The 144179-nt window shown below is 42.3% G+C and overlaps 2 protein-coding genes and 1 pseudogene across 2 annotated transcripts in view; 2 read left to right on the forward strand and 1 right to left on the reverse strand.

Annotated features, from left to right (window-relative positions):
* The first annotated feature begins 2116 nt into the window (after positions 1 to 2116).
* On the forward strand, positions 2117 to 57449 carry LOC120878839 (annotated as a pseudogene).
* Positions 57450 to 57953: 504 nt separating this feature from the next.
* Positions 57954 to 113422, reverse strand: ATP6V0D2 (ATPase H+ transporting V0 subunit d2). The gene is made up of 8 exons (XM_040261135.1): positions 113121 to 113422; positions 98794 to 98965; positions 72376 to 72554; positions 71102 to 71181; positions 69218 to 69295; positions 61853 to 62029; positions 60623 to 60700; positions 57954 to 58890 (listed from the first exon to the last, which is right to left on the reverse strand). The coding sequence occupies exons 1-8, from the start codon at positions 113248 to 113250 to the stop codon at positions 58729 to 58731; spliced, it is 1056 nt and encodes a 351-aa protein (XP_040117069.1). The 5' UTR covers positions 113251 to 113422; the 3' UTR covers positions 57954 to 58728.
* A 28919-nt stretch (positions 113423 to 142341) lies between these two features.
* Positions 142342 to 144179, forward strand: part of PSKH2 (protein serine kinase H2) — a 10179-nt gene continuing 8341 nt past the window's right edge. The window contains 5 exon segments of the mRNA XM_040261704.1: positions 142342 to 142511; positions 143104 to 143144; positions 143147 to 143460; positions 143462 to 143658; positions 143660 to 143765. Coding sequence (XP_040117638.1) covers positions 142342 to 142511; positions 143104 to 143144; positions 143147 to 143460; positions 143462 to 143658; positions 143660 to 143765 — 828 coding nt within the window.

A 144179-nucleotide genomic window follows, 5' to 3' on the forward strand; every position in this document is an offset into this window, starting at 1 on the left:
ATCAATGGAATTCCATCACCTCCACTAGCTTTGTTCGTAGTGATGCTTCCCAACGCCCACCTGACTTCACATTCCAGGATGTCCGGCTCTAGGTGAGTGGGAGTGATCACACCTTCATGATTATTTGGGTCATGAAGATCTTTTTTGTACAGTTCTTCTGTGTATTCTTGCCTCTTCTTAGCATCTTCTGCTTCTGTTAGGTCCATACAATTTCTGTCCTTTACTGAGCCCATCTTTGCATGAAATTTTCCCTTGGTATCTCTAATTTTCTTGAAGAGATCACTAGTCTTTCCCATTCTATTGTTTTCCTCTGTTTCTTTGCACTGATCACTGAGGAAGGCTTTCTTATCTCTCCTGGCTATTCTTTGGAACTCTGCATTCAAGATGGTATATCTTTCCTTTTCTCCTTTGGTTTTCACTTCTCTTCTTTTTAGATATCTCATTTAAGTACTCTGCTAAGTCACTTCAGTCATGTCCAACTCTGTGCAACCCCATAGATGGCAGCCCACCAGGCTCCCCCATCCCTAGGATTCTCCAGGCAAGAACACTGGAGTGGGGTGCCATTTCCTTCTCCAATGCATGAAGGTGAAAAGTGAAAGGGAAGTCGCTCAGTCGTGTCCGACTCTTCGTGACTCCATGGACCGCAGCCTACCAGGGTCCTCTGTTCATGGGATTTTCCAGGCAAGAGTACTGGAGTGGGGTGCCATCGCCTTCTCCACATTTAAGTACAATCATGCGATATTTGTCTCTCTGTGTGTGATTATTCACATACTGTAATTCTATTTTAAGGTGAATGTTCTGGTCTCCTCCGCTCACTTCTAGGTCCTTCTCTCCAGGACAGAGGGGGAGATATGCTTTCATTTGGGTTGTGAACCTGCTCATGTTTACTGAGATCTGTACAGTATTGTTACTGGACTTTCTGGTGAATCAGATGCAATCTGCCAAAAAACAGCCATTTACTTGCAACCAAAGCAAAAACCTAAACAATTTTATTTTCATTTACTGTAAAAGGATAATTTAGAAATAATTTTTTTCCAGGGCAGGGAGTGTCCTTCAAGCTTAAGAGATTTTAGAGGTGCTCAGGATTACACTTTGCACTGTGGAGTGAACATATTTAAGAGCTATTAAGGCTCAGGCCTTGCTCAGACGTTAAAGATCTTTGTTCTTTCTGTCCAGGGGATCAGGCCTCCTCCTCCAGGAAAGCTGGCCTCATCTTTCTGCACGTGACCCAGGCCACCAGAATGGTGGCTGGTTAGGGGACAGGCTTATGTCACAGGGTCTTTCACTCCCTCACGTTGTTAATTTGTTTCTGTAAAACGAATGAAAGGTAGATACTTGGTCTCTTGAAAGCTTGATGGAAAGAATGGGAGGAAGAGGGAGTAGAGTGAGAGGATAGTAAGTGAGCCAACTCCTCAGTGTTCATGGGCGGAAGTCAACAGACACTGTCTTAAGTTAAAATATTTATGAGTAAAAGTTTCTCTATTGTTTAGAGTTGTGGAAAGAAAGAATTAATCACTCAGCCATGTCTGACTCTTTGTGACCCCATGGACTGTAGCCCACCAGGCTCCTCTGTCCATGGGATTCTCCAGGCAAGAATACTGGAGTGGGTTGCCATGCCCTTCTTCAAGGGATCTTCCCAGCCCAGGCATTGAACCTGGGTCTCCTGCATAGCAGGCAGATTCTTTACCATCTGAGCCAACACGGACGAACAGTGGAAGCAACCACCAAGAAGAACCAGAACGGTAAACACTCCTAAATGGTTGTTCCCAGAGGAAAAATCTGGGAATATGTTTGGGAAGGGGTGAAGTAGAGTAGGAAATCTTTGCTTCTTGCTGTAGTACCTATCTTACCAAAATTTTTTTCCATCTGAATGTATTATTTTGATGATAATTTTTTAAAAAGTCAAACTAAAACCCTTTCAAGTAATCTGACATTATTTTACCTGGATGCATCACATGTATTTTGTTAATGATTGAACACAGTCTCTATTTAACAAAGATGGAACAAGAAGGGCAACACTCTTTTATTTCAGAGAACCCTTGAACATCATTTCTACCAATATAGGCAGGAAAAGTCATCAGCTGTCATTTATGCAGAATTTAAAAATTCAGTTACAATGGATAAAGCAAGGAAGATACAGCTCAAGAGAGTATTTGGATGTTGCTGGGCATGAGGTTTCTAATTGCTGATATAACTGGAGCAGATGCTTTTGTGGCCCTCAAAGGGGTGTTGAAGTCCTCGTGCATCAATCTGGGGCTCTCCCTGAGCATCCAGGTTGATTGGGCCCTGTGGTCCTTTATGACCCCTCTCCACTCAGCAGAGGTAGGTGTGACGTTCCCATGCAGTGGAGCTCGCTACTGTTTTCTCAAGAGGTGTTTTGGCAATATGATCTCTTTCCTGAATCTCTGGACCACCTTTCTGGGCCCAGGGCTCACTGCCAGGCAGGCTCTGCTCCTTGCCTAGTACAGCATCCAGCCTTTTTATCCCAGCTGCTCTGCTCCAAAGCTGCCAAAGAAATGTCTGGCGCTGGGAATTCTGAGTTCTTGTGGTGTGAGAGAGGTGACTTGGCTTCAGATAGCCAGCATGTTGCTGAAAATGGCCACGCTCGGCCTTGTTTCCCTAAGTGCAGTAGTGTTGCTGGTAAAAGCGAGGAAGGAGAAGCTAGAATTACTTCAGAACTCTTTCAGTGCTGAGTTTCTAGAAGCCTCCCAGTTGACGGAAGCCATCTTCCAAGGATATTTTGCATATTCAGGTGGGGGATGCTCTATGTATCCAGCAGGTACCAGCAATACCTGGAGAAAAGCAAATCTCAACCCAGGACTTGTTGCATGCAATCTGAAGTGCACATCTTTTATTATATTTTGTGTCTTATTTAAATTAAGTAATTTTTTCTTCTTTATTATTTTCCAAATCAGATCAGAATATGCCAGCTCTGCATTAATCACCAACTCTTAATTTTTTCTGGTTATTCCAAAGTACTTATTTTCTTGAATAACTTCTCTTTTTCAGCTTTCTTTTCTGGGACAACAGATAGGGGACTCACGTGCCAATCTAGTTTTTATTCTATTAATGGATGAATTCGGAGAGTGTGGAAATAGTCCTCTTTCATGAAACTGTGAATCTAAGAATAATCCAATGCCAGACTATGCTTGTGTTATGGGTGGGTGTGACACATTCAGGCTTTTAAGTATTTTTTTTTAAAATAGAATCATAGATTTCCTTGATTGGTCTAAGGTCAGATTAAGTACTCTTCCCTTTAATGTTAAGATACAAGTTTTCTCTACATTTTCAAAGTCAGCCTCTCCCCTTGACCTCCACCTGTGCGCTTTCCCTCTCACCTCCTCAACTTCAACCTTTTTATTGGTGTTTTTCTTGGACATTTAAACGTGAAGCAGACTCCCTACTACCGAAAAAAGTTTTCCTGAATTTTAGGGCCCCCTGTGGTCACTGATGTGTCCATCATCTATTAACTCTCTTGCCAGCAGGCATTTTTTTGAAACACTGACGATTTTCAAAGCGCTGTGTTAGTGCCTTAAGATGAGTAAGATGTATTCTTTCCACCAAAGAGGTTTGCAGCCATAGAAGAGGCTCTCCCTAGGTTGTGGCCTGACTTCCGTCACTTCCTAGCTGTGGCAAGTGTCTTTAACTCTCTGCACTTCACCCTCCTCCACCTGAAAAATAGGCAATATCACTTAAAGTCACCATAATTCTGTGATTTATGAATAAGTAATAATATGATAGTATGTAGTAACTGGCTGTAAGGGAACAATACAATTACAGTGGAAATTCAGTGGAAGGTAAAACCACCTTCTGCTGTCTCATCAAGTGGAAAAGGTAGCAATTTTAATGGAATCCCCCCGAAAAATTCCAGCATACAGAAATCTGAGTGAAGCTGTGGAGACCAGAAGGTTGCAGATGTGTGTAAGACATGGCACACAGTCTTAAATAACTGCCAAATTGTTTCCACTTCACCAGCTTGCTAATCAATAGAGTTGTTAGGTCAAGCACTGAGAGTGAGGTAGAGCAAGATGGCATAGGATTGGAGAAGGATGATGGAGAATGTCAACTTTTAGGAGTTGGATGGAGAAAGAGGATTTGATAAAGAAGCCAGAGGAAGTCTAGAGAAAGAAATTCACCAAGTTTCCAAAGGAGAGAGTAATCCACATAGTGAAACGCCTCAGAAGTTGAAGAGTGTGAGAAGTGATCAAAAGCGATTTTACTAACCAAGAGTTCATTGGTGAATTCTGAGCATGAGAGGAAAGTCACTCAGCATTGAATTTAATATTGAGATATTGAGAAAATAAAACTATGAGAGATCAGTGTTTTATAATTAAATGGGCCACTGCCATTTGAGAGGATAATGAGCAAAGCTTTCTTTTCCTCTCTCTCAGTCTCTCACATTGTCTCTTTCTCTTTTAAGAACAGAAATCTTTGGCTTCTATTTGTGCCAATTCCATCTTGTTTCTTTGCCAATGGTGTTTCATTGCTAGACGACTCTGCTGTAAACAAATTAACAAAATTTGCTAACCTATCAACTATTACAGAACTCTTCAAAACCGGCGAGCAGTAAACAAAAGCTGGAGGAATTTGGGTATATGCTGGGATCGTTAATTTACTTAATAACTTTTAAGCATTACTAAATTCTAACTAACACTTTTACCAGTAAAATGGTAATTTGTAAGCAGCCGACTTTGACTACTGCGGGAACATTCATCTTTTAAGTTCAAAACCAAGGATATTCACCACTTGTATAGCTATTACATTATATATTTTATTGTATTATATTCCTTATCTCCAATGTAAGAATCTAGTACATAATGAGAAAGAGCAAAAGGCCCAAAGGAAAGAACAGGTAATCTTAAAAGTTGCCCTTTTGCTTGCTCAAAAGCTTGAACTAATAACCGTAGTCATCAATAACTTATTAAGTGCTAGGGATTTGATTGGAATTTTATTGTCTCTATATTTTCCAATTACCCCCAATATACAGGTAGGGAAATTGAAAGCTTGATAGTCACTAAATCATCCAGAAGCCCATAGGAGAGAGTGGGTGAGGCAGCACCTGAATAAGAGCTTTTTAAGTCTTTACTCTTCAGTTCTCAATCAGCCCAGGGACAGTACATTCAACCCCTGGGTGGATGTAGATGGAAGGCGTTTGATATCTGTCAAAGGACAAATATTTATTAGTCAGAGATATTTGGCTTTAAGTAACAGAAACTCACACACATTAGCTTAAACAAGCAGAAGGAAATAGGCTGGAAGAACAATGCTGTATTTCAAGGAAGACCTGAGCAACCTGTCTTCAGGAACAACAGAAATCAAGGAAGCTCTAGGACTTAAAAATTAAAGTTATCAGTTGCCTATTATGCAAACACTGAGTGCTTTTTTCCTGGTTCTCTCAGCTTTGTTGACATATGGTTCAAATCTTTGCAAGAAATCCTGTGGACTGGCAATGACAGGCTTCCAGTGAGTCAGAGCTCTGTGAGTGGTGCTGTTACCCATTACCAGGGCCCAGGGTCACATAGTATACACATAGCTATAAAGTTCAATTCTCTATGTCAGGGAGAATTCTCAGAAAATGGTAAGACTTGGGAAAATGGTGTCACAAATGGGACAATATTTGGAATAAGACTATCCTAGAAAATCATTATGTATATAAATGCTAAATCATGATCTCTTCTGCACTGAATATTGGCATTAAGGAAAGGTGAGGACCCACAGGGAGAGAGAACTGCTGACTGACTCTTCTACTCTTTTCACAGATGCTATGAGAATGTATAACTGGACAATTTTGTTGGCCTAGGAGAATTTTGATAGGCAGAGTGCCTGACGAACTATGGATGGAGGTTCATGATATTGTACAGGAAGCTGTAACCAAAACCATCTCCAAGAAGAAGAAATGCAAGAAGGCAAAATGGCTGTCTGAGGAGGCCTTACAAATAGCTGAGAGAAGAAGAGAAGCAAGAGGCAACAGAGAAAAGGAAAGATATACCCATGTGAATGCAGAGCAAGGAGAGATAAGAAAGCTTTCCTCAGCAATCAATGCAAAGAAATAGAGGAAAACAATAGAATGGGAAAGACTAGAGAACTCTTCAAGAAAATTAGAGATACCAAAGGAATTCATGTAAAGGACAGAAATGGTAAAGGCCTAAGAGAAGCAGAAGAAATCAAGGAGGGGTGGCAAGAATACACAGAAGAACTGTGCGAAAAACACCTTCATGACCCAGATAACTGTGATGGTGTGGTCACTCACCTACAGCCAGATATCCTGGGGTGCAAAGTCAAGTGGGGCTTAGGAAGCATCACTACGAACAAAGCTAGCAGAGGTGATGGAACTCCAGTTGAGCTATTTCAAATCCTAAAAGATGATGCTGTTAAAGTGCTGCACTCAATATACCACCAAATTTGGAAAACTCAGCAGTGGCCACAGGACTGGAAAAGGTCAGTTTTCATTCCAATCCCAAAGAAGGGCAATGCCAAAGAATGTTCAAACTACCACACAATTGCATCATTTCACATGCTAGCAAGGTAATGCTCATAGTAGGTTCACTCTGAGGTAGGTTTCAACAGTATGTGAACTGAGAACTTCCAGATGTACAACCTGGACTTAGAAAAGGCAGAAGAATCATCCACTGGATCAGAGAAAAAGCAAAAGAATTTCAGAAAAAAAACCTACTTCTGCTTCATTGGCTAAGCTAAAGTCTTTGACTGTGTGGATCACAACAAACTGTGGAAAATTCTTAAAGAGATGGGAATACCAGATCACTCTATCTGTCTCCTGAGACACTTGTATGCAGTTTAAGAAGCAACAGTTAGAACTGGACATGGAACAATGGACTGGTTCAAAATTGAAAAAGGAGTACGTCAAAGCTGTTTATTGTCACCTTGCTTATTTAACTTATATGCAGAGTACATCAAGCAAAATCCTGGGCCAAATGAAGCACAAGCTGGAATCAAGACTGCCAGAAGTATCAATAACCTCAGATATGCACATGGTACCACCCTAATGGCAGAAAGCGAAGAGGAACTAAAGAACCTGTTGATGAAGGTGAAAGAGGAGAGTAAAAGCTGGCTTTTTAAAAACTCAGCCTTTGGAAAACTAAGATCATGTCATCATGGCAAATAGTCAGAGAAAAAATTGAAACAATGACAGGCTTTCTTTTCTTGGGGTCCAAATTCACTGCAGATGGTGACTGCAGACATGAAATTAAGAGATGCTTGCTCCTTGGAAGAAAAGCCATGACAAGCCTAGACAGGGTTTTAAAAAGCAGAGACATCACTTTGCTGACAAAGGTCTGTCTAGTCAAAGCTATAGTTTTTCCAGTTGTCATGGACGGATGTGGTGAGAGTTGAACCATAAAGAAGGCTGAGGGCTGAAAAACTGATTCCTTTGAATGTGGAGCTGGAGGAGACTCTTGAGAGTCCCTTGGACTGCAAGGAGATCCACCCAGTCCATCCTAAAGGAAATCAACCCTGAATATTCATTGGAAGGACTGATGCTGAAGCTGAAACTCCAATACTTGGGCCACCTGATGCGAAGAGCTGACTCATTGGAAGAGACTCTGATGCTGGGAAAGATTGAGGGCAGGAAGAGAATCAGGCAACAGAGAATGAGACTCAATGGACATGAGTTTGAGCAAACTTCAGAGACAGTGAAGGACAGGGAAGCCTGGGGTGCTGCAGTCTACGGGTCTCAGAGTTAGACATGACTGAGTGACTGAGCAACAACAAGGAGAGTGTTGGCTCCCATTTTCCCAGAAGAAACTATGATTGCTGAAGGAAGGGTTAATGTCAATTAGGCAACCAGAAAAGACCATGAGAGAATGGGCTGAGGGCAACGGGCAGTACATTTTTGAGGAACTGAAAGAAAGCTGGTGTGCCTGTGATGCAAATAACAAAAGGGACCATCAAATTATCATATAATATATTTTCACAGCCCTTTCTGTTTTATATGGACCCTTATCACAGTCACTATTTTAACTTTTCTTTATGTGATTATTGAGTTAATCATAAATCCTCTTCTCATAATCTTAAGGTAATGAACATATGTTTTAAAATGAGTAGCAGATTCAGGAATAAAAGGAAATTTGGGAAAAAATGAGGAACAGGAAACAGGAGAGGTTGAGCTTCCTGTTTGTTTTTGCTTACCATTGTATTCCCACTACTCAAACTCAGCACCTAGTACCCAACAGAGAAGCCTGAAGACACAGGTGGGCTCTGAACCCACAGGGTTGTGTCGATTCAGCTTCCATTTTCATTCTTGGGCCTTTAATTCAGAAATTTTACCATATATGAGGGGAATGTCTTCATTCCCCCCGCTTTGTTCATTTAGCAGCAAGCTCTGAAGGGAGCGGGTGTGTGTAGCAGTTACTACACACACCCGGGTGTCTGTGCATATTAGTGTGTGTGTGTGTGTGTGTGTGTGATAGTGACCAGGGTGAATAGGAAGACTCCCGCCCAACACCTGATACATGAAACAATTTTAAAGATAAATTTAAGACATAAGATTTACCCATTGTGATTTTGTTCTTTTACGTCTTTCAGGGGAGCTCAAGAAACCCAGAAAAATAATTCTAAAGAACATATTTCCTGCATTCCCTCTGGTAACTCTTGTTTATTTACTGGTTAACATTTCCTACCTAACTTTTCTGACACCCAAGGAAATTCTCTCTTCAGGTTTGTACATAAATTGCTAAGACAATAAATAATAATAAGGACAGCATATGTAAGTATCCCTTTACCAGTTGGAACTGTTGTTTGCTTTTCACTATTTTATAGAGAATCTATTGTAATCTTTGAAGATGACAGAGGGGACAGAGTATGGTTTGGTTAAGAAAAGAGTTTCACACTTAATCATGGTAATATGTTTTTTGCTAATATGGAAAAGTATACATAATGCTTGCATACGACGCAGGTTCAAGGTCAGCCTTCCTTTCATGATCTCATCTCACCAGAGTGATGCTGGGTGATCAGAGCTTCTATCTACTAAAACTCTGACAATGTGAATTTTCCAAATATTCTTCTAGGTGATGTAAAGAATGATAAACTTGAAATGTAGGACAGTAGCAACTAAAATAATAGATGCTAATATATATAGTTAATATAAATATTAATATGTAATACAATGTCATTATTTATCATAAATAACTCTAAAATATATGGTGGCAAAGGGCTCTGAACATATTGGAAATTTGACTAAAAGATAACTATTTGAGACCCCTAATTGTAGAATAAAAAATGAAATAAGAAAATCTTAAGGAAATAAAACATATATTTAAAAATGAGCAACAGATTCAAGGAATAAAAGGAAATTTGAGGAACAGGAAATATGAGAGACTAGCAATTTCCTCAAACCAGCATTAGCCTTTGAGTAACCACCTTCTGTGATAAGCTATCAGCCAGTACCTTGGGGACTAATCTCCTCTGAGTGGTTATTACTGCTTTGGTAAATCCTTGGGGCACTGGGAATAAACATGGGGGAGGTTTAATACAAAAGTCATAACACACTCTGGCTGAGGTCTTGAGCTCCTGCCATGTAGGAAGTTGCCATTGCATGATATCAGTGTAGATTCACAGTGCTCTAGCTGTCTTTGGGAGCTGTATGCTAGAAATAATCAAGATTCTGAGAATTTGTAAGAACAACCTGACTGCTAAATTGGATAAAAGCAAGTAGGGTGTTAGTTGCTCAGCCATGTCTGACTCTTTGCAACACCATGGACCGTAGCCTGCCAGGCTCCTTTGTCCATGGACTTCTCCAGGCAAGAATGCTGGAGTGGGTTGCCATGCCCTCCTCCAGGGGATCTTCCCGACCCAGGGGTCAAACCCAGGTCTCTTGCATTGCAGGTGGATTCTTTACCATCTGAGCCATCAGAGAAGCCTTCTACTTTGATTATGTAGAAGATAAATTAACAAAGCTAGCTATAGATGTGGTGAGGGCTGTTGGTCAGCTGGCTAGCTGTAATGGTTCACTGAAGCTGACATCTGTTATGGCCAGTCATAAAGATTGTGAAAAATAATGAATATCTCTTCTCAAGCTGTCATGATAGTTGCAACATTTTTGTGGGTGGTATAGTAATTTTGGTATGTGTGGAAGACTCATGAAGTATTTTGACATATTCTTTTAGACATATCCTCAGATCTTGTTTAAATTCTGAAAGAATACTTTTATTGCAAATACCTATTTTTATTGTATTATGAACTTAAATTAATAAAAAAATCAGAGCTATACACAAAAACTGTGTGTACAGGGACAACCATCATACTAAGAGAGCAAAAAATTAAAGATCACAAAAATATTCAATAAACTTGAAATAGATAAATAATTTCCAGCAAGTCATATAATAGACCACCCTGAGCTTTTCCCAAAGATCGTAGTTTTGAAGAATGCTTAAAGTAAAAACACAATAATGATAGAATTTCGTTGTATCTACCACTAGCAGCACCTGAGGGCTTCCCAAGCACGCTAATGGTAGAGAACCCGCCTGCCAAAGCAGGAGACTTAAGAGAGGTGCGTTCAAACCCTGGGTCGGGAAGATCCCCTGGAGGAGGGCATGGCAACCCACTCCAGTATTCTTGCCTGAAGAATCCTGTGGACAGGGGAGCCTGGCGGGCTGTAGTCCCTGGGGTCACAAAGAGTCGGACACGACTGAAGCGATTTAGCAATTAGAGAAAAGGCAGGATCTACATTACAGTATATAACAGAAATAAAGTTAATATGATCTGCAGGTGATTTTTGTTTATTCCTTACTAAAATTTCTGTCGTCTGACATCGTCGAGTCTGTTCAGCAGAGGTTCCTTTATTTGCTTACAAAGGTACCACTGCATTCCAGGATCTTCCATAGTGAGGGTCAGATTTAGCAGGCGGGAAACAAGAACAGGCAAGTGCTCCTGTGGGGTCACAAGTTACAGCATCTGCTATTCTGAAACGTCAGCTTAACTTGATCACCAACAGAGTCCATCTTTTCATCTTCACTTGAATTTAAACTGACTTTCAGTCTGGATGAAGAAGAGTTTCACGGGAGCACCCTTTAGTTGCAGAAAAGGAAAGAGGCAACAACTTGACCGCATAAGGATACTACTGGAGAAAGCTGGCCTGATGCCGTAATTACCAGAATAGTAAAATAGTCTTGGTAGCCTCAGCATGCTAAAAGCTTTACTTGGATTATCACATTTAGCTCTCTCAGTAATACAGAAGGCAGATACTACTGTTATCTCCATTTTACAGAAAATGAAACAGGTTTCTACAAGTTGAGTCACTTGCCCAACGTCACACTGCATGAAGTGGAAACAAGCTTCAAATCTGGGCAGCTTCTTTGGGATGTTTGTCTCTCACTAAGTACAAAATATAAGAATGAACACTCGGAGGAAGCAGCATTTTAATCACCATCAACTTTGCCTGACTTGCAACCAGCCTTTCTTTTCAGTTCTTGCTTCTGCTTCCATCTAATAATGTAATGAAAGTCGCTCAGTTGTGTCCGACTCTTTGCGACCCCAGGGTCTATACAGTCCATGGAATTCTCCGGGAAAGAATACTGGAGTGGGAGCCTTTCTCTTCTTCAGGGCATCTTCCCAACCCAGGGATCGAACCCAGGTCTCCCACATGGCAGGCAGATTCTGTACCAGCTGAGCCGCCAGGGAAGCCCACCTAGCCATCTCCTAATTGTATCAGTTACTGAGTAGCCACTAGGATTTGAGGATCTAGCTAGGTATGCTGGCTGTAGAAAGGAATAAGACTTGGCTTCTGCATTCAGGCAGAGTTTAGTCTGCCTGGACAGTCAGGTGTGCCAAAACCACAGTAAGATCCCTGCCACGTGGGGGCCTCCAGCCTACACAGGGTGGGTACACAGGGAAAGACAATCTTCTTTTTAACCGCTGATCCTCAGTGTTCTCAGACCTAAAATGGGAATAAATAATGCTTACCTCCTAAGGATGTGGGATGTATTAAATGAGCTAAGGCATGCAAACAGTACAAAGCCACAGTGATAGTTACTATTACTTGTATTATTATTTGATATTCATTTGCATCAAAATGGAAGGCAGGGGACTTCCCTGGTGGTCCAAGGGCTAAGACTCTCAGTACAGGGGGAAGGGTTAAGGAATTAGATCCCGTATGCTGCAACTAAGACCCAGCACAGCCAAATAAGGAAATAAATATTACATTTTTTAAAAAAGTGGAAGGCAAGAGTCACCATAGTGTAAGTAGTTGAAATTTGTCCCTAATACCCACATGCATGTTCTTTTTCCCTCTCTCAGTTTTTGGATAATTGATAACAGGCTATGAAATGACAGGTTATCTTTCTCAAGGGTATTTTACTCATTAAAAGGAGTTTTCTTAATGATTTAAGCCCCAAATGAGTGACCTTCTAATTAAAGGGTTTCATAACTTGTAACTTGCTATGTTATACTTTGGGGCTATAGATTTGTATCTATCTCTTAAAGACATCACAAAAGTGACTGACTTTTCTCCCTAGGACTTTTCTTTATGTGAATTGCTTACATTAACTTCCTAATATTCTATGGTTTTGTTTTTAAAATCTAGCTCTTTGGTTTATGTAAAACTTGTTTTTATGTATATTTGGAAGAAGTCTTCTAAATGTATCTTTTTTTCTGAAATGAATAGCCAATTACCAATCTGTTTTGTTTTGATAGTTTTTAATTTTAAAATATATATGGGTCTATTTCTGAATGATTTATTCTGTTCTATTAATCTATTCTGTATTAGTATGCAGTTTCTTAAAAATACCAACGTTTTCAGTTACCCAATTGGGTTGAATATTGTCTCCCAAAATTCATGTCCTTACCTGAACCTCAGAATGTGAATCTGTTTGGAAACCATGCTTTTACAGATGTAGTTAGGTTAAGAAGAGGTCATAGTGTGTATAGGATGGGCACTTAATTCAACAAGATGATGTCTTTGAAAGCAGATGAGCAGAGCTGGCAGAGGGAAGATGTGTGACGGGACACCGAGAATGCCATGGATTTCTGAGGCAACGTTTGGAGTAATGTACCTGCAAGGAGATCCAACTAGTCCATCCTAAAGGAGATCAGTCCTAAATATTCATTGGAAGGACTGATGATGAGCTGAAAGTCCAATACTTTGGCCACCTGCTGCGAAGACCTGACTCATTTGAAAAGACTCTGATGCTGGGAAAGATTGAAGGCAGGAAGAAAAGGGGACGACAGAGGATGAGATGGTTGAATGGCATCACCGACACGATGGACACGAGTTTGGGCAAACTGCTGGAGTTGGTGATGGACAGGGAAGCCTGGCGTGCTGCAGTCCATGGGGTCACAAACAGTCAGACACGACTGAGCGACTGAACTGAACTGATCTGCAAGTTGGGGAAAAGGCCAAGAGTGGCCAGAAACTTGACCCTTCAGAGAAGGCAAGTGGCCTTCCCACAGAACTGTGGGAGAGGAAATTCCTGGTTTTTTCATGTCACCCAGGTTCTGGTACTCTGTGGCAGCCCTAGAGAACATACACAGTTTTTAATGCTCTTAAAGAAAAGTCCTATTTGGTTATCTGGTTCAGTTCAGTTCAGTTCAGTCGCTCAGTCGTGTCCAACTCTTTGCGACCCCATGAATTGCAGCATGCCAGGCCTCGCTGTAGTGTATGTCAATTTTCCTGTAAATTTCTTGTAAAAAATGAGTATTAGTTATTACTGCCTTTTCATACGCCATGGCAAATTCTATTTGGATTTTTATTTTCATTACTTGGTTGTACTGGTTACTTCCAGAAGAACTCACATTTTCCAATACTGAGTCTTTCTTTTCAAGATGATTATCTTGCTATTTATTAGGTTATCTTTATGTCTTCAAAGTTTTATAATTTTCTTTACAAAGATCTTGAAATTTTTGTTCATTCTTATATATTCCATATTTTCTTTTTTTGATAGCAATTATGCTTGGGATACTTTAATCCCTCATTATTTTTTTTTCTAACTGGTGATTGTTGGTATTTAGGAAAGCCATTTTTATTGTGGATGATCTTGTATTTGGCTACTTAACTGAACTCTCACTATTCCAATAATTTTTTAGAAGACTATTTCTCATTTGCTAAGAAGATAATTGTCATCTTCAGAAAAAAAATTTTGTTTCTTCCACTTTAGTTTTTAGATATCACTTATATGTTTTGCCTTGTGGTGATGACCAACACCTCCAGAGCAAGGTTGAAAACTGTAATGATATTTGCATCCTTGCTCTGATCTTAACTTCAGTGGAAATAATTTTTATGTTTTACAATTAAAAATAACTAATGCAAGTTTATACATATATGCAATCACATAGGAATTTATAGGAAAATTCTTATTCTAGCATATTTTCCTTTTCTTTCCTTACAGTGATAAGCTTTTGTTTAGTTGAGTAAAAATAAATATGAATTCCCCACCCCCGCCAAAAAAAGTAAAAGAGAGACATGAAGCTTTCATGAACCCTGAAGAGTAGATGTATATTTCTACATTGCACCATCTTTCTATCTCAGGCATTCCCATCATCACTGTGGACTCATCAAAAGAGATGATGGTTCCAGTGGCTTTCCCTGTGGTTATCTGTTCACTCTGGAGGGTAAGACAACTCTACATATGGTCCTCTGCACTTTTCTAAAACAGTTTCTAATGTGATTTACCTGAGATTTCCTTGGTCAATGTTCTGGGGAATTCTCTTTACCTCCACCTGTTTCTTTTGTCCCGTGTGGTTCCCTTTTTCAGCTGATTCTTTGTTTTGGGAGGGCATGTTATTTTGTAACTTCGTGTAAAAGGTAATGGGAGAAAAATTTCACGAGATATTGCAAGTATGTAAGTGTCTATTTTATTTTCTTCTTTGAGTGATAGCTTGCAAGTAATAGAAGTCTTTGGAAATAATTTTGCTTCAGAATTTTGAGGTATTTCTCTGTTGAATTCTAAATTCCAATATTGCTGTTGACATTTCAAAATCATTCTAATTTTTTAAATTTCTTGTTTAATTGTTCTGGTTAGACATTCTAGTATATTCTAATTCTGAATCCTATATATGTGGCCAAAGCCCTGTTTTTCCCCCCCAACCTGAAAAAAATGTAGGTACGTTTTTGGTCTTCAGTATTTTAAAACATTTAATGGTAATGGATTTTTATGTGTCTTTATTTTCACCTATTGTGTTAGACCTTCATGAGCCTTTTCAAAATGGAAAATATTTTGGTTTGGGGAAATTTTCTTGGATCATTTCATTGATAAATGCCTCCTCTCTCTTTCTGTTGTTTTTTCTGGAATTTTTGTTATTTTCATGTGAACCTCCTGAACTTGTCTTTTGATTTTCTTATCTCTTGTTTCCTATTTTTAACCTCTATTTGCTTGCTTGTTGTTACTTTTTTGTTGCCGTTTGTTGTTCAGCCAAATCAAACTCTTTGCAACCCCATGGACTGCAGCATGCCAGGCTTCCCTGTCCTTCACCATCTCCCAGAGCTTGCTCAAACTCATGTCCATCGAGTTGGTGATGCCATCCAACCATCTCATCCTCTGTTTTCCGCTTCTCCTCCTGCCTTCAATCTTTTCCAGCACCAGAGCCTTAATGAGTTGGCTCTTTGCATCAGGTGGCCAAAGTATTGTAGCTTCAGCTTCAGCATCAGTCCTTCCAATAAATATTCAGGACTGATTTCCTTTAGGATGGACTGGTTTGATCTTACTGTCCAAGGGACTCTCAAGAGTCTTCTCCCACTCCACAGTTCAAAAGCATCAATTCTTCAGCGCTCAGTATTCTTTATGGTCCAACTCTCACATCCATACATGACCACTGGGAAAGCAGTAGTTTTCAGATGTTTTGTGAGCCTTAACTGTCTGCTCTTATTTGGCCCATAATAATGGACCAAAAAGTTGATTGGAAACTCCAAATGTATACATATAGCTTATATGCTATATATGTGGCGATCTGAGTGAACCAATTGTTAAGGCATTGTCAAGGTCAGAATCTGTACATCTTTCATCTTGGGTAGTCAGGTTCCCCAGAGAAGTCTTCTAATCTTCTTAAAAGCAGGACTCTGACTTTCGGGTATTGGGAGCTGAGCTGGGGAGTGGGACTAGAGAGCACAGTCTCTGCAGTTAGTAATCAATGAATATAAACTCATCTCATTTTCACAGAGTACCTAGAACTTCAACTGTGCTGACATCTCCCATCAATAAATCTGCAGTCATTTGCTATGGTAGCACAGGAGCAGTTGCCTAGGGATTAAGACTAGATCTGAATTCTAGATCATTTCCACATAATCTTCTTTATTTAAGTGATGTAACTGCCCCAGCCCCAGTCAGACCTAATTCCGTTAATTTACATGATGTTTTTGAGCATTCTGCAGAGTAAATCACCTTGTTTCTCAACTTCTGCTTTAAAGACCCACATTTGTAATGCATCTTTAATGCATTTGCTTTCCAATTTACAATATTTTGGAATATTTTTCTCAAAAAATAAAAACAAAAACAAAACCTTTTCTCTTTTCCCCCTTCCTCATGGGGATATTTATTTGAAAACTTCTTCATTCTGGTTTTACTGGGATTACATGAGTGAAGGTACAGCGTGTTGGGCAGAATAGTGGAGTGGGTAGCCTTGCCTTTCTCGAGGGGATCCTCCCAACCCAGGGATCAAACCCGGGCTCCTCCATTGCAGGAGGATTTTGTTTTTAATTTTTTACCATCTGAGCCATCAGGGAAGCCCCCAAATGCTGAAGCGGGTAGCCTATCCCTTCTCCAGTGAATCTTTCCCACCCAGGAGTGGAACCAGTCTCCTGCGTTGTATCGTAAAACATGTTTCATGGCTTAACATATTTGTTGTGTGTAGCTGAATTTAAGAGGCTTCCCTGGTGGCTCAGATGGTAAAGAATCTGCCTGCCATGTAGGAGACCCAGCTTTGAGCCCTGGGTTGGGAAGATCCTCTGGAGAAGGAAATGGCTACCTCGTTCAGTATTCTTGGGGCTTCCCTGATAGTTCAGATAGTAAAGAATCTGACTGAAATTCAGGAGATCCAGATTCCACCCCTGGCTCAGGAAGATCCCCTGGAGAAGGGAATGGCAACCCCCTCCTGTATTCTTGCCAGGAGAATCCCATGGATGGAGGAACCTGGTTGGGCTACTGTCGATGGGGTCTCAAAGAGTCAGACATGACTGAGCTGCTAACACACACACACACACACACACAGAAGAGTAGCTTAAATAGGGGCTTCCCAGGTGGCTCAGAGGCAAAGAGTCTGCTTGCCAATGTAGGAGATGGAGGAAATGGCTTTGATCCCTGGGTTGGGAAGGTCCCCTGGGGAAGGAAATGGCAACTCACTCTGGTATTCTTGCCTGGAGAACCCGAGGGACAGAGGAGCCACGGGGCTGCAAAGAGTTGGACATGACTGAGCATGCACTCACGGCTTAAATAGATGTTTCTTCAGTCTGACATTTTAAACCTAAGACTTTTTTTTTTAATGTGTTGCAAAGATTTTTTTTTTTAAACAGGTAATATGTCCATCAAGAAATCTGAGTTGAGCAGACTCATTATTTTGAATAAATTTTAAAGGAAAGGTGTTGAAAGACATTTGACTTAAAAATCTTTGTCTCAGTGATATAAATTATTTTAAAACAAGCATGTGATTAGTCTACATTGTCTTGTTTCATGGTATAGTGAAATATTTTCTTCCTTTTAATGGCTGGCCCCATTCTCAGGCTAAATTTGGTGTTAGCACGTTTACATATGGCCCACAAGGCACAACTCTACCCAGATGTCCTGTAGTCTTACCATGCTTCAGTTCCACGTGCTTAGGTTAATGGTGCATTCAAAATTTCTATCTCAGTTAAAATCTTGTGGAGGATGAGGTGTCTAATGGCAAGTTAGAAAATTCCTTATTACCTGGGATCTTTGAGCATTTTAATATATAAGGGAGATCTTACAGGTTGTCCCCTTTTCCCTTCCCTTACCTGATTTTATTCAGGTAAAAAGCAAAATTACACTCATCTTCAAGGGGATGAATCATAATGGATCTTGGCTAACCCCTGTAATCTCATACTCCTGGCCTGTGATTTGTTTAGGAGTGGGTGTGAGACCAGCTTTTGCCAATAAAATGTAAGAGAGAGTCCAATGCAGGGCTGATGAGAAATATTGCTCTCTCTGATAAAAAAGAGAAGCCAGAACAATCTCTCTGTCCTTTCCTTTCTTGGATTTTATCATGTAAAGGTGGGATGCTTGAAGCTGTGCTGACCATCTTGTAACCCTGATATGCAAGACAAGAGAACACGGACAAATGGAACACTCATCTTGTGAAGCTGGAAATATAACCAGCCCTAGAACTGCTTCCCTCCAGACTTCTTTATATGACTTAACTTAATACACTTAGGATTTAAGATACTTTTATCTAGTCGTCTGCTGCTGCTGCTGCTGCTAAGTCGGTTCAGTCGTGTCTGACTCTGTGCGACCCCAGAGATGGCAGCCCACCAGGTTCCCCCATCCCTGGGATTCTCCAGGCAAGAACACTGGAGTGGGTTGCCATTTCCTTTTCCAATGCATGAAAGTGAAAAGTGAAAGTGAAGTCGCTCAGTTGTGCCCGACTCCTAGCGACCCCATGGACTGCAGCCCACCAGGCTCCTCCGTCCATCCAGTCTAATTTAAACCAAAAATATTTTAACTGGAAAAATGGTAAAATGCGAGCTGTTTGGTGGTCATTAAGTGATGAGATGGTAATCAATATCTTTAAACCTGTTTTGTCATTTACAAATTGGAGTTGACACTCACCACTTAAGGATTTATGAGAATTAAATGAGGTAGTTTAAATTTAAAATGAGGGGTTGTGTGGGAAGCATGTCACAAGGAAAAGGATACATGTCTACATGTACAACAGAAGTTAACACAACATTATAAGGCAATTATACTCCATAAAAAATAATAACATTTTATAAAGTAAAATAAGGTGCTTTTCTCAGTGTCTGGTAGCTGGTAGTCTCTAAATAAATAATAGTAAACCTTATCTTAAATTAATTAAGACATCTAGCTTCTTTCATTTTAATAATTGTCTTAATAACACTCATTTCTTGGCCTAATGAGACTATACACACTTGGGAAGCAAGCCCAGCCTTATGTGTATCTTTTCATGTCCAGTATGAGGCACAGGATAAATGTTCCATAAAATTAATGAAACATAATGAACATAGTAGGCATGCAATGCCTTTTTATTAAGTTAATGAATAAAAGGGTGAGTGAGTGAATTAGCGTGAATTGTCTGCAGTGTTTATTGATTACCCTAAATTGTTAGAAGGAAAGGTGACGTAGTATCCAAGTAAGTTCTGTGAAAAATTTGGCAGAGTTCCTCCAGAGAAGGTGGGATGGGATGGCAATGTGAGCTCTATACGGAACGTTGCGCCGTGTCCCTTACGATAAAGCGGTCCACCGAATCCTGGGGAAGTATCCCGGAGCTGCGCAAGCGAAATCTCTTTGAACTGTGTTAGGACAGAGCTTATCTCTTACCCTATCTGGAATTTTGTCTTAGAATCTTACAGGCTTATGCAGCATTAAATTTCATTTTATAGAATACACATTTAGCATTTTGCCATAAGCGGAACTCATTAAAACAAATGGAATGTACCAGAGAGGTTTCTACAGAACAAAGTGTTCCTTGTAAAAGCCCAGGGCCTCTGTAATTCTCTTCTCTTTCTGAACGGATGGTTCATTCTGGGCACCAAGCAGAGCTCCAAATCCAATGTCATCATCTGCTGGTCCCAATCTTATCACAACAGTTTGTATTTTTAAAGGAAATACATAAAACTGAAAGATAATATTTTTTTGTTTGCTCACAGGAAACAAGCATTGTGTTTTTCACTGAAAAATTCTGGCTCACACAACCCTTGACATCACAACTTGATCTCAAAGCCCATTCTTGTTTTGGAATTTTTTGAAAATTTGATTGCAAGTTCTGCAGAAATCATGATTTAAAAAGCAAGAGCTCAAACTGTTCTTGATGCTGGTTCCACAGGTTCCAAGTTACCTCAGGTCAGTGTAAAGGAAATTACTTAAACCAATGATCAAACGTGTGTAATGTCCTCGAGAAAGAAGTGATTTATGTCTAAATATTTTATGAACATAAAGGCTGAATCTGAGAGAAACAGCTTTGAAAAACCAAAGTCCTTGAAGAATTAATGGTATCGTTTCTTTGGTTACTCTTCTGGAAAGACACTGAAAGAGTCTGGGGATGGTATCTGAGGTTAAGGGGGAAAGCCACTAACAGGACCTTGCCATACGGTTTCTTCACCTTGTAGATGAGCTGAAAGACGACCCTTGCTGAGTCTTCAAACCCCAGTCACTGGAAGACTCATCTTGTGGTCTGATACGGAATGTCTGTTCACAGATTTGTGAATCAGTGATGACAGAAGGGAGAGTGTGGCTGACAGGTGGAACCCGACTGCATTGAGGAAATTTTCAGCTGTGCTAAAACCAGTGAATGGAGGGCTGAAGCTCCAGTGAGAGACAGGATTCAGTGAGAAGTCTATAAAGCAGGCTATGCAAAGTGTTTGAGAATGACAGTGTCACTCTCTGTCCTGAGATGGAGACTGTATGTTTGACACTGAGGATGGAGATGTGCATGACAATCCCTCATCCTCCTAAAATTGTTGCTTAAATGAAATTGTGCCTATGACAAAGACAATACTCGCCATTATATGTGAGGCAAAAGTAGCCATCAAGCAGAGGCAATTATTTAGACTCTCTTCAGATACTACTCTAACTCAGACAGCTATGATAGGAGCAGGCCAACCATTCTATCTCAGACATCCATGATTTACTGATTCTGATTTTTATAGCAAGAGAGAATGGATAAAAGACTTTCTGACATGGAGAGAGAGAATCATCTTTCATTCCACAACTATCAAGACTCCTTTAAAAGCACGAGAAAATGTCCAGCAAAGTTGAAGCCAGTGCTGATGATGAGTCTAAGAGTTCATTGACACACAGTGTGTCTGAGATTGTACAGAAGTTACCTGGTGGCCAAGTCTATCTCAAAAACTCTCCCTTCTACTCTTCTCCTCCCCATTACAGATGGCCAACTTTCTACTGACTTCTTTCAAAATTTCCAACAAAGGCTAGAGATAGTTGGCTACTTGAGAAAAATTGAGCACATTAAAGGGTGTGGCTAAGGTACTTACTATTTTCAAAATTTGAAGAGGAATATTTCAGACAGAACAGAGTAAAACAGAAAGAAAAGAAAGTCTTTTGAAATTGCATCAAGGAGCTCAGGAAGATAAGAACCCATCTGCAGAAATGAGAAGATGTGGCACATGGGTCTTTTTTTTTTTTTTTTTTTTTTTTACTGGTATTTGAAACTCCTCATGTACAAGATTGAACTTCTTCCCAAGCAAGCCTTCTCTAGTTTTACCTCTCAGTAAGTGGCATCAATATCTTCCCAGCAATGAACACTCATACTTAAGAGCTATCTTTGAACCCTCCTCCCCCTCCCTCCCCAATATTCAACAGGCTATCTAAAGTCTTATTGATTCTATCTTGACAGGGTTTCTCACATTGCTTCTCTTTTTTCCATTGCCATTGCTACCTTCTTAGTACAAGTCCTTAACTTCTGACCACCAATTCTAGAGTGTTTGCCAATATCAACAATCAATTATTTAAAAAAAAAAAAAAGTAGTTGCTGCCATACCTTCTTGTGGTATCCTAGAGAGATGTTTGGTCTTTGGCTCATATCCCTGGCAGAGAGCTCCTAAAACCCTTGGATTTTTCTGAGTGATAAGGGTGGGAAAAAAATAAAACTTCTTTTGTTCTAATGGGTGACTCTTAGGGATCCTTAGATACCTTCAGGATGGTGTTATGTCATCAGAAAACCTAAGCCTTGATTAGAAGCTTAGAAACTTTAGCTCTGCTTTCCCAGTCTTCCGGAAGGGGAGGGTCTGGAGATTAAGTTAACCACGTATTATTTAGGTTATTATAATGACCTCCTGTTATTTAATCAATCATGTTTATGTTATGAGACTCTTGGGGTTTGGAGAGCGTCTGGGCTGGTGAACACATCTGTATGCCAGAAGGGGGCACACCCCACCTCTAAGGAGACGGAAGCTCCCGCACTCACGACCCTCTGAATCGTGCCCTGGGTGCCTCTTCGCCTGGCTGTTCATTTCTATCGTTATAATACCTTTTCTAATAAACCAGTAAACATAAGTGAAGTGTGTTCCTGAGTTCTGTGAGTCATGCTAGCAGCTAACTGAACCTAAGGAAGGGATTGTGGGAAACCCTAATTTATAGCTAGTCGGTCAGAAGTATAAGAGACCGAGGTTTGCAGTTGGAATCTGAAGTGGATATGATCTTGTGGATTTTGTGGGTTTTCTGGATCTTCCTGCTAACATTCATGACCCCCCTGAGAGGGCACCCAGACAAATTTTCCACATATTATCCATCTTCATTTCACATAAAATGCCAGGAACCGGCACCTTGTAAATCAGTTCAGTTGCTCAGTCATGTCCGACTCTTTGCAACCCCATGGACTACAGCAGGCCAGGCTTCCTTGTCCATCACCAACCTTGTGAATATCAGACTGGAAAATGATATACCATTCAATATGTATTATTATATCATGTATATGTACTATTACTGCCATTTAGAAATTATAAAATAACTTAGAAATCTGAAAAAAAAAACTCATAATTAGATAACCCCTAAAAATGTGTTTAGTATATGGTCTACTAAATCTAGGTCATATATTGAATTCTAAGCTTATACGGCTTTAACTTTCTTTGGCAGACTTATCTGAAAATTCTTTAAGTCTCTGAAATAGGCAAACTAAGATCATCTGGTTTTAATTAGCTTATTCAAGACAGTGAATTATGATGGTCAATGGAAATTAACACCAGTTTTTAGGGAATAAAGTAAATCATGCTCTGGGCATTGCCAAATATGTTATTTTGATTGTTTTGACCTTAAACAAGCTAGTTCTCTCAAATGATTCAGTAAATAAACTTGATCTTACTCCAAGCTTCCCCAAAATTTTAAACACAGAAATCCTTTTAATTGTACTACTTTGTTTTAAAACAAGTGGTATAGAATTTGGAAACCCTACACACAAATGAAAATAAATTATCTTACAAAGTAAAAAAGAGATGATTTTTGTATTCAAGGAATGTTTGTACAGCCACTATTTGCCAGGCAAAAACTTTTCAAGGCTTCAAATGTAATCTAAGGATGGAAATGGGAGATAATCTGATAAATAGGAGGCTACAATGGCACCCCACTCCAGTACTCTTGCCTGGAAAATCCCATGGACAGAGGAGCCTGTAGGCTGCAGTCCATGGGGTCGCGAAGAGTCCAACATGACTGAGTGACTTCACTTTCACTTTTTACTTTCATGCATTGGAGAAGGAATGGCAACTCACTCCAGTGTTCTTGCCTGGAGAATCCCAGGGATGGGGGAGCCTGGTGGGCTGCCGTCTATGGGGTCGCACAGAGTCGGACACGACTGAAGCAACTTAGCAGCAGCAGCAGCACAGCATCAGAGCCCGTTCAATACTTTCCCAGTACCCAGAGGAAAGGCCAGTATAGGCTTTACCTGACACAATTTCAGTTGAGATTAAAGACAGAAATACCAGAGAGAACAAGTCAGCTTTGTACCTCAGTTCAGTTCAGTTCAGTTCAGTTCCTCAGTCGTGTCCGACTTTTGCGACCCCATGAATCGAAGCACTCCTGGCCTCCCTGTCCATCACCAACTCCCAGAGTTCACTCGAGCTAATGTCCATCTAGTCAGTGATGCCATCCAACCATCTCATCCTCTGTCATCCCTTCTTCTCCTGCCCTCAATCCCTCCCAGCATCAGGGTCTTTTCCAATGAGTCAACTCTTCACATGACATGGCCAAAGGATTGGAGTTTCAGCTTTAGCATCAGTCCTTCCAATGAACACCCCAGACTGATCTCCTTTAGGATGGACTGGTTGGATTTCCTTGCAGTCCAAGGGACTCTCAAGAGTCTTCTCCAACACTACAGTTCAAAAGCATCAATTCTTCAGCGCTCAGCTTTCTTCACAGTTCAACTCTCACATCCATACATGACCACTGGAAAAACCATAGTTTTGACTAGACAGACCTTTGTTGGCAAAGTAATGTCTCTGCTTTTGAATGCAGGAGACCCCAGTTCGACTCCTAGGTTGGGAAGATCCGCTGAAGAAGGGATAGGCTACCCACTCCAGTATTCTTGGGCTTCCCTTGAGGCTCAACTGGTAAAGAATCCACCTGCAATGTGGGAGACCTGGGTTCGATCCCTGGATTGGGAAGATCCCCTGGAGAAGGGAAAGGCTACCCACTCCAGCATTCTGGCCTGGAGAATTCCATGAACTGTATAGTCCATGGAGTCATAAAGAGTCAGACACAACTGAGCGACTTTCACTTCACTTTACTTCACTTCAACCAATGGATTTAATTAATGTATTTATAAAAAGATAATCCAAGGTTATTGACTTTAGGAGGAGAACTCAGATTAACTGGTTTCAGATTAAGAAAGTTTTCACAACCAGCTTCCTGCCAAATTGTTAATAAATATGCAGACCCAATCAAATACAAAAGTGGTGTTTCTTTTGTGCAACTTGGCTTGCATTTTCCTGAAAGTTATCAGTGAGGGCAGGGCACTGATTTAGCTATCAAACCATTTTATGGGCCAGAGGGCTTTTCAAGGTGATATGCCTATATGTTACCTTCACAAGTCTGAGTCTTGGGAACTGTTCCTAACTGACGTTGATAGTGGGGTTGTCCACGGTCCAGCCCTGCTGGCTAATCCACTTCCAAACAGCAGCTGAGGAGCTGCAGCCAAGGTCCTCCATACAGACCCTTATGCTGATTGGAGGAAACCCTAGGAGAAGGCTTAGAGCAAAAGGGAAAAAAGTCCAGGTTTTGAGAGACAAATCTGACTGTGGAAGCCTTGAGATCTCATCACTGCCTCTGGAATTCTACCATGGCGATACAATTCATTTCTGCTGGATGAGAAAAAAATAGTGAATTTAACTCATCTTATGTCCTCTGCTACCATTAGCGTGGTCATCATCAACGTGTAATTATTGAGTGCCACTGTGTGACAGTGAAGGACAGGGAGGCCTGGTGTGCTGCAGGCCATGGGGTCTCAAAGAGTTGGACACGACTTAGCAGCTGAGTAACTGGGTACGTGCCCTTTAACTAGGGAATATGCAGCTCTTGTAAACCATGGAAAAGCAATGGAGAATTTTTAGGAGATTTAACAGAGAAATGAGTAGTCATATTAAGCATAAAAATTATAGGTAAATACACACATCTGTGTAAAATGAATGAATATTGATAGCCAAATGGCTATTTTGGCTTTGAATTAGTCTCCAGATTGGAAGTGACATGTTCCAATTAAGAACAGGTGATCACAAATATATAGTTGAAGCAATATAATATTTTAAAAGCATTTAACAGTCTTTTTCAATAGTTACTGAATGAACTACTAACACATTAAGCTTAAAAAATAAGTGCTACTTAATAAAGTTGTGAAGCTATTTTAGGTCCTCAGAGTACTATGGTCTTTAGACCCAGAGCATTATTGGGACATTTCCTTCCCATCAGTGATCCCATGAATTTCTGGGACCAATCAGATAACCAAGATAAGCACTGTTTCTTAATATCTGTAAGCTCTCTGGCCTCTAACATATCTCTTTGGAAATGGAAATATTAAGGACAAAGTGAAGTACAGTTATGGTCCCCTCAGAATTCTGGATCTCTAAACTTCTAGGTAAGTTAGATCAGATTCAAACAAGGAGGAGGTTAGAGAAAAACTATCTTTTGGGGAAGGAGAGATGCTCTCTTTATTTGAAGTCCTACCTCCCTTCTGTCGGGTAGTGGTCCTCTCATAGCAGCTCTTCCCTGCTCTGGCTCTATCCCAGGCCTGATTAGAAGCCATGGGCCTCTGTCCCTGGTCACCAAGGTGAGCAAGTTTACCTAAGGGCAGGCTCACGCTTCCTTCCTGCTGCCCACCATTCAATACCGAGAAGAGTTTTCTCGAACCTTGTTATACAGCTCAGTGCAATGTAAGAGTTGGTAAAGGAAAGTGAAGTCGCTCAGTTGTGTTCGACTCTTTGAGACCCCATGGACTGTAACCTACCAGGCTCCTGTGTCTGTGAGCTTTTTCAGGCAAGAATACTGGGGTGGGTTGCCATTTCCTGCTCCAGGGAATCTTCCCAACCCAGGGATCGAAGCCGGGTCTCCCACACTGCAGGCAGGCGCTTTACCGTCTGAGCCACCAGGGAAGCTACCAAGATCTGCTAAATATACAACAAATATGACTTTCCCAAGGTCCAGAGAGATAGCGCCCCAAGAAGCTAAAGTCTTCCCGAGGGAACCGCTCTTGGACACGTCCATGTCCTAATCTGGCTCCTCCCATTCCATGCTTCATTCTTCTGACTTCTGCTTTGCAGATCTATCCCCTCCCTTTTGGGAAACGTGCCTCTTAACCACAGCAATTGATCTCCTTCCACAATCCGTGCTTCTCTTCCACAGAAGTACTTTTTTTTTCTCCAAATCTGAGACATTCATGTCAAAGTAACATACTTCGTAGGTTAGGGGGAGGGTCAATGGTCTTCACTGACGTTTCCTAAGTAGCTTGGCAACAGCCAGGATGGACATGAGTCCTCCAGCCCCCTCTCAACCTGAGAGCGCACTGGGAGTCCACGAAGGGCAGCTTTGTGCAGTGAGGAATATTTAAAGCCCACACACATGTGCACACACACACACATGTGCGCACACACACACACATGTGCATACCCTCCCAAAGCACATCTCAGTTCTGATACATGGTGAATCACAATCCTACAATAGAATAGAGAAATATTTTTCTCCTTCATAACCAAACTTCACATTTTTTAGGCTAATACCAAAAATGCTATTTCCTTTCTTTCATTGTTTCCTTTTAATGATTAATGCCTTTTCTTCACAAAGATCCTATGGAAGCTTAGAGATTCCTTCAGGTTTTCCTGAGGGGAGAGAAGGTCTTATGCTTCAAGTTATCTTTTTTTCCAGTTACATTTTTAGCACAATAACTCAGGAGATTCGTTAATTCCTCATTTATTCATTGATTCATTCAACAGACATTTGTTGCGTGCCACTTGGTTCTTGGGGGGAAATATTGTATAAACATAAACAAGACATGCTTTCAGTCCACAAACAGCTCACAGATTAGGTGTAATACCATGTGGAAAGTGCCTTAAAAGGTGCTAAGCGGACATGGAAAAGTTCCAGTTAAATTTTACTTGGAGAGTCATGGTCCTATTTCTCATTTATTTTGATAATGTGAAGTAGTCATTCATTTGTGAGGGAACCGTTTCTTTTTTCCTTATTATATATTCATACTGCACTGTCTCTTAGAACTTACATTTGGGTTCTTGAGAAGTATTTGTGTTCTCTTCAACAGTCCTCTGTGTTCAACTGGAAGAAGAAACCACCACGCCTTCAACTTAAGAGTGATGGGTGATAACACAAAGGGTGACAAGACCTGAGAGACCCCAGTGACCTGGGCATATTCCAAAATATTTTCATTTCATCTTAAGGATTAATGAATCTTACATCATAAGTATCAGCTAATTTTGTCAACTTCACCCTTGCAAAAAAAAAAAAGCTGTGACCCGTGGTGCACATATAGCTACTCTCTCACTCCTGTAACTCTCCTAGGCCTCTTCTTCTGGATTCACAGCTTTCTCAGGTGGGGGAGGAGGAGAGGGTCAAATGTAGGGGAAGGTCAGTGATGGTGTGAATCTAAAATCCATTCACCCATTTACCCTTTGAATAGCTGTTAAGCCCTTTGCTCTGGAGTGGGCTCTGAAGACGTAATGTTCAGTAACAGCAAACACAGATGCTGTGGCATGCTGCTAGTTGTTACCCGGGTTCAATCTCCTCGTCTTTCCTAGTATACGTGGTTGCGAGCTAACTCCTACATTTCCCAGATTTTTTTGTTGTTGTTGCAATTATTAGCGACCATGTGAGTAAGTTGTGGCTGATAGGTTGAGTGTAGAAGCAACCTTTCTTCTTCAGGGACCCTGACCTTTCAAAGGACTACTGAACACACGCTGCTCTGGTCGTTCCTCTTCCAACTACAGAGAGACAGGAAGACACTGGCCGCCCTCTTCAGTCAGGATGGAGGCCTGTGCTGAGGAGAGCGGCCATCCCACCAGCCCTGGATTGCCCTCACCTGGAATGTTACACGAAAGAGAAATACCCTTGCAGCCTGTATAAGCTGCATTATTTGTGGTTTTCTTTATTAAAACATTTTAGTCTGTTTCTTCATTAACACAGTCTCTGATAGCTCAGTTGGTTAAGAATTCAGCAGCAATGCAGAAGACCTTGGTTCAATTCCTGGGTTGGGAAGATTCCCCTGGAGAAGGAATAGGCCCCCACTCCAGTGTTCTTAGGTTTCCCTGGTGGCTCAGATGGTAAAGAATCTGCCTGCAATGTGGGAGATCTGGGTTTGATCCATGGGCTGGGAAGATCCCCTGGAGAAGGGAAAGGCTACCCACTCCAATATTCTGGCCTGGAGAATTCCATAGACAAAGGAGCCTGGCAGGCTACAGTCCATGAGGTCACAAAGAATCAGACACAACGGAGCGGCTTTCATTTTCACTTTTTCTGCCTTCATGGAGTTTACAAACTACAAGAAAATTTAAACATTAATCAAGTAATCTCAAAATAAGCATATTCTTATAAATTGAGAGAGAAGTTATGAAAGATAAAAAAGTAGTTCTATCAGAGCATATCAGAGTAGTACTATCACAGCATGAAAAACTCAGCAGTGGCCACAGGACTGGAAAAGGTCAGTTTTCATTCCAATTCCAAAGAAAGGCAATGCCAAAGAATGCTCAAACTACCACACAATTGCACTCATCTCACATGCTAGTAAAGTAATGCTCAAAATTCTCCAAGCCAGGCTTCAGCAATACATGAACTGTGAACTCCCTGATGATCAAGTTGGTTTTAGAAAAGGCAGAGGAACCAGAGATCAAATTGCCAACATCTGCTGGATCATCAAAAAAGCAAGAGAGTTCCAGAAAAACATCTATTTCTGTTTTATTGACTATGCCAAAGCCTTTGGCTGTGTGGATCACAAGAAACTGTGGAAAATTCTGAAAGAGATGGGAATACCAGACCACCTGACCTGCCTCTTGAGAAATCTGTATGCAGGCCAGTTAGAACTGGACATGGAACAACAGACTGGTTCCAAATAGGAAAAGGAGTATGTCAAGGCTGTATATTGTCACCCTGCTTATTTAACTTCTATGCAGAGTTCATCATGAGAAACGCTGGACTGGAAGAAACACAAGCTGGAATCGAGATTGCCAGGAGAAATATCAATAACCTCAGATATGCAGATGACACCACCCTTATGGCAGAGAGTGAAGAGGAACTAAAAAGCCTCTTGATGAAAGTGAAAGAGGAGAGTGAAGAAGTTGGCTTAAAGCTCAACATTCAGAAAACGAAGATCATGGCATCCGGTCCTATCACTTCATGGGAAACAGATGGGGAAACAGTGGAAACAGTGTCAGACTTTATTTTGGGGGGCTCCAAAATCATTGCAGATGGTGACTGCAACCATGAAATTAAAAGACGCTTACCCCTTGGAAGAAAACTTATGACCAACCTAGATAGCATATTCAAAAGCAGAGACATAACTTTGCCGACTAAGGTCCATCTAGTCAAGGCTATGGTTTTTCCTGTGGTCATGTATGGATGTGAGAGTTGGACTGTGAAGAAGGCTGAGTGCCGAAGAATTGATACTTTTGAACTGTGGTGTTGGAGAAGACTCTTGAGAGTCCCTTGGACTGCAAGGAGATCCAACCATTCCATTCTGAAGGAGATCAGCCCTGGGATTTCTTTGGAAGGAATGATGCTAAAAAGCTGAAACTCCAGTATTTTGGCCACCTCATGTGAAGAGTTGACTCATTGGAAAAGACTCATGATGGGAGGGGGTGGGGGCAGGAGGAGAAGGGGACGACCGAGGATGAGATGGCTGGATGGCATCACAGACTTGATGGACGTGAATCTGAGTGAACTCCGGGAGATGGTGATGGACAGGGAGGCCTGACGCGCTGCAGTTCATGGGGTTGCAAAGGGTCGGACACGACTGAGTGACTGATCTGATCTGATCTGATCAGAGCATATGATAAGGAGATCCCACAGTGTAAGGGGTCAGGGGAGATTCAAGAAAGAACAAGAATGAAGTGAACAAAGTCCTTGAATATTTAAAAATAGTAATTTTACTTAGAGCCAGGTTTTGCAGGCTATAACCCAAATATTTTTCTGCAGGAATTTTTCTTCCTGATGTGGTCTTTGGACTTGAGGGAGAAATTATAAATGCCTTGTATATAGAATAGTCAAGTAAAGCAATGCAATAAAATGAAAACTATTTAGCATCTTCTAAGATACTGAGTTAAGATGAATTATCAAAACATAGTGTATAGTAAGTTGCATAAGCTATGTCATATAAAAAAGGAAAAATTCTAAATTCTGAACAGAAAACATTATTAGTATTTAAATTACAATGCTGAGCTTAAAAAGAAAAGACAGTAAAATGTTTTTGTAACATAGATCTACATGGGCAATCAGAAGAGGACACCTGAGGTACGTAGAAAATCTAGTCCAAAACTACAAATCCTTCCCTTATTAAGGCAGAGAATGAGGCTGATTTTCATCCACATTTTTGGCTTGTTGTCTACAGTGATCATATGCATTGACAGAATGTGCCACTTTCTGTTCCTTGTGTACAGACTTAGGCCCAGAGAATAATTACAACTCATAGTGTGTGTTAACAGAGAAGCTGGCGTCAAATTAGAACAGTGCTGCATGGAAGAACAGGAAACCCTTTTAGAACGGTAGACACACAAGTGACTTTAATAAAGTAAGCCACCGTCATGCAGACTGGCAACCAAAGGACATTGCATTGCTGTATGGCATCAGAAACAAGGTCAGGAAAACCAGTGACTGACTCATTGATTAAGACCTGAGCACATCTGATTATTCTCGTTTAATTCCACTGTGGTCTGAGAACAGACGTTGTATAACTTCTCTTCTTTTAAATTCAAGATGTGTTTTATGACCCAGAATGTGGTCTGTCTTGGTGAATGTTCCATGTGAGCTTGAGATGATTACTTTATACATGTTTTTGTTTTTGTTATATCTAACAGGTAGATAATTTGTACTTGGAAACAAAGGGGATTGACTAGATCCTGGATGTTAATCTAGAACATATCTACTTAATTACATCTAGTGTCAAAATTTTAAAAAACAACCAGTCATCATGGTAAAGAGTGGCTATTTACCCATATAACTTATTTTAAGAAAAATTTTAACTGGAGGATGATTGCTTTGCAACCCATACTAATCTTATATATTAAACTGTTTTCCCATTTTACATCATGATGGAGTATCTTGGTCTCACTAAATTAAGAGGCAATTGTGTAGAAGAAATAGATGTCAAGAAAAACTGACTTTTGTAAAATATTGCCTTGGCTAATAAGTTCACATTCTAAATTAAGTATGATTTTCATGAACACTTTTGGGACAAGAGAAAATACAGAGAGGAAGAGAAGCATGAAAAATGTATGGTTAAAGGTACTGATAAAAAAATAGCCATGAACATATTAATGCTTCTTTTCTACATTAATGGAAAATTCTACCAGTGGATATAATCCTAATAATTATAATGATGATGAGATTTTAACTTCATTAGAAGTTACTGGAAGTGTTTTCCAAGAGAGTTCTGGTCATTTAAACAAATTTCTTTTGAGAGGAAATAGATTAACATTATGTTTTAACTACTCCATTGTGTAAAGAGGAAGATTATGTGTTTCTGGAGAGCTAAATTTTAAAATAGCAAAGAAGAAATTTCGAAGAATTCATTATAAATATCATCCTTATCTGTTCTGATATTTTATAATGATCATAAAAGTCGTATCTAATTCAAGTTAAATAACATTAAGATCACAGTTCAGTTATGACTCTTTTATTGGAATAAAAATTCATCATTTTGAAAATGAATTGCAATACTATCCTGAGTGGAAAATCTAATAAAAATAGAAAGAAATACATTTGTTCAAGAAGCAAAACATATTTTAATCTGTCATATTGATATATTATTTTATCATTTTTGAGGCATTCTCATAGGCATCACATTGTTTTGCGACAAAAGTTCCACATGAGAGGAGGTGTTTATTCAGTGGCTGTTTATGGAACATCTGCTCTGAGCCTGGTAACTCGGTCAGTAAAGAATCCGCCCGCAGTGCAGGAGACCAGAATTCAATACCTGGGCTAGGAAGATCCCCTGGAGAAGGAAATGGCAACCCATTCCAGTATTCTTGCCTGGGAAATCACAAGGACAGAGGAGTCTGGAGAGCTATAGTCTGTGGGTCGCAAGAGTTGGACACGACTTAGTAGCTAAGTCATGAATTTACTTAAGCAGGAAGGAGATTTTTATTATAAGGATCTTGATCTCACACTTCTCAGGGGAAAGATTGTTGAGTCTCAGGAACAATCAGAAGCGAGAATCTAAATGCTGCTAAGACCCTGACTTTCCCTTTCTTTCTGCCTTTAATCTCTATCTTCCTCTTAATCCTGACTTCATTTGTCTTTCTGACACATGATGAAAACCATGCCTGCCAACTTACTTTTATAATTTGCAGCTTCAACCACTGGAATAAAATTGATAAGCTATTTTTGCTAGTAAGAAACCTAAAACTTCCACTGTTGGAATCCTCTGGCTCACTTTAGTAAATCAACCACTCCTGATTCATGCAAAGCATCTGTAGGGCCGAGTTCTTTAGGTCAGATTGGATTTAGGTTTACCCTTGAAGCCATTTCCAGGGGCAGACAGTCACTCCCTTGTCCTGTCTCTCTTCCCAACGCCTCTCTTCCCAAGGCTGCCGCGCTCTGGGCAGGGCCCATTCAAGTCCAAGCTCCGACTCTTCGCAAGCTCCATCCTGTGACAGGGCAAGCTCACTGATCTCACCTCTCACCTCCCTTTTCACAGCCCCGTTTGTTGAAAGCAAAATCCATATACAATTTCATGTCCCTTAAGATCGGTTTTCTATCTATTTGCAATTTGACTTACCTTTTCATCTCTCCGAGAAACTACTTTTGCCAAGGTTGTCATTGATTCAGTGAATGCTTTTCAATCCTCATCTCACGAGAACTCTCTTCAGTTCGTGTCACTGTTAACCAGCTCTTGTGTGGCAGAAATTTCCAGTTTGCTTTCAGGATACGTTTACCCCTTCTCAGTAAAACAGAGCTCTATTTTCAGCTGGACTTCTGGTTGCCGCAAATTTGATATGCATTTCCCAGCCTCCTTTAAAGGGAGGTGTGTTCATATGGCTAAATTCTGCCAATGGACAGAAGTGCCGGGTAAAGTGGAGAGAAGTGTTCTTACAGGGAGGACTCTCCCTTCTTCAACATGTCCTCCTTCCCCTGAGATGAATCTTGAGGAACCCAGTGGGATTATCAAGATTCCGGGTAAAATGTAGAAGGAACTGGATGATAATGAAGCCCCATACTAGCACCAGCGGCCTAGCTCCACATCTAGTCTACCCGAGAAAGAAGTGTAACCTGCAGCGAAGTCTCATCCTAACCCGTACATACTCTTTCTTGAATTCCCTTCCCTTTCCTCTGTCTACTTTCAGTTATATCTGCTTTTTTACTGCTCTTCTTATTATTCTTGAATTTCCAACTCAGTTCTTTCCCTTGATCCATCCATTAATTATAGTCTCCAAGATTCCATTCTCAGGTCTGTGTTTAGTCAAAATATTCTACATATGAAACTCATCAATATCCACATTTTGAATGGCTATCTTGTCCTGTTAACTCAGAAACGCCTCTCTTCTGACGGCAGCCCTGTGTGTGCACCTGGCCTCTGGTTGGGTTCGGCAGTCTCTCCTTCAGCCCCTCTTCTCAGCTAGCAACCCCACAGTCTAGTCTGCTACGTGAGAAAGAAAACTGGATTTCCCTGGCCCTTCCTTTTCTACTCTATGGCAAGTTCCATGTAGCCGGTCTTCTTCCCGTGTTCGTACTCTTTTCCATTGCTGCCAAAGTGGTCTTTCTAAAAACAACATTCAACATGTCATTCACCCAAATCAAAAATCCTTTACTGACTCTCTGTTGCCTAAAGCATTGGACCCATAGGCCTTCATGTTATATAATAGGAACTTCCAGGGTGTGCCTCTTCCTCCAGACTTATTTTCAGCAGATTCCACTTCAGATCTCCAAACCGCAACGACACTGAACTACTCAAAGCTCTGCAGACAGCCACACTGCCTCTTACTTCTACCCTTTGTAGGTATTTTGTGCTTTGATCTAGAGGGCATGCTTCTCATCTTCATTTCATAATAAATTCCCACATATCCTTCAAGACTCAGCTCATAACCTATAGTAGAAAACAATCTGAAAAAAATGCATAAATGAATTATTTTGCTATACACTTAAAACCAACACAATATTGTACATCAAGGATACATCAATTTAAAAAAAAGACAAAAATAAATAAGACCAAAAAAAAAAAAGACAAATATTCTTTCTTCTGAAGATTTCCCTGACATCTCAGGTGTATGTCAATTGATATTTTTTAAAGCTTCTAGTGAAGTGAAAGTCACTCAGTTGTGTCTGACTCTTTGTGACTCCATGGATAGTCCGTGGAATTCTCCAGGCCAGAATACTGGAGTGGGTAGCCTTTTCCTTCTCCAGGGGATCTTCCCAACCCAGGGATCGAACACAGGCCTCCTGCATTGCAGGCAGATTCTTAAAGCTTCTAATAACTTCCTAAATATGCACAAGCCTGAATTATATCTGTTCTGATGCTGCTCATTATTTAAACATCTGCAGCTCTTACTTGAGAACTTTTTTATACCTGGAGTTTTATCTTCTCCCTGGCACACTACAGGTACTTAATAAAGTGTTGAAATTATTCAGGAAAACCAATGTTCTGTTGGTAACTCCATGAACCTAGAGCCTCATTATGACTTTAGCAATAACAGTAGATAGAATTGGGGTTCCTGCTCAGTACACAAGGATTCTCTGAGTGGCCTTGATGATTTTCCCTTCCCTTTCACTCTATACCCTTTATCCTTGGCAGTGGCTGTTAACCGAAGGGTAGAGATGCTTCCCAGGTGGCGCAGTGGTGAAGAATCTGCCTGTTAATGCAGGAGATGCAAGAGATGAGGTTTCAACCCCTAGGTCAGGAAGTTTTCCTGAAGTAGGAAATGGCAACTGCTCCAGTATTCTTGCCTGGAAAATTCCATGGACAGAGGAGCCTGACAGGCTATAGTCCATGGGGTTGCAGAAGAGTCAAATACAACTGAGGGACTGAACTCAGGGACGCACAGAGATGCTAACTGTGCCTGGGCCAAGAGGATATTTCTTCCCCAGACATTTGAAAATGAATGGAGATCTGCAGAAACTGAAGCTTCTCAGAACCAAGTCACCTGATATGAGTGTCCTAGAGAGAATGTTTGGAGAAGGCAATGGCACCCCACTCCAGTACTCTTGCCTGGAAAATCTCATGGATGGAGGAGCCTGGTGGGCTGCAGTCCATGGGGTCATGAAGAGTCAGACATGACTGAGCGACTTCACTTTCACTTTTCACTTTCATGCACTGGAGAAGGAAACGGCAACCCACTCCAATGTTCTTGCCTGGAGAATCCCAGGGATGGGGGAGCCTGGTGGGCTGCCGTCTATGGGGTCGCACAGAGTCGGACACAACTGAAGCGACTTAGCAGCAGCAGCAGAAAGAATGTTCATGAGCAACCAACCCCAGTGATGCCTCTGGATCTGCTCTGATTTCTGTCCTCTGCAAGGTCTGTACTGCCCTTCCTTTGATTTTGTGAGCAACCCTTTAACACACTCTCCTAATTCATTTGGATTAGCCAGAGTCAGTTTCTTTAGCCTGAAAACTAAAGAATCTTAATCAAAGTGCCAATTATAAAAGCACTACAGGATGGCTAACGTGATTGGCAGGTCCTTTGTTCCGTGGGTTAGTCATTAGCTTCTTATAAACCCACATGGTTAAGCTCTTGAAGCACACTGATCTAATAGCAATCTAATAGATTAGATTTAAGAGAAACAAAAATGGTCAAGTACACAATAATCTTTTCCACGGACATAATTTAAATCCTTTTTTCCTTTTCAGGTGTCCTGTTCTCAAGTTTTTCATAAAAATATATTTTTCCCCTTCAAGAGGTTGACTTTTCACTTCAAATTCAAAATGCTTCATCAAGTTGGTAAAGAATTTTGGCTTAAGTTGTTCCTAGAAATTAGGGTTTCCTTTCCCTCAATGCCAATTAAAATGACATAGTCTGATGGAATGGAGTATCTGATGTTTCCATAGCAGCTGGCACTCAGCAGCTTTGCTTACTAATTAGTCTCATGGTACAGTCTGAAATTCCCTTTACCCAAAGACCAGAGGTTAGAAGATATGGCCTTTTTTGTAAACATAACCTTATATGACAGGAAACCAAAAAAGTAAAATTTATTCGGATGAAACAGAAAGGGGAAATGTGCTCAGCCAAAGTGTTAGACTCAAGCTGAGAGTTGGCAGAACACTGGGAAGAAAATAAGCTCTCCTGATTTGTTATCATACACACACTCAGTGGAATACTTAATCAGGCTTGTTTTGCAATGCAGTTTGGCAATTGGCATCTCCAGTACCCAAGGTCTTTAAATTTTGTTACAAGACATGATTTAACACTGCTTTAGAGGACATGTCGGTCTGCTGATTCAGCTCCACCATTTCCTGTCAACAAGAACACTAATATTATAAAAAACTCTTCTCACGTACTCAGTGGTTATTTAACAAAGCAATCTAGCTCTCAGGAAATAGAGAATAATCCATCAGGCCAAAGAGTTTACTGGGAATTCAGAGCTGCCTCACAATATCCAGGTACTGAAGTTTATCTTGAGTCCTATTTACGTATCTTTTGGACCCAGTTCTAAGTGGTATAAAAGTATGGTTTTATTGCTCTCCTTTGGTGGCCAGCAAATCAGATGTAATAGAAAGAAGCCAGAGAAAACTAATAAAAAATAACTTCTATTACACTGACAGTTATAGAAGGGGCAAGAAAATTGCAAAAAAAGCAATCATAAAACTATAAAACATGTACTTGTCTGGAGTCATTTCAAAGACAGGCAAATGAGCTTATTCAGTTTAGTAGCCCTTGAGGCAACTCTGTGTTGTTATTATTTTTGGTCTTTTCTGCCCCTTTTTATATTCTGAAATTATAAGGAAAAATATTTTCTAACAGTAATAATTTTAGAATGGCAGCTATAAATTTAACTCCTGGACACAAGTATGTACTGTGCACTGAAAAAAAAAAAAAAAGTAACACCCTCAAAGGGAGGGCTCTGGAGAGATCAGTTGCTTTGGTGGGTGCTGGTTTGGGGGTGCACTGTGAGTCAGGTGAGAGCATCAGGGTACCACAGGGCACACTGCAAATGCTGGCAGCTCTCTGAATGCCCTCACCCCTCCTGGTATAGGAGGTGCCCTCTGTCCTTGAAAATTAGGCAAAGGCAGGACTCCAACTGTCCAAGTCCCCCAGGACCGCTGTTCATCTCAGACTTTGTGATCCCATAGACACTTTCTAAAAAAGAAGGCAAATTATTAAATTATAAATTATGAAGGCAAAACAATGAAAACTGGAGAAGTGAGTGGTGGTAGAAAGGATCTCAAGCCACCAAGAAAAGTTTCCATCCAGTGTGGAGGCTTCTAGTTAAGAAGATAGGGACATATTTATCCAACTTTCTATTAGAGTTTACTGTAAGACTCAGATGAGGCTTGGGGAGGGGAGGAGGCTGAAAAAAGAGGAGCGAAGAGTCCCCCCCCCAAATCACAGGAGACACGACCCAGGCTAAGCGGGAGTGCAGCAGACCTGCAGTGAAGGATTTAGAGAGAGAAGGGCAAAGAGAGCTGGGAGCAGTAAGTAGAATTGTAAGACCAGAACATGAACTGCTCTAGGAGTTTGGGGAAGGGCAGCCATGGCCTGGAAATGGAAGAAATTATTGTACAAAAGAGACCGTGCATTGTTGTACAGGTTTATATGGAAGGCGACAGTCCTCGTTAATCAGAATTAATCTGCAGCCAACCTGGGAATTCAGTAGAATTATTCTGGTCATATATCTATATTATATCAATATCCAGTAGCAAATTTTGATTCAATTTGAAAAGCACATATGATTTGAACTAATGGAGACACAAAAGCAATTAACAGATGGTCTTCACTTTCCAGATACTTTCAACCTAGTGACTGGAATAGCTGCTGCTGCTGCTGCTAAGTCACATCAGTCGTGTCCAACTTTGTGTGACCTCATAAATGGCAGCCCACCAGGCTTCCCCGTCCCTGGGATTTGCCAGACAAGAATACTGGAGTGGGTTGCCATTTCCTTCTCCAATGCATGAAAGTGAAAAATGAAAAGTGAAAGTGAAGTCACTCAGTCATGTCCGACTCTCAGTGACCCCATGGACTGCAGCCTACCAGGCTCCTCCATCCATTGGATTTTCCAGGCAAGAGTAATGGAGTGGCTTGCCATTGCCTGCCCTGACTGGAACAGCAGCATGCACAAATTATTCAGATGCAAGTCCAAAGGAGGTATAACAGGACACTTATTGAGCTCCTACTTTGTGCCAGGCTGTGTACTAAGCATTTAAACATATTGCTTAATCTAAATTTTGTAGCAATCTTAAGAAGTAGTTGTAATTCTGTCCCTCATACAGATAGGGAAGTTCAATCTTTATCTATCTATTTACTTTTGCTTGCACTGGCTCTTTGTTGCTGTGAGGCCTTCTCTAGTTGCAGTGAGCAGGGGCTGCTCCTTGTTGCAGTGTGTATGGGCTTCTCACCGTGGGAGCTTCTCTTGCTGTGGAGCACAGGCTCCAGGCTCGTGAACTCCAGCAGTTGCAGCAAGCGGGCTCAGTGGTTGTGGCTTGTGGGCTCCAGAGCCTGGGCTCCGTGGTTGTGGTTCATAGGCTTTAGTTGCTCTGCAGCACGTGGAATCTTTCTAGATCAGGGGTCAAACCCGTGTTCCCTACATTAGCAGGCGGATTCCTATCCATTGTACCACCAGAGAAGTCTCAGAAGCAGGTTTATATGGTTTATATTACTCAAACTTAAAAGTTGAGTAATTTGCCTAAGGCTACAAAGTTCTGGAAACCGAGGAAAATAGATCCAAATTCCTGACTCATACTCATTTTCTCAAAGGCTTTCCTGCTCTAATCAGTTAATTCCTTAGAGTCTCAGTGTGTTTGCTTGATGCCTAACAAGACTGAGACATGTATTTATGAAGCCCTTATCTGCTATAAGAGAGTAAAGGCCTTTGTTTTGAAAGTTGGAGCAATGATATTAAGAGGGAAGGACCTCCATGGAAGACAGGCTCCTCTCTGCTATCCTGAAGGGTGACTATGGAGGATGAGGTTAATCTTCAAAATCATTTCACATTTTGGTTTTTAAACCCCCACTCCCTGCTACCAGAAAACTACTAGACCCCATCAACGATAATACATAGAAACCTGTTGCATTTCTATACACGAACAGTGAAAGATCAGATAAAGAAATTCAAGAAACAGTTCCATTTACCACTGCATCAAAAAGAATAAAATTCCTAGGGATAAATCTACTTAAGGAGACAAAAGACCTGCACTTTGAAAAGTATAAGACTCCGATGAAAGAAATTGAAGAAGACACAAACAAATGGAAAGATACATAGTGTTCATGGATTGGAAAAATCAATATTATCAAAATGACTATCCAAGGCAACCTACAGATTCAATGAAGAACTGGAACAAAAAACATTAAAACTTGTATGGAAAAATATGCAAAAAAAAAAAAAACCACCTTGTATGGAGACACAGAAGATCCCAAATAGCCAAAGCAATCTTGAGAAAGAGAAATGGAACTGGAAGAATCCCTGACCTCAGACTATACAACAAAGCTACAATAATCAAAACAGTGTGGTACTGGCACAAAAAGAGAAATAGAGACGAATGGAACAAAATAGAAAGCCCAGAAATAACCCCATGCACCTATGGTCAATTAATGTCTGACAAAGTAGGAAAAGCTACATAATGTTGGAAAGACAGTCTCTTCAGCAAATGGTGCTGGGAAAACAGGACAGATATGCATGGGGGGAAAATGAAATTAGATCATTCTTTAACATCACACACAAAAATAAGCTCAGAATGGATTAAAGACCTATATGGGAGACTGGACACTATAAAACTCCTAGAGGAAAACATAGGCAGAACACTCTCTGACACAAATTCAGCAATATCCTTTCTGACCCATCTCCCAGAATAATGGAAATAAAAACTAACAAATGAGACCTACTTAAACTCAAAAGCTTTTGCACAGCAAAGGAAATAATAAACAAAATGAAAAAACAACCCACCAGTTGGGAAAGAATATTTGCAAATGTGACTGATAAGGGATTAGAGACAGTCATTCAGTTGTGTCTGACTCTGAAACCCCGTGGACTATACAGTCCATGAAATTCTCAGGCCAGAATACTGGGGTGGGTAGCCTTTCCCTTCTCCAGGGGATCTTCCCAGCCCAGGTTCAAACCCAAGTCTCCTGCATTGCAGGCTGATTCTTTACCAGCTGAGTCACAAGGGAAGCCCAAGAATACTGGATTGGGTAGCCTACCCCTTCTCCAGAGCATCTTCCCAACCCAGTTATCAAACCTAGGTCCCCCGCATGCAGGCAAATTCTTTACCAACTGAGCTATCCGGGAAGTCCTAAAAAGGGATTAGTCTCCAAAACAGACAAACAGCTCTTGAGGCTTAACATCAGCAAAGGAAACAAAACAATCAAAAAATGGGCAGAAGACCTAAATAGCCATTTCTCCAAAGATGATGTACAGATGCCTAAGAGGCACATGAAACTATATTCAACATCAGTAATTATTAGAGAAATGCAAATAAAAACAATGAAATATCACCTCACATCAGTCAGAATAGCTATCATCAAAAACTCCACGAACAATAAATGCTGGAGAAAATGTGGAGAGAAGAGAACTGTCCTACACTGTTTGTGGGAAGGTAAATTGGTACAGTCACTATGAAGAACAATATGGAGGTTCCTTAGAAAACTAACAATAGAGCTACTATATGACCCTGCAATCTCACTCTGGACATATATCTAGAGAAAAACATGATCCAAAAGGATATTGGCACCATAATATTCTTACTGTTTATAATAGCCAAGACATGGAAGCAACCTAATTATCCATTGACAGATGAATGGATAAAGAAGATATGGTACATAAATACAATGGGATATTATTCATCCATTAAAAAGAATGGAAAATGCCATTTGTAGCAAAATGGATGGACCTAGAGATTGTCATACTGAGTGAAGTAAGTCAGACAGAGAAGGAGCAATATTGTATAATATCCATTATATGCAGAATCTAAAAGGAAATGATAAAAATGAACTTATTTACAAAACAGAAAGAGACTCACAGACTTAGAGAATGAATTTATGGTTTCTGGGGGAGAGGAATGGAGGGAAGTAATGTCAGGGAGTTTAGGATGGACATATACATACTGCTATATTTCAAATGGACATTTCAAATTGCCCAGGACTTGCTGTATAGCACAGGGAACTCTGCTCAATGTTATATGGCAGCCTGGATGGGAGGGGAGTTTGGGGAAGAATGGATACATGCATATATATGGCTGAGTTCCTTTGCTGTCCACCTGAAACAATCATAACATTGTCAACTGGCTATACTCCAATAAAAAATAAAAAGTTAAAAAAAAAAAAAGAACACAGGAGAAGAGGATAAAAAGTAAGTAGACTGGACTGTCATAAAACTTTACCAAAAAAGTAAAAGAATGGTTTCTCAAAGGAGGTGATAATTGAGATAGACCTGGATCGATGGCTAAGACATTTAAAGGTTAAAAAAAAAAAAAGAAAAGAAACTTCACAGTGTTCAAGTCAAGGAAATAGTATAAAAGCACACACAAAGAACAGAGGTGGCTGAGTCTGGTTGGCAGATGGCCCCGGGGAGAATGGGAAAGACACAGTAGTGTAGATGCATCTGACTTGACTGCTGGGTTCAGATCTTAGAGATGGAAGAGTTTGGATTCTCTGACATAGACCCTGGGGTGCTAATGAAGGTTTCAGTGTGGAGATGACCTCAATGTGAATTCCAGGAAGGGGAAAAGGAAGGTAGAATAGCACTCAGGAGCATTCACGATCGTGTGCCTGTCAGACTAGGAGCTCATAGTGCCTCTAAGAACCAGGGGGTGCCAGTGAGACTCTGGGGCCAGGAAGGAAAGGGGACAAGAATTTGTAGGACAAATGAATGGAAGGCAAGGCAAGAGAAGGGGGATTTGGACACGGTAGGTGACATGGACTTTCAGTTCAGTTCAGTTCAGCCGCTCAGTCATGTCCGACTCTTTGCGACCCCATGAATCACAGCACACCAGGCCTCCCTGTCCATAACCAACTCCTGGAATTCACTCAGACTCACGTCCATCGAGTCAGTGATGCCATCCTGCCATCTCATCCTTGGTCGTCCCCTTCTCCTCCTGCCCCAATTCCTCCCAGCATCAAAGTCTTTTCCAATGAGTCAGCTCTTCACATGAGGTGGCCAAAGTACTGGAGTTTCAGCTTTAGCATCATTCCTTCCAAAGAAATCCCAGGACATGGACTTTAGGCCACTGTTTCTGGACATAAATTATTGTTTACACTTGTAAAGCAATACCTTGGACTGAAGGTTGTATTAGCTTTCATTCAGGCTTACTAATTCTGCTCTATTCTGTGGTATTTCAAATCAGGAACAGATGTGAGAAGGGAAGTCAGCAGGGCTGAGGTGGGTGCTAGGTAATCTGAAAGGCAGTTCCTGAACTAACAGAGTTGGAAAAAGCCACAAAACCTCAAAAGTGAGGTGGTCAAAAAAAGCCTGGAAAAAGAACCCTTTTTCAGGATGGGTATGAGTAGGAGGCAGTGTCCCTGGTAGAAGGTCAGATCCAGCAGGTCTTAATCCAGGGGAGTCTAAAACAAGTTTTGCCTTGGAACAGATGAATGGACTCCAGGACCACGGGGAACAGAAGAGATGAGCTGTCTGCTGGCTCCTTGCTCCTCGTTGTCCTGTGGGTCTCAGCCTTAAGATACCTCCTGCTGACCTCACCCCCTCCCTACCCTCCCACCCCTTCTGACATCTGTGAGCAGAACAGCAGTGTTTCCTTCCATTCAGTTTTCCCAAGCTAAGCATCCCTGTGGTCCCTGGCTGCCTTCACACTCCCCATAATCAGTGGCTGTGAGACCCTGCAGATTCTGCCTCCTAAAGATCTCAGGCCTCTGTGCCCACTTGTCCAAGCCAACTGCTGCTGTCATCACTGACACGCTCCCATCTCCTTCCTGACTCACTGCAACTGGCTCACGGCCAGCATCTGTGCACTGGCCTCTCCTGCACTGAGCCAGTCCTGTAAACAGATCTAAGCATGTCTCCACTAATGTAAAAACATTAGCTGGCCTTTCAGTGGCCACAGGGTAAAGGCTGCACTGCTTGGCAGAGTCTGTAAAAGCCCTTGTTGCCTCGTGTCAACCAGCTTCCCACAAACCATCCATGCCATCCCATGCACACACACACGTTCTGGTCTGCATCTCCACGCAGGGCCTTCTCTGCCTGGATTCTCTCTCCAATGCTGATCTGTTGCGTAAGACTCAGCCTGAATATGGCCTCCTCCAGAAAATTCCCCCATTGCTCCAAAAATCATAACACTGCATTTTGGTGGGTTCCTTTGTCAATTTACAGATTTCTTTAAAAAAAAAAAAAAAGTATTGTTCTTAAAAAAATGCCAATGATATTTTTCACAGAACCGGAACAAATAATTTTAAAGCTTGTATGGAATGGAAAAGACCATGAATAGCCAAAACAATCTTGAGAGAAAAAGAACGGAGCTGGAGAAATCATGCTCCCTGACTTCAGACTATACTACAAGGATATAGTAATCAAAATGGTATGGTAATGACACAAAAACAGACACCTAGATCAAAGGAGCAGAGCAGAGCACCCAGAAATAAACCCACACACTTACAGTTAATTAATCTGTGACAAAGGAGGCAAGACTATATGGTGGAGAAAAGACAACTCCTTCAATAAGTGGTACTGGGTTGGACAGCTACATATAAAAGAATTAAATTAAAACCTTGTCTAACACAAAGTACAAAAATAAAGTAAAAATGGATTAAAGACTTACTTGTAAGACAGAATACTATAAAACTCCTGGAGAAAAAAATAGAATACTTTCTGACAAAACTCATGACAATATTTTCTTGGATCCATCTCCTACAGTAATGGAAATAAAAGCAAAAATAAACAATTGACTTAATTAAACTTAAAGCTTTTGCACAACAAAGGAAACTATCAACAAATCAAAAAGACAACCTAAGGGCTGGGAAAAAATATTTTCAAATGATGCTACTGACATGAGATTAGTCTCCAAAATATACAAATAGCTCATATTGCTTAATATAAAAAACCAAACAACACAATCAAAAAATGGGCAGAAAATTCAAATAGACATTTCTTCAAAGAAGACATACAAATGGCCAGAAAGTGCACGAAGAGGTGCTCAATGTTGCTAATTATCAGAGAAATGCAAATCAAAATTACATGGAGGTATCACCTCATACTGGTCCGAATGGCCCTCATTAAAAAGTCTACAAGTAACAAATGCTGGAGATGGTGTGGAGAAAAAGGAACCCTCCTGCAATGTTGGTAGGAATGTAAACTGATACAGCTGCTATGAAGAACGGTATGAAGGTTCCTTAAAAAATGAAAAACAGAACTACCATATGATCCCCAAATCCTACTTCTTGGCATACATCTGGAGAAAACTATAATTCAAAAAGATACATGTACCCCAAAGTTCATTACAGTGCTGTTTACAATAGCTAAGACATGGAAGCAACTTAAATGTCCATCAACAAAGGAATAGATGAAGATATGGTACATATACACAATGGAATATTACTTGGTCATAGAAATGAAATAATGTCATTTGCAACAACACTGTTGAACCTAAAGATTATTGTATTAAGTGAAGTAAGTCAGACAGAGACAAATATCATATGATATCACTTATATGTGGAATCTAGAAAAAATGTTACATGTCAACTTATTAATATTTACAAAATAGAAACAGACTCATAGAAAACTAACTTGTGGTTTTCAAAGGGGAAGATGTGGGGAGGGAAAAGTTAAGAATTTGGGATTAACACATACACACTGTTGTATATAAAATAGACAGCCAACAAGAACCTCCCATATAGTAGAGAACTATACTTAATGTTTTGTACTAACCTATAAGGGAAAAGAACCTGAAAAAAAAAAAGATATATATATATACTTACAATGGAATCACTTTGCTGTACGCCTAAAACTAACACAACGTTGTAAATCAACTATAAAATCAACTATAAATCAATAAAACGCTGTTTGTTTTGACAAAAGAAACCCAATCCCACGTAGTATCAAAGCAAATAATAGTCTTTGAGGTATCTCTGCCTTAAAATAGTTCTCCATAACTGTGAAGTAAGTTCTAGGGAAAGAACTTAAAACAGATGGTCAGAAAAGCAACAAAAATAATGACCAGAATGACCAAAATACCTTCATGATGATTATTTTCCTTTACCTAGGGCTGTTTTTCATGTCTTGCTAAGTTTCACTAAGTTCAAGTATTAGGACTATTGAGCTGGTTTAATTGGGGAGTGTCTCCTTTGGAATGACTCGTTTGAGACCGATTTGGCAGATCAGATTAATTGCTTAAGTACCTAGGAGGAGCAGATGTCCAGGAGGAAGCCCAGGGCTATTCCTCAGTGAGAGCCTTTTCAGCTCTCTCCTCTCCTCACCTCGAAAACGAAGCTCAAGAGGACAGAGGCCTCATGTCTTCATGCAGCTTTTAGTCTGTCTTTGGGTGTGATTTACTTGTCTTACCTACACCTGGAGACGACCACTGTAGAAATGGCCAGCCTCTCTCGCCAAGGCTTACACACTTAAGTAGAGAAGACTGAAGCAGGGGCTTAAATGCCATCTTACCAGGAGACCATAATAAGAGTATGTAATAGATGTGAAACCCCCAAAACAGTTATTTCCCCAAATCTCAGCCACTCCTTTAGTTGAAAGTAGCCTTCTCTGAGTGCCTTTCCGTTCCTGATGGAATGAATGGGGTGTGGTTTGGTGCCTGGTGAACAGAGAAACACTAGTATCAGTAACATCTGGACTTTGCAATTAACCTTCCATTCCACCTGCGGTTATTTAAAATAATTTCCATTCCTTTCCTTTTTCTAAATATCATTCATCTTTTCCCCTCTTAATATTCCCATTAATTTTCATCACTGAAGCGGAATGTTCTGCACTTTCGCTTTTATGTGCATGCCTAGAACTCTTTGAAAGAGAGAGATAACATAATTAGTTGAATAAACGGTGCACGGCAGAGTAAACCATGTTTGATAATTCTTTTCAAACGCCGTATCAGTGAGGGAAATAACCAGTTTTTTACGTATTGTAGAGCCCTGTGAGTTTCAAGTTAGATGTTTAAAGAGTTTGAGCAGGCAGGCAAATTGGATTGAGAGTCGTTACTCACATTTATCTTGGTGTGCAGAGAACACCATGGAGCAATTTCGGTTCATTTACCTGTTCTTCGGGTTTGTCCTCTGTAGACACCTGTGTTTGTAGTTGACGGGAAATAGGCTCCATTTGGTTAAGCAGTTCTTGGCTGAGGTGTAGTTCTGTGATTGAATTGGCTTGGCTTCTGACTGTGCCTGCTGTGCCAACTGTGAGTGCAGACAAAGAACTGCAGTCTGGCTGCTCTCACTCCCAGCAAATGCTGTACTTGGGATGGATTCCTGGTCACTTTCCCCTCTTTGGTTACAAAGGTCAGGGGTGGGGGTGGTGATGTAATACTTGCTCTGCATATGGGTTTATTTACTTGACAAATCCATGTTGGATGCCTAGTATGTGCTGAAGATCTCACTGTAGTCCAGAGGAGCCCCCTGGGACCCCACCTTTGAATGTGTTTCTGTTTTCACGAACTGAGGAGGTGACATTCTATCAGACTCAGTTGTCTGGGCTTTAAAAAAATCTTTTTGGTCTTTCCTTGTGGCTCAGCTGGTAAAGAATCCACCTGCAAAGCAGGAGACCTGGGTTCAATCCCTTGGTTGGGAGGATCCCCTGGAGGAAGGAAAGACTACCCACTCCAGTATTCTGGCCTGGGGAATTCTATGGATTTCATAGTCCATGGGGTCACAAAGAGTTGGACACAACTGAGTCATTTTCACTGGGCACTGAAAACATCTGTGCTCCAAAGGAAATTTATGGGTCCCTGAGCTATAGTTTGGCTTTTCTTTCTATTAAATCAACTAAACAAGGAGGACTCTAGACTGGGATGGTCTTAAGACCTTAGCAGTCTTTGTAAGCAAACCAAAACTTAGACCTACAAATGCCTCTGCTGCTGCTAAGTCGCTTCAGTCGTGTCTGACTCTGTGCGACCCCTTAGACAGCAGCCCACCAGGCTCCCCCGTCCCTGGGATTCTCCAGGCAAGAACACTGGAGTGGGTTGCCATTTCCTCAAGGTTAGGAAATAAAAATCTGAGGACAATCCATTAATAAACAGTCAACTAGGCTTCCCCAAACAAGGTAGATGCTTAAGCTATAGCCATTCAAACAATTTCCTTGCTTTTCTTCAGCCTTTTCTCTGTAAATCTTTCCCCTTAGCTGCTGTCGGTGGAGCATGCCTCACTACTTCCTGAGTGGAGCTGCCCCAGTGGAATCGATTTTGCTTAAATAAACTCTTAAAATTTTTAACATGCCTCAGTTCATCTTTTAGCAGTTCTTGATCTGAATCTAAGTATTTTGTAGGTGGAAGAATTTGCGCATTCATTCATTAAACAAATATCTATTAACTTCTGCCATATGCCAGGCTCTGTGCCAAATACTGAATATATTAATATAGCACAGACCATCGTTGGGTGGCGAAGGCCAACATTACAAAACAGATAAATCCATTATGGTTACAAATTGTGGTAAGATATAAAAGGTAAGAAACAGGATGCTTTGAGAGAGACAATACAAGGTACCTCTTTGAAACTGAAAAAAGGCTTTGAGAAGCTGAATGTATAGGAACATCGTGTACTGGTGTTTTGCACAACTTCAAAGATACGAAAAGTGCCCATTGGAACTGGGCAATGTGACAAAATCATGTTAAAACCTGAAGGAAAGGAGCCAGCCTTGGGAGAATCCAGTGGGAAAAAATTCTATGTAGAGAGAGGACCATGATAGCTCTAAATGGGAGCAAATTTGGAGTCCTGAAAATACGAAATAAGGCCAGTGAGCTTGGCAGTGGACAGAGGGTGTCAGTGGAAAGGTAACAAAGGCCTGACCTTTCTGGGCCTTGTAGATCATGGTAAGGTTCTGATTTTATTTCAAATGAAAGGGGAAATGATGGGAGAGCTTTTGTTGTTGCTTTAAAGGGTGATGAGGTCTTAGATTTTTAAAAGCTCTCTCAGTTGTAGTGGGGATGACAGTTAGACAGTTAGAGGTTTATGGACCTAACCTACACAAAAGATGATGAAGTATTGGACTTACGTGGTGAATTAAAGAAATATTTTTGTTAGCGGAATTGGAAGAATTTACTTACAGGTTGTATACTATGGATAAGGGAGATTAAAGCGTCATGATATAACTTAGCTATTAACATTTTAAATTTAAATGTTAACAAACCAAAGTTTTGATAACTAGCATTCCAAATAATTTTACATTCAGTTCAGTTCAGTTGCTCAGTCGTGTCCAACTCTTTGTGACTCCATGGACTGCAGCACGCCAGGCCTCCCTGTCCATCACCAACTCCTGGAGCTTGTTCAAACTCATGTCCAAAATTTGGCACTTAGTGTTGGATGAAATGGCAAAGTTATTTTCAAAGTTATACTGCGCATGATATGGCCTGGTACTCAGTAAGGGCTCAGGGTTTAAATGATTAAAATGATTCAATAAAATAGGTAGTGTTTCTACTATTCTAATAATTTATAAAAATAAATTAACAATTGTTTAAAAATGCTTCCTCAATTCTCAAATAGTATCAGAATGATAAAAATTATAACTGCAAAGACTTACATGAAAGGCCTAGGCAGGTCAGTCACTGTCGAATCTGGAGCTTTTGTTGCTATTGGACTAGAGGGACATTTCCCACTAGGCTGGGCTGCTGCTCGTCATCTCTGCCATGACATGGGGAAGACAGACAATTATTAATGAAATCTTTGAAGCCCCGGATCCAGTTCCATGAGCTCTGCAAATTCCCAAAGACATGAGGTGGTTTCCTTCTCATAATTTTATGAAGTTTGATAAGAATTCTGTCATTTTTTCACAGGACATATTTGGAACAAACAGGAATCTTAGTCTTAAACTGGAGGCGATAACTTAAAGAGAAAATTAAAAATTTGTCTACCACCTCTAAGAAAGTAGAATATCTATATCTATCTATCTAAGATAGAAGACACGGAACACTTGAGACCTAGTTTTGACTCCTAATCTTAGCTCTTCTGACTACAGTTTCCCTATCTGGAAAACTAGTGCCCATTCTAGTTCTGAAATTCTACATACCCATTTTATGCCCGTCTTTCAGTATCCAGCTTAAATTATCCATTTTATTTTATTTTTTTAGGCTAGATATAACAGATGTAGACATGTTTCTTAGATGGCTATATTGAATAAGGAACATTTAGCCTGATGTACTAAATTTGTCAGAGAAATCCAATTAAAAATAAATTGTCAGAGCAAGATATGGCCATTAGACAGATTTACTTTAGGAAGCTAACGGACCATACACATATGTCGATTTGTTTTCAGAGCCATTGTGCTGATATTCATTTGTGCTGTCAGACCTGCCTTCAGAGGCTGTGGAAAACACCAAGTTCTCTGGAGCATGCACACCAAATTGTGCTGCATATTTGCTTCAGGTAAGTTATTTCTTGAAGTTCACTATTCTCAGGGCTTCAATCCAGAGCTGATACTGAACAGTCATTTTCTCTGCGGACTGCAGATATCTGCCTCATTTTCACACAACCATCCCTTTCCTCCTTGCTGTTGCTTTCCCATATTGTAAAACTGCTCCTGTCTTAAGTCAGCTGACGCTCTCCATGTGGTTCAGTACAGGCTGGCAGTGTGTCCAGCTGTTTTTGATTTACACATAATTTCTCCATGGTCTTGCCTGAAAATGGTCCCATCAGTGCAGGATAGCACAGGATACTTCCTGAACATAAGGATGTATGTTTTCTTCTAGAAAACACTGATTTAAATTTCCACCTGCTCCTCCTAGATTTATAATATTTACTAAAGAGGTTCTGCATCTGTCCTGCCCACTCTTCACTATTCCGCTTGACTTATTTTAGTTGGCTTTAAGCAACAAAGGATGACTTTAATATAAATTAAAGAAGACAGAAAAGATTCATTTCTAGGTGCCATGAGAAAATGTGAGGGCGCAATGTTCGTCTCTTACACTGAAGATAATAGTAATTTTCTGCCTTAATAGTAATTTTTCCCGTTTGATCATTCCATCCTGAAAATAGGCTTCAGGAAATATCAGCTTAGCAGATGTATTTATGTTTTTAAGACAATTAAGAGTGGTTTTAGGCTTCCAACAAAACTGAGAGAGAGTTCCAGAGATTTTCCATGCCCCATGCATGCAGAGTCTCCCCCATCATCGACATCCCTTGGCAGAACAGCACATTTTTCATCAAGGACGAACCTACATTAACACATCATAATCTGTCCAAGTCCACGGTTTACCTTAGCGTTCATGCTTGGCATTATGCATTGCATGGGTTTACACAAATGTATAATGACATATGTCTACCAGCAGAATATCCTAGAAAGTCACTGACCTAAAAATCCTCTGAGCTGGGCCTATTCATCTCTCCCCCCACCATCCCTGGCAAACATCAATCTTTTTATTGCCTTCATAATTTTGCTTTTTCCAGAATGTCATATAGTTGGAATCATTCAGTATGTTGTCCTTTTATATTGGCTTATTTCACTTAATAATATGCATTTAAGATAGCCCATGGGGTCGCAAAGGGCTTCCCTCGTAGCTCAGTTGGTGAAGAATCTGCCTGCCATGCAGGAGACCTGGGGTTCGATTCCTGTGTCGGGAAGATCCCCTGGAGAAGGAAATGGCAACCTGCTCCACTATTTCTGCCTGGAGAATCCCATGAACAGAGGAGCCTGGCAGGCTACAGCCCAGGGGGTCACAAGAATCGGACACGACTTAGTGACTAAACTACCACCATGGGGTAGCAAAGAGTTGGACACGACTGAGCGACTTTCACTTTCACTTTTCAAGTTTCCTCCATGTCTTTTCATGGCTTAGTGTTGACTAACACACCTTCTGGATGCACCACTGTCTATCTGTTTACTACTGAAGGACATCTTGATTGCTTCCAAGTTTGGGTAGTTATGAATAAAGCTGCTACAAGCATCTGTGTATGGGTTTTTGTGTGGACATAAATTTCCAACTCTTTTGGCAAAATACTGAGCAGGGAGGTGATTGCTGGTTAGTTTTGTAAGAAACCACTAGACTGTCTTCCAGAGTGGCCATGCCTTCCTGCATCCCCACTAGCAATGAACTGTGCTCCAATCCCACCCTCCCCCAACCCCGCCGTCAGCATTTGGCGTGTGAATCCTGGACTTTGGCCATTCTAACATGTGCGTCGTAGTGTCTCACCGTTGCTTTAACTTGCGTTTCCCTAATGATCTATGGTGTGGAGCATCTTCCCATATGCTTATTTGCCATTTATGCGTCTTCCTTGGTGAAATTCCTCTTAAGGTCTTTTTTAAAACTGTGTTGTTTATTTTTTTAGTGTGGAGTTTTAAGAGTTCTTTGTACGTTTTGCATAACAGTGCTTTATCAGATATGTCTTTGCCAATATTTAATCCTAGTCTATAGTTTGCCTTGTTATTCTCTTGATACTGGTTTTTGTAGATTTAAGTGAATGTGTAATCTCTACTATTCTTAGGGAAGATGTCCATCGTGTTCATCAGATTCTCTAAGAATTCAGTCAGTTCAGTCACTCAGTCGTGTCCAAGTCTTTGCGACCCCATGAATCACAGCACGCCAGGCCTCCCTGTCCATCACCAACTCCCGGAGTTCACTCAAACTCATATCCATCGAGTCGGTGATGCCATCCAGCCATCTCACCCTCTGTCATCCCCTTCTCCTCCTGCCCCCAATCCCTCCCAGCATCAGGGTCTTTTCCAATGAGTCAACTCTTGGCATGAGGTGGCCAAAGTATTGGAGTTTCAGCTTTAGCATCAGTCCTTCCAATGAACACCCAGGACTGATCTCCTTTAGGATGAACTGGTTGGACCTCCTTGCAGTCCAAGTAACTTTCAGGAGTCTTCTCCAACACCACAGTTCAAAAGCATCAATTCTTTGGCGCTCAGCTTTCTTCACAGTCCAACTCTCACATCCATACATGACCACTGGAAAAACCATAGCCTTGACTAGACAGACCTTAGCTGGCAAACTAACATCTCTGCTTTTCAATATGCTATCTAGGTTGGTCATAACTTTCCTTCCAAGGATAAGCGTCTTTTAATTTCCTGGCTGCAGTCACCATCTGTAGTGATTTTGGAGCCCCCCCCCCACCAAAGTTTGACACTCCCCATCTATTTCCCATGAAGTGATAGGACCAGATGCCATGATCTTCATTTTCTGAACGTTGAGCTTTAAGCCAACTTTTTCACTCTCCTCTTACACTTTCATCAAGAAGCTTTTTAGTTCCTCTTCACTTTCTGCCATAAGGGTGGTGGCATCTACATATTGGAGGTTATTGATATTTCTCCCAGCAATCTTGATTCCAGCCTGTGCTTCTTCCAGCCCAGCGTTTCTCATAATATACTCTGCATAGAAGTTAAATAAGCAGGGTGACAATATACAGCCTTGACGTACTCCTTTTCCTATTTGGAACCAGTCTGTTGTTCCATGTCCAGTTCTAACTTATAATAATCTTAAAGGATTATTTGAACTCAAATGATTAGAGCCATGGTTAATGACTCATGTTAAAGTTGGTGGCTCAGGTAATCCTGGTATTTCACAGAATTACCTCTAGCACAGGGAACAGCTGAACTATGAACTGATAATTCCCTATGATATGGTTTATGTTTATGTATTTGCATGTGTGGTTCTTGCATAACTTTCTTCCAGTCTTTCTACTGAAAGCCTTTCGGGTTCTGAAAGATTTGTTCAATGCAAACCTCTCATCACAGCACCAGGGTGAATCCTTGCACACAACCATATGATCTGGACACCTGGAGCTAGAATTGATGGTCACCCAAGCTTCCATGTTTCCACATATCTTAAGAAATAGATTGAGTTAAAATATATCTAATCATGATCACTAAGGGGCTTCCCTGATAGCTCAGACAGTAAAGAATCGGTCTACAATGTAGGAGACCTGGGTTCAACTCCTGGGTTGGGAAGATTCCCTGGAGAAGGGCATGGCAAAGCATACCAGTATTCTTGCCTGGAGAATCCTGTGGATAGAAGAGCCTGGTAGGCCATGGCCCATGGGGTGGCAAAGAGTCAGACATGACTGAGCAACTAACACAACCACAACAGCCAACAATCACGATCACTAAAATCTTACCTATAGATTTCCTTTAAATTTTCACTTACATTTGGGAAAAAAAAGAAGTCAGTCTCATAGAAATAGAGTAGAAAAGTGACTAACAGGGGCAGAGAGTGGTACAAATAGGGAGAAGTCGGTAGAAAGGCCCAAACCTTTGGTTATAAGATGAATAAGGTCTTAATAGAATCTGATGTATCACTTGATGGCTATAGTTGATGACACCGTATTGCATATTTGAAATTTGCTAAGATAATAGAATTTAAATATTCTCTCACATACAAGAATAAAGGTGTTGATGTGATGGGAGGATTTCTTTCACAGTGTCTGTGTCCATGCATATCAAATCATATTGTACACTAAAACATCTTACAATTTTGTCAATTATTCTTCAAAAAACTGAAAAAAAATGAAAATCTGTTAATTAAAATTCCTGATGTTGCAGAAATGAACTGTAATATTTCTCTCATTTAAAAACATGTATTTCACTCATTTTTTTAAAAAGCAGAAAATTAAAAATAAAACACTAAATCAAACCAAAAAATTAAAAACAGTGAACATCTTATACAACAAAATATGTATCTCATCAGCATGAAGAGCTGAATACAGAATGAACTGCTTTAATTTTTAAAAACTTACAAAAGAAGAATCTGAAAATGTTTAAATAGTTTAAAATCTAAAATTGCTGTTTGTTCAAAACATGACAAAGGTAATAATGACTATCACCTCTGAAGAGCGAGACTTGGTGTCAGTGAATCTGGTGCTGCCAGACCTTATTGGAAAGCAAGATGCCGCAGTCACCTGGAGTTGCGCTCCTATCTGGCCTTGGGCATGACATTTCTGTCTTCAAATGGCACAGAGGAAGTCCCTCCAGGTCAGAGTCAAGACTCATTTGCAGGTGATATACGTAGAAAGCCATACCTACCCCAACCACTTGCAAAGATGATTGGAGAGTGGATGACTTAGGCAGGCCTAAGAAAGGACTTCAGAGTGGCCACAGACACTGTAGGCCATATCAGCGGATGACTACTGAGCACCATTGTTCCGTTTGTACTACTGCATAGAAGTAGCCTCGATTTAGCGGTCCAAAGCAACAACTCTTGATTAAGCTCAAGGATACTGCAGGTCAGCAATTTAGGACAGGACTTGTCTAGGTAGTTCTCGCTTGGGATCTCTCGTGCAGTTGTGGTCAGGTATTGCGTTGAGCTTTAGTATCTGAAGACTGGCCTGGGCTACACATGGCAGTCTAGACGTGATACTGTTGGTTGGAGTTCAACTGGGATTGTCTTGAATATACTTTGCTTCTCCATGTTGTCTGAGTATCTAAACTTGGCTGCTGTATGTGGCTTGGCTTCCTCACAGTATGGGAGGCTCAGGGGAGCTGGACTACTTACATGGTAGCTCAGGACTTAAAATCCAGTAAGCAAAGGGAACTGAATAACCTTGAAAGGCATACAGCACTGCTTTTCTGGATTTTGCTGGTTATGAGTAAGTCCCTAAAGATAGCTTATGTACAAGGAGAAGGGACAAAGACCCCCATCTCTAGGTGGAGGAGTTTTAAAGAATGCGAAGGCATGCAACCTTGCAGTCTTAATGACAGCCTGCTCTATTGAAAGGGAGTCTGGTACTTGCTTCCTGAAATGGAGATCTAATAATTTCTTATGTATTTATCTATAAAACTTGCTTCCAACTTTGTCAATTAGAGACCCACACTAACTGGAATGTTGACAACATTCTTACAGATATCAGAAGTCTGCATAGAGCTACCAATGTACTTTTATAGCTTCTCAATGATCCCAGTCTTTGAACGACATTTTGTGGATCTGGACAGAATGATAATTTTCTGGGGACAATTTCCAGTATATTGCTTGACACTTGTTTCTATGTGCGTCTTCTTAGTGTATTCTCTTTTCTTTTCAAAGAGAATTCCAACTTGCCTTCCCTCGAATAAGCAGCCAGATGTTCTCATTGAGCAGTGCTCTGACCAATCATATTTCACTCAGTGATCAAGTTGGTTGTTGAAGCTGGAAACTGCAGCAGAAAGTGACTGAGGAGAAAGCGGGCAAGTGATTGATGGGAGGCCAGACAGAGTAATGAAGATGTAAAAGAGGAAAACGAGCATAGGAAATTGCTCAGGGCGAGTGGTTTGGCCCTTACGATAGTTTCTGCAGCCCATTCTCTTATTTATAAAGCTCGTACATTTTGTAACTATGCAGCAATCCAAACTGACATAAAAACTCCCAATATCAGGTCTTGCCACAATGCAGGAGACGTGGATTGGATCCCTGGGTTGGGAAGATCCCTTATATTCTTGCCTGGAGAATTCGAGGGACAGCAGAGCCTGGCGGGCTACAGTCCATAGGATCGCAAAGAATCGGACATAACTGAATGACTAACACTTTCACTTTCACATTTATTTACATCTTACCTGTGAGATCTGACATTACCAGCATGTTGCAAGTTGTAGGTTAAAAGTTATTACTGATGAAACCTCTTAAATCTGATCACAAGTCTTTCTTCACTCTACACAGTTTTATTTATCTTTCTTAATGTCTTATTAAGTTGCTGCCATGCTGGGGGAAGGGTTAATTCAACTTGTCCAATATTCAGCAAGATGGCCTTAGGCGAAATTCACCCAGATTTCAGAATGGTCCCTTTTATTTGCTCTCAGCATTCCTAAAGCTTTGCGACAAATAAAAGGACTGCAATTTTTTTTTTCCTGCCTCAGATATTCTCCAAATTTCCTGAGAACTGCAATTGCTGATTTTGAATCCCCAAGCACCGCAAATTCTGACTGCAAAACTTTCTTAGAGGTTTAACAGGTTCCTGCCCATGGATAGACTGATAAATGACTTTGGAACCTTTGAGAAGGGGGTGGGAATTAAGGGGTAGGGGTGGCCAGAAGTCTGCCTGTGCCGCGGGCTGGACCGGATGCAGACTGAGCAATTCTAGGTGTAGAATCCACTGGAATACCGTGTGCCAAGACCAACCTCAGCCGATTACAGAGGTGGAAATCCAAGACTGATGGAGTGCTGCTGGGAGGTGGGTGCTAAAGGGATGACAAGGAGCCTCAGCTTCCACCACTTAGGAAACGAAATGCATTTTTGCCTCGTGGTTTTTTGTGTTGCTCTCTGTACCTGATTTGCTGCCCTGGTTTCCAAAGGGTCCCCGAGGTATGACAGAGAAATCGGATCCCAGCTACACTTAGAGGCTGTAACTTCGAAGCCAAGTTTTTCCAACGGCAGAGGGTGCACCCCTTCTCTAACAGGGCAAATACTGCAGCGTGTGCCTCATGAAGTGACAGGAAATTCCTTTCTCTTCTGTCCACATGATGGTCAGACTTGGTGGCTAGGGAGGGGTTCGGGGGGGCTGGCGGCTTCATTACTCGCATAGAGGTGATGAGAGAGGTAACCTCAGCGTGCAGCCCTGGGGCACGTGAAGGGCCCACACGGGTCATGGAAAGGCGGGTGGGAAGGACTTGGTCTGAGAAAGCACTGGACTTTCTCTAAGGGGCCGCTTTGCAACAAGCATCTTTGCTCTCGACCCTTACGGACGCCCAGTCTTACCAGTCTCCCCCGCTGCAGACTGCAGAAATGTAGTTTACGGGCATCTCCTGGCCCCCGGGCTTCGGAGCGGAAGACGGCAGCCACAGGTACGGGCAGGGGAGAGCCGGGGAGGATGCTTTCCGCGCCAGAGGCTGCCCTTGGAGCAGCGCCTGGTTCAGGCTGCTGAATCCGCGCTGGAGCCTTCACAGTGCTGCCTCCACGTGGGAAAACAGCCCGGGCCCCCTGCACAGCTGAGCGGCGAGGCACCTGCCTGCCTTCTGACTCTCTGAGCCACTGTTTTTCCTCCTGCTTAAAAATTCCCATCACTGAAATTAGAAAATATTTTATGAGAAGTTTAATTTTATTTTTCCCCCAAAATGGATTTACTTCTTGGTCTTTGTGCCTAATTCAGTATAAATATACTTTCTGTGTATTCCTGGACTTCCCCGGTGGCTCAGACGGTAAAGCGTCTGCCTACAGTGCGGGAGACCTGCATTGGATCTCTGGGCCGGGAAGATTCGATCCTCTGGAGAAGGAAGTGGCAACCCACTCCAGGACTCTTGCCTGGAAAATCCCATGGATGGAGGAGCCTGCTGGGCTACAGTCCATGGGGTTGCAAAGAGTCGGACAGGACTGAGTGATTTCACTTTCTATACTCTCTGTAAATATTCTTACTTGAAGAACTTTCAAATATATGTTTACCTTTTATTTTTATTTTTTTCTTTTTTTTTCCTTTTCATTATAGGGGATTGGAATGCAAAAGTACCTTTTAAAATGTAACCAAAAAACCCAGATTTTTCTATTTAGGAATTTTTTATTTTTATTTTTAAAGAAAGCACTGGAGCAGTGTTTGTTGATTTTTCTTTCTCTGGTAAACTGGAGTTTTATAGAGAATTCATATCCTGTGAAGCTATAAATCATGTTTCTGAATGAATAAAATATAACAACTTTTTCTTCTCAAAGTATTAATATGAAGAAACTGTAAGAAAGAGAGGTATACCTTTTGTTTAATGAAACTTGTGAGAAAATAAGTAATAATTGGTAGCCTTAATAAGAAATTTAACACCAGCTGCACCTATGGAATATGATTTGGAACTGTGTAGCTTTCCCAAGCCTACCAGATCAAAGTGTATTAGAAAAAAAATACAGTGTTTTCCACCATGTGTGGTCCTTTATGCCTATGTACCACTCTGGATTTTTGCGGACATAGATAAGGAATGGACAGTTAACAAGTAAAGGAGGCACTCAGTGTTTGGGCCTGTGGAGAAACAGGGGAAAGCAAAACACTTTTTAATAGATTTGATTTTATAAGAAGAAAACGAGAATAGGGAAAGTACCACAGGTTAATTAAAATTAATGTCTAAGGCCCAGTGAAGAATGAGACATAACAAGATTTAAGGCTCCCGGAAAAAGATATGCTTTGTCTCAGGGTTGCTTTGCTGTGTTTCATGAAGTGCAACGTCTCTTATTACTTTTGTGTGATCTAGATAACACAACAGAACTCTTTCATTTCCCTCATAACTTCCTCTTAACATTTATGACTTTCTGCATTTGAGGCCCCTCACTGGGCTATAAGATTGGAATGTAACTGTTAATTTTTGTTCGTTGTCTCTGTGAAATGCACTCGGCTATCCACACGATATTTCTCGTTTCTTGTTCCTTCAGCTTGGTGTATGCATAAAACACGCCATAGTGGAATTGCCGGTTAAAGGCCAGCACATTCATCTGTACCTGAGGAAGAAAAACATAAAAACATGGACGATCAACGTATGTGGCATATACTACAGTAACGAAGTCATAGGAAGCTGCAGACCAGCTAGTGCTTGCTTGGTGCTTATCTGTATTTAAATAGACAGTTTCCAAACTGGGTCAAAGAAAGGAAAGCAGCAGGAAATTTAGCAAGTCTAAAGGGAGAGTGTCACTTTGCAGAGAAAGGCAGGCAACCAGCAGTTTAAGAAGTAAGTTTGGAAAATTATAAGACAAGCTCCAAATCTCAGTAGCACTGCTTACACTGACTCACTGATTCCTAAGAGGACTTCATCTGTGTGTGTGTGTGTGTGTGTGAGTAACTTGGTAGTGATATTGATTTGGCTTCTAGCTAGTGGGCTTCTCTCATTTAGATAAGACTTTTCCTTGGCCACAACAGTTTACAATTTTCAAGTCGTTTTTAGGCTGTTGAACTCCTTTTCAGGGCAATGTCATACAGGACTCTGGAATCTGGACCAGGTGACACTATGAGTTTCCTTAGAAACTTGACATAGAGTTAAACTGTTTAAAGAAAATTAAAGAATTGTAAAGTAAAAATTAAAAATAAATAAATTAATTAAAAAAAAAATAAAGAAAATTTAAAAAAAAATTTTTTTTTAAACTAGGGTACAGTCTGAAATGGAACAATCCCTTTATTCTTTTCCATTTAGGAAAAAGAAGAGGTACCAAGTTTCTTACTCTGTTCTGAAAACCTCAAGCAAAGCTGTCAGGAAGGAGAGGCTCCCCGCTGTCAGGAGCAGGCAGGCATTTTTCCTGCCAAGGGGGGCCCTTTAACAGTGGTTTTTGCAGCAGAAGGGCAAGAGTGTGGGCTTTTAAAACATCCCTAATATATGAAACAACTTGCATTGCTTTCACTTCCTTCTAGAGAGCTGTTAGAACATGTCTAGAGTGGGACTTACAGGAAGACTGCTTTCTGGAGCCAGTCTGACCCTAACGTGTGGGTAAATTTCAGGCTTCTCTCTAAAATCAGTGGTTTTAGGGAAATGAATAAAACACACCGTAAAAAATTCTCCAGATGTGGGGGGCCCGCCATCAGGCTACCTGCCTAAAGTCCTCTCGTTGCACGTTTTAGTAGCCCATGAACTGGCTATAAGATTAAAGTACTCTTCTGCCTTTTCCGGGAAACAGAATAATCTAGACTGGATGGATTTCCACGCAAATAATTCCTAAGTGTTGTAACTGCACAGGAGTGATAAACCCTCCTTGAAGAAGGGATGGGTTAGAGGGTGTGCCCTTAACAGAGTGTGCTCCATGACGGCTGTCAACATGCAGTCATGAGGGCATCCTAGCTTTGTTTCTCTGGGAAATTATGGACGAGCTACCTCACTTCCATATTCGTGCCTGGAGAATCCCCTGGAGAGGGGCGGCTGGTGGGCTACAGCCCAAGGGGCCGCACAGTATTGGGCACAACTGAAGCGATTTAGCACAGCACAGCTGGCTCACTCCCGGAACTTCACGATGAGCACATCTGTCTGGATGGGACAATCCCACAGGAAGCCATCATCTGTGAACCTCAGGGCCTTGACGCTCCAAGGCAGGGACACTAACTAATACCTGTCCAAGCTACGGATGTGCCTAGTCAGTTGGCCTGGTCAACTATAAAGAAAACCCAAGGCATTAAAAAAAACCAAAAACTAAAACCCAGAGTATGAGAAAGAGGGCGTAAACGCTAGGAACACTTCCATTTCCACCATACCTCGCGCTCATAAAATACATCCTCCAAAGTCTTTCCCCCACTGCTGTCACTTACAGCCTCAAACAAAGGTTTGTATACCTGAAAAACAAAGGCAAGACATTATTTTTTAAACAAGGTTTCATGTTTTAAAAGCATAAAAATTATATCTTTCCAGCAACATAAGAATTGCGCATCTATTTTAGAAAATCTATCCAGAAGGCCTGAATGTTTTTTGTAGGCTCTTTGGTCTCTTGAGGAAATAACAAAAAAATCCAAACAAGGAGAGGAGGGATGGAATTCCATTCTGTTGGCTTATTCAGGCCTACAAGGCGGGAGGCAAACGCAATTCTACGCTCTGTGCACACGGTTTGAGCTAATTTCCACATTTGTCTCTTAGGGCTGGTTAGACACATTAGAGAGGCTAAATGAGTGCTCGTGGGTTAATCAATATGGCTTCACGGGTTTTGAGATGACAACTGATAAAATTCATATGGAAGGGGTGAAAACCGCGGAGAAGCTCACATTTTAGGATTATGCTCAAGAGACGTTACCAAGGTTCATGCATTGTTGGTTGGCTTATATTTCCCTGGGGGCAAAAATCCATAGGCACAGATGAGAGGGGTGTCATTCTGGTTCTGGAAAAGCTCCCTGGAGGGTCTGTGTGTTACTGTCTGCACGTCAGAAGGGAGGGTGCCAGGGGATGTGGTTATAACCTTGAGCTGAGAAGCTTCAGGCTGTCCGAGAGCAGCCGGGTGCCGCAGTAAGAGAGGAGGTGGCAGCCCTCTTTCCCGAATCCTGGCCACCGAGAAGAGGGAGCGCTATAAACGGTATGACCATTTCTCCCCCGTCCTTCTGGGAGACATTCTGTACCTAGCACTGTTTGTCCAGTGGGCACTTGAAGGGTGGCTGGGGCAGGCTCTTTCACATAACTCTGACATGAGCTCACATTTCCACTGCACCAGTCCCTTGGGGAATTTGCTCTATCAAGCACTTTATTTAAAAAAAAAAAAAAAAAGGCTCAAATGACCATCCCCTGGAGATTTAAACAAGTACTTGCTTGGCAGGAATCTTAAAAAACACACTAGCTTGGGTTAGAAACTCGATGTATTTCTTTGGGAGAGACATCATAGCAAGAGATACTGCCTTCTAGCCTATAAACATAACCGCGTTAGATAAAGTGTAAATGTGATATGTGGACTTCTAAAGCATGCGAGAGGAAAGCACATGAGAGATTCTGGGATAAGCACGCACTCCGTAACTGTCTGCCACCCTCTTCATCTGCTCGAAGTCCTCAGCCTGGGCCAGAAGGCGCAGCCCCTCGGGGTGGAGCTTGCCGCAGGTCGGGTAGAGGGTCTCCCGGTCCTCTTTGCTCAACTCGGTGCCAAAGGAGTTCAGAGTGATAATAAAAGCACGCCGGTCAGCCTCAAACTGAATTTGCAAGACATCAGAGTCAATGAAATTGAACCACCTACTAAACGCTCCAGACAAATTCATTTTCAAAACGATCTGCTTTCTTTCCAGTCTATGGCTAATTATAATACAGACGTGTGTTATTAATGCTCCCACAGTCTCTTCCTGCCACAGAGCAGCTCTGCTGGTCAGAGAAGGAGCTCACAGCCCAAGAGGCCAGGGCATCCCACTCACTGCAGTCCCTAGGCTCTCTGTTATCAGTTACTCAGGCATTTCTCTCGTGTAGGCTCCTAGAGTCCCAAATGCCCCTTCCATAAAAATCAGAATAAGACCTAGTTGCTGGGATCGATTCAGAGATAGGACAGGATAATGTACATAGAAGGTCCTGGCAAAGTGTTGAGAACAAAAAAGTGCATGTCATACCAGTTAACATCCCTTTCTGAATGCTGACATCAGGTCAGTTCAGTCGCTCAGTCGTGGCCGACTCTTTGTGACCCCACGGATTGCAGCCTGCCTGGCCATCACCAACTCCTGGAGTTTACCCAAACCCATGTCCATCGAGTCGGTGATGCCATCAAACCATCTCATCCTCTGTCATCCCCTTCTCCTCCTGCCCTCAATCTTTCCCAGAATCAGGGTTTTTCCAATGAGTCAGCTCTTCGCATGAGGTGGCCAAAGTGTTGGAGTTTCAGCTTCATCATCAGTCCTTCCAATGAACACCCAGGACTGATCTCCTTTAGGACGGACTGGTTGGATCTCTTTGCAGTCCAAGGGACTCTCAAGAGTCTTCTCCAACACCACAGTTCAAAAGCATCAATTCTTCTGTGCTCAGCTTTCTTTAGAGTCCAACTCTTATATCCATACATGACCACTAGAAAAACCATATCCTTGACTAGATGGACCTTTGTTGACAAAGTAATGTCTCTGCTTTTTAATATGCTGTCTAGGTTGGTCATAACTTAAAACAAACCGGGCTACTTACCATTTATTTGTACTTTCCTGGTATTGATTTTCTTCTCTCAAGTCCTAGGGTAGATATCAATAAATCTAAGCCTGTCTCTAAGGATCATGGGACTTGGGACAAGTGACTGCTCTCCAGACCTGTTTCCTTATTTGTAAACGGTGAGGTCTGACCACACGCTCTCTTAGGAGGGGTCAGTCTACCCCAACCTGTCTCCTCTGTGCTGAGCCCTGCTAGACACTGAGCTCCCAGCCCCACGTCCCGCCTCTCTGTTTCATCTAACCACCAAATCCTTCTTGAAATTGCCTTCTATTTCTTCACCCTCCTGTTGGTTCTGCCTCTACCCATGCTGACCATTCCACCTCAGTCTGTCCCCCACAGGTACCTCCTCTGCCCGCCAGGGGAATCTGCCATGAAGACCTTGGGCTAAGAAGACCTTCTCCATCTACCCAAAGCAACCTGTGCTTCCCACACTATTTTAAAATCTCTGCATGCGCCTTTCGTCCCACTGCACTCTAAAATCTTTGAGGGGTCTTGTTCATTTTTGAATATCTAGTGCCTGACACAGGAAGATCTGAAATGTTGACCAACTCCAACAGAATGGTCCACAGTCCTACCACTCTAAAATTCTCTAATATTCTCTACCATGTTGCTACCCAAGGTGTGTTTCAAGGATTCATAGCTTTGACCTCACTGGGAAGCTGGTTAGAAGTTTAGAGTCTTAGACTGCAGTCCAGACCTAGTGAACTAGACTCTGCTTTTGAAATGAGATCCCAAGCACGCCCATATGCATCAGAGCTGAAATGAATTGCTCTACAGTATTATTTATTTTTACTCATTAACCAACAGCAAATCCAGACTTACAACAGATCTTACTGGAACTGTTTTGTTAGAACAGGTGTTTCCTATCAGTAGAGCCAGAGTTGGTTTCTTCTGATTCTTTTGATTGCTCTCATGGAAATTATGGGTGCGTCAGAAGCAAGGAGAAGCCTTATATGGAAGCAAAGGCAGCTGCCTCTGGCTACTGAATATAACCAAACCTGTCAGGAATCTTAGGCCTTCCAGGGATAAGAAAGGAAACGCAAGAGGGAGATTTCATGGCAATAAGAAAGAAACCCTGAAAATACACAGGGCAGGCGGAGCGACAGTGGAGCTCATCGACCCAGATGCTCTTCAGCGCCCTTTCTAGCGCCAAAATGTTAGGACCCCAAGGCGAGAAAGGCCGGGGTGGGGAGCACCGCAGGCACCACGGCGGAGGAAGTCGCGCAGGCAGAGCCTGACGTCGCGGGGGAGCGGCCGAAGCTCCAAGTCCAGGGAGGCAGCCGCAGAGGCGGCAGGGGCGGGTGGCTGGGAGGGAACTGAGAGGCTTCCCAAGCCTCGCCAAGAAGCGAGGACTGTGACGGCCGCCGCTGCTTGTCTGCACGCGCTGCTCACTTTCCACCTTCTGGTCCTTGTTAGCACCTGTCCCCTTTGCCTACGGAGCACACACGCCATCCCGTAACGCTCCAGGTTGAAATTCTACCTGCCTTTAAGGATCTCCTCAAATACAGTCCTTTTCATCTGAAGCCTTTCTTCTCTCTAATCGGATACGATTTCCTTTGGCGCCTTATTATATTTTAATTTCCCTTTTATTATAAGTGTCTACCGCTTTCTTCTAGCCTAGAGGCCGGGTGTGTGTTTGTGTGTGTATTCTCTTCGTGAAAAGAGCTCTAATTTTTGAATTGTAAAGAGGCCACCCTGTCTCTGACCGTCGCTAAGCAGACACTTTGCCATGACACCTGATGACGGAGGCATGTAGCTGGGGTGGTGCTGGTTTCCCGGAAGCCCGAGGGCAACCAGCCTGTGCGGCCCAGCGTACCCTAAACATCCTGTCTTTCCTTTCCCTGCAGATACTCAGGCATTGTAAACCCATAACGTATTTTCCGTTGCTGTTACAAAAAATAGCTATGCATTGTTGACAGATTCAAAACCCGTATCCGTTGCTTATGACAGAGTTGGGCTGATTAGTTTGAAAATTCTTGCCAGTTCCTTACAGGAGGAAGGGTCTCCCTGGAGGGAGCAGTGGATAGAGAGGTCGACGGCAGAGGAAGAGAGTGAAGTGAACCAGCCCCTCCTTATCAGCATGTGTCCTGGCCCAGGGAGGTGAAGCAAACATACTCTGTGCTTATTTTCACAGCTTCATTAACCGTGCAGATCCTCGGAAAAGCAGGAATGAGGCAAACAGTCCACTGCAGCACATTTGCCTGGGACACAAGTCAATTTCTTTTTTTAAATATGAAGCCACAATCTCGTAGTTAGGTCACATTTTCACCTGCAAGCCTAGGTTTATTCCCTCTTCCACTATATTCAATCTTTTGAAGTCTCTTATCAAATAATATCAAATGAGAATATATACGGAAGAACTTTGAAATTCTAAGGGCTCTATGGTTGTGCAAACAAAAGGGGAAGTAATTACATGACCTGGGATATTGACAAAAAACTGACACACCTTTTCTGATCATATCATTAGACATGTAATAATTGCACACCATTGTAACTGATATTTTTACTTAAGCATATAAAGATAGTTAAATGGATTTTTATTTTTAACACTGCTTGAAAAATCCAATAAGGTAGTGTTTTGGGTATCGCGAAAGGACAAAGAGAACATAGGGTATATAGTATTTTGACCAACTCCTCCTGGCAATAAGTATTTCTAATACTGTGCTGTCCTTTTCATATTACCAAGGATGACAAAGACATAATTCTTATTTGCTTCTGGTTTTTAAAGCATGTGGAGTATGGTCTTGCTTAAGAATTAGCACTTAGCATCATATAGAAGAGCTGCAGGTGAATTTGATGTAGAGGTGATCTAGCACAGTAGATAAACACATAAGAACTAGAGCCAGATAACCCGTGTTCAAATCCTGACAGCTGTTTGATGTCAGGCAACTTACTAGCCTTCTCTGCGCCTCAGTGTCCCCTCTGAAAAAGAGATCCTAAGCTACACATCTCAATGTGCTATTTTGAAGTCCAAGTGAATTTATATATATAAAGCACCTAGGACAGTATCTGGTATACAATAAATGTTAGCTATTAATACTGCCATTGTACACCTCTGTAAGGTTATTATTCTTTTTTCTTTTTTATTAAATGAAAGATTATCCTATAGCACTTTACGATTTTTGTGTCACATTTCATAAAATCCCATAATAACCCTTCCTTTCCCCCATTCTGCCCCTCCCACTAATTTGTTCTCTTTATCCACCAGTCTGCTTCTTTTTTTTGTTTTATTCACTGGTTTGTTTTATTTTTTAGATTCCATATATAAGATAACACACAGTACTTTGTCTTATTTCACTTAACATGCTATTGCTGCTGCTGAGTTGCTTCAGTCATGTCTGACTCTGTGTGACCCCACAGACGGCAGCCCACCAGGCTCCCCCATCCCTGGGATTCTCCATATGGCACAGGCAAGAACACTGGGGTGGGTTGCCATTTCCTTCTCCATCACTTAACATAATGCCCTCCAAATTCATCCAAATTGCTGCAAATGGCGAGATTTCATCCTTTTTCATGGCTGAGTAGTATTCTGTTACATATATCTACTACATCTTCTTTACCTTTTCATCTGTTGATGGACATTTAGGTTGCGTCCCTCCCTTGGAAACTGTAAATAATGCGATTATCCACACTGGCGTGTATGTATCTTTCCAAATTAGTATCTTTGCTTTTTTCAGATGTGTATCCAGGAGTGGAACTGCTGGGTCACGTGGTAGTTCTAGTTTCATTTTTTTTTTTTTTGAGAAACCCCATACCATTTTCCACATGGAGAAGGCGATGGCACCCCACTCCAGTACTCGCCTGGAAAATCCCATGGACGGAGGAGCCTGGTGGGCTGCAGTCCATGGGATCGCTAAGAGTTGAACAACACTGAGCGACTTCACTTTCACTTTTCACTCTCCTGCATTGGAAAAGGAAATGGCAACCCACTCCAGTGTTCTTGCCTGGAGAATCCCAGGGACAGGGGAGCCTGGTGGGCTGCCGTCTATGGGGTTGCACAGAGTCGGACACGACTGAAGCGACTTAGCAGCATACCATTTTCCACAGCGGCTGCACCTATTTATGTTCCTAATTACAGTGGCGACGATTTCCTTTTCTTCACATCCTTGCCAACATTTGTTGTTTATATTCTTTTTGGTGAAAGTCATTCTGACAGATGTGAAGGTTATTAATCTTAACATAACTCTTTCCCACATATTTGGTAGGTACAATATGTGAATCATTGCTAAGCCATGGGAATTATGCCATGTAGAATCTATACTTTGAACCATAGATAATGTGGCTTTTTATAGAGTGGCTAGTAGTTAAATTTATGAAAAGAAAGTGAGGTGCTTCAGAGGGTCACTAGGCTGCTTGTATTATGTGCTCAGCATGTCTGGAACTCACTTTCTGACAACTGGCATGTCTTGAAAAAATGTTTTGATGCCCACTGCCTATGTAATACAAATAGAGATAAAAAATCGTTTTGGAGTCCTCCAAAGAGTTCTTACTTCAAGGACTGCTTTGACTTTAAATTTTCAACAGGATCTTTAACTGTAAAGGTTTAATAATGAGATGTTTGAGGGGCATTACTTTTATCAGGGGGCTTCCCAGGCGGCTGCAGTGGTAAAGAACCTGAACTGCTAATGTAGGAGATGTAAGAGGTGTGGTTTGATCCCTGGGTCAGGAAGGTCCCCTGGAGGAGGGCACGATAACCCACTCCAGTGTCCTTGCCTGGAGAATCGCATGCACAGAGGAGCCTGGTGGGCTCTGTCCGTGGGGTCGCAGAGTTGGACAGGACTGGAGCAACTATGCGCACACACTTTTATCAAATGCAGCATCAGAACATTAGGGTAAACTGTGGGCAGATGAAGCTATTTCAGCTTTTTCTCTTCTTCTGCAATGAGTAGTTCTTATCAGGCTTTTCTTGAAATCAGAAGTCATTCAAATATGTAAATATTAATATCTACCCAGTCCTGAGTGTTCATTGGAAGGACTGATGCTGAAGCTGAAACTCCAATACTTTGGCCACCTCATGTGAAGAACTGACTCATTTGAAAAGCCCCTGATGGTAGGAAAGGTTGAAGGCGGGAGGAGAAGGGGACAACAGAGGATGAGATGGTTGGATGACATCACCGACTCGATGTACATGAGTTTGAGTAAACTCCAGGAGTGGGTGATGGACAGGGAGGCCTGGTGTGCTGGTTGCAAAGAGTCAGACACGACCGAGAGACGGAACTGAACCCATCAATGAAGCCAGTATAACTGATAATCTAATGATTAAGGATATTCTTTAGACAAAACTTCTTTCCATAGGAAAGCTTTCTAAGCCCAGTACGTTTTGTTTTGTTTTTTGCCTGTGCCATGTGGCTTTAAGGATCCTTAGTTCCCCAACCAGGGATTGAACCTGTGCTCTTGGCAGTGAAAGCAAAGAATCCTTGCACTGGACCACTGGGGAACACTTATTTTTTTAAGATCCAGGTGAAATAGTAAGTCAGCAAGAGAGATCCAGGTAAAACACTCAGTGCAAACTATGCCCAGAATTCCCCTCCGATCCCTTGATCTCTGGCTTGAGTCTCCCGTGTGTGTGCAGATTGACATCTGCAAGCAAGAGGGCCTCTGGGCACAGATGAAAGCTGTGATGATGAAGAGGAATTAGAGGGAGTATAACATCAGTTAGAGAGGTGGGTGCCGATGGTGGCATCTGCCACGCTGTGAGGAGTAAGTGGGCACGCCAACTGTGAATCACCACCCCTGGTCTTTCTGCGGTGGTGCTCAAGGGTTGCTCGTGGAGGCTTTTACTTTAGGACTTACATGAGAAGTGCCACCCACAGTGGGTTTTGCTGACAAGTTGTGGGGGTTCCCAACAGGCCTGATATTGGGAGGGAACTTGGTGATTGTTATGGGTACCTATAGTGTACCAGTTATCCAAACCATACTAAATTTTTAACGAATTATAATCTGCTTCCTTCATACTATAGCCAAGTAAATCATGATCAAACTTCTATATGCATTATTCTTAATTCCCAAATAGCTCTTCTCTGTAGAAAACTAGGAAAATATCACTCTTAATTGAAGACATCAAATGATACACTTAATAAAATATATTGCTATTTTATTTCTAGATAAAAGAACTTCTGAGAATAAAAAAATGGTAGGATTATATAAATAAAAAGCGTGTAAGCCCGTTATTTGGCATAAAAAAGTCAAGGTCTCTTTCTTACCTCCAGAATGGGACACATGACTTCTGCTGTGACATCACCATGATTCTTACAGAATTTATAGAATGCCTCGATGTAGGACTTAAAAAGAAGAACACAAAACAATAAAATGAACATATTTTCCTTTTGGAAATTTCCAGATCAGCTTTTCACGACTTATTAAACACTTTAATGAAAATTGAATTACTTCTCCCATAAGGAGATATTTTATAACATATTTGATGCAAACTTTCACCATGCAGTACATTTGCACAGCCTAAAAAGCAAAACTCTGTAAAAGAACAAAACTGAACTTATCCTAGCTTGAAATAACTTACCAAGCACTTTTTTGCATGGCTCTCAGATTATTTCGTAGTTAATTCTCACTATTCTAACAAGACTGTGAAACTCTCTTAGAGCTCAGCAAATAAGTCCAGAATGGGCCCTATGAAAAGTGAAAGTCCTAGCACTCAGGAGACACATTTGGGATGGCGCTGAGCGTGGACAGTACATGGGGAACACAGAGTCTAGGCTGTAGAGTCAGGCAGTCTGTGTTTGAGTCTCAGCTCTATTACCCACTAGCTCGCTGACTTCTACCAGCTAAATTTACCTCTCCATGTTTCCGTTTTCTCATCTGGGGAGCGGGGATGGCAAGTAGTTTTGCTGAGTGGATTAAATGAACTAATGCCTAGGAATGCTTAAAACAGTGGCTTCTGTTAGCTGTATCTCAGGAATGCCTCCTCTAAGCCCATAAGTCTCTTTATAAGAAGGAAACTGCTGCAGTGCAGTGCTTTGGAGAGGTTTCATATGTTTCAGCATAAGAAGCTGGACAGAGGGCATATCCATTGCTCTGTGAAAGTGTCTACAGACGCTGCGGTTGCATGGGTGAAAATGCACAGCCCCTTTGACTCAGCCCCTATCACACAGGGCATCTCAGAGGGCGGCAGCACAGTCCAGACAGACGGCCACACTGCACAAGCAGTGCCCGTGGGGGTGTGTCCACAGGTTGGCCATCCTGGGGTGCTGCACGCTGTCAGTGAATTAAAACCGTGTGGGCAGGTTCACTGTGAAATTCACGGACTCTAACAGGGCTGAGGAGAGAGATGAAACCTACCTAACGAAGGGGTCGCTGTGTGCACTGCTGCTCTGGAAATGGATTGGCATTGTTCACCCCACTCGTCTATCTGCCTATCCATCCCTCCGTCCGTCCATCCAGTTGACACCTTTTATGTGCCTGGTGCCATGTAAGAGCTAAGGATACAGAGAGGAATGGGGTCATCTCAAGAATCTTGCTGGATGGGAGAACTTGACATGCGTGTATTTAACTAGAGGACAAGTCAGGACTAAAAAGAGATTTGTTCCCATTATGCCTAACCTCATAATTCGGAAGTTTGCTAGTAAGAGCTAGTGCTAGCGTTAAGTTGCTTTCAGTCATGTCTGACTCTGTGAGACACCATGGACTGTAGCCCACCAGGCTCCTCTGTTCATGGGATACTCCAGGCAAGAATACCAGAGTGGGTTGCCATTTCCTTCTCCAGGGGATCTTCCCGACCCAGGGATCAAACCCACGTCTCTCATGTCTGCTGCATTGGCAGGCGGATTCTTGACCACTAGCACCACCTGGGAAGCCAATACCAAACAGCTGAGCCGATCATTGGTCAATAGAGTAAAAGTATTAGTCACCCAGTCGTGTCCTGCTCTTTGCAACCCAGGCAAGAATACCGGAGTGGGTTGCCATTTTCTTCTCCACGGGATCTTCCTGACCCAGGGATGGAACCTGGGTCTCCTGCTTTGCAGGTGAATTCTCTACCAGCTGAGCTGCTAGCAAGTAAGTGACATCTAATGAAGAGCTCTGGTTACAATGTATTACGTAACAAAGAAGAACATCACATTTGGGGAAGCAGTTACCTTGTATAGTTTATTACGAAGGATTTCAATGTTCAGTTCATCTAGAGCATTTTCAGATGTACAGTCTTGAAAGAACGGAGCTGAAAGCAGAAATTGTCATACAAAATAAATCAAAATAGGATTTTAAATTGTAGAAAATGTTTCGTGAATGTAGCACCCTCTGCTCACCCCTAACTAGGAGACTGTAGAGTGATGAGCAATTGACAGCCTCAGTGAAGCTAACAATGACGGTGTCAGGGGAGTGATTACTGAGGAAGCACTTGCTCTGTGTAAGCCATCAGTAAACACTGGATATACTTGAACATATTCAGTCCTCACAACCTTGAACTATTCACTTTATGGTTTCCGTTTTTGAAGCCCCTCCCCACATCAGCAAGCCGTATTCACCATTTGCAACCTTACTATGTACAAGTATGGAGCTGTATTAAAACTGTCCTAGTGTTTAAAACTCTTTTATAGGAAGAGAGTATTATTTTCAGAATGGAGGAACCTGGAGTGAAATGAATTGTCCCAAGTCCCTTGGTTGGGGGCGGCAGGACCTGGTTTCATGCCTGTGGACCTGGGTTTTCAGACTCACCGTCTTTTGGCCATGCTATGCTCCTGGAGCAACCGACACTTAATAATGACTTGATTACTTCTCTTTTTACAGTTTGTTCTAAGTGACAGCTATTATGAAGCATGGTCGCCATGCTATTATCCAGGTTTCCTGGCGTGGAGATGTAAAATGATCCCTGCAGCGTTTTAAATGCTGCAGCTACTGCAAGTGCCAAAGTACGACGATATTAACATTGATTTTATCACTGCTTCAGGTCATTTGACAGGCACTCCTGAGCATCTCAGAAAACAATGGCATCCCCAAACTTCTGAAAACAAAGTGTTTCCCAGACACAGCCTTATACAGACAGAAATTTAAAATGAAAAGGTAAGGAACGTATCACCTAAAACCCAGCTAGAAAATTTTTTGAAAAATTACAAGTTTTATCATTTATTTGCTGTGATCAGGAGTGAAGCCCATGGGTTTGGAGGTCGGAAGATGAGGCCTGGCCCTTCTCGGCTGCCAATGGTCTGCATGGGATCTCGGGCGGTATTACACCCCTCATCTCGATCTGAAAAAGGAGGGAGCTGGACCAGATGATTCTGCAATGTCCCCTCCCCTTCGAGGAACCTGTGCAGTATGACACTGTGTTCATGGAGACAACTGTGACTTGCAGCTGCATTTTCTAATAGTGTGATAACACACACAAGCAGCTGCACGATTACTTATGCACTCGTACCCAACGGTGTCTCGACCAGAATGGCACTGAAGAGGTCCGAAGGGGTCTCTGCAATGTTGACTGCTTCCATTTCCGTGAAATGGCCCAGGGGGTGGCACTTCACCAGAATGTCCTTCACAGGTTTGTTCTGCAGCGCGCCGTTCATCAGGAGAATCACGTTGTCTATCATGTAACTGCACCTGGTGTGGAAGGAAGACTCGATCGTTAGGAAAACGATTGCATGAGGATAAGAAGTATCCCGCAGGTTAAATGCAAGCAACACACACTGTTCAGCCATATACTCGTTCACGAAGGAAATTAGATCTCCTTTTATTTTAAACTCTGGTGTATGAGCGATGTGGCTGGGGTAAAATGCACGACTCCCAGAGGGAACTGTAGTTTGAAAAACCATACTCATAGTTATAATAACTGACCGGTGTAACCACCTAAAATATGACCCTACACACTGATTATCGTATGTGGAGGGTGGGGCTGGGGACAGAGAGCCACGAGGGTGTAAAATTGCTTGATTTCTCATGATGGACTATGGACTGACAAAGTTGAGAAACAGAACTGAAGAGTTTCTTTCTACTTTAAAAACTGACTTTTGAAATTTGTGTTGAAGCCCCATCACTGAGGATTCAAAGTTTTAAGTATTTAAAATAAAAAGGAATGCAATTAAAATATTCATTTTAAAATTAAAATGCTTTATTTATTAAAAATTAGACTGTTCTGGTCTTTTTCTCTTATGACAGAGTGAGCTTTCTAGCCTCTTCCCCCTCCCAGAACCCCAAGTGTCCGTAGATTCACACTTTATGTGATTTCTTCCTTCAGTACAAAGCCCTATATTCCCAGGATGTTCCAAACAGTGAGGTTGAGAAGAGAGATACAGTCGCCTCCTTTGTAGAGAACATAGCTTAAGGGAGGTACTGGACAAGGACCCACTGGGATGCCCTGCGGTGCAGCACACAGGCTGCGTAGAGATTGCGGGGTGGTGTGCGGCTTCAGAGCCGGGCGTTTAAACCCGTCTGGGATCAGACTGATGAGATGGTTGGATGGCATCTCCAACTCCATGGAGATGAGTTTGGGTAAACTCTGGGAGTTGGTGATGGACAGGGAGGCCTGGCATGCTGCAGTCCATTGGGGTCACAGAGAGTCAGACAGGACTGAGTGACTGAACTGAACTGAACTGGAATCAGACTTCCTAGGATGTGACTTCAGGCTGCAACTTGCAGAGTGAGTAAGAGCTGTCCAAGCAAAAGAGGCTGGGAAAGGGGCGAAAAAGTGCTTCCAGGCAGAAGGGAGAACACGTGGAAGGCCCCAGAGGCAGAGAGCCAAGAACAAGGACATCCTTTTGCCTGAGGCTGAGTGCTGGAGGTGGGGCCCAGACTGAGCAGGCGGGGTCCTGAAGGACAAGATGAGGAATTCAGATCGAGGGCCCTGGGAGATGCTGAGTGCCTTTAAGGACAGGGGAGAATTATGATCTATATAGACAGAATAGGCATTAAAACAGAAGAGGGAAGCACACTTTAGTAAAATGCTTTTCAAAAGTTATATTGCATTTTTATTTAATTATGATAATCACACTGTGATGATAATAGGTACTATTATTAATGAAATTTTCCAGACGAGCAACTAGAGGCCCAGACAGGTAAAAAAATCTCAGCCATGATGACACAGTTAACAAATGAGAGAGCTGTGCGTCAAACTCGGTCTGCCCCTGGAAACTTTCTCTGAACACTCAGGTTATGTTGTGTTTAGTTGTCAAGGATGACGCATCGGTGTCTGGTTTTAACGGTTAGAAGCTGGAGCCATTTGTCGAGATGCGAGCATTGGAGGAAGAGCAGGGTATAACAGGAGCAGGTTTTGGGCACAGTGAGCTCAGATGCCCATGAGGAGACCCCAGGCAGCCTTCAGACATCTGAGTCCTGAAGACAGCGGTGGGGCAGGGACGGTCAGGGGACCAGGTGCAGCGTGGGGCAGGTGGGGGGCAGTTTAAATGTAGAAGCAGGTGTTTGGGCATGCTTGAGGTCACACCTTCGAGTGCACCTCAAGAGTTCCATCCTGAGAACTCTGGGGAACCCCAACATTCAAGGCCCTGGACAGAACCTCAGCAGGAATGATCAGACGGGAGCAAGAAAGCCACAGGAGGGAGTTCTAGGATGATTCATAAAGAAGTCAAAGGCCACAGGAAAATCAAGGTGAAGTGAAGTTGCTCAGTCGTGTCCGACTCTTTGCAACCCCATGGAATATGGCCCATCAGGCTCCTCTGTCCATGGGATTTTCCAGGCAAGAGTACCGGAGTGGGTTGCCAATTCCTTCTCCAGGAGATCTTCCAAACCCAGGGATCGAACCCAGGTCTCCCAAATTGTAGGCAGATGCTTCAGCCTCTGAACCACCAGGGAAAATCAAGGTGGACACTAAAGCCAAGTGTTTTCAGGATGCAGCCACTGAGAGGCCCTCTAACGCCAGAGCGAGCACACGTTCAGGGGGATTTGCTTGTGGAAGGGAAAGGGGAGGAGGCAGGAATCTGGCCACTGTGTGTTTAAAATGACTGGGAAGTAAAGAGGTTTTGTTCATTGTGTTTTTTAAAAGAGTTCACGCTACAGGGCAGCGGAAGGTAAATATATGGAGACCTGGGGCTGAAGGAACTTTGGACTTCCAGTTTTGGTGTTTTTTTCCTAAAGATGGGAGCGAAGAGTATGTGATTAAGAGCTAAGGGGAAAGAGGCAGCGAGAGGCTGAGGTGGAAGAGATGGAAGGGACAGCTAAGCGATGAGACACAGTCCTCAGGTTTGGCAGTGATGGGACTCAACCACTGCACAGTTTAAGCTTGAAAATAAAACACCTTTCAGGACTTCCCCTGGTGGTCCAGTGTTAAGAAGCTGCCTTGCAATGCACAGGACGCGAGCTTCATCCCTGGTCAGAGAACCAAGATCCCACATGCGACAGGGCAAAGAGTCTGTGTGCTGGAAGCTAGAGTCCAGGCACTCCGGAGTCCCGCCACAGCCAGAGAGGCCCATGCACCGCAGCAGAAGATCCCGCAGGTCGCCACTAAGACCAGACACAGCCAAACGGGATAAATGAATGTGAAAAAAACAAACCCACCATTCACTGGATGAAAATAAGCCTGTCCACTCAGGAGCACAGTCACTGGAGTCTGGCTGCCTGGGTTACGGATTTCCTGGGCAAGAATGCATTTCCAGCAGGAAAACAGTCTCCTACACGGCACCTGAGCTTCTAAAAGTTATCCCAAGAAAAATTTTACCTAAAGAAGTTTAGAAGAAGGCACATATCCCTTCATGAAATTGTGTAACTATGAAGTTTCTTCACCTCCTCCAAACAGCAGTGCCAAATTTAGACATTATAGAATTGGAGAATCCTTTTTATCTCCTGAAAAGGATATTAAAATGGAAGTGCTTATTTAACTGTCCCTTTATGGTGCAGAAGCTATTACCTGAGAGGGGAATTGCCAGCACTTAATAATCTCAGCAGACTCCAGATGTTTAATTGTTCCCCACAGCACTCCTGCGATGGAGAAGCAGGGGCCGCCAACATTTTCAATTTGCAGAGGACTATTAGACCAACGCTGATGGGGGCGAACAGTCAGTGAGAAGTCAGGCCACAGGTAACAAAACTCAAGCGCCTGCCTGTACAATGCATGTGAGTGTGTGCACACGTGGGTGGGTGTGTGCACATGTGTGTATCGGGTGCTTTTTTTTTTAAGTTAACAGAGGCTAGGCCCTACATTGCAAAGAGAAAGGCATACGGAGATTGAATTGCTTTATTTCAACTCATTTAAGTGGGCTTGTTTTCAAGATGGGATAATAATGGCAGTTCTCATAGTTTTGTTCATAAAACGAAGTGAGAACTCAAGATTGGACCACGGCAGGGGAGAGGCGTCTGTTTCCTCACCTCCAGCACGCAGGCACCGGGTGCATAATGAGTGGTGATTTGGGGTGGACGGGGATGATATACCCAGAAGATAGCTTCTTCTCTCCAGACTGATCCTGATAACCTTTAGGGCCAGGCCTCCAGTGGTTGGGAATGAAATCTCTAATGGGTCACGTGAGTCATGTTTGAGTTTAAAGTCACATGGGTGATTATATTCTTTGCAGCCAAAGATGAAGAAGCTCTATACAGTCAGCAAAAACAAGACCAGGAGCTGACTGTGGCTCAGATCATGAGCTCCTTATTGCCAAATTCAGACTTAAATTGAAGAAAGTAGGGAAAACCACTAGATCACTCAGGTATGACCTAAATCAAATCCCTTATGATTATACAGTGGAAGTGAGAAATAGTTTTAAGGGACTAGATCTGATAGATAGAGTGCCTGATGAACTATGGACAGGAGACAGGGATCAAAACCATCTCCATGGAAAAGAAATGCAAAAAAGCAAAATGGCTGTCATGGGAAATAGATGGGGAAATTGTGGAAACAGTGTCAGACTTTATTTTGCTGGGCTCCAAAATCACTGCAGATGGTAACTGCAGCCATGAAATTAAAAGATGCTTACTCCTTGGAAGGAAAGTTATGACCAAACTAGATAGCATATTGAAAAGCAGACACATTACTTTGCCAACAAAGGTCCGTCTAGTCAAGACTTTGTTTTTTCCAGTGGTCATGTATAGATGTGAGAGTTGGACTGTGAAGAAAGCTGAGCGCCGAAGAATTGATGCTTTTGAACTGTGGTGTTGGAGAAGACTCTGGAGAGTCTCTTGGACTGCAAGGATATCCAACTAGTCCATTCTAAAGGAGATCAGCCCTGGGATTTCTTTGGAAGGAATGATGCTGAAGCTGAAACTCCAGTATTTTGGCCACCTCATGAGAAGAGTTGACTCATTGGAAAAGACTCTGATGCTGGGAAGGATTGGGGGCAGGAGGAGAAGGGGACGACCGAGGATGAGATGGTTGGATGGCATCACTGACTTGATAGACGTGAGTCTGAGTGAACCCTGGGAGATGGTGATGGACAGGGAGGCCTGGCGTGCTGCAATTCATGGGGTTGCATAGAGTCGGACACGACTGAGCAACTGAACTGAACTGAACTGAACTGGGTGCTTACCTAGTTCAAACTCCTCATGTTTCAATACTTGTGCTTTTAAGTAGTAACAGAGCTGAGACCCGTGTCCCCTCAGTTGGGTCAATGTTTCTCCCACTCATGGTCTAGACAAACATTCTCATTGAGCCCCTTCTAAATGTTTTCTTCTATAACTGACATCAGCACCTGTGAAAATCATGAAGTGAAGTCAAAGTCACTCAGTCGTGTCCGACTCTTTGCAACCCCATGGACTATACAGTCCATGAAATTCTCCAGGCCAGAATACTGGAGTGGGTAGCCTTTCCCTTCTCCAGGGGATTTTCCCAACCCAGGGATCAAACCCAGGTCTCCGACATTGCAGGCAGATTCTTTACCAGCTGAGCCACAAGGGAAGCGCGTGATTGAAGCTAAAATTGTGAGAGTAAATGACACGATTTTAAAAAGTTTAGGTTTTAAAAAGACTAATTTTAAAAAATGCCAACCTTTCTTGAGTTTGTCCACATGTGTCAGACATTACATGCAATACACGCATGGTTCTACTCAAGACTCCCCACCAGTCAGTGCTTAAGGGCCACTTTACACAGAGCAATCAGGCTGTGGGGGTTCCACATCTTGTCCAAGCTCACGCTGCTGGAGAGGGGCAGGGTTGGGGACCCCCTGCCAGAGCCCGGCTCCATGCTAGATTCAGACAAAGCAGCTTCACCTTAGCGCTGTTCTTTTTTCTTCTGCCCCCCAACTTATTTAAGGATCTCGAAGCTAACAAAATTAACTTTCCTGTGATATAACTATCAAATTCTGGGCTAATATAACAGTTGCTAAATGGTCAGACACTAGAGAGAGCCATAATTCGGTGTTAGTGGAACTGTTCTAGGAATAAAAATTTTAAGTACTTAAGTGTCATTAGCAGCAGCTGAGAAATGACCATCATTCCCCAAGCACTCTGGCGCGAGATAGTTAGGCAAAGAGAGAGAGCTCTTTTAAGAATACAGTTAGGAGAGGTTCAGAAGAAAGTGGTCACGTCCTTTCTGAAGACACATCTGCTAAGATGGGTAGGCACAGGGAGAAGCCAGAGGGTTTTACAAATCCTTGTCTGATCAGATTTTGGTCTGAGCATATGATGCACCATTTGACCCTGCTGCCCAAACCACATTAATATTCAAGGTATATGAAAAGGAAAACATTCATCAATAGAGTGAAATGAGGGGAAAAAAGAGATTTCAATAAATTTCTAGAAGATCTCAAACAAGTAGAATTTTATTGATGGCTTTAGAGCAAAAGAAGTCCCTGATCAGAAGGTACATGTGATAAAGCAGCTGCAGAGTTGGGAAGTTGCCATGAAAGGTGTCAGGCCTGGACTGGTTCAGGAACAGTGCCAATTGGTTCAAGGCTGTAAGGCAAGGGGTCAGGGCAATTAACTACATTAATTTCCCAGAGGCGTGACCTCCCAGGTGGGGTAAGGCAGCAAGTCTTGAGAGCCTTGCCATGGAACCACATAAAACAATCGCTGAGAACGATGCACTAGCTCATTTACTTTAAGTTGATACGTGAAACCTTTTATTGTAAGCCTAAATACTGCAAAGACATTTCTGGTATATCATAGATGTCAGTATTTAAAATGAAACTGTTAAATCAGTCAAATTAAATTATTCAGTGAAGTGTCTGGATACTCACCTGCTATAGGCTGATTCTTGTCCTCCTAAAATTCATGTTGAATGAAATTCCAGCAGAACTATTCAAATCCTTACAGGATGATGCCATCAAGGTTTTGCTTCCATTACGTCAGCAAATCTGGAGGACCCAGCAGTGGCCACAGACTAGAAAAGGTCAATCCTCATCCCAATTCCCAAAAAGGGTAGTACTAACGAATGTGCTAACCATCCGAAAATTGCACTCATCTTCCAGGCTAGTAAGGTCATGCTTAAAATCTTGCATGCTAGGCTTCAGCATTATTTGAACCAAGAACTTCCAGATGTCCAGGCTGGGTTTAGAAAAGGAAGAGGAACTAGAGATCAAACTGCCAACATTCGCTGGATCATAGAGAAAGCAAGGGAATCTCAGAAAAACATCTATCTCTGTATCATAGACTGCATCTGAAGCCTCTGACTGTGGATCACGACAAACTTGGAAAGCTCTCAGTGAGATGAGAATACCTGTATGCGGGTCAAGAAGCAATAGTTGGATCCCTGTATGGAACAGCTGATTGGTTCAAGACTGAGAAAGGAGTCTGACAGGGCTGTCTGCTGCCACCCTGCTTGTTTAACCTATACGCTGAGCACATCATGAGAAATGCTGGGCTGGATGAGTCACAAGCTGGAATCAAGACAGGTGGGGGAAACATCAACAACCTCAGATATGCAGATGATACCACTCTAATGGCAGAAAGTGAAGAGGAACTAAAGAGCCTCTTGATGAGGGTGAAGGAGGAGAGTGGAAGAGCTGGCTTAAGACTGAAAACTAAAAAAACTAACATCATGGCATCTGACCCCATTTTGGCATGGCAAATAGAGGGGGAGAGGTGGAAGTGATGACTGATTTCCTCTTCTTGGGCTCCAAAATCACTGTGGACAGTGACTGCAGCCATGAAATCAAAAGATGATTGCTTCTTGGCAGAAAAGCGATGACAAGCCTAGACAGTATGTTGAAAAGCAGAGACATCACTCTGCCGACAAATGTCCATATCGTCAGGGCTATGGTCTTCCCAGTGGCCAAGTATGGCTGTGACAGCTGGATTGTAAAGAAGTCAGAGCACCAAAGAATTGATGCGTTGGAACTGTGATGCTGGAGAAGACTCCTGAAAGTCCCTTGGACTGCAAGGAGATCCAACCAGTCAACCTCAAGGAAGATTAACCCTGAATATTCACTGGAAAGATTGATGCTGAAGCTGAAGCTCCGAAAGTTTGGTCATCTGATACAAACGATGACTCCTTGGAAAAGTCTCTGATTCTGGGAAAGACTGAGGGCAGAAGGAGAAGAGGGCATCAGAGGATGAGATGGCTGGACGGCATCACTGATACAATGAGCATGAGCTTGGGCAAACTCTGAGGTGGTGAGAGAGAGGGAGGCCAGGTAAGCTGCAGTCCATGGGGTTGCAAAGTGTCAGACATGCCTGGGTGACTAAACAACAAAAAATTCATGTTGAAGCCCTAGCCCCAGTGTGATGGTATATGGAGTTGGGGCCACGGAGGCTGTTAATTAGGTTTAGGTGAGGTCCTAACAGTGTGGCCTGCATGATGGGATTAGTGCCTTTCTAAGGACGGACACCTGGCATCTTGCTCTCCTGTGAGGAGTGTGTGTGAGGACACAGTGAGGAAGAGAGCCTTCACCAGAGGACCAAACTGGATGGCACCGTAATTTTGGACTTCCATGCCTCCAAAACGGTAAGAAATGAAGTCCAATTATTCAAGTCACCAAGTCCGTGCCATTTTGTTATAGAAACTCAAGCTCACTAAGACACCACCACTATTCAATTACAAATACACAAACAGAGAGAAATTATGTTGTTCTTTTTTTTTCTGGAAATGTTATTTCTACTCCAATTCTCTGATGAAATTTTACACTAATACAGCGTTTATGTCTTTATGTTGAAAGTCTTTTATGTCTCTCTATAACTCTCTATACATATAAACACTAATTTTTCATCTCCTGTGATTATAGGCTTCAGATGTTAGAAGAGCTTTTACGAGTTATTGTTACTGTTACTACCATGTGGATACAATAATATGGAATAAATTTTTAAAGCTTTTTATCTTGAAATAACTATTGATTCTCTAGGAAGTTGCAAAAATCGTACAGAGAGGTCCTACGTTCTCTTCACCCAGGTTCCACCAGGGGTTACATCTTCATCGCTATAATGTTAGCATCAGACAGCTGACATTGATCCTCTGTGTCTGTCTAGTTCTGTTACTGTACCCCCTGTGTAGATTGGTGCAGGCCCTGCCCCAGTCGGGGTGCGGAACTCCCTTGTCATCTAAAGGCCTCCAGCGTGCCACCCCTTCATCGTCAGACCCCTTTCCCATCAACCATCTCCTGCGCTGTAAAGTTTAGGCAGTCAGTCATGACTCTTTGTGACCCCATGGACTGCACCCCACCAGGCTCCTCTGTCCATGGGGATTCTCCAGGTCAATAATACTGCAGTGGGCTGCCATGCCCTCCTCCAGGGGATCTTCCCAACCCAGGGTTTGAACCCAAGTCTCTTGCATTGCAGGTGGATTCCTTACCATCTGAGCTACCTGGGAAGCCCAGCTCTGAACCTCTGGCAAATACTAATTTGTTCTTTCTATAGCTTTGCCATTTTTGTGAATATTTAACAAGAATTATATATGATGTGACATTTTGACATTGGATATTTTAATTCAGCGTAATTCCCCTCAGATACATGTAATACATACACATTGTTGCCTGTAAATAATGTAAATGTGGACACTTGTGTGTCACAGTTTTTATGTAGAAATAAATTTCAACTTATCTGGAATAATGCTTAGAAGTACAATTTGAGTTGTATGGTAGAGTATGTTTAGTTTTTTTAAGAAACTACATAAATCTTATCTCTTAAAATTTCTCCTTACCTTCCCTACTTATAATAGAACTGTCTTAAATATTTCCTTCATATACAGTAAAGACCACATCGGAAAAATATTAATTTTTGCTTCAACTGTCAACTAGAATATAGAAAATCAAGAGGAGGAGGTCTGTTGCATTTACTCACATTTTCCTCCTACTTTGTTGTTCTTTTCCTGCTAGTTCCAGATTCCTTCTTTTATCATTTCTGTTCTGTTTCAATAATTTTGTTCAGCCTTTCTTTTAGAGTAGGAAGAGGAACTAAAAAGCCTCTTGATGAAAGTGAAAGAGGAGAGTGAAAAAGTTGGCTTAAAGCTCAACATTCAGAAAACGAAGATCATGGCATCTGGTCCCATCACTTCATAGGAAATAGATGGGGGAACAATGGAAACAATGTCAGACTTTATTTTTTTTGGCTCCAAAATCACTGCAGATGGTGACTGCAGCCATGAAATTAAAAGACGCTTACTCCTTGGAAGGAAAGTTATGCCCAACCTAGATAGCATATTCAAAAGCAGAGACATTACTTTGCCAACAAAGGTCCATCTAGTCAAGGCTATGGTTTTTCCTGTGGTCATGTATGGATGTGAGAGTTGAACTGTGAAGAAGGCTGAGTGCCGAAGAATTGATGCTTTTGAACTGTGGTGTTCGAGAAGACTCTTGAGAGTCCCTTGGACTGCAAGGAGATCCAACCAGTCCATTCTGAAGGAGATCAGCCCTGGGATTTCTTTGGAAGGAATGATGCTAAAGCTGAAACTCCAATACTAAAAGACTCTGATGCTGGGAGGGATTGGGGGCAGGAGGAGAAGGGGACGACCGAGGATGAGATGGCTGGATGGCATCACTGACTCAATGGACCTGAGTCTGAGTGAACTCCAGGAGATCATGATGGACAGGGAGGCCTGGCGTGCTGCGATTCATGGGGTTGCAAAGAGTCGGACATGACTGAACGACTGAACTGACCTGATGGGCCACAAATTCTTAGTTTTCATTGTTCTGAGGCTGTTTTGAGTCACCCTTCATTCTTGAAAGATGCCTTCATTGTATATAGAATTCTGGGTTAACATTTCTTGCCCATTAGCATTAAACAATGTTATAACCCCTCCTTCTGAACACCATGGTTTATGATGAGAAATTCATCATTGTTCACAGAGCTTTTCCCCCACGAGTATCAAAGCTTTCAGGCATTTCTGTGTTTGTCCTTCACAAGTTTGACTCTGACACATTTTGGCTTGGATGTCACTGGGTTTCTGTTATTTGGGGTTCGTTTAGTTCTTGAATCAGTAGGTTTGTGTCTTTTACCAAATTCTGAGGGTTTTCAGTCATTGTTTCCTTGAACAGTTTTTCACCCTTTCCTCTCTTCTCCTCTCCTTTGGGACTCACTGCTGCTTTGCATTGAGTCCCTGGTGTGATGGATGGTGGAGCCGGGGGAGTCTTAATCTTAAAGGGTGCAGAGGGAAAAGTTGGAAGCTTGAAATCCAGAAGCTTGGAGAAGGGCTCTGCCCCCACACACCCCCAGTCACCCCTGCAGACGAGTGACTGCACCTCCACCTGCAAAGCAGAAGCCAGAGGAGCCACCGCCATCGCATTCTATCAAAGGAGCCTCCTGGCAGCATAGTTCATGACCGCCTGGGCCATCACGGGGCACCCGGCTGAGGCAGTGTTTGCTAGACTCCTCCACCGAAAAGGCCCTGCCTCCTCTTTCCATACTGTCTTCTTTGGAAGTCAAGATTAAGAGAGGTAGGAAATATGGTACCCCTCCTCGAGGGTGGAGCGTCTACACAAATCATTCTGCAAGGGAGATGTGTCTCTTCTCCCTCATTTATTAAGTTAGCCAATCATTTATTTAGACCAGGATGGTCTTAAAAAATATTTTATGTTTTGGATGATAATTCAGCACAACTTCCCTTAATTCGCTGCTCGAATTGCTCCAGTTTTGGCCCCTGGGGGCTCCTGCAGTCTGTTCCTGTGAGCTCCTTTAACACACCCCAAACCACTGCAGGTTCTTCTGTTTCATTTTTCACATCCTCATATTCTGGTGTTACAAGATAGTTCAAGTTCATCTTGCATATTTCTCACTCCAGTCCTAGAATAGCTGTTTTTTTGCAAGGAATGTCGGTTCCCTTTATGGGAGAATGGTTTTAGAAATCAAGATCTAACAAAAAGGCTGAAAATATACCCATTAGACTTAGCAACTAGAGTGGTTTTGAGGGCATGGTGGGGTCGGAAATAAGACTGAGGTGGATTGAGAAAATAAGTGAGAAGATAGGAGTAGAGACCACCCTTTTTTAAGAAGCTTGGCATCAAGGGGTGGCAAAGGGCAGAATACCATTGTCTTCACACGATTGCTGTGCAAATTAAATAAAATCACACATACGAAAACAGTTTGTAAATCAATCATAACAGTAAAAAGAGGCTAAGCTTCAAAACAGATAAGCCTAATTCTAAGCCCAGCTCTGTTACTTAAAAACCAGTTTAAAAAGAGCTCCATTTCCTCAGTCTCAAATGGAACTATTTACTCAATTTGAATTGCTGGCACCAGGATTAGTCATACATATGAAAACACTAGTACAGTGCCTCCAGTAAAGGAGAGTCACATAACCCTTAGAGGAAGCTAAATCCCTATAAACTGGACCTTGGAGGAAGAGGAAGAAAAAATTAGAAGCTGTATATATAATATTAGTGTAAAAATTTTGCAATGTTTATACTCTTTCATCAAGCCTGAGATTTCTATATCTCTGTACTTTCACACTTAGTTCTAGTTAATAGAACCTTTCTAAAATTACCTATTGCTCTTAGAAGACAAGGGATTAACCCCTGGTATGGCATGGAGATATGAGGCTGAGGGCTACAGTCATCTGGGAGACAGAATATCCACAGGACATAAACCACGATACCTGTTGGGATATTGGCCCTCGGATTTGATTTATATCTTTTACAAAATCTGTTACCAACCTGTTCTGCATCTTATAGCCCTAGAATTATCCTTGTGGGGTCATCGTTTCATACGATGTCTCTGTTAAGATATCTGAACTTGAAAGTGTTTAACGTTTTCTCTTTGGAAATGTAATCACTAATTTCAGAACATGCTGGTTAACTCATCATAAATGATAGCTGGTCCTATGTATGAAAAAGCCTAAGCCCCTTAGTGAAGATGGAAGCTCTTCATGACTCAGACTGAACTCCCCCCTCCAGGCACGGCTGGATAGGAAATAACTTGGTGAACTTGGAGATGGGCAATAGATTCACCATCTCAAAGCACTGTGACTAAGGTCTGGCTTCATCACGGGAGGCACACCCTGATATCAGGACTGGTTCCTTCTACCTAAGGGGCTGGGTCAGCATCCTTTCATCTGCAACGTCATTCGGTGCTCTCAGCGTCAACAGTTCTGTTCTGGGTGAGCAGGACAAGGATATGTTTCCGGGTCACGCTTGTACGTACGGAAAACACAGGAAGAGGGACCTAAAATGCACAGTTCATGGAAGGCGTGCGGGGAGGACGTGTGAAATGCATTAGCTGCACTTATTTCATTCTCAGCAACACTCCTCGGTGAAAGGTGCTGATCCACCTTAACAACCCCGCTGGTTCTGGGCTTCTCAGGCGGAAGAATCTGCCTGCCGGGGCAGGAGACTCAGGTTCGACCCCTTGGGGGAGGGCATGGCGACACTCCACTGTTCTTGCCTGGAGAATCCCGTGGTCAGAGGAGCCTGGCGGGCGTCCATGGGGTCACAAAGAGTCGGACACGACTGAAGCGACTTAGCACAAAAGCAGACGATAGAGCCATGTAGGAAGTATTTCCCAATGTGGTAATTTTCAAATGAAAAGCTTTTCTTGACTGCACTGATAAACGTTTCTGTTACCCCACATGTACTCAGTCCAATGCTAATCCTACATATTCAGGTGGGGCAGCCCTGCATTTAGTCTGATTTGCTGAACAGGCTATTGAGATTTAGAATCTCTCCATTAATATTCTGTTCCTTCTTGAAACTGGACATTTGGGGTAACATTTCTTACTCCCCTGAAGTTTCCTGCTTTTTAAATAGAGGAAGTGAAGATTAAAGCAATTTTTAAAAGAAATTCATTTTGCTGTCACGTGCATTTTTTTTTCCTTCCAAAAAAATAAAATATTGGAAAACTATTCTGAAGTCAGCATTGCTGGAACAGCACGTTTCAAACAAGAATGCTGGTCACTATACAGCACATTTTGAACAAGAATGCTGGTCACTATGCATTTCTCAAACCCGCGGTAGCTCTGGAATCTTTAGTACTCCTCCCTAGTACTTAAGATTCTCGACAATCATGGTCTAACCCATTTGTTTGGATTAAAAATTCTTCAAACTCATTTGTCCTTTTCTATCTCAGGGTCTTTGTTCCTACTCCTCTTTAGATGGAAAAAGTATCCATTCCCCACCAATTGCTAAATGCTGCAATCCTTCCCATCTTTTAAGGCCAATTTTCAAATATTTATTTTAAGCTTTCAAAATATCTCTAGCTAGAAGTGATATCTTTCTTCTGTCTCTAAAGCTCTGTATTTACATTTATCTTGGTGTGAAGTTAGTTTTCAGTATACATTGGCAGCAGCCATGGTGAACATGGGGAGGAGTTAGCTCATTCATTCAAGAATATTTATTATGTGTCTAAGGAGCTGAGACCCGGATTCAGCATTAATCCTGTCACTATTCAACTGAGTAATCTTGGGCAAGTGATTTCACAGGTTCATTTCAAATGTAATTATTTACAGATCATTCCTACTTGTCTTTATTCCTTACAATATCTTTAGAGACTGTTCATTTTTTTGCAGCCTCCAAGAACCATACTTGCTCAGGACAATAGCACCGTGATGATTTTTTTCAATGGATGAGTATGTTTCTTCCTATGTTCAGACAAGTATGTTAACTCTGATAGTCCCTGGGTAAAAAGGATGAAGGAGATACCTGGTACTTTTTCTAGGGATCATAGCATCTTATTCCTTGCTTTCCCTATACTTTTCTATTGAGAAGAATAACAGCAAGATGGCTTCAATGCTGCCTCTTCCGTAGCAGTGTATGTAAATATTACAGAAATTGATAGGAAAACTCCAATGGGGTGACGATTCTTCTTGTCCATTAGACAGGTAAACGTGCTGTGAGTGTCTATTATAGGCTGTTCTCCATCTGGTCGAGAATAGTGACTGGTGAATCTCATGTTTATTACATTCAAAACACCAGTCACAGCAGGTTTTGGAGAATCTTATTTCTTCCAATGAGGAAAGAAAAAAAAAACAGCTGAGAAGATAGGGAAAGGAACAAAACATTTCAAAACTGTTGGAGTATGAGAGAGCAATCTGCTGATAACTGTCAAAATCTAGAACCTGCACAGTTACGGACAAAGCAATTTCACTTCTGGAAATCCCTCGTAAAGAAATGCCAGCAAGAGAAAGCAAACATAATTGGTACAATGATTTCTATTGTAGCATTATTTGAAATAGCAAAGAAATAAAATAAACTATATGGACAGAAGAGGGAACGGAATACAATGCTTTAAAATAAGGTAGATCTATGTGCATTTATGGGCTTTCCAGGTGGCTCAGTGGTAAGGAATCTGCCTGCCAAAGCAGGAGACACAGGTTCAGTTTCTGGGTCAAGAAGATCCCCTGGAGAAGGAAATGGCAACCCACTAAAGTATTCTGGACTGGAAAGTCCCATGGATAGAGGAGCCTGGTGGGCTACAGTCCATGGGGTCAAAAAGACTCAGATATGACTTAGCCCCTAAACAACAACATTATGCACTTCTGTAGAAAATTCTTAATATCAATAGATTACACACACACAAAAAAAGACAAATTGTAAACAATACATCATATAATTTAACTGTTCTAAAAAAATTAAAACCAGCTATGTATATTTTACATGTTGGTTTAGATATAAATATATGCATACATATAAACTTTTTTCACATTGAAAGAAATTTGAAAAGGCATGCATAAAATTTAAGAGTGCTTCCTTCTGGGCTTTGGGAAAAATAGGTAGTGAAGTATAGATTTAACTTATGAAACCTCTGTTCTGTGTTTCTAAAAAGCCACCTCATAGGATTGTTGTGAGAATTAAATTTCATGCATGAATAGTGACTGTAGGGCTTCCCAGGGGTTCAGTGGTAAAGAATCCGCCTGCCAATGCAGGAAACTTGGGTTCGACTCCTGGGTGGGGAAGATGCCCTGGAGAAGGAAATGGCAACACGTTCCAGTCTTCGTGCCAGCAAATCGCACGGACAGGAGCCTGGCAGGCTATTCCATGGGCTCTCAAAGAGTCAGATGTGACTTAGCAACTAGACAACAACAAAGTGACTGTAAAACTGCTCGTTTGCAGAAAGCACTAAGTACATTTTTAAGTAAAAACTATTTTTAAAAATACAGGTGCTTCATTTTAAACTTAAAAATAAAATAAGATAAAATACAACTAGGGCAGTGGTTGTATGAATTAGTGCCAGGGTTATGGGACAGTCTCAAGTCTTACTAAACAATTGCTGGGGAAGAAGCAGAGATTCGGGGGTTACGGGGATCAATCGCGCCCCCTGGTGGTTGACTGTCGCCTAGCCAGAATGTGGATAAAACAGAGGAAGCGATGCATCTACCTTGATTTCTCACTCTGGGGAGAACTGTTGTAGCATCCTCAGGTCTTTTACGCCCATGACCTTAGCATCCTTAATCCTCAGACGCTACTTTTGCTGTTATCAGTTAAGTGGCATGGGCAATCCAGCAGCAGTACTGGTTAAGCCTATGTTTCTGCTCTCTCCGCTAGATTTTTCCCTCCTGGCCGCGTACAAACAGGGTCCCATCCTTCCAACCTCAGTCTCAGCATTACCTCCTTTATGCAACCTTTTCTCATTTTCACAGGTGATAAGACCCTAATGAGTAAAGTTAGCTGTATTGAGCAAATGTATGTGGACATACTGTGTGTGTGGATTTTTTATATATTATATATGAGTATATTTTTCAGTGAGCTTCCTCGATGGTGCTAGTGGTAAAGAATCCACCTGTCAATGCAGAAGATGCAAGAGACACGGGTTCCATCCTTGGGTTGGGGAGATCCCCTGGAGGAGGCCACAGTAACCCACTCCAGCATTCTTGCCTGGAGAATCCCATGGACAGAGGAGCCTGGCAGGCTGCAGTCCATGGGGTCACAAGAGCTGGGCACAACTTAGCTACTAAACCATCACCATGCTTGGTTTAATTCTCTGCTGTTGGTCTCTTGAAATTACTGTTTTTTAACAAGGCCATGTATTTTCATTTCACTGGGCCTCATGTAACACATAACTTTCAGTTAACACTTATGACTCTATATTATATATGTGTTTTCAGTTAAACTTGCAACTCTATTGTATATAATTATTATCCTAGATGAGGAAAAGGCTTTGATTGACTAAGGAACTTTTTCAGGGCCCCGCAGCTGTTGTATTGTAGACTCAGAGCCTGCCTACTGGCTGTAAGAATTTCTCATGTGCATCAGGGTCACTAGAGGGCCTTCTGAAAGTGTAGATTCCTAAACTGCAGTCCAGGACTTACTAAAATCTGATTTTTAGAGGCATGGTCTTGGAATCTGCACCTTAAGTAACTCTTCCACAGGCTTAGAGAGGCAAGTCCATATTCAATTCATCTCCTGTCTTAGAACCTAGCTTAGGGCTTCACTCATAGCGGTTACTTAATAAAGCTCATGCTGATTAATTGGGCTTCCGTTGCAACACAGCTGGTAAAGAATCCACCTGCAACTCGGGAGACCCGGGTTCTGCCCCTGCGTTGGGAAGATACCCTGGAGAAGGGAAAGGCTACCCACTCCAGGATTCTGGCCTGGAGGATTCTCAAAGAGTTGGACACCATGGAGTGACTTTTATTCACTCACTCATGCTGATTATCACTCAGTTACAGAAAGACCAAGTATTGCTTTTGTAGAAGAGCACCAGTGTTTTCAATTCCAGCACTTGGAGAATTTTACACAAAGAAGGTCTCATCAGCAGCTGGACTACAGACCTTTTTGCTTCCCATTGAACATTCACATAGAATCTCTGGATATAAAACCTTTAAGATGGTGCAATCTGTAAGGTTTCAGAAGACCTTTTCTGGCCAAAGAGTCAAAATCACAAATACACAGTGTTGTCAACTGGATATTATTCAACCTGATACTTTTTACTGGGAATTTCATTCTTGAAATCAGAATTTAACAAATTACTTTGAAGACTTGGAGGTCAGGAAGAAACAAAATGCATCTAGAATGTTCATGACCAGATGGAAGCCTAAACAGTCATTTAAAAATACTAGAAAAAAACTTTTGGCATGAAAAAATTCTGGTAATAGATATCAAAGATTAAATTATTTTACAGAGTGATCTTAATTCTTTTAAAATGTGTGAGTATAAAAATATGTCAAATCATGGTGAGACTAAGGATAATTTATTAATTTAATGTAACTTAAATAGGCTTCTTATTCTTTTTGATTAGAAATAAAACAAAACTCTTTATCTTATCTGCAAATGCTTTTCTCCCTTGGCTTAGGATCCCAGGAATCACTGATTGCTTTCTCTCACTCGTTGCATAGGTCAAGATGCTAAATTCTGCCAGGTCTACCTAGCAAATGCGTCTAACCACTGTCTTCTCCTTCCTGTCTCTACTGTCAACATCTCCAGTGTGAACGTTTAGAATAGCTTCCTCTATAGCTTCTCTGCTTCACGTCTCATTTCTTCATTGCATCTTTCATAATACCAGCAGAATCCACTTCCTAAAATAGGTAGCAGGTCACTCCCCCTCAGCTGAAAAGTGACGACAAACAAGAAAAGGAGCATCTTTGAAACGCTGTTTGGAAAACCCAATGTCACATCGGAGAAGGAAATGGCAACTCTTGCCTGGAAAATTCCATGGACGGAGGAGCCTGGTAGGCTACAATCCATGGGGTTGCAAAGAGTCGGACATGACTGAGCGACTTCACTTTCTTTCTTTCTACAGTTCCTTTTGGAGAGGGAAATGGCAACCCACTCCAATGTTCTTGCCTGGAGAATCCCATGGATGGGGGGCCTGGAGGGCTGCGGTCTGTGGGGTTGCAAAGAGACGGACACGACTAAGCAGCTAACACACACACATACACAATGTCACATCTTAGGGTCTCTATAACTTACTAACAAAAAGGACGTGGGTGTTTGAAGCATGGAGCAAGAGCACCCTTCCTGAAAAGCGAGCCCTGCATCAGGCCAGTCTCTCGTCTCGTCCCCGGTCACGCGCCTGCTCTTGCCTGGGCTCCAGCCACGCCTGAGATGACCCATCACGCCCAGGTACACAGTCTTTTCATGTCTCACTTACGCAGTGTATTCTTTCAATCTGGTGCCCACTTGAAACACTGGTTCAAATTCTACCTTCTCTGCAAAATCTTTCAAAATCAGGGTTAGTCATTTCACCCTCCAGTGTGCTCCAGTTGAATGTGCAAGCCTCTGTTACAGCTGTTGCGTAATTCTGTCAGCTTTGCACCCTTTGTGGACACGTCTACCTGCTCCATTAGAATGTGAGTTCTCACTGACTCAGAATCATGTTATTTACGTTTTGTCTAACAAGTGATGGGGTGACCAAGTTTGTGATCCAGTTTGTGGAGGACTCTGGTAAAGAATTTTCCTGCAATGCAGGAGACCCCAGTTCAATTTCTGGGTCAGGAAGATCTGCTGGAGAAGGGATAGGCTACCTACTCCAGTATTATTGCCTGAAGTATTCCATGGACCGTATGGTTCATGGGGTCGCAAAGAGTCGGACACGACTGAGCAACTTTCACTTCTTCATTTTAGCACCAAAGACCTGATTCTGAGAAAACTTGTGGGGCAAACTAAGCTGTTCAGCCCCCTAAAGTACAACACAACGCAAAACCTGTAGAGGGTTATACAGTGTCCCTGAGATAGTCAAGAACTTTTGATTAGCTTATATAAGTGAATCTCTAAAGCTTTCTTCACTGTGTGGATCTTAACCTATGATTCTTGGTTGATGTTACTGTGAAATATTGAAGATCATATTTCCTTGGTTATCCTACGTTGAGAAAATTTATTTTCAAAGATTAATGAAACTTAAAACTTAAAAAATTAAATTAGTATTTTGAATATGAAAATATTTTAATCAGAGAGCTAATGTCAAAAGATAGAAGTCGAAATGCTGCTGGAAAGTGTTGAGTAGGAGGGGAGAAAAACAAAAGAATCCAAGCCTATGTTACATAGTCTCTTCATTAAAATGCTATAGGACTCACTCCTTTGTTTCACAGCACTGTATATAATTATAGTACACAAAACCTCCAGATCTTCCTGTGATTAGGCACTCAAAAATATCCATTCCAGATTTTCAAAGCAAGTTTCACATATATGGTAATTATATCACACGAATGTACAGTTCTTGTACATTCATATTGTATTTATCATACCACTTTAAATATAGACCGTTTCTAATAGGGTTGGCTTAATCATTTTCAAAATGATACCCTGGGAATTTCCTGGTAGGGCAGGAAGTAAGCCTATCTGATGGCAGTTCAAGGAGCTAGACAGACACTTGACTTTGTAATATGTTCTAAAAGAGAAGTAAGAAAAACAGTTTCAGAACTACTGGACACCTGTCTTGCACACATACACCTTTCGTTTTGGTAATGTATCTTCAGGCACTAAAGGAAATCAGTCCTGGGTGTTCATTGGAAGGACTGATGTTGAAGCTGAAACTCCAATATTTTGACCACCTGATGCGAAGAGCTGACTCATTGGAAAAGACCCTGATGCTGCGAAAGATTGAGGGTGAGAGGAGAAGGGGACAACAGAGGATGAGATGGCTGGATGGCATCACCGACTCGATGGACGTGGGTTTGGTTGGACTCTGGGAGTTGGTGATGGACAGGGAGGCCTGGCGTGCTGCGGTTCACGGGGTTGCAAAGAGTCGGACACGACTGAGCGACTGAGTTGAACTTCAGGCACAGCTGGATGCTGGCCCGTCACACGAATGGTAGGACAAACCACAGACTGTGATTCAGAAGACCTACGCTTTGGTGTGATTCCTCTGGTTTCCGACAAGGAGATAACGCTATTCATTGTAATTCAGTTCAGTTCAGTCGCTCAGTCGTGTCCGACTCTTTGCAACCCCATGAATCGCAGCACTCCAGGCCTCCCTGTCCATCACCAAGTCCCAGAGTCCACTCAGACTCACGTCCATCGAGTCAGTGATGCCATCCAGCCATCTCATCCTCTGTCATCCCCTTCTCCTCCTGCCCCCAATCCTTCCCAGCATCAGAGTCTTTTCCAATGACTCTGTAATTAACTGTATTAACTCATTGTAATTAACTGTGGCTAAAGACTCATGGAAATAACTGTGAAAGTGACTTCCAAGTCATAAGGTTGGGGCACCATAATGGGATATTTTCAATTAGGGGTGCCCATCTGAATAATCCGGGTGCCTCCCAAAATAGAGGTGGGCCCCACTCCCAGGTCAACTAGGTCAGAATCTCCTTGGATAGGGATCAGGAATATACTTCTATTCTAAAGGCCCACAGATACTTCTGATTTACTTGCCTTTTGACAAACTTTGGAGTGAGTGCAAGACCATCAGCTTTCTAGAATGATGGACCCACACCAAATGCTTTCCAAATCTCTTAATAATGCTCTGACTTTGAAATACACATTGATTCATTGAGCCTCCGTTTCTCTAATTTGAAAACTGGAGATATAAACACTTCTTTGCATGGTTCTGGTGCAAAGATGTAGATAAAACATTTAGGTGTGATAAGAAACCTAAACATCTGGGGTGATAAGTAACTTAAATACCTGCATTTCATAAGACAGAAGGGAGCATTGGAGACCGTGGCTAATTGGGGAATGCAAGCCTTAATGAAACATATTTTTTAATATCACTGTAAAGATTACCCTGGTCACAAAAAACACATCTATAGGAATGACATCTGGATTTTAGCCCTAACACACTGTTCAATAAATAACCAATCCTCAAGTACCATATATGAATTAAATATGATATAAAATCTGGAATTGTCTGAAAGTATAGAATACCTGCAGGTGTAGGATCCTGCTAAATATAGGATTACATATTGATTCAACAAATATTCAGTGTTCGTTATTTACTAATGAGTCCAGATAGAAATATTTAAAAGAACCAGTTCAAAGAGTTTACCATCAAGAGAGAGAAAGAGAGAGAGGAAGAAGATGAATTAAAACATGCCCATTGCTAACAATACTAATACTACTAAAACTCGGCTTCCGTGTCCACTTTTTGCATTAACATTCTACCCAGGTATCTGTGACTATCTATACACACTTATACACAGTTTTTAAATATCACATCCAGTCCCATCACTCCATGGGAAATAGATGGGGAAACAGTGGAAACAGTGTCAGACTTTATTTTTTGGGCTCCAAAATCACTGCAGATGGTGTTTGCAGCCATGAAATTAAAAGATGCTTACTCCTTGGAAGGAAAGCTATGACCAACCTAGATAGCATATTGAAAAGCAGAGACATTACTTTGCCAACAAAGATCCGTCTAGTCAAGGCTATGGTTTTTCCAGTGGTCATGTATGGATGTGAGAGTTGGACTGTGAAGAAAGCTGAGCCCCGAAGAATTGATGCTTTTGAACTGTGGTGTTGGAGAAGACTCTTGAGAGTCCCTTGGACTGTGAGGAGATCCAACCAGTCCATTCTGAAGGAGATCAACCCTGGGATTTCTTTGGAAGGAATGATGCTAAAGCTGAAGCTCCAGTACTTTGGCCACTTCATGCGAAGAGCTGACCCATTGGAAAAGACCCTGATGCTGGGAGGCCTTGGGGGCAGGAGGAGAAGGGGATGACCAAGATGGCTGGATGGTATCACCGACTCGATGGACGTGAGTTTGAGTGAACCCCGGGAGTTGGTGATGGACAGGGAGGCCTGGCGTGCTGCGATTCACGGAGTTGCAGAGTTGGACATGACTGAGCAACTGAACTGAACTGAATGACTAGAAATATTTTGAATTTTAAGTAATTATTTTAGAAACAGTATATTTTAACTAGATCGATATGATAGTTTGTTGTGGAATAAGAAGGCTTGCTTAATTAATCTAAGGTTCCTTCCAGGTTTAAGATTCTATAGTTAAAAAACAATCAATCACGGAATCATCACATAAGAGGAACCACTGACCAAATGACTCAGAGTCATTCTTAGAGCATTTCTTAACATATTTGGGGAAAATTTCCATCATGTGAGATCGTCTCTCAACCTAAAAAGTACAAAACCTGGCAGCTTTCAGATTTAATTAAAATTGGACTTGCCCTCTGTCTTCATCACAGGTCAGTTTTTCCGCACTCATCTAAAGCCCGAGCAAAATAATTCTGCAAAGCCTACTGCTAACATTTATTTCAAATCACTTTTTAGTGGTTTGGGCAAGTTCCTGCTCTTAAGTTTTCATTTCCTCTTCCTTAAAATGGTGATGACCAGAACTGAGTAAGACTTGTCTGTGAAGCCTCCATAATCTGACTGGAATTTTCTTCCCTAGCCTCCTTTCCCCATTCCTCTCCTCTTTCTGCACAGCCTACTCCAGCCAAGACTGGCCGGTTATTCCTCACTCCGCGTGCTTCCCATCGGCATACTTCAACCCCAGCTTTCTCTGAATCTCCAGTGTCGACTCCATTTCCAACCTTGGCAACAATGTCTGCCCTTCTGGGAAAACTTTCCAGAATCTTTCTCAAAGAAAATGCTTGGGCTTTGGACTGAGTCAGACCCAGGTACATATCTGATCTTCATTCTCACTAGTTGTTTCTTGGTGGATTCTTTTAAAACATCAGCATCTATATCTTGTCTATAAACAAAATCCCAGACTACAGCGCGGTTAGGAGGCTAGATTGCATAAACAAGGCACACAGGTGCTAACAACATGTCTCAAGTCCATCAACGATTACTTCCTGCCGTGAACGACGATCATTCCTTCTAACTACTTACTGGATTGTTATTTGGGAAAGACAATTTGAGCTGGATCCCTACTCTCAAAATACATTTCACATGAATCAAAATTTTTTTTTTATTTTTTTTTAAATTAATTTATTTATTTTTAATTTTTACTTTACAATTCTGTATTGGTTTTGGCATAGATTGACATGAATCCACCACAGGTGTACATGCGTTCCCAAACATGAACCCCCCTCCCACCCCCCTCCCCACAACATCTCTCTGGATCATCCCCGCGCGTCAGCCCCAAGCGTGTCATATCCTGCATCAGACATAGACTGGCATTTCGCACATGAATCAAAATTTTAAATGTAAACAACAACGAAAGAAAGGAAGAAAAGACAGGTGAATTTACTGATGCTTTGGAGTGAAGGCTTTTCTAAGCAGGATGCAATAATCAAAAGATTGTACAACAAAGAGACTGATGATAACTAAATAAAAAATTTCAATATTCCTACAGCAAAAAAAATTAAAAGTTAAGTTATATCAAATGGACAAAGGGCTAACTTTCTAATTTATAAAGAGTCCTTGTATATCAACAAAAAATGCTGCATACTCTAATAGGAAAAATAGACAAAGAATTTGGTCAGGTAGCAAATATACATGACTAGTAAGTGTGAAAAGATGTTCCGTTTTGCTAATAAAGAAATATGGAAAGTGAAAGTCAGTCGTGTCTGACTCTTTGCCACCCCATGGACTGTATCCTGCCAGGCTCCTCTGTCCAGAGAATTCTCCATGCAAGAATACTTGAGCGGGTGGCTGTTCCCTTCATTCTCCTCTCCAGTGGATCTTCCCAAACCCAGGTCTCCCACATTGCAGGTGGAATCTTTAGCGCCTGAGCTACCAGGGAAACCCAAGAATACAGGAGTGGGTAGCCTATCCCTTCTCCAGGGGATCTTCCTGACCCAGGAATTGAACCGGGGTCTCCTGCATTATAGGAGATTCTTTTTTTACCAGCTGAGCTACCAGGGAAGCCCATAAAGAAATATAAATTAAAGCAAAGAAATAGTTTTTAACCTATTGTTAGGGTAAAAATTGAAAAGATAATATCTGATGTTGGTAGTGGTGTAGGGGCACAGGGCTTCTCATGCACTGTTTTGGGGGTACAAATTGGTTCTACTTCTGTTGCATTCAACTTAGCAAATTTTCTAAAATAGACAAAAGGACATTCCTTTGACTCACTCCTTGCACTGCTAGAAATTTAGCTTAGAAATAAATTCAGGACCTCCACTATAATGAGTTAGAGCTAGTTGCAAAACTTTTTGTAATAGAAACAAAAAAAGTAGGACACAACTGAGCAACTTCACTTCACTTCTTCAGTTCAGTCACTCAGTCACGGCTGACTCTGCGACCCCATGGACTACAGCATGCCAGGCCTCCCTGTCCATCACTGACTCCTGGAGTTTACTCAAACTCATAATAATGCCTGATAAATTGAGTTATAATGTATACCAAACATGGACTTCTACACAGTTATTAAAAATGCATGACATGGATGAGGATATTTCTAACAAATATTAAGTGGGACAAAACTGATGTCATCTGTGTGAATTGAAATGTGGGAGTAGGGTGGGTTGAGTATGTATCAATATACATACACAGTGCAATTATTTTTAGAAAAATAATAAGTAACTGAGAAGTGCTTACTTTTAGGAAGACCTGTGTGGGGAGGAAGGGGATAAGTGGAATAGAGGGATATTTTTATTAAAAGCCTTTCTGCACCAGTCTATGGCCTGGATGTAGTAACCATAGATGTATATTAATCTAAATTATACATACATGATAGTCAGCTCATCCTTTGTGGGCATTCGTTCTCAGCTTATCAGCTAAGACAACTAAAGGGGCCCAAAGTTTTGAGCACTGGATATAGTTTATTAACTAGATTAAGAAATACAGTATATTATTGTGTAGAAATTCAAACACTTTTTAGAAAGAAAGGCCTTCACACCAAAAGACTGGAACCACTGGTGATGGAGAGGGATAAAAATAAGACATGTCTAACTATGATAGGCAGAGAAGGCAATGGCACCCCACTCCAGTACTCTTGCCTGGAAAATACCATGGATGGAGAAGCCTGGTGGGCTGCAGTCCACGGGGTCGCTAAGAGTCAGGCACGACTGAGCGACTTCCCTTTCACTTTTCACTTTCATGCATTGGAGAAGGAAATGGCAACTCACTCCAGTATTCTTGCCTGGAGAATCCCAGGGACGGGGGAGCCTAGTGGGCTGCCATCTTTGGGGTCTCACAGAGTCGGACACGACTGAAGCAACTTAGCAGCAGCAGCAGCAGCAACTATGATGGGAGCTCCTTATTCTGTTGAAGGGGTAGGTGTGACTTTAAGAAAGATCTGTGATATTTCAACCCCACCTTGACAATCGATCTGAAAATGTGACGTAGTACCTACCTTCAGTTCCAACAGCTGGAATGTTTCAAATATCAGCAGCACTTATCACTGCTTAGAATGAATGACCTAATCATGTTTATAAGTAAATGAAATCTATTTTCTAATAGTGAAAATGTGGTTCTATGCTCTTCCCTGGTTGCTCAGATGGTAAAGAATCTGCCAGCAATATGGGAGATCCGGGTTTGATCCCTGGGTTGGGAAGATCCCCTGGAGAAGGGAATGGCCACCTACTCCAGTATTCTTGCCAGGAGAATCCCATGGGCGGAGGAGCCTGGTAGGCTACAGTCCATGGGGTCACAAAGAGTCTGGGGATAGAGTGACTAACACTAAGACAAGACAGGCTCTTATCAGTTCTCAGATTTGAATCCATTCAAACTTACAAACAACAGAAGTGGTCTTGAACTTCAGGCCAGCCTAACCCTGGGTCGTTTGCAGTCACCCTGGCGGGGGAGCAGGGGCCCCTGCTGTCACTTACGTCATGTATGTGAAAAAGGTGCTTAGCGGCTCCAGGGAGTGATTCCGGAAATACTCAAACTCTCTGCAGAGTTTTTTCCTCATCTCCGTGTCAATAACGGAAACAGTAAGAGGAGTGGCTTGATTAGCCAAGAAGTTGCCATAATCCGTGGTCTGGAGATGAATTTTCAGATCTGAAATTAAATAAAGCACCAGATCAGGTTAAATTTGGAACATGCATGAAAAAGCTTTACAACACTGACTGAATTTGCAGTAACTTTGTGATAAACTCATATTTATTTGCTGTTTATTGTTTATTTGATTGCACTGGGTCTTTGCTGCTGCCTGTGGACTCTCTAGTTGCGGCGACGTTTCCTGCTGCCGAGCACAGGCTCCTGTGCACGGGTTTCTGTGGCTCCAGCCCCTGGGCTCGGCTGTGGCTCACAGGGCCCGCGGCCCTCAGGCTTCAGGGGCTGTGACTAAGGGGCTCAGCTGCTCTGACTAACGGGCTCAGCTGCTCTGCAACATGTGGAATCTTCCCGGATCAGGGATGGAACTCCGGTTTCCTGCACTGGCAGGTAAATTCTTATCCACTCTCCCACCAGGGAAATCTGATAAATGCATATTTAATTATTACTACCTTATTAGACCTTAATATAAAGTCTACATATGATTTAGACTTGAATGTTAATCTCTAAAGCAATAAAAGATTCAGTGTTAATGCAGATAATCGAAAACAACTTTTGATTACATAGGAACCCTAGAATCATTAAGCATAGTTGAAAAGAACATTAGAAACCACCTAGTCCAGAGATTGCAAACTGGTTTTAACTGAGCCACTATTTGGAAATAGTGCTAAGAAAACTGTTTGAGGATACTAAGCCTCCATCCCTGCTTGATGGCAAAGAAAAGTTTATTATTAATATTTACCCTACAGATGAAGAAATTGAGTCTCAGTGGGTCTAAATGGGTTTTAACATTCAAAAAAACGAAGATCATGGCATCCGGTCCCATCACTTCATCAAGATCATGTTGTGAAATTGATTCAAAGCCAGTATCATACCTTTAAAAATATCTGTATTTTATTACCAATCAATTAAATCAGATTATCAATTATTCTGTTACAGAATAATTGATAAAATGATTTAATTGATAGGTAATTATTTAACCTCACTCATCTGAATTTCAAAAATACCTGGATAATACTTCTGGCACACCTCCTGTTCCAAAATATTACAAAGTCTTAATATGTTAACTCCAAAGAGGCAGTTCCAGTTTCTTAGTAATATCTTTTATCTTTTGGTTCCTTGGGTGGTACCCAACACATAAGTGTCTCAAATATCTGAACATCAGAAATGTCTTTGGCACCATCTAGCACATGACTGGAGTCAGTAGGGCGTCCTAGACTTTACTGTAATTTTCATTGAAACATTTATTGAGTATCTATTATGTGCTGTTACCACAGGAGACAAGATATATTCCTCATCTTCAAGGAAACTCATAATCTGGTGGCGGTAGAGGCACGAAAAAACAGATGATGCAACCAGCTGAGTTCAGGGATAAAGGTAAGAACCTTGATTCATGGGAACATAGAAAATGACTCGACGGATATGAGTTTGGGTGAACTCCAGGAGCTGATGATGGACAGGGAGGCCTGGCGTGCAGCAATCCACGGGGCCGCAAAGAGTCAGCCACTGAACTGAACTGAACTGAGAAAATGAGAGCAAATCTCAGAGGGATGAAAGCAAAACAAGCCTAGGAGAGTTTCTGGAAGAAGGTTAAGCCTTCAAGTGCTATGCAGGAGTGCAAGGAAGGCATTCCATGAATTCGTACAGGTGGCGAGGGGCAAGAAATTCAAAGCAGTTCAGTGCTGTTGAAGAGCTGAGTGGGAGAGAAGGAGGGGTAAGAAATGAAGCCAGAGAAATACACAGGGGCTGTCCCCAGGAAGACTTGGTGTGACATTCTTGATCCTGAGGATAGCAGAGAGCCCCCGTGGGTGATGAGCTGATCGCTCCGGTAGCTGATGCTCGAGGGGACACTTGCACTCAAGTGGTTCTGAGTGTCAGCAGACAGGCATTCTTCAGGGGCTGGAGTAGATGAGGCACCAGAAGTGCTCAGCATCTGACTGACCGCAGAATTTATTTGCTCAATTACCTATTTAATTAGCTTACCTAAAAAAAAAAAAAAAGCATACTCTTTCACCATGTCTTGTTTGGCTTTTGACAGTTCAGATTTTTATACAGTTTGACAGTGTGCAGTCTCAGCATGGAGAAATATTTGCCAACAGGAGTGACACAAATGGTATTTCTTCCAAAACCATGATATATGGCTCATGTGACATGTTTCTCTTTCAGCTGCCAGTGAGATGCTGAAATTAAATGTCTCGAGTGTTTCCGACCCTGCTTAAGCAATCTTGTAAAACTGTGGTTGGTGGACAGTTAAGTTAGAAGGAGCTTTGCCTCCCCACCCCAAGGTGATCCAAGGGACCCTTGAAATCAGATCTGAAGAAAATCTTAGCTTGAAATATCTGCTTTCTGAGTTAATATCATTATCTTTCGATGATACGATCATGCTGATAGTTTTGGGGTCACATGTTTTTCCTCGAATTTCCCCAAGTGCTTATGTAAACCTGTGTGCCTACGCGCTCAGTCACGTCCAACTCTTTGCGATCCCATGGACTGCAGTCCATCAGGCTCCTCTGTCCATGGGACTTTCCCAGGCAAGGATTCTGGAGTGGGTTGCCGTTTCCTGCTCCAGGGGATCTTGCCGACCCAGGGGTAGAACTTGAGTCTCCTACACGGGCAGGGCAATTCTTGCTGAGCCACCTGGGAGGCCGTGCTTATCTTAACAGGTATGTGATAAACAGAGCTTTGTGGTCAGATACATTTGGAATAAATAAGCTTCTTAACTGCAGGAACTGAAAGCCTTTAATACATTAATTTGAATGATTTCTTTGGAAAGAATTTGGTACAGAACTTCCCAAGCCACTGGAAAACAATGCAGCCTCCCACAGAGTACACTTTGGAAAATTACTCTTTTTTTGTGTTGCAAGTGGCACGTTTTCTTTTTTATTCAGATGAGCAACTATGAGATCACTGCCAACTAAATCCATTTTATAGGTCCCAAACACAATAGCACATTGGGAACAGATTCAGCCATTATAACAAATATCTGAGCATATCACACCGAGTATAACAGCATATATGCATATGTGCCTGCATGCATGTACAAAGAGTCATAATGTAAAAATGCTTCTTCTGTTGGTTGCAGTCATTGGGTTCAGGGAATTAGCTGAGATCTCTTGACTACTGAGGCAGGAAAACTCGCTGGTTGCTTGCTATCTTTTCTCTGTTGGTTTGTTCGGTAGTTCATTTTTTTTTTCCTGTGCAGCTTTTCCTGTTGGAACTCTTTAAAAATGAATGTCCAGACTGTTCACACTCCCGGTAGGTTTATGGCAAGGCAGCACCTGTACCTGTGAAAGATGGTATCTTTGAGCAGCCCCCTACCCCTTCCCCACACTCTGCTTGATGCTGAACTTATAGAAATTACCTGACCTTTCCAAACTCAGTTTTCTCACCTTCAAAATGGGTGAGAATGTATGCTTTTTGGGTTACTGTGAGGCTTTAAAAAAGATAATGTAGATGAAGACCTTTTTTGCCCCCTTACTTGTACCTATCTCCTTCCAAAATAATTTGATTCGATTGGCTAAGACTTTGATTTTTATTCCCTAAATCAGAATTTTCTTAAATAATATATTACCATCATACTTTACAGTTACTTAAATTTGAATAAATCTGTCAGTACTTTTAAAGCCAGATGCTTCTTCCTCCATTTTTGCTATGGTACTGCCATTCTCACGGTGATGAAACTTTGAAGAGTTTTCTTCAAGTCCTCTTTGAAGATTTATTAACTCCAAATCCCCTGCATCGTTTCTGGATATCTTCCCAGAGTTCCTCTCCCTACACCCCAGTTTAGAATGATGATGTCATAAACCTAGATCACTGTGGCAATCTCTTCATAGATTCTCCCAGGTTTGTTTCCTTTCTGTACTCCATGCCTCAAACTTTCATCTTTCCTAAGAAACACTTGGATCTTAGAATGACCCTCTAAGTAGATGGAGCTACTGAATTTTAGGCCGATTAGAAGCAACTTGAAAATTATTTGTATTTTACCACTGACAGACGATTTTAACATACAGTATAAGCCTCAACAATAATTCCCATTCCATAGATGAAGAAGCCGAAGCTCAGAGAAATAACCTGTACATCTTTCCATGCATACAGGTATTTGACTGCAGATTCGGACAGGACTCTCTCCTCACTCAATATTCTGAAGTTCCATAATTAGAACTTTGGTGGCCCTCAAAAATTTTCCCAGCACAAACTCCTGCGTTATTGTAATATTCTAGTATTGCAGGCAACCGCTTTACCCCTCACCAGTATGCTTTTATGTTTTTCTACTTATAGTCCATTAATTCTCCCCAAGAGCCTAGAATGGCTTATCAGCTCAACTCCCCTGACCCCACCTCCAGTTCCCCATTTCATTGGCATTTTCCCAACCCACTGTCCTTCAAGATTGTTTACTTTTGAATATATCCTCTAGCTATAAACTCTTCTTAAATTTTAATAGTTTTATTTATTCGTAGAATGATTGTTTCCAAAACAGACCAGTGCTCTTTGAAGGAAAGCAGAATCGACCACATAAGAGTCACACACCGAACACAATTAACCACAACCAGGAAACGGGAAGGATTTTTTAGGGATTTAAAAGTCTAGCAGAAGAGGGTAAATTTATTCTTGTTGTACCTACACGGCAATTCAGGTGGTGTTCTTATGACTTCCTGGGAATTCTCATGATTTACAGTTTACAAAACATTTTCAGAAATGTCTGATTACTTAGAAACTGGGAGTTAGGCCAGGGAGATACCATCAAATTAGAAAGGAAAGCACCATGGCTAAAAGTGAAGCAGCTGGCTTACACCCCAGGCCCAGAAAGCAGAGTCAGGACTTAAACAGGCAGACACGTCTGTTGCGTATTTTCAAATTCTTACCACGTGCAAAACACAGCCTTAGGCTAGGGAAGCTAGGAGACAAAAAAGGATATGGTGTGGTTTCTATCCTTTAAAAAAAGTCTTTTTTTTTTTTTAAGTTCAGTTTTACTGAGGTATAACCAAGTTCAGTTTTACTGAGGTATAACCAACAAATCAAATTCTAAGGCATTTAAAGTATACGTGGTGGTGATCTGATACACTCCAACACTGTGAAAGGATTCTCCCACCTCGTTAACTAACACCTCTATAAGCAGACCTATTTATAGTTTCTGCCCTTGAGAAACTTACAATTTAGGAGGGGATAGATTCATTTATTCATTCAGGAATTAAGTATATCTTTACAAATAGCTGTGAAAAGAAGAGAAGTGAAAAGCCAAGGAGAAAAGGAAAGATATAAGCATCTGAGTGCAGAGTTACAAAGAATAGCAAGAAGAGATAAGAAAGCATTTCTCAGCGATCAATGCAAAGAAATAGAGGAAAACAACAGAATGGGAAACACTAGAGATCTCTTCAAGAAAATTAGAGATATCAAGGGAACATTTCATGCAAAGCTGGGCTCGATAAAGGACAGAAATGGTATGGACCTAACAGAAGCAGAAGATATTAAGAAGAGGTGGCAAGAATACACAGAAGAACTGTACAAAAAAGATCTTCACGACCAAGATAATCACGATGGTGTGATCACTCACCTAGAGCCAGACTTCCTGGAATGTGAAGTCAAGTGGGCCTTTGAAAGCATCACTACAAACAAAGCTAGTGGAGGGGATGGCATTCCAGTTGAGCTATTTCAAATCCTAAAAGATGATGCTGTGAAAGTGCTGCACTCAATATGCCAGCAAATGTGGAAAACTCAGCAGTGGCCAGAGGACTGGAAAAGGTCAGTTTTCATTCCAATTCCAAAGAAAGGCAATGCCAAAGAATGTTCAAACTACCACACAATTGCACTCATTTCACACGCTAGTAAAGTAATGCTCAAAATTCTCCAAGCAAGGCTTCAGCAATACATGAACCCTGAACTTCCAGATGTTCAAGCTCATTTTAGAAAAGGCAGAGGAACCAGAAATCAAATTGCCAACATCTGCTGGATCATGGAAAAAGCAAGAGAGTTCCAGAAAAACATCTATTTCAGCTTTATTGACTATTCCAAAGCCTCTGACTGTGTGGATCACAAGAAACTGTGGAAAATTCTGAAAGAGATGGAAATACCACACCACTTGACCTGCCTCTTGAGAAACCTGTATGCAAGTCAGGAAGCAACAGTTAGAACTGGACATGGAACAGCAGACTGGTTCCATATAGGGAAAGGAGTACGTCAAGGCTGTATATTGTCACCCTGCTTATTTAACTTCTATGCAGAGTACATCATGAGAAATGCTGGGTTGGAAGAAGCACAAGCTGGAATCAAGATTGCTGGGAGAAATATCAATAACCTCAGATATGCAGATGACACCACCCTTATGGCAGAAAGTGAAGAGGAATTCAAAAGCCTCTTGATGAAAGTGAAAGAGGAGAGTGAAAAAGTTGGCTTAAAGCTCAACATTCAGAAAACAAAGATCATGGCATCCGGTCCCGTCACTTCATGGGAAATAGATGGGGAAACAGTGGAAACAGTGTCAGACTTTATTTTGGGGGGCTCCAAAATCACTGTTGATGGTGAATGCAGCCATGAAATTAAAAGACGCTTACTCCTTGGAAGGAAAGTTATGACCAAACTAGAGAGCATATTCAAAAGCAGAGACATCACTTTGCCAACAAAGGTCCATCTAGTCAAGGCTATGGTTTTTCCTGTGGTCATGTATGGATGTGAGAGTTGGACTGTGAAGAAGGCTGAGTGCCGAAGAATTGATGCTTTTGAACTGTGGTGTTGGAGAAGACTCTTGAGAGTCCCTTGGACTGCAAGGAGATCCAACCAGTCCATTCTGAAGGAGATTAGCCCTGGATTTCTTTGGAAGGAATGATGCTAAAGCTGAAACTCCAGTACTTGGCCACCTGATGCGAAGAGTTGATTCATTGGAAAAGACTCTGATGCTGGGAGGGATTGGGGGCAGGAGGAGAAGGGGACGACAGAGGATGAGATGGCTGGATGGCATCACCGACTTGATGGACAGGAGTTTGAGTGAACTCCGGGAGTTGGTGATGGACAGGGAGGCCTGGCGTGCTGCGATTCATGGGGTCGCAAAGAGTCGGACACAACTGAACGGCTGAACTGAAGTGAATTGTGATAACTCAGGGGACTAGATAGATAAACGAGACAAACGTCCTGCCCCAGAGTGACATACTTACGCAAATATCACAGATGCTGTCCAGAATTAGGTACATTTCACAGCACAATACAGCACAGAATTGAGACCTGTCTATTCTATCCCAATAGGAATGAGTAGAAAAGGGTTTATAGAGAAAGTGACTTCGAATGGAGACTTTAAAGAGGAATGCTCATTCTCCAGGCAAGCAAGATGCAGAATGTAATTTGTGGCTGAAGGAATAACTGTAGAGAAAGGCAGAAGAGCTCTGAGGAAATGCTTACCAGGTAGAGATGGGATGGAAATTGGCCAGTTAGCTCAACTGGTTCGCTGCTGCTGCTCAGCTGCTTCAGTCTTGTCCGACTCTGTGAGACCCTATGGACTATAGCCCACCAGACTCCTTTGTCCATGGGATTTTCCAGGCCAGAATACTGGAGTGGGTTGTCATGCTGTCCTCCAGGGGATCTTCCCGACCCAGGGATCAGACTCAGGTCTCCTGCCTTTCGGGCAGATTCTTTATCGTCTGAGCCACCAGGGAAGCCCCATTGGTTAGAGTGTGGTGCTAACAACGCCAAGGTCACTGGTTTAATCCTCATAGGCCAAGCTGTCTAGCTTTTAAACTGAATTAAATTTATCCTGCCTGATGAAAGTATTTTTGAACACTGATAATATTGTATATGCATTTTTTATACAAGGCAGAGAAAATAAGTGCTATAATTAGGGCTTCCTGGGTAGCTCAAATAGTAAAGAATCTGCCTGCAATGTGGGAGACCTAGGTTCCATCCCTGGGTGGGGACGATCCCTTGGAGGAGGGCATGGCAACCCACTCCAGTATCCTTGTCTGGAGAAACCATGGACAGAGGAGCCTGGTGGGCCCCAGTCTGTGGGATCCCAAAGAGCTGGACATGCCTGAGTGACTAACACTTTCATTTTCACATAATTAGAGGTACAAATAATGTGTAAAGGAGATTGGTGAAATCCCTTTGAAATAAGAGTCTTCCTTCTATAAGAGTTTTTTTTTAATTTAGACTACCTTTTAATAGATAGTAGGTATTTTCACTTTCATGCATTGGAGAAGAAATGGCAACCCACTCCAGTGTTCTGGCCTGGAGAATCCCAGGGACGCGAGAGCCTGGTGGGCTGCCGTCTATGGGGTCACACAGAGTCGGACACGACTGAAGCGACTTAGCAGAGCATAGCATAGATAAGGTCTCCTAGTTGTCAACTATGCATCCACACGCCTGCCACTCATTACTAGTCCCAATAACTACTATTTTTAATTCCACATGAATCCTTTCACAGTTTATTAAGACTTTTCTTTTTTTTTTTTTTTTGTAGTTATAGGATATTACCTTATATAACTGTTTATTTATTTAACCAGCTCCCTTACAGTGGACATTTGATTGGTTTTTCATTTTCTGCCAGTCCCAACAACGCTACACAAAGTCCCAGGCCAAGTGTACATGCATTTAGAATTTTGAGGCCCAACCGCTCTCATTAAGGGGTTCTTATTCTTTCAGTGTTTTTATTTCTTAGAGTGGGAGCCCTTTTAGGGCGGGGAATTATCTTTTTCATCTTTCCTTCCCTGGCTCTAACTAGAAAGTGCTGAGTACACGCATCAATTCCCACATGAAGCCACGGTTGGAAAGGAATGGAGGTCATGTCCCTTGAAAGGGAAGCATTAATGATTGTTCGTAAGCTGTAATCAGCTCCTCTCATTCGCTTCCCAAAAACGACAGCAGAGACGACAAGGAAAAGGCTGGGTCCAGACCTCTCACCATACCCGAGAGCCAGGGGTCACGTTCACCACTGCAGCTCCGCCGCCTGCCCCCGCCCCGGCTCCTCTGTCCATGGAATTCTCCAGGCAGGAATACTGCAGTGGGTGGCCACTTCCTTCTCCAGGGGACCTTCACCACCCAGGGATCCAACCTGCGTCTCCAGCATTGCAGGTGGATTCTTCACCTCTGAGCCACCAGGGAAGGCTATTTCTTACTAAATTTTTGAGCTCTGAAGTGTTCATCTTACCACTTTGTCTTTTTTTTTTTTTTTTTGAAGAGGAAAGAATACTTACAAAAGGTCTGGTTTGTAATTTAAAAATCTAATGAAAATAGCATTGTTGCCATGAAAAGACATGAAGGAGCATCAAATGTATGTTATTAAGTGAAAGAAACCAGTCCGGAAAGGTTACATACTTAATGATCACAACTGTGTGACATTCTGGAAAAGGCCAAACTAGGGAAACAGCACAATGACCAGTGGTTCCTGCAGGGGGTCACGGATACGGAGAGTAGTCAGAGCACAGAATAATTTCAGGGCAGTGAAAATACTCTGTATAATGTAACAGTGGTGGACACATGTACATTTGTCCGTTCCCATAGAATATGAAAGAGGAGAGTGAAAAATCTGGCTTAATACTCAAGAGTTAAAAAACTAAGATCATGGCATCTGTCCCATCATTTCATGGCAAATAGATGGGGAAACAATGGAAACAGTGACAGACTTTATTTTCTTGGGCTCCAAAATCACTGCAGGTGGTGACTGCAGCCCTGAAATTAGAAGACACTTGCTCCTTGGGAGAAAAGCTATGCAGTATATAAAAAGCAGAGACATTACTTTGTCAACAAAGGTCCATATAATCAAAGCTATGGTTTTACCGATAGTCATGTATGGATGTGAGAACTGGACCATAAAGAAGGCTGAGCACTGAAGAATTGATGCTTCTGAACTGTGGTGTTGGAAGAGACTCTTGAGAGTCCCTGGGACTATAAGGAGATCAAACCAGTCCATCCTAAAGGAGATCAGTCCTGAATATTCATTGGAAGGACTGATGCTGAAGCTGAAGCTCCAATATTTTGGCCACCTGATTGGCAGCGCTGACTCATTAGAAAAGACCCTGGTGCTTGGAAAGATTGAAGGCGGGAGGAGAAGGGGACGACAGAGGGCAAGATGGTTGGATGGCCTCACCGACTCAATGGACATGAGTTTGAGTAAGTTCTGGGAGATGGTGAAGGACAGGGAAGCCTGGTGTGCTGCAGTCCAAGGGGTCGCAAAGAGTCGGACACGACTGAGTGAATGAACAACATAGAATGTATGAGTGGTTGCAATGTAAACTCTGGACTCTGCATGATTATGATGTATCGAGCATAGGTTCACGGATTATAAAAAATGCGCCTTTCTAGTGGAAGACGCTGATAACGGGGAGGCTATGCATGTACGGGAGCAGGGGTTATATAAAAAATCTCTGTACTTTCTCCTAAATTTTGCTGTGAACCTATAGCTGCTCTAAAAAAAAAAAAAAACTAATTAAAAATTAGCAGTGTTAATTCTTCTAAAGACAATTTTATGGCCCTTTCACATTATTATTTTGGTTCAAGTTAGTTGTAAATAACTTTTTTTTAAAGTCACTTTTTAGGAATTTTCTGTGTGCAGTACCAGTGATACAGGCTATGTGAACTGGCTTCCTCCCTACTCCTGGGAAGGACTGAGTCACGGAGAGGCCTGAAATAGAGGGTCCTAGTGACTGGTTCAGGTGGCTGTTAGTCAGGGTCAGATCTTGGAGCAAGTGAGTATTTCTGACCATACTCACTTGCGCAATCATAAATGCCAGGATTTTTCAAAGCTTTTGTGGACAATCTTCATATTTTGTTCTTCCAAAATGAACTGAAACCTCCTGTGTTCCTGGTAAGTGGTTCTAAAACAATTCGTTGGTGCCAGGATACTTTTCTTTTAAAGACTAGAGAAATTTAAAAGACTAAAGGCAAATTTAATCTTTGCCAAATTAGCTTTCCTCTACCGTAAGTGCCTGCTTCGACACATAGTACTATCCCGACAGTGCTTTACCGGCCCTTCTTTACCCGTCACGTGTATGGTGTATATTACGTGCAAAAATAAACAGAAATCCTAAAGTCCTTAACTTCTGTCCCAAGGAGTGTCCATGATTGCTCCTTGCGTGTTTTAAGCCAGCTGTGGGTGGCTGGGTTTCTCTCAGTGAATTCACAAATGCAATAGCTGAGCTGATTTTCACAAGTGCCTTATTTCCCAACATCCTATAAGATAAACAGGCAAGGCAGACCTTATTATTTTCTATATCAAAATGGAGCTGAGAGCAACATCAACCTATTCATGGATCTTCCATTCATGCTCAGGAGGCAGACCTTTAGTGGAAAAAGCATAATAGATGCAGATGTCTGCATACCCGACCCTTGGTGAGATTGGTGGTTAGATTGGTCATAGCCACGCCAAGCCTCAGAGTCCTCAGCTGAAGACATGAAACCTTTATTTAGATTGATTTTCTCAGCAGTCATTATAACCTGCAGTTTGAGGGCATACTTGATATTCACAAGAGTCTCCAAAAAGATTGGGAACAGATTCAAACACAGTTGTGAAATGAATGGTTGACAAAGAAACATTACTAGGAGAAAAGAAAGGTAGAAATCATGAGATATCATGAAACTAACGAACGGTGTACGTAGGAAGGTTTCTTATTTGGGGCTCAGGATGACTTCAGCTGGTCCATGACTCCTTGATATTACATGGAAAATTCTGTATGTGTGCACCTGTGTGTATTTTTCTAAGAAATTCACTCTTCAGGCCTTCAAGAGTCTGAAACCTTTCCTTCTCCCCCAAATTGAAGCTGAGGGTGGTTTCTCTCTGAATTCTTTAGTGAGCAGGCTTAAACCTTGCTTTGTATCACGAAGACATTTATGTATGGTTTGTGTTTAATTTTGCATTCCTCAACTCATTTAAAAGCCTGCTGAGAACTACTGAATTCATTCAAATGGTTTCTCTCGGAAGCATTCATTCTGCCTTGTGCTCATTAATTTCTTCTACCTCAATTTATGCTTATTTTCTATATGTATTCTCCAGGCACCAAACTCCAAATTAAATATGCTGAAATGATCTAGGATTTGGAATTAAATTGCAATTATTTGTAGCCAACAGAATTAGTTATCATCTACAAGATTTGTCTAGCCATTTCCATCGCTAATGAAAAGAGAGGAGCTCCCTTAACTTAGGCAGTTCTGCCTTAATTCTGTTTGGCTTTACCCTCAGCCCTGCCTGGGAAGCCTACAAAGTCACCTTGTTTTTCTGTCTTGTTTTCGCTTTCTAATACTCTTCCTGGCAGTTTATTACTTTCTTGTTTTTTCTAGAATGATCTGGACATTTTAAAGCACCCTGTTATTGACATTATGATGCTTTTATAAGCATGTTTCAAAGTTATAAATGTAGCCGTATTTAATAATAAAGTGAAAGTGAAGTTGCTCAGTCGTGTCCGACTCTTTGCGACTCCATCCATGGACTATTGCCCATCAGGCTCCTCCATCCATGGAATTTTCCAGGCAAGAGCACTGGAGTGGGTTGCCATTTACTTCTCCAGGGGATCTTCCTGACTCAGGGATTGAACCCGGGTTTCCCACATTGCAGGCAGATGCTTTACTGTCTGAGCCACCAGGGAAGCCCCTTTAATAATAAAAATACTATATTATAGATGTGAAATCTTTGGTAAGGCTTTGAAAACATTGTAGTTTAATTTCCAGACAGGAAGGGGAAACCAGGAGGTACTGGTCAAAGGGTATGCAGTGTTGGTTACACAAGACAAATAGGTCCTAGAGATCTGCTGTAGAGCATGAAGCTGCAGTCCTCACACACACATGCACACACACAAACAATAGAGGGCAGGAGAAAACCTTTAGAGGGGTCAGATGGGTTTATGGCACAGACTGTGGTGACTTCCCAGGTGTATACCCATCCCTAAGCTCATCAAGTTGTATACATTAAATATGTACAGCTTTTGTATGTCAATCATATCTCAGTAAAATGGTTAAAAAAAAGAGATAATTGGCTTTGTAGAGTCCTAAAGAAAATCAACCTTGAACATTCACTGGAAGGACTGATGCTGAAGCTGAAGCTCCAATACTTTGGCTCCCTGATGCGAAGAGCTGATTAATTGGAAGAAAAAGACCCTGATGCTGGGAAAGATTGAAGGCAGGAGAAGGGGATGACAGATGGTTGGATGGCATCACTGACTCAATGGACATGAGTTCGAGCAAACTCTGGGAAGTGGTGAAGAACAGGGAAGCCTGGCGTGCTGCAGTCCATGGGGTTGCAAAGAGTCGGACACATCTTAGCGACTAAAGAACAACAAGAGTGCTTCATAGCTCTTCACACATTCTCTTGTGTATTGCCTTATTTATTTCTCCAAACCACTCAGCAGAGCAGGCAGCATTACCACCCAGTTTTACAAAGAAGGAATCAGCCTCGGAGGTTTTGACCTTCAGGTCTGACCCTCTGTAGAGGTCAAGTGAAGGGATTCTCCAGGCAGGAATACTGGAGTGGGTTGCCATTTCCTTCTCCAGTAGAGGTCAAACTCAGGGCTTTTGAATCCAGGGTGGCCTCACCACATACCTGTCTCTTGATTTTTTTTCTTAAGCTCCAATGAAGACAAATCTCAAATACACATGCCCTCATATTAATAGACACCGAGAAAGCAGATAGAATAAAATTCCCTATACCAAAGTTTGGGGGGCGGGGGAGGAGGGGGAATTAGGGCTGTAGATCCCTGGACAGTTTAGTGACACCCTTCTCCAAATACCCTTCTCCAAATATTTATAAATATGTAGAATGAAAATATATAGAATTACAAAGTATATCAAAATATCGTTACTAAGAAATTGTAAAATGTGTGACAACGTGCTTCTTTATTAAGACGGTAAATATCAAGGATGAGTCCAATATCTGGCATACTTTGAAACAGTGAAAGCATAAACAGTATTTCAAGGCATCTGCAAGAACAGTAAGAGGATATGAAAACACTGGATTTCCGTTCAAAGTGCTAACCAGCTGTGATTTGTTGCCTATATTCATAATGAAAGGAAGACTATCGAAAATAGAGATGCAATTTTTCCCCCCTAGTCAAAATTCAGGACCCCTGATGTCTGGATCTTGGGCTGAAGACACCGCCCTGGACTTTAGGCAAGGGGGACACAGTCCCTGGCCCGCGCTTCCTTCCAGCGGGCGGCGTCAGCCCCCTTTTTCCCCTTCTCGAAGAGCGGCGCTTACCTTCCAGGTTCTCACACTGGACCAGGCTGACGTAGTCCCGCCGGGTCAGGAGGCCGGCCTTGCAGCCGCGCACCAGGCCCTCCAGGTAGCCATGGTCGGCGTTGAAGTTCAGCTCTGCGCTCTCGAGCATCGCGGGAAAGACCGCCCGTGGCTGCAGGGGCGCTCGGGCCTGGAGGGGCGCTCCGGTCCGGAGGGGCGCACGGGTCTGCAGGGGCCCGCGGGTCTGCAGGAGCCCTCGGGTCTGGAGGGGCGCGCGGGTCTGCAGGGGCGCCCGGGTCTGCAGGGGCCCTCGGGTCTACAGGGGCGCGCCGGTCTCCCGAGTGGCGAGGCGGCGATCTCTCAGCTGATAGTCACGCTGTGGTGACCGGTTCCCTCCGCTTTCAAAGGCTTTCCACACAGCCGGCCCAGCCCTGTTTTTCCATCCACAGTGGATGAGCCAGATAACCCGAGGGGGACCCGGGAGCAAAGCCCTGCCGAGGGAGGGGATCTTGGGAGGGACGGAGGGTCAGACGCCCGGTCCCCGCCCCGCTCTGCTATTGCAGCCTTGCTGCACCTGAATGTTGGGCAAACAATCCTCCCCCATCCGAGCTTCTGTGCTTTCAATTGTAGATTACATTCCTCTTAAACGTATTGAGGGCTACTAAGAAGAGAGGGCTTTAACACACACACACACCACACACCTTATGTGAATATCGAAAGTGAGCAGGCGGTTTGGAGAACCCCGAGAAGCTCATTTGGCAGCACGGTGTTCGTAACACAAAACTCTAGTAATGCCTTGGGCTTAGCCGCTCAAGTCGTGTCCGACTCTTTGCGACCCCATGGACTGCAGCCCGCCAGGCTCCTCTGTCCATGGGATTCTCCAGGCAAGAATACTGGAGTGGGTTGCCATGCCCTCCTCCAGGGGACTTTCCCGACCCAGGATTCGAACCCAGCTCTCCCGCATGGCGGGCTGATTCTTTACCGTCTGAGACGCCCGCAGGGAAGCCGCAGTAATGGCTTACCCTGCTCTAAGTCTCCTAGCTGCTTCCCCCTCGCCCCGGTCCTGAGGCAGAGACCAGAAGGCAGTCCAGGAGCAGGCACACAGCGCTGGCTGTGATTCTGTAATAATAAGCCACTGTCTTTGCAAACTCTGTCTTTAAGAGGTGCTCTTCATTCTCTTTTTCCCTTCTAAATCTCAGGATTTACTCAGAGGAGTATCTGGACATATTCTATTCCTGAGGTCAGGCCTGTCCTGCTCTTTAGCCCCTCCAGGCTCCTCCGTCCAGGGAATTTTCCAGGCAAGAATGCTGGGCTGGGTTGCCATTTCCCACTCCAGGCGATGTAGCCCTACTTCTGGGGCTTCCCTGGCACCTCAGTCAGTAAAGAATCCACCTGCACTGCAGGAGACCCGGGTTCAATCCCTGGGTGGGGAAGATCCCCTGGAGAAGGGAATGGCTACCCACTCCAGGATTCTTGCCTGGAGAAGCCCATGGACAGAGTAGCCTGGTGGGGTACAGTCCATGGGGTCACAAGAATTGGACCCGACTTAGCAACTTCACCACCACCACCGCTCCAGGGGATCTTACCCACCCAGGCCTCCAACCTAGTCTCTCGTGTCTCCCGCATTGGCAGGCGGATTCCTTACCACTGCACCGCCTGGGAAGCCACAGTGTTGGTGTGGTGGTGCTGGTTTAGTAGCTAAGTCCTCTTGAACTCTTTGTGACCCCAGGGATCGAATGCACAGAAGTCATAGTATTATTACCAAATCACAAATAAGGGACCGACTCTCAGAAGTTGGGAGGCAGCTCCGAATGCACAGCAAAATTAAGCTGGGATGTAACTTGTTTCCTGCTCCCCAAAGGAACACTGGTTCTCCCTTAAACCTAGCTCGAACATTGTGCCAAGCATCCTGAGTATGCTTTCACACATGTTGTGTTTCACTGTCATATACATTATGTCAAATTCCTAACTGAAGTTAAAGTGTCAGAAATTCTCCAGTATTTCTAAGTCTTTCTCAGTATTTCTAAGACCGCATGCCATGGAGCAGGGCAGCTCTCGGGTTCCCTTACCCTGATGCCCTCCGGCCTCTTCCCAATCAAAGTCTTTTGCTTTGTCAGTACGTGCGTCTCCTAGAACAGTGTCTTTCCCAGTGTTACACAAGAGGCCACTTTGGGTTTTGAGAGGGGTCCCCCTTCCGGTAACAGTTACATTGTGAATTGCAAAAAATTTGAAGAAATAGTCTTTCAGTATTCAAAAACCATTGACTACTTTTTTTTCAACAAAGAAGCCAGTCACGTTACATATGTCTTCATTGTTCATTTTTGTCCTACTCATTAATGTAAATAAAAATACCAGCCAATCACCATCGGAACTACAATCATTTGTCAGTTGCAACCAAATTTTGGCAACAGAAACTAGAGCTGAACAAAAATCAATGAAAGCATACTGTGAAAATCAATAGGGTAAATGGAATTTATATGAAAAAATATTATTTTATTGCTATTTGTAATTTGGGGGATACACATCCATTATATCATAAACTTTATGATAAACAAATGTACCTATTTTGGAGGGAGAGCCAGTTTTTAAGCATTTACAGCGTAACACAAAATCTTCATAGTTTTGCTGTGAACTAGCCCTTAATGTCAACACGCTCAAAAAAGAATGGATTTTGGGTGTGTGCGAAAACTTGTTTTTCATATTTTATATTCATAAGCAGTTCCAAAGTTTCTTTAAAATTTATATACATCTACTTTCGCTACTTTTATGAAATTGATGGATGAGGTAAGCAAAGTATTTCCCTTTTTCTTGAATGAGCAAACATGTCTTATTCTTGCTAAAGATGCTTGTAAAAAATGAGATCAAACTCATGGGATATGAGAGGAAACCCAGAACAGTGACAGTAATCTAGAGCTTCTTCTTAAATGGCTCCTTCTGGTGGACACATAATAAGAAGGTTCACTTCAGTGTTTAAACTACCAGCGATGTTTAGGAGAGTGGGCTTCGGCGTGCGACAGAGCATGAGCTTCAGTGACTTCTTTTCTCTAAGTGCCAGTGTTTTCATGTGTAAAATGAGGGATAGCAACACCTCGGTTTGTTGCAAATATTAAATGAGATACAGTCCTAAATATACTTAGCAAGTGTGGGTATATGTGCTAAGAAGCAACTGCAACGGCTTCTCCTCTCGTTACTGTAAAACACTGTAATTTCAGTTCCTCAACTAGTCTGCATTCCTGAAAGCCAGGATCAGTATCTTACTCATCTTTCTGTCTCTCAAGCGCCTAGCAGCATGCCTTGAGGAAAGCAGATACTTGATAGCTGTCCGCTGGATAAAATTATGCTTAACAGAATCGTTAGCTCCAGGTGTCTCCAGGAAACCTTATATTTGGCAATTGTATTTGAAGAATGAAGGTATTTTGTGGTTTTCTAGCATGCTATACATCTGTATGTATGCCTATCTATATAGAATATATAGGACTTCTTACAACTTTCTGATAATTTTAAGAGCTCCCAAGAGTCATTAGTTTTGCAGCCATTAGAAGGTCAACTTATTCTATAAAGAATGGAGCTATTTTAGAGAGATGCAATGTCTATTCTCCTAAGCAGAAAATGGTTGTCTTTTTTTTTCAGATGTAGCAGGCTCTCGAGAGGACAGGGAGGAAGCAAAGAAGATTTAGACTCCTTCCCACTGGCCTGGATGTTGCCATTCAGTTGACTAAAGCAAGCCAGGGCTAAACTCTGAGGTGGCTGTGGACAGCCACACCCAGCCTCAGACATTCCCTCAGAGTGTCTTCAAAGGCCGTGCTGTGTAGGATTCATCCTGGGGTGGGCCCAGGGTGCCATCCTCAACGACAAAGTCAAAGGCCAAGTCAAAGGCCTTTCTTAAAGCTGCTGCTGTTGCTGCTGCTGCTGCTGCTGCTGCTGCTAAGTCGCTTCCGTCGTGTCCGACTCTGTGCGACCCCATAGACGGCAGCCCACCAGGCTCCCCCATCCCTGGGACTCTCCAGGCAAGAACACTGGAGTGGGTTGCCATTGCCTTCTCCGTTCTTAAAGCTATCACTACTTAAAACAAACAGTCTCTGTTGCAACCATTCACCTCTGCCTTTGCAGCAGTCCTAGATCACATAAACAAATGAACTTGACTGTTTGCCAGTAAAACGTCACCAAAAACATGTGGTGAGCCAGATTTGGCCTCTGGATCACAGTTGCTGGGTCTGCTCTCGAGCATCACCCACCTCCTCCCTTCCCTGACTGACTGTCAAGGAAACCCAAGATATCCTATGTCTTGTCCATAAAGATGTCAGTATCTCTAGAAGACAAGAATCCTTTAGTAATAATATTCTATTGTCGTGTGAGTGTGTGTGTTGGTCACTCAGTTGTGATACCATGAACTGTATGTAGTGCATCCGGCTCCTCTGTCCAGGGAATTTTTCAGACAAGAAGACTGGAGTGGGTAACCATTTGCTTCTCCTTGGGATCGTCCCAAACAAGGGATCAAACCTGGGTCTCCTGCATTGCAGTCAGATTCTCTACCATCTGAGCCACCAGCGAAGTCCACTGATATATATACTATATTATGTGTTAATGACCTGGATAACCACAGTGGTGTGGTTACTCACCTAGAACTTAGCATCCTGGAGTGTGAAGTCAAGTGGGGCTTAGGAAGAATTACTGCAAAAAAAGCTAGTGGAGGTGATGGAATTCCAGTTGAGCTATTTCAAATCCTAGAAGATGATGCTGTGAAAGTGCTACACTCAATATGCCAGCAAATTTGGAAAACTCAGCAGTGGCCACAGGACTGGAAAAGGGCAGTTTTCATTCCAGCCCCAAAGAAAGGTACTTCCAAAGAATGTTTAAACTATTGCATAACAGCACTCATTTCACATGCTAGCAAGGTAATGCTCAAAATCCTTTAAGCTAGACTTCAATGGTATGTGAACAGAGAACTTCCAGATGTACAACTTGGATATAGAAAAGGCAGAGGAATCAGAGATCAAATGGCCAAAATCAGCTGGATCATAAAAAGCAAGGGAATTCCAGAGAAACATCTACTTCTGCTTCATTGATTATGCTAAAGTCTCTGAACTGTGTGGATCACAACAAACTGTTGAAAATTCTTAAAGAGATAGGAATACCAGACCACCTTACCTGTCTCTTGAGAAACTTGAATGCAGGTCAAGAAGCAACAGTTAGAACTGGACATGGAACCATGGACTGGTTCCAAACTGGGAAAGAAGTACATCAAGACCATATATTGTCACCCTGCTTATTTAATTTCTATACAGAGTACATCATGAGAAATGCAAGGCTGGATGAAGCACAAGCTGAAATCAAGATTGCTGGGAGAAATATCAATAACCTCAGATACACAGATGATACCACTCTAACTACAGAAAATGAAGAGGAACTAAAGAGCCTCTAAATGAAGGTGAAAGAGGAGACTGAAAAAGCTGGCTTAAAACTCAACATTCAAAAAGCTAAGCTCATGGCATCTGGTCCCATCACTTCATGGCAAATAGATGGGGCAACAATGGAAACAGTGACAAACTTTATTTTCTTGGGCTCCACAGTCACTGTGGAAGGTGACTGCAGCCATGAAATTAAAAAATGCTTGCTCTTGAAAGAAAACTATGACCAACCTAGACAGCATACTTAGAAGCAGATACAACTCTCAGCTGACAAAATTTTGTATAATCGAAGCCATGATTTTTCCAGTAGTCTTGTGTGCATGTGAGAGTTGGACCATAAAGAAGTCTCAGTGCCAACGAATCGATGTTTTTGATGTTTTGATGAATTGTTTTTGTTTTGATGAATTGATGTTTGTACTGGAGAAGACTCTTGAGAGTCCTTTGGACAGCAAGGAGATCCAACCAGTCAATCCTAAAGGAAATCAGTCCTGAATACTCATTGAAAGGATTAATGGTGAAGCTGAAGCCCCAGTACTTTGGCCACCTGATGTGAAGAACTGACTCATTTGAAAAGACCCTGATAGTGGGAAAGATTGAGGGATAGAGGAGAAGGGGTCAACAGAGGATGAGATGGTTGGATGGCATCACTGACTCCATGTACCTCAGTTTAAGCAAACTCTGGGAGATGGTAAAGGACAGGGAAGCCTGGAGCGCTACAATCCATGGGGTTGCAGAGTTGGACATGGCTTAGTGATTGAACAACAAATACTATATATCATAATGTAATCATAATTATATTATACTTGAAGTTATTCTTTAGTATTAAATATCCAGTCAATGTCCAGATTTTCTCAAGGTAATGATTTTTTACACTTGGTTTGCTTTAATGAGGAGACATTACAATTGGATTTTATGTATCTTGATTTCCTTTTTTAGGTACACCTTCTCCCCGTTAGCTTTGCATTTTGTTTAAAAAACCTGGTCACAGAATCTAGAGAGTTTTCCACGGTTTGGAATTTGTTGATTACACCCTGTTGTGTCATTGAACTTGTTGCTCTATCTCCTGTCACTCCTATAAACTGGTACTTAAATCTGGCGGCTTGATCACTTTCATGTTAAAGTTTTTGTAAGAACACTTCATCGTGGTATTGACTACTTCTATCAGGATGCATGTAACCTGTCTTTTTATTTTTATTTAATTTCACCGGCCATTTATGATTACTACTTAGGTCCACTGTTTCATTGTCACAAAATGATTATATTTTAGACCATCATTCCTTCTTCATTTATTAGCTGGAGAACTTATATAGAAAGAGACTTTTCAACATCAACTATTGGTTACCTTAGCTTACATTTCATTCATGAAAGATAGGATAGAGGACTTCGCTGGTGGGTCAAGAATCTGCCTTCCAGTGGGGGGGGGGGGTGGATGTGGGTTCGATCCCTGGTTGGAGAACTCAGCCGCACGTGCGCAGGAGAGCTAAGCCTGTGTGCTCCAATGAGAGAAGCCTGCCTGCAGCAGCTACTGAGCCTGCACACTCGAGAGCCTGTGCTCGGATGAGACTGTGCGCCGCAGCTAGGGAAAGCCAGTGTGCCGCAGCAAAGATCCAGCACCACCAAAAAAAAAAAAAAGGCTGGATAAATGTTTAGTCCATTCCATTTACCAGCTTTCCAAATAATGTGTTGGTTCCCTAGAATCCTCCAAAAGTGACCAATAAAGGTTTTTCTTTTTATTTAATTATTTTAATTGGAGGCTAATTACTCTACAATATTATGGTGGTTTTTGCCATACATTGACATGAATCCACCACGGGTGTATAGTTCCCCTTCCTGAACCTCCCTCTCACCTCCCTCCCCATCCCATCCCTCTGGGTCATCCCAGAGCACCATCCCCAAGCACCCTGTCTCATGCATCACACCTGGACTGGTCATCTATTTTACACATGGTAATATACATGTTTCAATGCCATTCTCTCAAATCATCCCACCCTCCCTTCAGAGCCTTCTCCCAGAGTCCAAAAGTCTGTTCTTTACATCTGTGTCTCTTTTGCTGTCTCGCATACAGGGTTATCGTTACCATCTTTCTAAATTCCATATACTGTATTGGTGTTTCTCTTTCTGACTTACTTCACTCTGTATAATAGGCTCCAGTTTCATCCACCTCATTAGAGCTGATTCAAATGTATTCTTTTTAATGGCTGAGTAATACTCCATTGTGTATATGTACCACAGCTTTCTTATCCATTCATCTGCTGATGGACATCTAGGTTGTTTCCATGTCCTGGCTATTATAAACAGTGCTGCGATGAACATTGGGGTACATGTGTCTCTTTCAATTCTGGTTTCCTCGGTGTGTATGCCCAGCAGTGGGATTGTTGGGTCATGTGGCAGTTCTATTTCCAGTTTTATTAAGGAATCTCCACACTGTTCTCCATAGTGGCTGTAATAGTATGCATTCCCACCAACAGTGTAAGAGGGTTCTCTTTTCTCCACACCCTCTCCAGCATTTACTGCTTGTAGACTTTTGGATCGCAGCCATTCTGACTGGCGTGAAATGGTACCTCATTGTGGCTTTGATTTGCATTTCTCTGATAATGAGTGATGTTGAGCATCTTTTCATGTGTTTGTTAGCCATCTGTTTGTCTTCTTTGGAGAAATGTCTATTTAGTTCTTTGGCCCATTTTTTGATTGGGTCGTTTATTTTTCTGGAATTGAGCTGCATAAGTTGCTTGTATATTTTTGAGATTAATTCTTTGTTAGTTGCTTTGTTATTTTCTCCCATTCTGAAGGCTGTCTCTTCACCTTGCTTATAGTTTCCTTCGTTGTGCAAAAGCTTTTAAGTTTAATCAGGTCCCACTTGTTTATATTTACTTTTATTTCCATTACTTTGGGAGGTGGGTCATAGAGGATCCTGCTGTGATTTATGTCAGAGAGTGTTTTGCCTATGTTTTCAAATCTCTAGGAGTGTTATAGTTTCTGGTTTTACATTTTGATCTTTAATCCATTTTGAGTTTATTTTTGTGCATGGTGTTACAAAGTGTTCTAGTTTCACTCTTTTACAGGTGGTTGACCAGTTTTCCCAGCACCACTTGTCAAAAAGATTGTCTTTTCTCCTTTGTATATTCTTGACTCCTTTGTTAAAGATAAGGTGTCTATGGGTGCGTGGATTTATCTCTGGGAATTTTCTTTTTGATAAAAATATTATTAACACATAGATTTAAGCATAGTCGTCTTCTTCTTTTTAAATATTTATTGATTTGTTTGGCTGTACCATGCCTGGTTGCAGCACGTGGGATCTAGTTTCCTGACCAGGGATCAAACCTTAGCTCTCTGCACTGACAGCCCAGAGTCTTTGCCACTGGATCACCAGGGAAGTCCCCATCATGTTCTTTTGATTTAACCCTGGTAGTCTTTGACAACTTCCTTGCTTTCTGTAATGACAGGCTGGTCCATGATTATTTTGTTCCATTTTCACCCAGACCTAGAATCAGCTATTTCTCGAAGGAGCTCTGGTTTAACACTGCAGTTCAGAAAAGAGTGTTCAGAGAAAAAGCACATTCTCTGCAGTGGGGTGGACAGTGTGCTCAGCGGTGTGAGAGCCCCACACTGCCCACTGGAAGCTAAGGTTAATCCATGCAGGTGGGGGATTTCTAAGAGCACGTGGACCCAGTAGAGGCAGTGCTTGCATTGATGGGTTTGCAGTGACCTCTGCTCAACTGCTTTCTCCAGTACTCAAGATCTCCAGTTAGAACATGTGAACACAAACGCAGACTTCCCATATCAGTCCAAAAAACCCCATCATGATGAAAAATTGAGTTTTGAAGCCACATGAACGTCCGTGTATGTTCTTCAAGAACACCAGCTGGGTTAAAGGGGGTTACAGTGAGAAACCCCAGAGAGCATGTGACTGAATTCAGTACATGGACTCGGCAGGCAAAGCAGGATGCGCCCTTGACGCTGATCCAGAACAGATATTGCGGTGCTCAGCCCGGCTGTGCTCCTGGCTTTGCTCTCTTAAAAGCAGGAGGGTTTGCCATCAGCATCATTGCCTTTCTGGGCCACGAGAATCTCTTGTTTAAGGTTAAAAGTGGGCCTATTTTTGCTTTGATGGCTTTGGCTAATTTAAAGTTTTAAGGATGTTTTAATATTTTTCTTCTTGCTGAAGAGAAGACTAAAAGGACTTCATGTGTTGACTGGTGATAAAATCTGTTTTGTCAGGGGTTTGTAAGGTGCTATTTGCCCTAATATTTATCTTTTATACTTTATCAAAATGATATTCTTTAAACCTTAATTAAAGCTGGACCTGATATAATATGTGTCTTCCTTCATAATATCTTACTGTTCTTCAGTGACCCTATTTAATGTCTTAGTACTAAATCTGTTCTAGGGAAAAATTTTTAATCTGATTAGAAAAGTACAAAAAACGAATCATCACTCATAATATTTAGATAAAATACTTATATAACTTTAGAGCAAAGGTGAAAGGCCCCAAATCCTGTTTATTTAGAAAGATTAAGAGCATTAATGTACTTTAATCCAGATTCTTTCTTTGGACTTGCAGATAAATGAATACCTTCCTGAGAAGGGTGATTGTTTCCTTTGTATTTTGTTTAGTCTTCATTGTGTTTTTCTCTGATCACCAGAGCAATGCATACTTTTTGCAAAGCTTTTGACTATTACAGAAATCTATGAGATGAAAGTCCCTCTAATACCACTCTGAGGAGATAGTCACTGACAATAGTGAGGGGAGACATTGAAAGGAGTTACTTAAACTCTAAGATACTTGCTGCTCATGGTGCCAGGATTAACTTTTCAAAGGACCATTTTGACTTTGAACTACAAGGGGTCATCATAACATTATAGCAAGCACCTTTTCATTTGATTCACCAGTCAAAAACCAATTCAACTGAGTATCTCTGAAGGTGTAATTAGCTTTATTCGACAAGTCATGAACCAGGAAGCATTCCATCTGGTACTAGAAGGGCACTCCAGAGGCCAGGAGCAGTGCAAAGCAGAAGGCTTTTATAGAAAGCAGGGTGGGGTGAGGAGGTCATTAGTAGAAGAAAAGAAAGGATTATTTGGGGCCAGGATAACTTTTTTGGGGAAGGAAGAGACCCAAGGGTTTTATCATGTGATCCCCTCTTCTTCCTCTGGTGTGGTGTCAGGGAGAAGGCCCCTGTGCTGCCTCAGTGCAGTCAGTTCAGTCGCTCAGTCGTGTCTGACTCTGCGACCCCATGGACTGCAGCACGCCAGGCCTCCTTGTCCATCACCAACTCCCAGAGCTTACTCAAACTCATGTCCATTGAGTCGGTGATGCCATCCAACCATCTCATCCTCCGTTGCCCCCTTCTCCTCCTGATTTCAATCTTTCCCAGCATCAGGATCTTTTCAAATGAGTCAGTTCTTTGCATCAGGTGGCCAAAGTATTGGAGTTTCAACTTCAACATCAGTTCTTCCAAAGAATATTCAAGACTGATTTCCTTTAGGATGGACTGGTTGCATCTCCTTGCAGTCCAAGGGACTCTCAAGAGTCTTCTCCAATACCGCAGTTCAAAAGCATCAACTCTTCGGTGCTAAGCTTTCTTTATAGTCCAGCTCTCACATCCATACCTGACTACTGGAAAAATCATAGCTTTCACTAGACTTTGTTGGCAAAGTAATGTCTCTGCTTTTTAGCATGCTGTCTAGGTCGGTCATAGCTTTTCTTCCAAGGAGCAAGCGTCTTTTACTTTCATAACTGCAGTCACCATCTACAGTGCTTTTGGAATCCAAAAAGATAAAGTCTGTCACTGTTTCCATTGTTTCCCTATCTATTTGCCATAAGGTGTTGGAACCAGAGTCCATGAGCTTAGCTTTTTTAATGTTGAGTTTAACCCAGCCTTTTCACTCTCCTCTTTCACTTTCATCAAGAGGCTCTTTCATTCTTCTTCACTTTCTGCTATAAGAGTGGTATCATCTGCATATCTGAGGTTGTTGATATTTCTTCCTGCAATCTTGATTCCAGCTTGTGCTTCATCCAGCCCAGCGTTTCTCATGATGCATAGCATATATGCATATAAGTTGCATATAAGTTAAATAAGCAGGGTGACAATACACAGCCTTGATATACTCCTTTCCTGATTTGGAAGCAGTCTGTTGTTCCATGTCCAGTTCTAACTATTGCTTCTTGACCTACATATAGATTTCTCAAGCAGCAGGTAAGATGGTCTGGTATTTCCATCTCTTTAAGAATTTTCCACAGTTTGTTGTGATCCACACAGTCAAAGGCTTTGGCATAGTCAATAAAGCAGAAGTAGGCATTTTTTTTAAAACTCTCTGGCTTTTTTGATGATCCAACGGATGTTGGCAATTTGATCTCTGGTTCTTCTGCCTTTTCTAAAACCAGATGGAACATCTGGAAGTTCATGGTTCACATACTGTTGAAGCCTGGCTTGGAGAATTTTGAGCATTTCTTTGCTAGTGTGTGAGATGAGTGCAATTGTGTGGTAGTTTGAGCATTCTTGCTTACTCCTTGGAAGAAAAGTTATGACCAACCTAGATAGTATATTCAAAAGCAGAGACATTACTTTGCTGATTAAGGTCCATCTAGTCAAGGCTATGGTTTTTCCTGTGGTCATGTATGGATGTGAGAGTTGGACTGTGAAGAAGGCTGAGCGCCGAAGAATTGATGCTTTTGAACTGTGGTGTTCGAGAAGACTCTTGAGAGTCCCTTGGACTGCAAGGAGATCCAACCAGTCCATTCTGAAGGAGATCAGCCCTGGGATTTCTTTGGAAGGACTGATGCTAAAGCTGAAACTCCAGTACTTAGGCCACCTCATGAGAAGAGTTGACTCATTGGAAAAGACTCTGATGCTGAGAGGGATTGGGGGCAGGAGGAGAAGGGGACGACAGAGGATGAGATGGCTGGATGGCATCACTGACTCGATGGCCGTGAGTCTGAGTGAACTCCAGGAGTTGGTGATGGACAGGGAGGCCTGACGTGCTGTGATTCATGGGGTTGCAAAGAGTCGGACACGACGGAGCGACTGAACTGAACTGAACTGAACTGATGCTTGACTACACATATTTTCCAGCCCCAAATTCCCATACATATTGGCGGCTCTTTTTCTACCTCTTCAGAGCCATTCTTCAGAGCTATCTGAGAGACTGTCTCCTGGGCTACAGTCCTCAGTAGTGTTCCCAAATAAAACTGAATCTCACTGCTTTTAAATTGTGATTGTGGTTTTCTATTTTTTATCTTCAGTCGCTGTTTCCTTGAGAGATGTTCTACGGTGGAAGGAAAAGCTCTGTGAACAAACAGGTTAGACAGTACCCCCCAACTTGGACAATCAAAATGCATGGTAACATACTGAAGTCTCTGGCAAGTCCTTTGGTGATCAGAGCCTTTGAACTGTAAGATGCATTTTCCAAACAATAGATTGGACAATGGCTCCCTTCGTTTGGGCAACTGGAGTCTTTGGTGACTTGAAGAAGCAGTGTTCTTTTGAATAGTATTTGCGAAATTCTGATTTATAACATTAATTATTTTAGAAAGTTATAAAACTCATATATCACACAATTGTATAAATATTCATGTTTTTACTTGAAGAAATTATCTAATTTTGAATTCATGTACATTTTTAAATGTAATAGACTTACAGTGTTTATCTTCTCCACTCCAAATATTTCTGATTTTTCATTTTTTTCTGTCTTGATGGCAGAGATACCAGGACCTGTCTTGCTACAACAGTAAGCTTTTATGGTAATTACAGGAACTAGGGATGGAAAATTCACCAGTGAGAATAATAAATGGCATTGTTATGCTTAGAACATTATTTCTATGAAAAAATATGAACTAAGAAAAAATGAATTATTAGGTAGAAAGGTCATTATTTTACATTATTATTATAGAGGTCATTCCTACACATTATATTTACATTTTTTAAAATGTTGCAGAAGAAAGATTTGTAATCAGAAATAGTTTTATACATACAAAGCTTATAATCTTAGCGTAGGAAAGGATGTTATCATAGAAAATTTGATAGGATGTCATACCAACTGAAGAAATATGGAGACACTCATGGCTTTTTTGTGGTTAATTTTTTCAAGAATCTGGAAAAGAAATTTCTTGATTTGAGTTATCCCAGTGGCACATTTCATAAGATTGTAAAATGTACTGGAAATTATGAGGAACTTAGGAACATCAAAAACAGTCTTCTAGAATCTGCCTTGTGATGCAGGGGACACTGGTTGGATCTCCCGTCCAGGAAGCTCCCCCATGTCACGGGACAGCTTGGCCCAAGGACCACAACTACTGAGGCTGCACTGTGGAGGCCCTGAGCCGCAGCTGCTGAGCCCAGGTCCTACTGCAACGAGAAGCCTGCACACGGCGCCTAAAGCGTGGTCCCCACTCTCTGCAGCTAGTGAAAGGGAGAGTGAAGTCGCTCAGTCACGTCCAAGTCTTTGCGACCCCATGGACTGTAGCCCGCTCTTCAGTCCATGGAATTTTTCAGGCAAGAATACTGGAGTGGGTTGCCATTTTCTTCTCCAGGGGATCTTCCTGACCCAGGGATCGAACCCAGGTCTCGCGCATTGCGGGCAGACGCTTTACCGTCTGAGCCACCAGGGGAAGCCCTGTACACCTGGAGAACTAGAGAAAGCCTGTGCAGAACCACCAAGACCCAGCGTAGTCAAAAACAAATAAATAAATATTAAAACACACACACACACACACAAACCCGACCTTCTTACCTCAAAGAAAGGGAGGCCCAACTTCAGAAAAGTTAAGGATTGAAAAAAAAAGCAGATATTACAAATCAATAATTGCAAATCCGGAGATAAAGATATTCTGACTCTAGGTTTATGATTCATTCTACTATTTAAAAAGTGATTCATAAACTATTCGCATTGTTTGTTGTTTAGTTGCTGTCATGTCTGAGTCTTTGCGACCCCATGGATTGTAGCCAGACTCCTCCGTCCCCGGGATTCTCCAGGCAAGAATACTGGAGGGGGTTACCATTTCCTTCTCCAGGGGATCTTCCTGACCCAGGAATTGAACCTCCGTCTCCTGCATTGGCAGGCGGATTCTTTACCGCAGAGCCGCCAGGGAAGCCCCATGAACTATTCATGTGTGCGTGCGTGCTCAGCTGCCTCAGTCGTTTCCTACTGTTTGCCACCCTAGGGACTGTAGCCCACCAGGCTCCTCTGTCCACAGGATCCTCCAGGCAAGAATACTGGAGGGAGTCTTCCCCACCCAGGGACTGAACCCAAATCTCCTGTGTCTCCTGCATTGCAGGCGGCTTCTTTACTGCTGAGCCACAGGGGAAGCCTAAAGTATTCACAGTTTTATACAAATATTAGGTTATTACCAGAGTGAGTGACCTTAGAGCTGTATTGTGAAATGGGATTATTCTCTAAGGGGGAAAAACCTTCACTTCACTATTTCTACCACTAGATGGCAGGCTACTGAATAACACAATACAGGATTTCACAGATCTGGAGCGGCACCCCACTCCAGTACTCTTGCCTGGAAAATCCCATGGGCAGGGGAGCCTGGTGGGCTGCAGTCCATGGGGTCGCTAAGAGTCAGACACGACTGAGCGACTTGACTTTCACTTTTCATTTTCATGCATTGGAGAAGGAAATGGCAACCCACTCCAGTGTTCTTGCCTGGAGAATCCCAGGGCCCGGGGAACCTCGTGGGCTGCCGTCTATGGGGTTGCACAGAGTCGGACTCGACTGAAGCGACTTAGCAGCAGCAGCAGAGTGGTAAATAGGGTCAATGATGAGAATGGCAAGTGGCAAAGTCACAAGAGATAGGAAGTTATAAACAGTCTGGTGAATTGGGATTTACCAGAGGAGAATGAGGCCACAACTTTCCCCTACTTTACTTCTAAAGCAGTGAGAGCCAGGTCTAACAACTCCTGAACCCTGAGATACAGTTTGCTTTGGTGATCTCCAGTCTGTGTGATGGGTAGAAAATGCAAAGGCTGATTGCACAGCGCTTTTCTACATCACAGTGTATCCAATTTGGGAGTCCTTTCTGAGTACAATGCAAAAAGCAGAAACAATACAGGGAAAAGCTTAAAAGACTTCAACACGAATATTTAAAATATCTATGTGTTGGGATTTCGCTGGTGGTACAGTGGTTAAGAATTTGCCTTGCCATTCAGGGGACGCAGGTTCGATCCTTGGTCGGGGAACTAAGATCCAGCAGCAGCTAAGCTCGCACACCACAACTAGAGAGTTCATGCATCCAAACAAAAGTTCCACATGATGTAGCGAAGACCCTGCAAGCTGCAACTGAGGTGATGCAGTCAAATCAATCAGTCAATATCAAAAATAAATAAAGTGAAACATCTATGTTGAAAGACATCCCATGTCCACCACTCCGTTGGACTAAATATTCAATGACAAAGGAATATTTAATTGTGGAATAGCTATACGGGGGAATGCTGGTTAGTCATTTAAAATAATTGTTCAGATAATTTTCTACATAGGAAATAAAGATACTGATAGATGGAAAGAAATGTTACATTATATCAATATATACCATAATATGTTTAGGGAATAATGATAAATAAAAATGAAAAATAATGACATTTATTTACATCCATAAATCAAAGTTCTTTTTAAAGATCAGCTTTCTTTTCATGGTTTCAAAAGTGTTACACTCAGCATGTATTATCTCTGAAGCTGGAAGAGAACAAAACTAAACTTCTAACAAAAAAGGTTGGTAAAGCAATTCTTTACCGATTGCACTCCTGCTGTCCAAGCCATCAAGAGCTTAACCTGCTCTCTCTCTTCCTTCCTCTCTCCTCCTGGTAGTGGTGGTGACTACCTAATATTTGGTTTCCCTGGAGGTGGACACTTGCGTGGTGTCTATGAGCTTGCTGTTTAGGTGGTCAGTTTTGCCATTCATGAGTAATAGTACTGAATATAGTTATGATTCTTTGGTTTAAATTTTAATGACTTTTAGTTTTCAATGTCTAAAACAGTATTTTCAAATGGGTTTATAGACCACCTTGCGTTGATTTGTTAAAAATGCAGATTTGGGGGCTTTTCCCCAGGCTCAGTGAATCTGAAATTTTGGAAACAGTGTTCTGAATTTTCATTTTTAACTAGCTCCTTGACTTATTTTTATGCTTATTGAAATTTGAGAGCTGTTGGTAATGGTTGGGATCAAGTGTGAGAAGAACAAGAGTGAAAATATCAAACTAGGGAACACTTTCAAAGTCTGAATATTTATCAGACATCTCATCTCAGCTATTTTTCCAACAGATGCTTATATATTCAATATTTTTAAAGGCACAAACATATAGTGACCAACTAATGATAATAACTTCAATAACCTAAGCACTTCCCCATCAGTCATCAAAAATTTGCTACTTCATAAAAGCACCCAGCATATATGTGGCAATTGCAGTAAATAAACCAAGAAGTAATGTCTTAAAAAGGACAAAATGAAACAAAATAACATTTCAGAAATAAACTTCACATAGTGGAGGAATAAGTCTGGATTTGGACATTCTCTGCTGTTCCTGAAGGCAATTGGCACCTCACAAATTTGAATGCCAGAGGCGTGGATGGCAGGGTGAAGAGCTCAGGTCTTGAAAGCTTTCACAGGCGGCTTCAGCATGACCACGGGCTCCTCTCGGAGGTAAGGTTGTGTCCTGATTCTGAGACTGACGTTTGCAAGGAATCGGTGACCTCCGATTTCAATCCGCAGCAGGTTTCCACAAAATGTTAGAGAGAGAAAATTAGTCACAAAATAACAGTTGGAGAGAAATGGATTGCCAAGGATACGGTTGTCAGTTTCCAAGGATGAGAAAGCTATTTCCCTGGTGAGAGAGGCTTATGTGGGAATAACACATATTAGAGAAATGTCACGTTGTGGACATGCCTTGAAGGCACAGGCCAATAAAATACCAAGGTTCTCGTCCCTGTTGACTTTTTTGTAGAGTCTTGTTTGAATTAAATATTGCAGTGGGGAAATCCAGAGCATGTTTCAGTAAATAAATAAGAAATTTGGATTTATTCAAGTTAGGAATCAGTGTCTGGGTCACTGGCTTTTGAAATGTTTATGAAAACTGCGCAAACTTTCTTGGAATAAACATTTTGATTTGCGGCTTCAGTGGTGGAGAATCTGCCCACCAGTGCGGGAGACACGGGTTCGATCCCTAATGCGGCAAGATCCCACGTGCAGCAGGCAGTTAAGCCCGAGGGCTTCAACTACTGAGCCTGCGCTCTAAGAGCCCAGGAGCCGCGTGACTCAGCCCGCGCGCCCCGAAGATCGTGCTTCCCTAGAGAAGACTCTGCAAAGACAAGCTTGTGCCCCGCAACTGGAGAGGAGCCTCCGCTCGCCGCAGCTAGCGAAAAGCCCGCTCAGCAACCAAGACACAGCGCAGCCAAAGCTAAATAAATGCACATTAAAAAAAAAAAAAAAAAAACAAGTTTTGAGTTTTGTTAAAAAGCTCATTTCAAAGTAGTTTAGCTGTTGAAATGTGGCTTTCTTTTCATAATAACTGTCTTGATACTTGATTACCTGTGGCAGCCGTGAGAACTGCACCTTAACTTCCTACTGGAGGGAATTGACTGCCGGAGGAGCCGACCAACCGTGCATGGTCGGACAGGTATTCTCTGATGCCCCGGCGTGGGAGGCATACTCGGAGAGCCTTGGTCCTGAGAGTCAGTGGATGCTTCTCCGCTGACTTTGTTGTTTGAAAGCAGCAAAATTTGGAGATGTCTTATGAAACAAGAGATAACGAACACAATTCCTTAAAGCCACTTATTTAGGCGAGTTTTTAGTGAACTATGTAATTGTTATGGGGCTTCCCTTGTGGCTCAGATGGTGAAGAGTCTGCCTTCGATAAACCTGTTTCGATTCCTGGGTCAAGATCCCCTGGAGAAGGAAATGGCAACCCAGTCCAGTACTCTTGCCTGGAAAATTCCATGGATGGTGGAGCTTGGCAGGCTACAGTCCACTGGGTCGCAAAGAGTTGGATAGGCCTGAGCAACTTCACTTAGCCAAAAGCGACTAAATTTGGAGGTAACTAACACAATCCCCTGGTGGCTCAGAGAGTAAAGCGTCTGCCTGCAATGCAGGAGACCTGGGTTCGATCCCTGGGTCAGGAAGATCCCCTGGAGAAGGAAATGGCAACCCACTCCAGTACTCTTGCCTGGAAAATCCCATGGACGGAGAAGCCTGGTAGACTGTAGTCCATGGGATCTCAAAGAGCCGGACACGACTGAGCGATTTCACTTACTTATGAGCATTTATGAAGTTCTAGGTAGTTGTTCTAAGTGCTTTCCATGAATGAAGTTATTCACAGCAACCTTACGACATTTGTGATGCTATCATTTCAAATTCATGGATAAAGGTGGGAGCACAGACAGGCTAGGTAACCTGCCTAAGGTCACAGTGCTGGGGAGTGGTGTTAACAGGACTTGCACTTGGAAGTCCACTTTCAGAGCCAAGCTTTCCCAAGGTGGCATCAAGCTGTCATGTGGGGCTGCAGTCATCTCGAGGCTCAGCTGGGGGTGCGGAATCTGTTCCCGGCTCCGTCACACAGCTGTCAGCGGGCCTTGGTTCCTTGCTGTTTGATTTTTGGCTGGAGGCTTCCTTCCACACCACAGGAATTTATCTCATTAGTGAGTTTACAAATGAGATCACACAATATAGGATTTCTTTTTTATCTTTTTTCCCACCCAGAAATATTAATATATTTGTAAATTTTTGTTCTCATGTAACTAAACCTATTTCTAATCCTCATTTTTTTCTAAAGGCTTTGGATACAATTTGTCAATTTAAAAATGCAGAATTCTTTTGGGCAAATCATTTAAAATATTATGGAAAAACTCACTTTATCTTCTTTGATTTATGCACTAAAACTTCACTCACAGTTGGCTGCTGGCTTCTGTGACTCATTACAATTAAAAAAAGAAAGATTTGTGTTTTTATTTGACAGCAGAGATCTTACTGGCAATTTATTGCTGTATTTTAATATTTATCTTCTTTCTGTAATTATTGAAATTCTACAAAAATGAAATACTCTTTTTCAGTGCTAAATGTAGAGCTATGCAAATTAACAGGAATGACTCACTACTATAGTGGAGGTAAAATATTTAAAGTAATTAAAAATTTCTTGCTGACTTGTCTGAATTATTATAATTTTTAAAAAATGTATGTGTGTGTTGTGATAATGAAAATAGTCTGCCGGGGTAGCAGGAACGATCTTCTCATCTCTAAATTTCACACAGAGGCATCCTACTTAATGGTTCTTTATTATTGGTTTTATGGAAAGAAAGCTCAGAGAGGAGTTTTGGACTGTGGGCGCCACACTTCACTGTGTATGTGAAATTGACTTAAAAGAGCCCCATTCTAGTCCTCCTTAGAAACACAGACCCTGCACCTTGGGAAACTGGAAGTCAAGAAGATGAACACCTTCAAACTGATGTTTCAGGCATGAGTTCATTCTAGAGAAAATTAACCCCAATGGGGGGCTTTATAAAGAAGGAAAAGTTGAAAAACAACAAAATTGCAGCTATTTGAAAAAACCCATCCCCAATGCAGCAAATTCCTCCTTTTTATCTGTTAAATATGTCTTTTGGTTATATCTTCTTATTCTTAATCTAAAGAGGAGGTCATAGAATTGTAGGGCTCACCAGTGCATCACTTTTTGTGACACCCCTAATTTTTTGTGTTGCTCTCTTTCCTTTAGTGACGTATACTAAAGACTGACAATAGAAAAGAATAGAAAAGTTTGTATTATTTTTCTGTGTTGTTCACCAGTATCATTCATGTAAGAGGGAAATGAATTTTCCCTAAATGATAATTTTATTGAGCTTTTGATTTGGCTTAATTCCTTATATATCCTTTCAACGGCTTCCCAGGTGACTCAGTGGCAAAGAATCTGCCTGCCAGTGCAGGAGATTTGGGAGACACAAAGTCGACCCCTGGGTCAGGAAGATACCCTGGAGAAGGAAATGGCAACCTACTCCAGTACTCTTGCCTGGAGAATCCCGTGGACAGCGGATCCTGGCGGGCTGCAGTCCCTGGGGTCTCAGAGTCAGACGCGACTGAGCGCAGCACAGCAGCCTCAATAGCAAAGGCTCTGCGTGGAAGGCAAGGGCGTCATAACTTCCTCACAGGGACGGAGGAACCTGATGGCCTACAGTCCACTGGGTTGCAAAGAGTCAGACAAGCATGGGCTCTTAAAACCTTTGGTGCAATATTCCTTAGGATTGGATTATAATTTGTTGAGTATGTCTTTCACACATCAAGTTGCTTAGTTGAGAGTCTCTGTTGCCTAGGATTCCCTGTGCCCTTCTGACTCTACTTTTTGAAAGCTGGGTATAAGAGAGAGCCCGGCACTGACTGATTGGTGCAACGTATTACATATTGCTTTGAATGTTATCACCAACCATTTAATGAGAATTTGTGACTTGTGGGTAATGAGTGGGAGTTGAGGAGGAGGTCAGATTTTTTTCTTTAGAAACTGGAGGTTCAATTTATTTCATCCTCTTCAGAAAACACCACTAGGGTAAACTTTAGCACCAGAACCAGATGTTAGTTAAACACCATCGTCCTTCTTCAACTGCTGTGAGTCTCACAGGAAGCGGTTCATAAGCACTAAACACATGAACATAAAAATAAAATTCATTTTAAATGAGCCTTACGTCTAAAGCTTACTTCAACAGTTGTATTACCACAATTAGGAGAAAATATATAATTTAAATAGCTACAAATAGTTAATTAATGTATAAATAGCATGCGATCCCAAACAACGCTTGCATGATTTCAAAAACAATGAAGCAATTATGAGAACAAAGAGAAATACACACAGGGGTCGCCGCCACCAGTTCTTTCCGAGGGATTAGATAGGCTACAGGAACATGCTGATGATGTGTGCTTAACATTTTGACATTTCAAAGCTTGGTGAAAACCCATAAAAGTTTTGACTATATAAGTTGTTAAATTTTGTCTCCTGGCACGAAATTTATATTTTCAACAACACTTGCAGTTATTAACAATAGTTGGTGCTTTCCAAAAGAGAACTGATCAGTGGTTTCTAATTTACTGTTTTCATTTTTAAAGGGCTTAAAAGCCAGAGATTGCATTAGCCAATTTTCAAGGAAAGTTCGGGCTGAGCAGTAGGCTCTTGATGAAGCTCTCACCGCAGGGCGCCGGCTCCATGGACGGACCTCATCGAGGAGCTGCGGGAGGCTGTCCTCGAGGCCCAGGGCCCGGATTTAGGAGGGCCCTTCCTGTGCCCTGGGCCGCCGCCCGCATGCTCAGCTCACAGCTCTGGGCTCCCCAGAGCAGCGAGCTGGCTCCTTGAGCAGCCTCTAAACGTTTTATTTCTCTCCATCCGCGCCCCTTTCTTCTCTTTCTCATTCCTCGTCTTTCGGTCTTTTGCCTATTCTGCCAATTCATTCAAAAGCCTGGAACGCAAAACCACAGATTCTTTACTGGCTTACCATCAACCTTCTCTCTTTGTCCCCCAGTACCTGGAGAATCCTGCAGCTTCTTTTTCGTGAAAGACATGTGAATGTTTGTTTATCTGGCACTTAAGCTCCCTCTGCAGGATGGGCTCATTTTCTCTAAGCTACACCCAAGTCATATTTTAAAATTTCCTTCAAAATACACTTAGTTCTTCCAGGCAAATCCAGGACTAATTGACCCATCACAGATGTTCCCTGTTAAAACAGACTAAGCGCTGTCTGAGAGTGCTCAGTCCTTTCTGACTCTTTTGTGACCCCACGGACAGCAGCCCACCAGGCTCCTCTGTCCATGGGTTTTCCAGGCGAGAATACTGGAGTGCATTGCCATCTCCTTCTCCAGGGGACCTTTGCGACCCAGGGTCTGAACCCATGTCTCCTGCTTGGCAGGCAGATTCTTTACCACTGAACCACCTGGGAAGCCCAAGGTTAACTGAAATTATAAAAGAAATGACCACTAAAAGGGTGCCTAACTGGGAGAGCTGGCCTCCAGTTCTGGCTCTGTGACTCGTGAGGGGTGTCTGGTCTTCACTGCATTCCACTTCCTGCACATCATTTTTATAAATTATCAATATAAATCATATGAAATCAATTACTGATATATAACCCAAACTTAAAACATCATTTATTAAAATAGTTAGAATACATGCAAAGACATAAAAACATTGATGAATGTAAGAATGAAATAGACAAAACAGATTATATATTATAGAATTAACAATTATAGCACAATTATATTATTAATTAATATTATATATAACTATTAATATCTGAGACTCATAGCTCAGTCAGTAAAGAATCCATCTGCAATGCAGGAGACCCTGGTTCGATCCCTGGGTCAGGAATATCTCCTGAAGAAGGAAATGGCAACTCCAGTATTCTTGCCTAGAAAATCCCATGGACACAGGAGCCTGGCAGGCTACGGTCCATGGGGTGGCAAGAGTCAGATGCGACTTAGCGACTAAACCACCACATAATTATTATTACAGTTTCGCCCACCGGTTTTATCCTGGTGTTTGCATAGTGTATTGTGCTTAGTTCTAGACATCTGGTTTTGCTCAGAGTTTTTGCATTTCAGATGCATCACTGGGAGGGTGTAGCTCATGTCTCCTCTGGCTGCAGGAGCTAGCAGGGTGCCAGACACGGACTAGGGTGCACAACTGACGCAAAAGAGTACAGTGATGTTTTATGATTTAAATATTACAAGCTCTTAGAGCTTAAAAATAATATATCTAAAGTTCATATCATCTTAATATGAGTGAGCTCTGCTTTGGAGACAGGAAAAGTCCTTTAGAGGGAAGCTATACTTTATAAATAGATATAACTTCGTATGTTCATGTCCCCATTTCACAGACCAGAAAACTGAGGCTCCTGCCTTCTCCTCCGCTTTGCTTTTACCACTTCTAAATCTACTAGGGTAAGTGGTCAGTGCGGATCCAGGCAGCCTGACGTCGGCAAGGCCTTCTTCCCAGCAAGGACTCTTGGGCCGGGCGTTCCGTCCCACCTCCCTTGTGGTTCTGGCAATAAGTGGGTGGCCGGCCCCTGCGGAGCAGGCCCTGCTCCCTGCCTTGGCCCTGGGCTGCAGCGCCAGCAGGAAGGGGCACCTTCCGGAGCGCCTGCACCAGCCCAGGTGGAGCGAGAGGGTCAAGGCCAAGGCCCCTCTGGAGGACCCCGACCCACAGCGGTGCGCAGGATGCAAGCTGCCTGCTTTTGTGCCAAGGTCGAGCCCCGGGCCTCACCAGGTAAAGCGCAGTACAGCGCCGGGGGAGCGGCAGGGCTGGAGCAGGGCTGAGAAAGGTGACCGGCGACCCACGGCCTTGCCATTCCCCTAGGCTTGCCAGGAACCTAGCGAAAGTCGCTCAGTCGTGTCCGACTCTCTGCGACCCCATGGACTGTACAGTCCGTGGAATTCTCTAGGCCAGAATACTGGGCGGCCTTTCCCTTCTCCAGGGGGTCTTCCCAGCCCAGGGATGGAACCCAGGTCTCCCGCATTGCGGGCAGATTGTCTGCCACTTGAGCCAAAGGGAAGCCAGGACCCCAAGGTCTTCTGATAAAAGGCCCCTGACCTCCCTAGATCTCGGCCCCTTTGAGATGTAAATGTTCTACAACCCAGGAATGTCTGTCTCCAGGACTTGGGCCATCCTTTCTTTTGAAATACAATCAAGAAAGATAACATTGAAACATGTATATTATGAAATATGTGAAGCAGGTCACAGGTCCAGGTTCGATGCATGAGACAGCGTGCTCCGGGCTGGTGCACTGGGATGACCCTGAGGGATGGGATGGGGAGGGAGGTGGGAGGGGGGTTCAGGATGGGGGACACGTGTACACCCGTGGCGGATTCATGTCAATGTATGCCAAAACCACTACAGTACTGTAAAGCAATTAGCCTCCAATTAAAATAAACAGATTAATTAAAAAAAAATAGATCCTGGAAACAAACAAAAAAAAGAAAGATCCTGGCCTTATGAACCAGTCTCTATGGGAGTCCGGAATCTAACTTCCGGTTTCCTTGCCCTGTGGCCTCTGCTGCTGATAATTTCCTACAAGCTCCCTCCAGCCTTACGCTCTCCTGCCGTGTGTTTCCACAGTTGACTTCAGCCGTTCGTTCCCAGCACAGTAATGTTGACCCCTATTGCAGTAGTCTGGAATAAAACCTTCTTTGCTCTTTTAGCCAGTGTCTCTTTGAAAAGAGTGGGGAGGGCAGAGGATAGGGAGAGTTCTAGAGTGAAAGGAAGGAGGAACCACAAGGAGGAAAGGGAGGGAATCCCTGATCTCAGAGTCCAGGGGCAGGAGGGAGGTCTCCCACCCACACAGCGCTGGGTGGGGGTGGGGCGCAGGGGGATTTGGGGGGGGGGGTGTTGTTCCGTGGCACAGCCGTGTCTGACTTTTTGCAACCCCATGGACTGCAGCACACCAGGCTTCCCTGTCCTTCACCATCTCCTGGAGCTTGCTCAAACTCATGTCTGTTGAGTTGAGTCAGTGATGCCATCCAACCATCTCATCCTCTGTCGTCCCCTTCTCCTCCTGCCTTCAGTCTTTCCCAGCATCAGGGTCTTTTCTAATGAGTCAGGTTGTCAAAGTATTGGAGCTTCAGCTTTAGCATCAATGAACGAATAATCCTTCCAATGAATATTCAGGATTGATTTGCTTTAGGATTGATTGGTTGGATCTCCTTGTAGTCCAAGGGACTCTCAAGAGTCTTCTCCAACACCACAGTTCAAAAGCATCAATTGTTCAGCACTCAGCTTTCTTGATAGTCCAACTCTCACATCCATCCGTAGTACATGACCACTGGAAAAACCATAGATGGACCTTTGTTGGCAAAGCAATGTCTCTATTTTTTAATATGCTGTTTAGGTTGATCATAGCTTTTCTCCCAAGGAGTGTCTTTTAATTTTGTGGCTGCAGTCACCATCCACAGTGGCAGCGAGGAGGACCTTGCTTTGGATACGCTGGGGCTGGGGTGTGTGAAGGATCTTCTGCTACATTCTATTAGTGTAATAGAAACAGGACTCTGACTCAACTAGGCTTAAGATACACTCCTGTCTTTTCTATCATGTGTCTTTGGGAATGTTCCTTAGCCTTTCTCCTCGTGCAGTTTCCACTATGTAAAATGGAAATAATAATAAATACCTGCTTCATAAGAGTGGGCTGTAAAAAAGGCAGGACACCAAAGTAGTGGTTCCTTTGAACTGTGGTGCTAGAGAAGACTCCTTGAACAGCAAAGACATCAAACCAGTCAATCTTAATGGAAATCAACTCTGAATACTTGTTGGAAGGACTGATTCTAAAGCTGAAGCTCCAGTATTTTGGTCATTTGATGTGAACAGCCGACTCATTGGAGAAGTCCCTGATGCTGGGAAAGATTGAGGGCAGAAGAAGGGGACATCAGAGGATGAGATAGCTGGATGGCATCACTGATGCAATGGACATGAACTTGGGCAAGCTCCGGGAGCTGGTGAGGGACAGGGAGGCCTGGGGTGCTGCAGTCCATGGGGTTGCAAGGAGTCAGACATGACTGGGTCACTGAACAACAACAACATAAGAATGTTGTGAGGTCAGTTCAGTAATATATGTAAATGACGGTGCACATCCTCGTGTAATATTATTGTCTTCTTAAGGTAAAGGAAATCGGTCCTGAGTGTTCATTGGAAGGACTGATGCTGAAGCTGAAACTCCAATACTTTAGCCACCTGATGCGAAGAGCTGACTCATTTGAAAAGACTCTGATGCTGGGAATGATTGAGGGCAGGAGGGGAAGGGGACGACAGAGGATGAGATGGTTGGATGGCATCACCGACTCGATGGACATGAGTTTGAGTGGACTCCGGGAGTTTGTGATGGACAGAGAGGCCTGGCGTGCTGCAATTCACGGGGTCGCCAAGAGTCAGACACAACTGAACGACTGAACTGAACTGAACCAAACTGATTGAGTGGTTTGACGGTGTCAGTCACTGTAGTAAGTCTTTAATAGGAAGTTTCTTCCTCTTCTTCAGATGGTGATTGCAGCTAGGAAATTAAAAGATGCTTACTTCTTGGAAGAAAAGTTATGACCAACCTAGATAGCATATTCAAAAGCAGAGACATTACTTTGCCAACAAAGATCCGTCTAGTCAAGGCTATGGTTTTTCCAGTGGTCATGTATGGATGTGAGAGTTGTACCATGAAGAGAGCTGGGCCTTGAAAAATTGATGCTTTTGAACTGTGGTGTTGGAGAAGACTCTTGAGAGTCCCTTGGACTGCAAGGAGATCCAACCAGTCCATTCTAAAGATCAGTCCTGGGTGTTCTTTGGAAAGACTGTGCTAAAGCTGAAACTCCAATACTTTGGCCACCTGATGCGAAGAACTGACTCATTGGAAAAAACCCTAATGCTGGGAAAGATTGAAGGCAGGAGGAGAAGGGGATGACAGAGGATGAGATGGTTGGATGGCATCACTGACTCAATGGACATGAGTTTGAGCAGCTCTGGGAGCTGGTGATAGACAGGGAGGCCTGGTGTGCTGCAGTCCCTGGGGTATCAAAGAGTCTGATTTGACTGAGCAACTGAACTGAACTGAAGGTAGACATAAGATCTAACTGACACGTAAGTAATGAGCAAGGAAAGCCAGCCAGTTGGTTGGCCTCAGAAGGAATTTTGTCAGAGTGTCCCGGGTTGGCCAAGCGGAGGACAGTCATCACGGAATCCTCTCCATTCTGCAGCATTTGGAGGAACACAGATGTGGAGGCCCAACTGGGTTCTAGCCCTGGGGTTATCTGCTTGCTTCTTCACAGTGTTCTGACCAGAGTCTATGCAGAGCCGTTTCTTGCCCTCCATTGGAAGTTCTGGCACAAAGATGACTTGATGATTAGTCTAGTATCCGCTAAGCTTAGAGAGGAACAAAGTTGGCTGATGCAGCTGAACTTGAATTAGAAGGGACATGGGATCCTGTCAAGCCTGAAACGGCTGGGTGTCATCTCTGGTCATCTGTAGCCAAGGGGCTCTGGTCTAGTCTTTATCTACCCTTGTAACTCAGCTCCTTACAGTAGGAAAACATTGTAGAAGGAGAGGATCTCAATACTGGAAGGACTTCAGAGACTAACTCAAGACTCTTCTTTAACCAGTGAGGAGTTGAGCCCCAGAAGATTAAGTGACTTATCCAAGTTGGTGGCAGAATTAGGTATAGAAAACAATTGTCTTTCCTCTCTGTTGTGAGCCTGCAGGGAGAGGTAGATGATAGAATTTAAGTCTGACTATATTCACTTTCTTTTTGGGAATTCATTACAATTGTTTCTGTCAAATAGGTATTATTGTTTTTTCCATTTGAAAAAAAATCAGGTTCAGAAAACCCTGTTTGTGGCATCTGAGGTCAAAGTAATAATTTGTTTCCTATAATCTCTGAGATGATGACCCAAAAGACTACCTTTGGGGCTGCTTTGTGGGAGGGTGGGCATGGAGGGTGGGAGTGGAGGAGGTGGGCTAGCCTTGTAGATGTATTCTCCCACGCCTGATTCCTTTCTTAATGTTTTCAAAATACAAGTGATAATTGGAAATAATAAGCATTCAGTGACTGGGTCTCTCATTCAACATTTATTGCGGTCCCCTCTGCACAAGATATAGCCACCCAAATCATAAAAATAGTCACCATCCTCATAAAAAAGTCACCATCCATGGCCATCAGTGGCTCACAAGCAAGGCCACAGCTTCCAACTTGTTATGGGACGTTTGTTTTCTAAAACCATTTATTTCCACAACTCTAAAATTTGGCTTAAAGCTTGCTATTTCTTCCAGTGCCAAATTACTAGCATTTTTTTCAAACTGTTGGAATATAAAAGCTGGTAACAGTGTTGAGTAAAGGTTCTTTTATTTGAGTAAGAGTGTGGTTCCTCAGAAATGGTAATTTCTGATAGCTGATGATTAATCCCATCAGCAAATGAATTTTCCTGCAGTTTTGAGGGCAGAGTGATAAATTAGTATTTGCAAAATGCTTTCATCCACTTTAGAGGTAATGTGTTCATCTGCAAACCAACAGAATTTGAAATGCCTGTGATTATCTTCAAAATCACACTGGGAGTGCATTCAAATAAAAATAACAGAGTTGGCAAGAGAAGAAGGGGGCAGAATCCATTTAAGATCACTAAATTGCTATCTGTTTTGATAAGGTAATTGGCCAGAAAATTAAATGCACTGTATAGAACAAAGCTATTTCCTGTAAGCTGGTACAGCCAAAGGCCATTTTTATTCAGCAAGCACAGGAAAACAAGGAATAAGTAAGTGGATCAAACCAAAAAGAGATTAGAGGAAGAATAAATTCAAAAAGAAGTAAGATTATTTAAAGTACAGGTTGATATCTGCATTTGAATCTTTGGTATGTGTCTAAAAAAATTGTTTTTCCCCGCACCCCACCCCCACCCCCGAGTACATTTCGTTTGTTGAAATCCTTACTTGGGAGAAATTGTAATAAAGTGTGGAAAGCACTGAATTATGATGCAGGTAAAGACACCTGGGTTCTAGTCCCCACTCCACAGCTTAACCAATCAGCTAACCCGATCTTCAAATGGCTTCATTGCTAAAATGAGAGATTGGATGAAATCATTCTCTAATATTCTTTCCAGCTGTAAAATCACAATTCTAAGTCAAGCGCTTCCTCCACATTTCTTAAATAAAGATAGAAGATGAAATTCGGATAGGATTTTTAAATTTACATAGACTTTAACAGATAATTCAAGTTGAAGAGCCCTAGCTTTTGAAATCCATTTGACTTCCTGGTCTTGCTGAGAGATGATTACTTTACACATTACTGACACACAACCCAGGTTAAAATTCTGTTGGCTCCTTAAATATTGCACGTGCAGAGGAGTGGTTGGGGAAACAATGAGAGCTGCTGGCCGCAGGGTGGTCCTGACACCGCCGCACCCATCTTCCGAAAGCTGCCTTTTCAGTAACACAGCCGCGCTGACTTTCTCAGAGGTCATCTACGAAGGAGCATCTCTGGGCGAGAACTTGAGTGAAACACCAGACGTTGCTGGGACTGAGAGTTCACAGTCAAGCCTGAGGAAGCCTACTGCTTGTACCCTGCCTCCTGATACCGTTTCCTCCCTCTTTGGAGATGCTATAAATAGGACTAAGTTTCTTTTTTATTTTCTCCACCTGATTTGGTGGTTGCTGTTGCAGAATGATAAACATAAAGAGTTGGAGGGAGGAGGGAAAATGCTAGATGGAGGTCCCAAAATTCTTCAAGGAAAATTTGGAGCAACACATTTGAAGGAATTAGATTTAAATTCCATCTATTGCAACTGTATAGCCTTGGGAAATCACTTAAATTTTTAATATCACCCAGCAGGAATTTCATTGGATAAAATTTAAAACAAAGATCCTAGCACATAATAAATGTGTAATAAATGGTAGTTATTTTTATTAAGATTGTTTGTCTTTCTGCCAACTAATTACTTTTTATCCCTTGCCTCTATTTCAAAAGAGGATTAGCGGGGGGGGGGGGAAAAATAATGAACACAAGTAAGGAAACTGGATGTGGGAATGTAAAGCTAAAAAAACTGATGCAAAACATCAAGTTAAATCATTTTGAAAATCATCACTTGAGAGGATAGCAGATTTATTTGGCTTTTCTTCCAACAGATATGATATCAAGACTTTTATTGGGACCGGCAGTTTCAGGAGACGGTCAGGGTGGAGCTGAAGACCACCAAGAAACCTTTTGCAATACAAGTGATGGAAACCAGAATGAGAGAAGGCAGAGAGAGAGATGTGTAGTCTGAGCCGCCTCTCCAATGGGGGGTTAGCCACTGTTCCATCATCCAGCTCCTGGAGATCTTTGGGGCCCGAGATCGAGTTTACATGGTGGTGGGGTTGGGTCCAGAAAGGGAGTTCTTTGATTGACTCATCTCTCAGGGATCCTTTACAGAGCAGGACGCTGTCAGAATCCCCCACGTGGTTGCTGATGGCATGAAGTGTGTGCATGCATCAAGAATAACTCAACAGGCAACTAAAGCCTGAGAAACTCTTGCACGATCACCCAGGAGTAGACTCAACCATTTTAATCACAGACTTTGATTTGACACACTCTAGGAACAAAGGGGGTGACTGGACAGTAAGAATGCTCTGTGGGACCCCAGAGTACATAGCTCCCAAAGTTTTGCTGAGAAAATCCTATACCAGCACAGTTGACGCGTGGACTAATCGAGTATGTGTTACTTGGCAGATCCCTGTCTTTTGACGATGAAAGCCATGTGAGGCTTTACAGGAAGATTCTGAAAGGCAAAGATAGTCATACAGGAGAGGTAAGAGCTCAGTCTCCTCCTATTGACTTGGTCTTGAATAGATTTTCTTTTCAAAGAAATTAATATGTTTTATTTGGGGTTGTACGGGGTCTTTGTTGCTGCATGCGGGCTTCCTCTGTGCCGCGTGCAGGCTTCTTACTGAGGCGGCTGCTCATGTTGCAGAGCACAGGCTCTGGTGCGTGGGTTTCAGTGGCTGCAGCGTGCAGGCTCAGCCATTGTGACTTGTGGGCTCCAGAGCTCAGGCTCAGGAGCTGCGGTGCGTGGGCTTCTCTACCCCGCGGCATGCGGGATCTTCCCGAGGCAGGGTTTGAACCGGTGTCCCCTGCACTGGTGGGCAGTGGAACAGTTTCTCAACTTCAACACTATTGGTGTTTGCAGCAGGATGATTCTTTACTAGAGGGGCTGGGGAGAGGG

Source organism: Oryx dammah, unplaced genomic scaffold (assembly GCF_014754425.2).
Source record: "Oryx dammah isolate SB20612 unplaced genomic scaffold, SCBI_Odam_1.1 HiC_scaffold_19, whole genome shotgun sequence".
In the NCBI taxonomy this organism is placed as follows: domain Eukaryota; kingdom Metazoa; phylum Chordata; class Mammalia; order Artiodactyla; family Bovidae; genus Oryx; species Oryx dammah.

Coding starts and splice junctions, on each gene's coding strand:
- ATP6V0D2 (XM_040261135.1), bottom strand. CDS start 113,250: ATGCTCGAGAGCGCAGAGCTGAACTTCAACGCCGACCATGGCTACCTG. Junction 98,966..113,120: donor CCAGTGTGAGAACCTGGAAG/GTAAGCGCCGCT, acceptor ATTTAATTTCAG/ATCTGAAAATTCATCTCCAG. Junction 71,182..72,375: donor TCTGGTCGAGACACCGTTGG/GTACGAGTGCAT, acceptor TTCTGCTTTCAG/CTCCGTTCTTTCAAGACTGT.